Source organism: Sardina pilchardus, chromosome 12, assembly GCF_963854185.1.
Source record: "Sardina pilchardus chromosome 12, fSarPil1.1, whole genome shotgun sequence".
Classification (NCBI taxonomy): Eukaryota; Metazoa; Chordata; class Actinopteri; order Clupeiformes; family Clupeidae; genus Sardina; species Sardina pilchardus.
In genome coordinates, this window is record NC_085005.1 from 16,171,860 (window position 1) to 16,313,351 (window position 141,492).

Here is a 141,492-nt window from a genome sequence, read left to right on the forward strand (position 1 = left end):
AGCCGCGGTGATGTGATGGACAATTAAAGAGGAATTACCATTTCAGTTTTTATGGGTCAGGCCTGCTGCCCAGTCGAATGTAAAATGAAGCACTTGTCAGTGCCTTGTGCCTCCGCTAATGAAGAGGGAGGGGTGAAGGGGGTCACATGGACACCACTCAGCCCAGAGGGGGGTGGGGGGGGCACACACCTGGGCCTTGGAGAGAGCAAAAGCCCCCTTGGCGTTTTGATGGGGTGACAGCTCTCCGCTGAGCCTCTTAAAACAGGGCCGATGAAAATTAAAGACTTCGGGATGAGCGAGAATTGAGCCGTATTCCACATGTTCCTCAACCCCACAACAACACAGGGGGCCTCCATATGCACACAGACACACAGACACACAGACACACACACACACACACACACACACACACACACAAAGACACACACAGCCTGTTAGAGGCAGCATATATCATTAAGCTCAAAAAATCATCACTAAAAATAGGGACTTTGGAAGTATTGAACACCAGTCTCTTTTAGGCTACTTAGTTGTATTGTGTAGGAGCACATGGACAAGTAGGCTACTTGTCATTCAGTCAGTACCAGAATCAGCAGTGTAAACATCTGATTTGAATGTTTGGATAAGTGTGAACTGTGTGTGAAATTCAAAGGGTTTAAAGTGTTTCTTTTTTTTGCTCACACTGAGTTTAATTATATAAATCATCACAACCCAATCTTGAAAACAGCTTTCAAGTGACACATTTCTCAAACAGCCCATATGATGGTGCTGTAAAAGCTTCTGGTCTTCATCTGTTATTGCCGTCAGTCAGTCAGTCAGTCAGTCAGTGCAGAAAGACAATTAGCAAGATGCCCCTTTTTGAACATTTTTGTACAGCAGACTAGTCAGTGCAAAACCAATCAAATTGACCTCTTGCAATTAAATGAGTAATGTGAAAATAAAGATCAAATTGACAAATGTTTACTCTTCAGTAAATAATACACCAATGAACCGATAGAAAGAGAAAACATATGGGCCCTCTTAAGAGTAACATCAACAAACGATTGAAAAAATGTCACGGCAATAGGTTTGATCCTAGTCCGACTCCACGGAATCCAGATTTCTAACCACCATCCCACGGCACTGAGGATAGTTGGATAATTGTGTGCGTGTGTGAGAAATAAATCACCAAAAAATGTGGTGGGTCCAATCGAGCGGATGGACCCACCACAGCATACTCTTTAAGCTACACCAGCCGTGACTGATAACACTTAAGGTAACAGACTGCAGCCCTCTTCGTTTCTCTCGTGCAGCGGCCAAGTGTCGAGAGCACACAGAGGGCTGAGGAGACCTGGTCAACATTGCTCTCTTTGTTGCCCCTCAAGCCTCTGGCCCTCTGCAACAACAACAACAACAACAAATAGACCGTGTTGTGTGGCTGCCAGTTGCATGCGGAGGAAAGGTGTTGAGGAACAGCGAGACGGGAGTCTCCAAAGTTACGCATCTGCTAGTGATCGAGCATCGCGGCTCCACACTCTCCTCAGACGCCCGCGTGTGCTGAGATGCTGAGTGTCTGGCAGAGAGACTCGGCACGCCTGGGAACTGAAAGTGTGTTTGAACGCGGCCACACTGGAGGATTTTAGGGATGGTTGGTGTGTGTGTGCGTGTGTGTGTGTGTGTGTGTGTGTGTGTGTGTGTGTGTGCGTGCGTGGGGGGTGGTTGTCAATCAGAGCTGCAGAGCACTCCTCGCTGCTGGCTGCCCAAACCACAGCTGGGAGGATCAGCAGCTGGCAGATTAAAGACCTCAGGGTTTTGGGAGAGAGGAGGCAGGCTGGTGGTGGACGCGACACAACCGATAAGCAAGTCGTCCGTCACTCGCCGGTCACTGCTGGCTATGATTAAGTCATCACTGTCACAGCACGAGTCTTAATAAAGACAGAAGGTAGAGAGCTCTTGCAGCTTTTACCTGAGTCACGGTATGTCTTACCTATATGTGAAATTAGAGGTAAACGTGCTCAGTAAAAAACGGTGGGCATGATACAAGCACTGATCTCTCGATAACAGGAATATTACAGAAGATAGAACCATTTACTCAGAAAATTACACATCTTTCACCTGCACCCTTGAAGTTCACCACGGTTGTCATTGAGTCTATTTCTGTTGCATCAGTTGAGATGCTTCACATGTTCAACGAAAGATGAGGTGTGACCTTTGGTCACGAAGGGGAGCGGGTGCTTCAACAAATATGAGAAAGAACACCAGAAAGGACTATGATCCGGTCCTATATGCTCCCTGACCCTGATCCTCTGCCAGTGCATGATGCACTTTGTTTCGCGCCTCTGTCTGGAGCGGATATAGGCCACCTTGAAGGTGCTGCTTCGTTCTGTAGTGCAGTCTGTTCATTTCAAACAGTGACAGTGTCATTGCAGATCAGACACACAGGCTTTGCATTTGTGAAACTAGGTGGAGATGAAAGCAAAGTTTTCTTTCCATCGCTATTATAGGGCTCTACTTTCGCTGTAAAACTTCCTTCTTTAGACTTTTTGACCAAGACATATTCTCCCAGCTAACGTATAACTAGTTCGCTCCTCACTCTGCAAGCTAATATTTCTTGTAGGCAAACAATACATATTGTAATATTGTCATGCTAGGATGTGGGTCAACCTAGTGTTTAAGAATAAAAGTAAGATAGACTATCCAAGGTAGTAGAATAATTCAAATTAACCAGGCTCTGTGTTAAACAGTCCATCATTGCCAAAATTATTGTAGGCTGGACTACACGTACTTACTACAGACTTGATCAAGAGCATTTAATTACTCAAGTAGAGCATCAATGGGTCCATCCATGGTAAACTTCTTCATAAGTTGTTTTTATCCATTCTCTGTGTTAATGCATGTTGACTAACAGGTCATCCACTGGAGCAGCGTTTAAATATTGGCCTATCTATTGGCTAAGAAAATAACTGGCCCGTGGCAAAAGGCTACTTGCCAAACCCTGGGCATAAAATCATCTCATTCTAGACAAATATCTTCATAATATCTTCAGAGCAAGGGCTGCGGTTTATCATACTCAGTGTTGTGTTGTTTTGGGTAAGGCCCCGATGATGATACCACACAATACTTTCACCTTTGCCACCTCTTACCTGTTTACCTTATCCCTTCTTTGTAAACACTGAATTAAATGTTAAATGAAATTCTAACTATGCTTAGAACGTTTAGGCAGAAACAATACCTCACACTGTGGGAAGGCAAAGAGAGTCTTTATAAAGCCTGCGGCTAAGTAGTTGATAGGTGACAGGTGATTAGAACTCCAGTGAAGCGAGCAGGACTGGTGTTTGTGGTCGACACAGCTGACGGGACAGAGAGGGCTGAACAGGTGTTACACATACAGTATAGCTATTTTCATCAACCTTTTCAGAATAAAACAATTAATTACATTGCAAATATATACACAACAATATCAGTTATCCAATTACAAATGTTATCACTGCTGGCTATGATTAACTCATCACTGTCACAGCACAAGAATCTTAGTGGCGCAATAGAGCAGAAGTAGAGCTCTTGTTGCCTTTTTCGGAGTCACACACACACACACACACACACACACACACACACACACACACACACACACACACACTCCCTAACTGGACGCAAACCCACACCAGGAAGGATGTGCTGTATCCCCAGTGTGTTATCTATATGTAAGAATTGAGATAAACATGTTCAACACATGCACTGACCTCTCGATAGCAGGTGTTTTTCAAAAGAAAGAATGCTTTACTCAGAAATTACACATAGGATCTTTGACATCTTTGACCTGCAGTCTTGAGGTCTCCACACGGTGATCATTTAGCCTTTTTCCGTTGGTTGAGAGGCCTAAAATGTAAGATGAGGCTTGACCTTTGGTCATGACGTTCTTGTGCGTGGTAAGAGAAAAGTGACACACGCTATTGAATTTGCTCTAATCTGCAATTTTACAACACATCACCTTCCAAGATCGGGACAATGCCATTCTCCGAGCAGAAAACAGGAGACAGAACACTGTGTTTTGGGAGAGATAGCCAGCCCCACAAAAGTCAAATTACGGAGAACCGTCTGTTGATTATGAGTGTTCTGGGTTAAACTGGCAGGAAATGAAAGAGACGTGCATCCAAAAGAGACGCGCGTTACGACTCTTGAAGGCTTTGTGTGCGTGCGTGCGTGCGTGTACTCTGGAGTCGTACAAAATCATTTAAATGAAATGCTTTCAGCTCATCTGGGACCGAGGACCCACGCCACATGGAAAGATACTAAAAAGACGGGGGAACTGGATCTGCCTTTGTGAAAGCGAGTCACCAACAACTTGCCAAAAAATGATGTTTGAAAATAGTTTAAGTCACTCATTAATCAGATTACATATACGTAGTTGCTCAGATCTTCATTCCCAGATCAAATCTGCTGGGACGATATCAGAAAAAGTGAAGCATAAGGAAATCAGATCGTTATGTTTGGAAAAAATAAAGCAAAGAAGGGTTTATGGAAGGAGACCGTTATGGGCCGACACCGTGCAGAGGAGGCTGCGACTGCCTGTTTACACAGTAAAGCGATGCCACTGAAATGTAGGGCACCAGGTATACCGACACAGTCAATATGACAGGCAACGTGAGGGAGAGCACGTGATGGATAAACTGTTTCACCAACTGGCGTCCCAGACATGAGCTGAAGCGGTTATGGATTTCACCCAGCCGGGTCATCGTGCACGCCAAAAGTATATACGCAGTGTGAGCAGACAAACAGCTTTTATCCTGTTCAGTGAGCTGAAAGAATCGGATGAGTCATAAATTAGATGACTTTTCTGCAGAGTTTTATTTCTTTTTTATTTCAGAATTTAAATTTTAGAGTGCCAACAGCACAAACACCATTCCCCCTGCCCAGTCTAAATCAAAAAGTCCGCGGACAAGTGACCTCCAACATTTCTGTGGAGCATAGGCTACAGTCTGGTCATATTTGTACATTTCCGTCACTCAGCAATGAGAACTGTCTTCATCTAGCATGTTAAAAATCTATCTTGCTTGGCACAGTATCAAGAGCACTGACATCATCACTGTGCTGCTGGGTCAGCCAAGCATAGTGACATGTCTGTCTCTGTCAACAGCTTTCAGTCGCCTTGATTGTCCCACATGCAAAATGAGTTGAATGCTGGAATCACAAGGTCACACAGTCCAATGGCAATATGTGACTAATAAGCTGAATTTACAACCAGAACTAATATATTCCATACGTGAGACTTCAAACGCATACCTGACTTAAGCCACAATGTGTATGAATGATTAACAACCCTTGTTTACATTGAATTTATATGATTCACAGATTAGCAACACTTTGATCATATGTTACCAATAATGGAAATTAACATTCAATAAAAGATTTTGTGTTGAGTGTTCATCAAAATAAATGGTAAACAAAAGCATTGCACTTTTTTGACAGGAGCCCATTATATGATGCTGTAATGCCTTGTGGACTTGACCAAACCTGTGTTGGTTTTACATGAAACCCAATTCAAGCTTGAGAATATTGGTGTTTACCCATGTTTTCCTTTGCACCAGTACGGCTTGCTGTGGCCGGCCCTGGCTCAGCATCTATGGACGACAGTGTGCTCGCTACTTGGGGTTTTCCATACCGGCGGTTGGGTGACCTCATCGCACTGCCGCTAACAAAATAGCCACTAAACAACAACATAAGCAAAGCTTGAGGGACAGCTTGATTGTAGGCAAGGATTGCTAGGCGGTTGCTATGGGAGACCATGGCATCGAAAGTCTGTGTTTTTGGTCCTGAGTGATTTTATTTGTACGGCATTGGCCAGAAACGGGCGTTTGTGAATTAGTTTAGCAGCGATGTGGCTTCCATCCATAGATTTTGCACGCACCATTTAATTTTATATGAAATACAGTGCAAAGTAAACAACCGCAAAGACCCAGAACAAAAGAAAACTATGTTTTCACTTCAAAGACAGCGTTGGTTAAATAGAGGGAAAACATTGTGTTTCGTTGTGTTTGGGTCCCTAGCCAAGGAAGCGGTCCACTCTTCCTTATAATTGGGTTGGAGGAGGTCAGTGGTGAGGAGTTTCTCTCTCAGACGGTCCCCAGACAAACCTCATGCACATACACCCACGTCCATCACTTCCACCCCCCCCCCCCCCCCCCCCCACACACACACACACACACACACATACACATACACACACACACACACACACATAGACACACACACACACCAAAAAGGCTATTATGGCACAGGCCTCCGCGATTTGATTCCACCTCCACTACCCCCGCAGTCAGTGCCACTCCGGTTCCTCCGCCCAGCTAAATTGAACCTCTCCAAAATAGCAAGCCAGCCCGCCAAAACCTCGCTGGAGCCAGATCGAGGGCCAGTGGCTGACCAACAGCTTCGTCCACCCCCCCAATCCGACAGATGTTGTCCGCCGCTGGGGCGGGTGGTGTGTGCGCTGGGCTGGCGTGGGTGGGTGGCTCGCCAAGTGCAGCACCGTGCGCCTGGTGCTTGGTGCCTGGCGGTGCACGTGTGGTTAACCGAGCGCAGCTCGGGCCCCCACTCGTTTTTCTTGTACAGAATAAGACGTCGGATCCGAAACGTGCTGTGGGACTGTTTTTTCCTACCGCCGGCGTATTAAGACCGCAAGGCTTCCTGCTGGCAGAAACAATGTAAAGTGCATGGGCTTTCACTCAGGGAGAGGCAGGTTGACTGCTGAAACGCTGATGTGTGCTTGCGGTGTGTGGCAAGGTCAGTCATGAGTAAAAATGTCTTAAATAACTAAATTTAAAATCGAGGATAACGCTGGGATAAAACGCAATGCAATTACCACATTATGTTCTTGCAACGTCCCCAAACCTCCAAGCCTGCCTCCTGCCATACTTACTTGGATTATGTTCAGTATCTTGATGTGTGTAGGGTATTAACCTTAAGAACTGACCACTTCAAAAGGATGGACTCGACGAAAGACAGCCTAGGAGAGGCGGATACAGAGAGAATCTTACGAGCGACGTGATTACAATCAAGAAAGGACAGGGAGTCACAGCTGTGCCTCAGTTCTTTCGGAGGGTTGAGGACTTAAGCTACAGTGCACCCCTACACCACCCCGAACAGGTCCGCTGAAGGAGCCATATGACCGCGAATCCCCTTTATTAGAGAACGATCATCACAGGCCGGCCGCTCAAAGGAAAAAGGGAAGGTTATTGGCCAGGACGTCTGACGAATTAACAGTGGCATAAACCTGTTCCGCAGGGCTACATCAAAGAGCACGGGTATTATATGTTTGCTCCTTATGGGGCTGGAATGCGCGGCCAGAAAATGGGGGCTTTGCCCGGCCAAATTGAAAACATCATGTTGGGTGGGAGAGGGCGGAGGGTGGTGGAAGAGTGACTTCCTCCAGCGATTCTCAGGTTTTTGTGTTTGTTTTCAGAGGAGGTACCAGGGAATGTTGTCATATTAAAAGCGCAATTGTATAATAGGCTCTCCGTTGATCCAGGCTCCCATATGCTCCCCGGTGAACCCAGGCTCGGCAGATGTTTTCTCCGCACGTGAGCGTGAGTTTCCCCTCCGACATGGTGGATGTGCACATGACTTTTAAAAGGGGGCCCAGGGCTTTAGGAGAAAAACACAAAAATTGAACAAGTACATTCCGGGCTAAATACTGTTCTGTAGATGCTCATATAAGAGCAGGCCTTCTCAGACCTTTAATGATGTTTAACCCACTTATGCTTTTCTCGATGGCATGTTGACACGACAGGGAAAGCCTACCACCACCACCATCATCATCACTTACTCACCCCTAAAAAATGTCCCGCAGATCATTTTTTAAGTTTTCAAAGGTCAAAGGGCACTCAGTGTCTGGGTTAAAGTCCCAAAGACCATCATTTACCCAACCAGCGGGTGCGGTGCTCCCAGGCTCCCAGGCGAGGTAGGCCGCTGGGCCACGAGTCCTGGCCTGCCGCCACTTAGTCTAATGAAGCCTTCCGCAGGTGACTGCCAGCAATGAAAGAGCGCCTCATTTGGATATCGGAGCCATCTATCTCAGCCAGGGGTCGGAGGTCATCTCCTCCTCTGGCAGGCTCCAGAGACAGGGGGGGGGGGAGTTGGATGGGTTCATCCATCATACAGCCAGCTCTCCTCTCCACACTTGAGCCCTGATGCTCCATGGGGAGCCTATGGGGTCTCCACACTATGGGGTGACCCCCCTTCACACACACACACACACACACACACACACACACACTCACTGACCTGAGGACAGACTGTTTTTGTGGTCACTCACAGCACTCATGGTGGGTCTGTTGCTATGACAAGCACAGAGGTAAAGGTGGGGAGGATGGTGCCCTGGGACAATGGTGACCTGACAAAAATGAAATAAAATAAGCAAACGATCTCAGTGGGTGTTTTTTTAATCCCTGAAAGCGCCTGCTGTGGAGGAAATCGAGCAGGAATGTGTTATTACCTCAGCCGGACACACACACACACACACATACAGACACATATACACCTTTATGCACAGCCAAACACACTCGCTCACACACACACACACACACACACACACACACACACTTCCTCAGGACATTAACAGTGCCCCATTATGGCTGCACGTGCGACAGAAGAAAACACCACCATCCCTGACAAAAAAAAAAAGAAAACGCTTGCAGGCAAAGTCCACTTCCCCTTCAAAGCTGTCAGATGGAAAATATGAGCAGCACATTACTCCAGTTGGGGGGAAAGAAATGATCTTTTAAACATAAACTATGCGCTAACTTAAAGCTTCAGCGTGCATAATTTGGGGGCTGGGGGGGGGGGGGGGGTAAATTTGATAGACAGACAGACAGGCAGTCAGATGGTGATAGCTGGGTCAGAGGGGGAGATGACTGATAAATTCAATAAGCTGAGTGCCCTTGGTGGAGTGAACGCACTCCAACCTAGTGTTCTGTGTTCAGTGAAGTTGGAGCAGACGGAATGTCAGTGTTTAGTGATGCGTGACATGAGGTCCTGACTCCCTAATTCAGCCTTGAAGATCTTATTCGCCGGCCGGCCTGCTTGCCTGCCTTCCTATGGCCAGCCGGGCAGCAGTCCAAACGGAGCCTTATAACAACCTGACAACCTGAGGCCGGGAGTCACTTTTCAAGAACTTTACCGCCCAGCAGATTGATCTGTGTGGACACGAGTGTGTGTGTGTGTGTGTGTGTGTGTGTGTGTGTGTGTGTGTGTGTGAGTGAGATAGAGAGAGAGAGAGAGAGAGAGAGAGAGAGAGAGAGAGAGAATGTGTAAGTGACCAAGTAAGGGTCTTGGGGGTCTCTCCATCATGTTGAAAGAAGACAGGGGCAAAAGTCTAGAGAGGTCAACGATTGAAAGACGGCCCAAACTCTCTCTCTCTCTCTCTCTCTCTCTCTTTCTCTCTCTGTCCACTGCTGGGAAGGGTATAGAAAAAATAGGGGTGGACGGCGAAGGGGTCTTTCAGTTTCCCCGTGCATGAAGTGAACAGCTGGGCAAGTCCATCTCTGGTATGGTTTTAATTAGCCATTTAACTGGCGTGAACTACCTCTGAGAAGAAAGACAACCTCAGAGGAGGAGAAAAAGAAAGCAAGTTCGCTTTTTACAACCGCTCGTGAATTTGCAGCCAAAAAAATGGACCTGGCCTCGTAGAGGATGAAGTTGATTTATTAAGAGCATGACCAGTTCTCTTTCAAGTGTTTGGTCCTGAAAAACACTCATGTTTTTAACTTGAGGTATAGTCAGCTAACAGCCACAAGTTATGCAGGACAACACAGGAATAGCACCTTTTGGTGACAAGAACCGACTTATTTTCTTTCTTTCTTTCTTTCTTTTCTTTTTTGTAACATAGCCATGAAAATGACCCTGATGAAGGCGTAAGCCGAAACGTTGGAATAAAAAATCTTTAAGTTCCGAGTGTGCCACGACACTTATGTTTACATTTAACATAGCCATTACCATTCATCATGTTTCAGTCACTGTAGATATCATCATTTTTTAGGGATGCTGCATTAGTTTGCATATGACATCTATTAACAATGGAACCTCACACCTGAACTCCTTCCAGTTTACCCTCTACACCTACAGTAGCCTACAGTACAACTGTGCTGTAGTCCCTGTCACTCACTACGTACTTCAAATACTCCTTTCACACTGCTATACTCCTCGTGACAATAACTCTATCTCAGTCTACTCAGGACAATAAACTGAGTCTTGATCAAGACACCCCTGACCTCCATAAACGTTGCCTACAGACTCTCTGCTATTCGCAAACTCAAGCTACTTTACCATGCCCATCGTCTCCATGTTAACTGCCGCAAGGAAAAACAAACTCGTTTTACGTCACCTTCATTGCATCAAAACGAATGGGCCTCCCCACCCCACTCCTCACTCTGCATCCTCCCATCAGGGCACAGATACAGGTCCTTGTGTAATGGATCCCAAGTGTAACCTGCGTTGTGTGGAACCACCGCGGTCCAGCCCAGTACACGGCCGGGCTCGGAACCCGCAAAACAGCAGCACCTCGGATCGAGAGTCGAGCACGCTAACAATCCAGCTAAAAGCCCAGGCTACTAGCTTTCATGCCAGCGCTCTTGAGGCGTCAGGGAGTGAGGTTTACTAACATTCTACACGCACAGCTAACTAGCTGGCATCCATTACACTCACCCCCCTAAACCTCACTCCCGATTCGGTAAAATTATAAACACAGTAGGGTACTTGGGTAAAGGTGTCAGTCTTATCTGTCTTTCTAGCTATCTATAATTTTGAATATCTATGAATTTATCTATCAATCTATCTATCTATCTATCTATCATCTATCTAGTATCTATCTACAGTATCTATCTATTCATGTGTCATACCTCATTACTTTACAGAAGCAACACATTACTTTGACCACACATGACCATGACTTACTGTAGCCTAAAAACAACCACCCCTCCAAAATGAGGTCAAAGCTCTGTTTTGTGTTGCCCCCGTGACATGTCTTGACTTCTCCTTCACGACTGTCTGAGAAGCTGTCTCTGGGCCCTGGTGTCCCAGGGTCATTCCCTCCTGTGCAGGGAAAATCAGACTGGAGTCAGGTCACTGGCATTGACTGGATCCAGTTTATCCCCCTCTGTGTGAGACTTTCTTTCTATCTTTCTTTCTTTCTTTCTCTCTCTTTCTTTCTCTTTCTCCATCATTCTGTCTCCCTCCCTCTACTTCTCCCTCTCCTGCTCTCTCGCTCTCTCTCTTTCTCTCTCTTTTTCCCTCTCCCCCACCCTCTCTTTCTCTCTCTCATCTCCCCCGTTGTTTGAGCTCAGTTTTTCCAGCCGTTAGTCACCCTCGCTAATTAAGACACGGATTTCTTCCAACCAAAGGGGCAAAACATTTTTCACACGAGGTAATCAGTTTCTAGGGATTTCCCTACCACCTCGACACCTTGGCCAGTGTATAACCTCTCTGGGCAAGTATTGGTTACTTAGCTTGAGAAAACCTTTAGAGTGATGAAAGATAAATCTTTTGAATTTGGCATGAATATCTACATCCCTGGGCACAACATACCTGCCTCAATCAGTCATCTGAAAATTAGCACAATAGCACCACTATATTCATTCATATTTATGTGTTTTCACAGCAGTTAATTAGACCTCTGTACCTTTGTCTGGGCTGCTTACCAATAGCAGGGAAGACCAGGGAAGTTCAATGGCTGTGAGAGCCACACGTTTGGACTGCTACGTTGTTACGTGTGGTTTCTGGGCCTGGGTAGCAAGTCACAGTTGAGGGCAGCATGGAAATGAGGTCATAGTTTGAGACGCTACAATGCTTTAAGGAGGTGGATATGTGGCACCATGATGAGGAGGATTCCTACACACACACACGTGCACACACACACACACACACAAACACACACACACACACACACACACACACACACACACACACACACACACACTAACCAAACCTCAAGCTGTGCTTAGTATCCTATGATCCAATGCACGAAGAGTGTTGTAGCACAAATGTTTGTTGAAAATATTTGTTTATGGTTCTTAGCAGACCCTTTTGCCCAAAGCGACAAAATCAACGAACACAGTAAGCAGTTTAAAGTAAACTCATGTAGTCTAACTGGGAAAATATATAAGAAATACACTCAATGCAATTCAATAGAGTAAAAATATTAATCATAAACATATACAAACCTAGTTTTGTCAGAATTAGGATGAAGGTAAGCAGATGAGTCATTTTTTGAGAAAGCTATCTGGAACAGCAAGCAGTAAATTATTCCATCAGAGAGGAATCACAGAAGAAAAGAGTCTTGACTGTGACCTTAGTGTTGACGGAAGGCCGACATAGTAGACGTTCATCAGAGGACCAGAGTTGACGAGAGTCCTGCAGGTTAGAGTGAGGGATTTGAAGTCAAAGGAAAGTGTCTTGCACACAACTTTATATCGTCTACTGTATGTATTGTATTGTACTTTCTTACTGTAGGTGCTAAATGTCTTGTCATGTAAGATGACGGTAAATGTTGCAGCATGGTATCAACTCTCAGCCTGGCCAAAAGGGAATTGGTCATGGGGACCTTAAAAATGCAATTTGGTGAAATAAGTGAAATAAAAATTAAATTGCATTAAACTCCTTTTGTGAGTAAAGTAAACACATATTTCGTGTAAATGAAGGTTAGTAGGTAGCCTACCATTATCGAGTAAGGATGTATCAGTCATAACTGTGTGCACTTTTTACCTTACTGCATACTTAAACAAAGAAGTCCAATGTACTTACACATTAATTATGTGTTAAGTCCACAGCATCTTGACTGAAATGTTTGCCCAGGACATATTGCACATATTGAGACGCAAAGGGCAAAAGTGAGTGTCCTCGGGGGCCAAGTAAAGCAGGATATTGAGGAGCAGTCAGTGGGAAGAGAGAGAACCACAGTAGCTCATTTCCAGCAGAGAGGCACCAGCACCAGAGGCCCAGAAGACACCCACAGACAGGCAGACTTTACAGGCTGCGGCCCATTAAAACCCCCCTCATAACCCAGAGGTGTGAGAACCATAACCCTCCCAGACACAACATGATCTCTACGCAATGCATGCAACGACCCCCAAACACGGCTTTTGCTCTCTCTCTGTGTCAATGGCGTTCTTTCTGCTCGAATGACAGCACCAGACTATGCGTGTGACTTTTGTTGCGAATTATAGGACAGAGCCAGATTCATCTGCAGCATTTGAGAAGAAGAAGGCGAAGAAGAAGAGGAAGAAGAAGAAGAGGAAGAAGAAGCCAGCATAAACAGGGAAACATTACTGCTGGTCTTTATACAGCCTGTGAGGGGTTTTATGGGAGAAACAGTAAATCCAGCGTGAGCTGCAGCAGAGGCGACTGCTAAAGCGCTTTTACAAGAGGAGTTCACATGACGGGAGCCACGGCGCGATTGGACAGGGCCGAGGATGCTGGGCGGCTGGAAACCATGACTCACCTTTGCGGTTAGACAGAGAGACAGAGAGAGGGGTGACAGAGGGAGAGAGAGAGAGACAGAGAGAGAGGAAAATAAAGAAATGGAGAGATAGACACAGAATGATAGGGAGAGATATGGAGTGAGTGTGTGTCTGAGAGAGAGCAAGAGTGGGAGAGACAGAGGAAGAGAGAGAGAGAGAGAGCAAGAGTGGGAGAGACAGAGGAAGAGAGAGAGAGAGAGAGAGAGAGAGAGTCAGACGCAAGAGATGGATGGAGAGAGTATGTCCAAGAGGGAGAAACAGAGAGTGAATGGGTTGACATTTTTACAAGGCATACAAGGCCAGATGAGGAAGCTTGAGGCCTGGCCAGAAGGGCTTTGTGGAGACAGCGATCCTGAGCTGTTTGTTGTTGTGGCACTGTGCAGAAATGTCACACCACGACGCCTTAGTGAGTTTAAAGAAACCACCCTCACAACAAGGCCCCCTGCAACAGCCTCGCTAGAACAGACCCAGACAGTCAAGTGACCAAAGCCCATAAATTTGCCCAACAGAACTGGAACACCCATTATTACAGAGCGGTAGGACTTTCACATTTCAACATGTGTTTCTTTTGCCTTCTTTAAGTATGTCACATGGCCTTGAAAACCACTGTTTATGTTTCCTTTCATCTTGAACTCCCCCCTGTGTAGCTATTGTTGTTGGGCTGTTGTTTTTTCAAGTGATGGAACAATCAATGTCTGTATGCTTATTGATACAACACTCTGACTTCTGTGGAATTACTAAACATTCAGATCATAGCTAGAAGGTCAAGAGAATGTCTCCATGGTGTGAGCATAATTGTTTACAAAGGTCACACAAGTGTTACATTTACAAAGGAGCTTATACTTGTGTATTATGTGTTCATGATATACCAGTTATTATTTTAAAGTTTATAACATTTTTAATAGACTTAAAACAATCTATATATATTTTAATTGAGAAAAGAACCACAACCATAAGGCAAATATTCGTACTAAGCAAATATTTAGATGCTGTATTTCACAGGGCAACATTTCACACTAAAGCTTTTTTGTCCAGTAGTTGTAAATCAGAATTGGCAACGTTTGTAATAACATTTCTATGGGATATTTATTTTTTTCTCTGAGACGTGTCTGAGGGGGTCCGTTTGGTTAGTCAACCAAACTGCTGTCAAACATCCACACGGCCCCATTTCGGGGTCCTTCCAAAAACAACATATTCTTGGCACCTGCACACAGCTCCTGGAAAGGAGGCCGGTTTCCTGTTCGTAGTTAATTTTCTCGCCCCTCTCTTGCCACCCACCCCCTGCCGCATCTCCCGACAAAGCAAAAAAAAATATCTCATGTTGTGTAAAGACTTTCTGGCTTACTAATATTAATCCCAGTTTCACAAACCATAAATCCCCTCGCTGCCTCGATACAATGCTTATTAGATAAATTCTGAGGAGAGCTGGGAGGTCTGTCTGTGACTCAGATGGTTCCTCGGCTGTGCCGAGTAGAAGGCAGATTTATGGCCTGTCCCCATCCAGCTGGAGTGAAGAGGGACCTCTCTGACTGTGACACCCACTGCACTGTCTGTTGACTTTGCCCGTCTGGTGGCAGAACACGCGAGGTCCAATTCAAGTCAAGCATCTCTTCTGTCTTATTACTAACTCCTCAACTGTTTCCTATTAGTGACGCTGATGAAGGTTGGAAAAGTTGTACTAGCTTTTGCTAACCAGTAGATGGGGCTAGATAAATGTCTATCAAGTCCTCTCTCAAGAACTTCCCTGAGTGTAACTCTCTTTACATTGCGATGATGAAACACACCAACTTACTGTCTATCTAAAGGGAAATGTCTTCCTTTTCATGTTTCTTTTCGAAAAAGCCCAGGAATGTGACACAATCATCCCACTGATGACCAAAACACTTCAGCACAGTGATTGCCTTGTGCTGCACAGCTTCTCTTGCTCTGCTATAAATAGCCCCAGCAGTGCATGTGTACATGTATGTGTAGGTTATACCAGACAGGCACCTCTGGCCTCAGGGCAATTGTGTTTGGTGTTGGAAGCCTTTCGCTCAGGGTCAACTGAGAGGAAGATGGACACTAAACAGATGTGCTCACCTCTGCCACAAACCCCCACAAATCAACCAGACACAAAACAATGTGAGCGACATCATTTTTCTTTCTTTCTTTTTTTAAAAAATATCTATGTCCCACAGACCCACGGCACCCCCGGGACCATATAACATAAAGTCTATCAATTATTAGGTGGATCGGTTTGACATTGAAATAAACATTGATGTATGCTTTTTCAGAGTGTCGTCACATACTCCTGACTTCACGGAGACATCCTCCACGGAGATGTCTGTTTCTCTTGATGGGAAAATAAACATCCTGCACTGAAAATATGTCTGGAATCAGTAAAAAGGCCCAAAACATTCGATGTTTTATGGCATTCAATATGAGCAAGTCAAGGGTTTAGTGATTTGACGGATCCTCTCTGTGAGACACCCCCGAAGGCAGTGTGTGTGTGACGGAGCCGTCATCAGTCCAGGCCAACAAAAGGTGCTGGCAGCTCATCTGTAGCTTCATTCAAGCCGACATCTCGCATGCTGAAGTAGCTCTGTCGATATGCCTGACTGATGCTGTGCATGTAAGCACAGACACTGCTCTCCTGAATGGCAGCCAATATCGTTTATAGGATTTGACCTGGTTTGTGAACGCAGCACGTTTGTACTCGGTATGCCCTGACGGTACGGTACAGTAAGTAAGCAAGTAGGTAAGTAAAACTGATTCATAATGCACATTCAAAATACAGTCTACACTGACCAAAGCGCCGTACAGTGCAATAAACAGATCATAGCAGCTACAGACAAGGCCAATACATGAATGCAGATATAACAATCTTAAAAGGGCAGGAAATAGCCCTGTGCGAACAAATAACAGTGAACTAGAAAGAAAAGAATGCACACTGAATAAACATTTTCATTCCACTCTTTCCAAAGCATCTGGGTCAAAGGTTAATAGTTGCCCTTGTGAGGTTCTGACTGTAGATAGACAGTATGCACTTAGAAAGTTGTTTTTCTTATGTTTCTCAGTGATTATTGCCAAAAATGCTAGGAGGCCATCGTTGACCTAAATATTTCACTTCACGTGCAAGTCAATAATTATAGTGAGAGTGAGGTCACTGTGCGTCGTCAGGCTGTTTGTGTCATGCTGGGCAGCAGCCAGGACACCTGTATCGTTTCGAGACGTGCACTAAACACAAGCACACGCAAGTCGCATACATGTGCTTGTGTTGGTGCGCGATGCGAGCGAGTCCAACCTCAGGGTGACCTGGCTGCTGCTGGTGTGGTCCTCTGGACAGTGTGGCAGCAGCAGCAGCAGCAGCCCGCCCGTTCTCTGGAGCATCTGGTGTGTCAGCGATGCCTGAGGCCGGAGCAGGTGAGGGGCCTACGAGACCCAGACCCATCAGTCACTCATGGATGCCCCCCACACCACCCACCACCGCCCCTAACTGTAGCACTGTGACCTAGTTTGGGTTGAAACTCAACAAACACTTGAGTCTGGTCAATGCCACAGACCTAGACAACAGTTCTGAACCCCAACTGACCTTTAGAGGAAAGCAGGAGATATAGACATTAGCAAAGGATGGAAGAAGAAAGGGATGAGAGAAATAAATGAAAGAAAGAAGCTTCTAGAGGACTGTAAGAGGGTCACACTGTAATTTGTGTTGCAATAGGCAATGTGCATGTAAAATATGAATTCCCAGAAGGAATGTACGGAAGGCCTTTTAAAGCCCTCCTCTTTTCATGAGTGAGCTCCATTTGCAGTTATTGCTGCACCTTTCTGTTTGATTGTGTACAATAACAATAAAAGGTCGGCCTTGTTATCCTGAAGAGCCACATCAACTGCACTTCAGAGGACAATAATGAAAATGTGTTTTTGTTTAGTCCTGCAGGCGGGCACAAAAAGACACAGAAAAAAAAACTAATTTATTTTCCAGACAGGGGCATTTCTGTTGAGTGTGATGATAAAGGCAATCAGTGACACTGATCAATTAAATCATTAAAAGTGGCTGAAGAGTCACTGGATTTGGTTGGTTGTTTACTTTTGCGGTTGGCTGTACGTTGTGCATTATGTTGCATGTCTAGACATTTGGCCATGTCTACAATGTACTGTACATTGCATTTCCAATACTTTTCTGTCAAAGTAAAAACTACCCATAAGAAAAAGGTATGTTGAAAATATAGGAATCACATTCATCATGTTTAATGCTTGCATGGTATAGAGTATGCTTGTGGTAAAAAGCTTGCATAACCATTTCATACAAAAATAGCATAATGTCCCCATATGCATACATACATGCATACATACTTACATACAACATACATAGATACAGTATGTTGCTGTATATTAAATGAGCCCTAATCAGGTGTGCTAATAATAATTGACCATAGTATTTACTGACTTTTTGTGGGTAACACATGTACAGCAACAATATGTATATAAATGTGCTGTTCTCTTCATTCACTTCAGTCCAACTTTTCTCTGTCAAATCTTGTAATGAATGTATACAACAAGTGGGCCTACAACTATGTATTATAACACCAATGAGAGATAGAGTTTATGTGCTTTACTTCAACCACTGAGCTTTCTGCTGACACAACATTGCCATCTAGAGTTAGAAGGCAGCAACTGAACAGTCTAGTGTGCAGTATGAAGAACTAGATAAAGAGGGGTGAAACTAGAAATTGAAGGTTGATGAATGATTGACAGACATTGTGGGTATGAGTGATTCTATGTTCTGAAAATACAAACCTTCACATGTTATCCTGTTTCCGAAGAAGTTGAGGCGCTGCGTAAAATATAGCCTAAATAATGTGACAGACATGTGACAGTCATGCAAATCTTGAAAACCCGTATTCAACACAAACAAGATATGAAATTATTGATGATTTTTTTCTTGAAAATTATATGAGATTAGATGCCAGCAGCAGGTCTCAAAAAGTCAATTCAACAATGTAAGAAAAATGCTCCTCAATGTGAACTTACGAAGAATTTGGGGAATTCATCATCTATAGATATCATTAAAATGTACAGATATCTAGATAAATCTTTGTACATCAGATAGATAGATAGATAGATAGATACTTATTGATCCCCAAGGGCAAATTCAAGAGACAGGGCTAGAAATAGATATGTGATGGCTGTGATGGTACTGCAGTAAAAACAGATTTGCTTCTGTAAAGAGAATTATTGCATGGGCTCAAAAAACATTTGGCACCAAATGTCTATGTCTATGTCTATGAGCACAGTTCGATGCACCATCCAAAAGATTTAAGATGGACTGAGAGAAAGTGACAAGATGTCATGACAAGACCCATTCGAGTCTTAAAAAATGTTTTTGGAAATCGGACAAGAATGGAACAGCATTTCATTGCCAAAACTCCTCCAAGGGGTCTCCTCAGTACCCGGAGAGAAAAGGTGACACAACACAGTGGTAAACATGCCTCTGTCTTATGTATATTGCTGGCATCCATTTTTAAAAACAATGAAATTTACTCAATATCAATGAATACACAATTGAACAATTGGACACAATTGATATATATATTCGTATAATATTTCCATTTTCAATTAATAGCAAGGCATTTCAAATATAAGGTAGTCACACTATATAAGGTGAACCTTGCCACCCTTCATCCCAACAGAAGCTATAAAGTCTAGAAGGTTCCATCTCTGAGCTGAGTATACACAGTATAAGGGGAAAACATTTTCCTTGTTTTTTTTCCCGCTCTTCTCTCTTTTTTTCTCTCTTTGTTCACTACAACAAGCAGGCATTCGTCACAGTATGTGGACAGCTATGGGGGATAACCTGATGCTGAACGACAAGGAGCAGCAACAGTTTTTAGCAGAACATCCATGAATTCAGTTAGGGAGGTCACTGCTGCCTCTCTCTCTCCCCCAGAGAAGAAGGGTGAGTCAGGGCTTTAATGAGGTCCACACCCTCATCTCTCTCTCTCTCTCTCTCTCTCTCTCTCTCTCTCTCACGCCCCCTCTCTCTCTTTCTCTCTCTCATGAACAGTAACAGAATAAAACTAACAGAATAAAATGCCTCTGTATTTGTAAATTGGAATACTGTAAGCCTTATAAACTCCTAAAACTATTGGCTGGATTGCTTACTGTAATATTTTATTCCAAAACCATTTTCATCAACAGACACAGCATAGAACAACACCATATGGTGAGTTCAGTCAGTGAGCCTATGGATTTTGACATGTAGAAATGTAAACAGAAGGCTTCTACTATACGTACATGCAGAAGACTGAATGTGTTCTTAATCACAGCTGCATTCAACACCATTAAAAACTAAAGAAATCAAGAATCCTCTGTGGTACAGCTGTTAGAGCTCCAGCATCAACATGAATTTATACATAAGTATGCGTCAACACATTATGGTATAACGCTGTTATTGCTTGAAAAAGGGTTTTCATGAAAATGAAAGCCTTCTCGGTTGAGATGCCAGTGACTCTGTCACAGTCTAATGTTACCTTCTATTTCATCAGCACAGATTGGAGTTTCTTTGCCTTTGCTACACAAACACTATTACAGGTAGCCTACTGGAAGTGGTGCAAAGTGATACAGCAATGGTGTACCGTGGTCATCATGGGAACATAACAAACCAGATGCTGCATGCATTTAAAGTCACATATACTGTAGTCTGGCTATCACCATACTGAGCTCAATCCTTTAAAGGGACACTTCACTGATTAGCATTAAGCTTTGTATCTTTAGAAAACCAGTCATGTTTTTGAATGGTCGTGCATCATTCCCTCAGTTTGCCTTGAGATGGGAGAAATACGGATTTCAATGAAACCCATTAATAGGTTTTCTAAAGATATAAAGCTTAATGCTAATCGGTGAAGTGTCCCTTTAAGACTGAACATTAGTCTCTGGGGAATCTGCGCCTAATTTCTACTGCACAAGAGGCGTGATCAATGGGTATAGTTCAAATGAATCAGTACCCTTGGATAGTCCTTCAACCAATCAGACCAACGATCCGGGTGCGCCTGGTGGATAAGCCCGTTTGTGATTGGACCCCAGCAGATGTGGACAGGAAGCAGGAGAGATACTGTAGATGTGCAGGTTTCCAGCCTGAGCTGCAGGGCGAAATCCAAATCGCAGGCAGATCAGGCAGGGTTTACCCAGCCTAAGGGACATAGGCATTATAATCTATGATACAGTACAGAGGGAATACATCATTAAAGATTTTAAAGAATTATTTTGAATAAAAAGATAATTCTCTATGTGCTTATTCACACTGCCAGCTGGAGCACTACTACTACTACTACTACTACACACACACACACACACACACACACACACACACACACACACTACTCTATAGCCTCGTAATAACACCACTGAGATTAATTTGACTGTTTTCTCACCATAATCATTTCCATCGATCAACTTCTGTAGTTGCCAAGCCTACTACTCCAACAATGTACGAGCTTAGTCTGTTGGCCAAGATCACAACAGAGCCTCGGGAGACAGTGGGTTGCCATGGTGATACTTTCCATCTCCATTCAGTAACTGAAGAGAGTGAGTTCTCTCTCTCTCTCTCGCTGTCTCTGTAATTCTTTTTTCTCTCTCTTGCACTCAAAGAGGCTTGAAATGGCTTTTATTTCAAAACCATGTAAATACTCCTATTGGTTAATTATTCTCCTCTCCCATCAAGTGCTGTGAAGCACTTGCATGCTGGACTTTTGGACACACTCAACCAACCTACCAATTATACTGTAATCACACACACACACACACACACACACACACACACACACACACACACACACACACACACACACACACACACACACACACACACACACACACACACACACACACACACACACACACACACACACACACACACACACACACACACACACACACACACACACACACACACACACACACACACACACACAATGGTGCCATAAGAAATAGATGTCAGACCCAGAGGTGCCACAACCTAACTCACTGGAGGAAAAGAGATCTGCACACCAAATAGCTCCCATTCATAATCTTCTTTATTATTATTATTGTGTGCCGTTTTGAGCTTGAGCATACTGGATCCTGCACCCATCCAACTCTTGGCCTTGGATGCGCATGGCCTTACGCTTCCACAATCTAAATCAGTCGGTCATACCCAAACATGCACATACTCAATCAGTCTTCGCACCCAGTCGATCAGTCAGCCGGTCTGCGCATCCACCTTGGTCAAAATAATAGCGGACAGTATAATGTGGGCGTGGTGGATCCATGGTAACATCACCGACTGACGATCGGCTGATCAGGGTTCGATTCCTGCCGCCGTGAGTCTGTGTCACTTTGGATAAAATCCTCTGCTTACATATCAGTCAACTTCAACTTTGACTATAAGTTAATGGCAGTATATCGCACGTCGCTGAAGTTCTAAACCTCCACCAAGCCGTTATATACATCAAACAGGTCACCTTGTCGGCCGTTATGCCTTCCATAATGCCAATATAATGGCATTGGTGATATGATAATGGTGGACAGTACATGTACTAAAATCCTCTGCTACATACCAGCCAACTTCAACTTTAACTTTAACATAATGGCAGTACAATGGCATCGGCAATGGAAATGGTGGGCCGTGCATGTAATTATGAATCACTTTTCAGGTCGCTTCAGACACCGTGTCACAGAGCGCCATCATTCATGGAGAAAACAAAGCAGCCAAGGTCCTTTACTGCCCTTGCAGATGGCCTGTTATGGGAAAGCACATCCAAAGAATGCCATAGCCATAGAGAGAGAGAGAGAGAGAGAGAGAGAGAGAGAGAGAGAGACAGAGAGTTACTGTGAGATGAGAGACAACACATGACTGCTATGAGTGTCTCACATCCCTTCTGCCAGATACGCACCCACACACACTCCCAGCGGAAGAGTCGTGTAAACTCGTATGAGACTGCGGGTGAGAATGGGGCTCGTCTCTGGAGCCTGGCAACCCCCTGCGGTTCCCGCTGTCCCTCCCCAGTCATTCACTATCTGCGGCTTTAAGGAGACGAAGGATGAAACAGAATAGTCAATATGTGTGTGTGCGTGTGTGTGTGTGTGTGTGTGTGTGTGTGTGTGTGTGTGTGTGTGTGTGTGTGTGTGTGTGTGTGTGTGTGTGTGTGTGTGTGTGTGTTTATTTATACCTGCAGTAGTCCCATGGAGATCTCTCTCAGAATAGAAAGGAAACATTTTAAACCGAAGTGTGAGCACAACAACATTGAAAAGAGCCATGTCTCTAGATCTGCTTCACATCTATAAAGGGGGGGGGGGGTACTTTACTGCACTATTACAGGCCTTTGCAGTAGTCATCCAAGCCATCAAGCCCCCTTTGGATGGACAGCTAGCTGGAGAGATGAAGGGATTGCTGAAAGGGGTTCCAGAGAGATGGGAAAATGGATTAGGATGCTGGAAGAGTGGTTAATACGCCTCCAACTGTTACCAGGAGGGTGACTAAGAGACCCCCAAGGGCACTTCGGGGCCAGATTGATCAGGTGGAGGCAATCAGTGGGGGGGTAGGAAGGAAATTGACGATTAAAAGCCTGCAAGACTCCCATTTAAGAGACTCTCGTCAGTGGAGGAAGAGGGTTGTATAACGAGTGACCGTCAAACTCTATTCTTAGAAGAGACATAAAAAAACGCCGTATTTGGGAAGGGGGCTCATCTGGGTAACACTGGGTGACACGCCACCAGGCAAACATAATGCTGGGTGTTTGTATGCACATCAGTGAAGAATGATTTACTAATGAGACAGCTGAAAGCTGTGGCCTTAGCAGGTTGGTGTTTCACATGGTATTATAGACTATTCAGCTGGCATCCAACCACAAAGGCTTTCACAAAAATACAATACACAACATTACACTGTGCTACACTTGCCGGTTTGGGTCTGCTTCGAGAGTGCTGCTTTTCATTGGGTGCTTGACTTGTATAATCATTTTATGTTGCTTTTTGTGTTTTAATTGTTACTTTTTAAGCACTTTTTAACTATTGTCCTTTTATGCTTGTACACATTCCTTTCTATTCTTTTTTATTCTTCCATTTTGAAACTATTCTTGGACTATTGTCCTTCTGCTGCATGCTTTTATTAGCTATTCCTGTTTGCTAAAGTTGACTTGACTTGTAACCAGAGATCAAGTGTGCAGCTGGACTGCATTTTCTACATGCATTCTTATGTATGTCATGTTCTATTTTTGAAATGGTAGATGTAAACACTTAATGATGACAGATGAAGGCAATTCAAACTTCCCCCCCTCAGATCAGTATCAACAGATTTCCCATGAAACTCATGAGTCATATTTATTTTAAAAATAAATCTTTCCCAAGTTTGTTCACACGGGTTTTGTACAATCCGATTTCCTCTGAGTCAATCTGAGTGTTCATGTCAGACCATGAACACCAACCAATAATACCTTTGCCCGAATCCCCAAGACAAAGGTACTGGCGGGCGACCCATAGCCCACTCTGCCCATTTCAGAAATGAAACAGACCATAGTGGACCTCTAATAGGATGATCAGTCTGTCAAACACATTTCACAGTCCGTCTCTCCCCCAGCGTTTCAATTCCACAGAGCAAATCTGAAACACAGCTTTTATTTCCATCTTTGTGCTCAAGCCCTGAATAAACAAGCAGGTTATTTTGCGAGGGGGAGCGACATGACAGAATAAATCCATTGTTCCACAAGCACACTGGTTTGTTTGGCTGGCCCTGTGCATAAACGGATTGCATTAAACAGAGAACAATGACTATGGCAAACACCAACACGATTTGCTCTATGTGCGCCTCAACGTTTGGTAACACATTTCAGAGGCACACTAAAGATATCTTTGGACCTCAGCCGTAGTGTGCTAGCACTGGTCTAGATTTTGGTGGATGGTGTGTGTGTGTGTGTGTGTGTGTGTGTGTGTGTGTGTGTGTATGTTTTGGGGGGTATGTGTCACAATGATAGCTTATTATGTAGCATCTGGAGTCTGCAAACACAACAGTTTATCGGTAAGGCTGGAGCCCAATGAAAACTACCTTCAATTAAGTCAACTATTATGCATGGCTTGGGCTTTGAAGCAACTGGGTTATCTGTTGCCAGGCAACCCCACAAATTAAATAATCCTGTGCCTTCAGACCTGAGGAATAAACTACACCACTAACATACAATACAAGAGTATCACATTTTACTCCTGAAGTTCAGTCAGCCGAGGCAATCGTGCAATTATACCAGTCTATTTTAAAGCTGCATAAGTGCATATTCAATTTTCAAATGGTGCATCAGCGTCATTCAAGGTGGATAGATTGAAAATATGAGTAACTGAACAGCCTACTTTCCCATTGCTTACTTGGAATCAATGAGCAAACGTGCACAATGAGAGCAGGAGTGAAATAGTGACTCTTTTCAGACCCCTTTTTTCCCTATCTATGACAGAAATAACAGAAATGCTAACTGTTAACGAAAGGAACTTGCATAATACTACCTGCAAGACTTCGGTCTCTCTTCGGTGTTCGATGATAGGTTCATTCAGACAAATTGTTCACTTTTTGATAACAGCCTAATCTTGCCATTTTCAGAATTCTGACCTCATCTACACTCACTGACACTGAGTCGTGCCATGTCGTGTCGTGAGAGAAAGCTTATCTGGAAAATGATGCAAAGTGATTGCTGTTCTGACCAAAGATTCTAGAGTGTTCCACTCTAAGGTCTTTGATTCTGCCTCAGAATTTCTTCTACAGCTGTTTGATGTTATGCCTCTCTGCCAGCCTCAAGTGACCACTCTACACTCACACTACACCACTCTCAGCTTATTATCAATTAACTTTCAGCGGCTCTGACACCATTCACTTTAAAAGGCTCATGATCAATGGCTTTTTGACTCTTATTTGTTATTCTCGGGCTATTCCATGTCATGCCTGAAAACGCTAACATCAATGAATAGTGCTTAAAAACTCTGCTCTAAAAGCTAATGTGTTGTGCAATGGGTTGTTCTGAAAAGTATCAGTGAGGGAAAAGATAGACCAGTCCATTTCACAAGACAAATCAATCAATCAGGCACATAACATAACAGTTTGTTCACCTATCCCCTCTCGGCCAATCAGGGAAAAAAAGGCCCTTTAATTAAACATCACCCCAGAAGTCACGATACACCAAATCCCACCGTAACTGTTCTACTTTTTTCACCTCAATCCTAGATTTATGACTTAGCCTTCTCAAATCCCACTGATGATGACGGCCAAGACATTACAATCTGGTTTAGTATGACGCCAATGGGATGGAAAACACATTCCTACTTCAATACAGTCTGCTTAAAACTATGGCGGGGCCTGATCACCCTTTCATTGACATGCCTCACAAGCTAAGCCTTGTTATGAAATGTTTTGCTGATTCCTAGACTGTAAAGTAGATTAGCGGCGAATGGTGTTTGTTGCGCATGTAGGCTATCTTTCTCCTTTGTTGCTAAAGATATGCAGCTTGTAGTGATTGGAAGCATACTGTAGCCTAAAGTATGGATATTTACATGGATATTTGCCTTTAATACAAATAAATACATTACAAAAATTACAACAATTGCTAATAAGGTTGGTTGTGACAAGGATGTCCGCTCACAGGCCACCCTGTTGCTGATGCATTGATCACTTCCTTCTCATGTGTTTCAGCTAAGTCCACATTCTGTGCTGTCATACAAAAGATTAGTGAAGAAGATTAGCACTCATTAAAAGGGTTTCTTTCTTTGTTGCGTTCTTTGTTTATTAGCTGCATTTCCTTCACTTTTCTCTCATTCTTCAAGACAGCAAGGAGAGAAATACTTTTTTATTGAATGTCACCATTCAGTAGGCTAATTAGACGAGGGCATGTGTGCACATTGTGCGTTGGTCCGGACTTGTTGCTATGGGAAACCTGCCCCATTAATACTCTTGACATTCTCCGATGGCTGACATGAAAATCGGGCCCTCACAGTAAATGGCTAATTATGCTACAAACGAGATCATATAATAGAGCTAAGTGTCCAAGTGTCCCACAAGCCTCCCTAAGTGACACCAAGCGTGTCCTGATATTCACTGTCCACCACCACTGAAGGTAAAGAATGGTGTTTGTGTTCATGGTCTGACATGAACACTCAGATTGACTCGGATTGGGAAAGATTTTTTAAACAAATATGAATCATGAGTTTCATGGAAAATCTAGCTGTGTCTATAGCATACCAATCTGAGTTCCGGTGGGAAGATTTGAATTGCCTTCATCTGTCATCATGAAGTGTTTACATCTACCAATTCAAAATAGAACATGACATAGGCCTACATAAGAATGCATGTAGAAAATGCAGTCCAACTGCACACTTGATCTTTGGTTACAAGTCAAGTCAACTTTATTTATATCGCACATTTTATACACAGAGGTCATTCAACAAGCCGCTCATTCCACTGACTATTTCTCATTGTCAGACATGACTCCGCCGGTCGCTTCCAGAGGAGCAGATGCTTAGGGAGACACTAGTAGGCCTAAGGCTTGGGTTGGGTATCATAAAGGTTCCAGGTTTTGTTTACCCTTTCACACACTGGCTGTTGGGAAACTGCAAGTGTGATGCTAGATAATATGACCCCAGGAAGGGTATTAGTGTAGAGCAGCACTTTGTGGATCAAAGTCCCCCCCCCCCCCCCTCTCTGCTCACCACAATGGCTTAATTGACTGGTTGACTTCATGGCAAGTGCTTTAAAATGTGCACTTAATGGTATGGATTTGTCAATTGAAAAAGAAATTGTGCAAAATGCATGGAAAAACTGCTCTCAATTGCGATTGACAATAAGATGTATTTCAAATATGACAGGACGGAAAATCTTATGTGCATTCATTGGTGAGGACTCTTGATTGGGTATAGTTGCTGTGATTAATTTTTCTGTGAAAAAAAAAACCATGTTGCTAAATTGCAGATCCAGATGCATCTGTTTCACAATGAAAAGTGCAGAAGCAAACATAGATGATATGTCTGCTTCTGACTATAGGAACATTTTAAACACGGAACCCTAAAAATGTTACGTTGTACTAGGAGATTTATTTGTTTTCATTGTTTGTGCTTCTAAATAAATAATGCACATTGTTGTTTGGACTTACAGTAGATGTAGATGATGGATGAAAGAGATGTCTTGCATCTATTTCTGTGCCAGAGCATGGGAGGACAGCATCCTGTCATTGGCAGTGGGTGGCTTTACAGCTAAACAAATATTTGTAGTCGAACAGGCTTCTCTTCACGCCTGTGTGAGTGCAAACAACACGACATTAGCACTACAGCCTTCGCTTCAGAGTAAAACTACCAATTTTTAAAGCACCTTTCTGAAACTTTTACAGAATACATTTTTCTTCTCGTTCTGGAAACAAGTCATTGTTACTTATTGATGATGAATATAAACATATTATTTCCAATTATTTTTTCAATGCAGACACTCTTAGTGGTTCAATTGCACTAATAAAACCATCCCTCCAACATGGATCGAAAAGTTCGTCTGATTCACTGTAACGCTATCAGCAGGCTCTGAACAGGGCAGAATAAAAACAACCCAAATATGGCAAGAGTTATCACCATGAGTGGATACAATCAACAGGGGGGAGAGAGATTTCATTGTGGCAGTATTGCTCGTGTGTGGATTGTTTCCGAGCAGAATTCCCTATCTGAGGGAGATGAGACACTTCTCTGATGTTCGCTTCACAGTAGCAGTGTGTCTCTCCCCTCCATTCCACGCGCTGTGAATGCCGAAAAGGACTCCGAGATACTGTACACACAGAAACAAACGCTCCTAACCTGGGCAGAGATAGATGATTCTTCAGGGGCATGATACTGTATATCACTGCACTCAATGGTGTGAGCCACGGTCACAGATGTTTTCTTCATTTAATTGCAATGCTGAGACAAATTCATGTAAAGACATCGTTAAACACTTGAATGATGAATGAATTTGAATGACTAATTTGAATGAATTATAATTCATGGCCTTGAGAGAAACCGGTTTATCGGTATTTTTCTATGCTATATGCAAAATAAGAGCTTAGTGCATTTATGTATTTAGAAATCGTTGCTTTTTTGTCCAAGATGTACAAAAGCAAAATCTCTGCACTATAAACTTCATACAGTTATACACCTATCGGGTATATGAGCAAGGAGTTCACAGACCTTATAAAACAATTATCATTATATTCTCATTCATGATCACAGACTGCTGGATTTACAACTGAACCGTCCAAGCAAAATGTTGTCGGAGGGCATATGCTATACTTCTTGTGCCTGCATAGCCAGGTCCAGGTTTAAGGCTCAAGGTGCTACACTATGCCATGTCAGCAATAGTAGATACAAACTTTTCTTGATGTTTTCCACTCTGAGACATTACTGGATATATTGCACAGTACAATTCAGACAGATACAGTAATGACGACCGAAAGTTTTGAGATGATCGTAAGATCAAATGATTTGTTGTTTTCTGATTATGTCCTAGACCTAGAACATGACTGGTTACTGTGCGTTTTCTGAGATTCAAATAAGATCAAAATGCATCCTCTTTTCCATGCTTGTCACGTAAACAACATAGGCAGATTTGGTCAGTGTCAGGGGATCAGCTTGGTCCTATTGATCTCGTTAATTTGAACAGTGCACAAACAAAATGCTCAGACATCATCCAGCAGTCTGGGTATCGGTAGAAATCAATCCACTCCTCAGGATGAAAAAATACATAGAAAAGGAGTTCTTCAGGGGGCGAAAGAGCACAAGATAGAAACGGCGAAATGAGTTTGGCAATGATTGGTGGTTTTGGCACACAAGACGATCAGTCTATAATGTCTTTTATTTCAGATCATTGTAGCAGTCAATTGTTTCAGGCAGTGGGGTGCTGTCTGAGGGTCTGTAGTCTCCCTCTCAGGGGTCCACGACGGGGAAAGTGCTGACTTTGTTGTTGCGGCTGATGCGGCGCTCCGGTCGCGCGCGCGGCTGCTTGGTCTGGATGAGTTCTTCCGGCGTGTTCCCCAGCGGGGGCAGGAGCCGGCGCTTGCTGTTCCGCGTCTCAGGCAGCCACTGCGGCGGCAGCTCGAACGGCCCGAACCCGAACTGGGTGGCCTCCTCCGGGTCGGTGGGGGTGGCGGGGGCCACCTGGGAGGAGGAGTAGGCGCACGAGTGCTGGACGGGGGAGGACTTGGGCAGGGGCAGGCCGGCCTCTCGCGCCCCTGCGGCGGCGTGGAGCTGGTGGTGCTGGTGCTGCTGGGTCAGCTCTGGACCCACGGAACCCGCGGCTCTCCCCGAGCTGCCAGCCGCTGCCATCGCCGCTGCCGCCGCCGCCGTCTCATCGAATCGGTGCTGGAACCCTCCCGAGCCGACAGACGGGATCTCGCGCCTGGCGTCTTCCTCGTCCTCCTCTTCCTCCTCCTCGTCCTCCTCTTCCTCCTCGCTGGGCCTGAAGATCTGCTGCTGGCCGATGTTGAACATCTCCAGCAGCTGGCTGCCCGAGCGAGCGGCCGCCTCGCCGCCCAGCCCCGCGCCACCTCCGCCCCCTCCGCCGCCGCCCGCGCCGCCCGCCTCCCCGAGTCCGGCGGTGCTCACGGCGTTGCGCCGGCTGCAGCGGCGGTGTGCCCGGGCCAGCAGGTCGGCCAGGCAGTGTCGCGCCGAGCGGTTGACGGTGAGCAGGAGCAGCGGGTTGGTCAGCAGCGACAGCTTGGGCACCCAGGCGGCCGTGAGCCACAGAGCCGCGGGCACCGCCGGGCCACCGGCGCCACCGACGCCACCCTCGCTCGCGCCCGCGCCTGCCGCCGCCGCCGCCTGGGCGCCCAGCACCAGCACCTGGTAGCCCACCAGCGCGGCGTAGGGCACGGCGGAGAGCGTGAAGGCCAGCACGGCGGCCAGCAGCGTGGCGTGGAGCTCGGCCTCGCGCTGCGACACGTACGGGATGGCGATGCAGTTCTGCGGCGTGCGCAGCGCCGCGATGATCACCTTCTTCTTCTGGCTGGCGCTCAGCGCCCGGCGGATCAGCACCATGGCCAGGAAGACGGCCGCCAGCGGCGCGATCACCGTGGTCACGTTGTACGCCACCACGTACACCAGGTGGCCCAGCGAGTGGCTCGGCCCGGCCAGGCACGACGACGTGGCGTAGATGTCGGTGACGTCGGTGACGACCAGCACGGGCACGCTCGCCACCACGGCGTGCACCCAGATGTAGATGACCAGATCTCTGGACTTGGCATCAGATATCTTCCGCTCCAAAGGGTACAACACAGAGTAGTATCTGAACAAAACAACAAGAAACATAAACAAGTCAAAATGATAGCAACTGACAAACAGTGCAAATCTTAAATAACCTGGCCCAATGCCTGAATTCAGACTCAGAGCTTCTATTTTCCCAGGTTTGCTTTTCATTTCCAAACATATATTGTTTTGCATACAAAAGCAGAAAAATACATGTATAAAAACAATTTTCCTTTTTTGCTTAAATACACAAAATGAAATAAACAACAACAAATCAAAGCAAACCAAAACACAATAACCTCCCAAAATCAGTAATGAGGATTCATTTCCATTTAGTTGAAATTAGTCTTCTCGGTAATAAGGTGACAAAGGCCAAAACTAGATTTTGATAGGGGAGGTACACAGGAAGAGAAACCAAAGTATGCAGTGAGAGCATTCTGCTCGATCCTGTCTTCCACTATGTCTGAAATGGTTTTAAAAAATCTCCGTCCAGTAGTTGGGCATCACAGACATGGGCAGAGCCATAAGGTATGAATTAGATAGATAGATAGATAGATAGATAGATAGATAGATAGATAGATACTTTATCAATCCCCAAGGAGAAATTCAAGATTAGATTAGAATTAGATTGGCTGGAGTTTGCTTACATCACATTCTGGAGAAATATCTTTATAGATCTCAGTCAGCCTCTCTTTAGTGTAACATGTGCGGTGCACAATTTTGTGCTGAATAAGGACATGGCGCGCACATACAGTATTGAAGATTTATGCACACGACTAAGAATTTCATCCCCAAATCCTCTTGCCACAAGGCTCTTATGGGATCCAGTGGAACTGGACAAAGAGAGAGGATTTGATTCTAAATATCTGGAACAAACCCTAACCCTTTCAATGAAGGTTTGAAAAACCTATCCAGAGGTGACTGACTTGGGGAAGGTTTGGGGACAAATTGGGGAAGGTTGTGCGAGCAAAATCACAAACTTGTAGGTATCTAAAAAAGTGATATTTAGGGAGTGAGAATTGTTGTGAATTGGTGAGGATGCAAAGGTGTTCCTAAATCTTGAAATGATACTATGCCTTGATTGGACAAAATTGAAAAAGCATTGTCTACCAGAGTTGGTTGGGAAAGTAGCAGCTATTGGAGCTTGGATGGAGAAAGACTGTAAACCAAAACAGCGTTTGAATAGAGCCAAAATGTTAAGAGAAGTTCTTACAAGTACATTCCTACAGAGAAGCGGAGGATAAAGTAGCCTTCAATGAAACTGGTTTAGTAGAAAATTACTCCATAGTTACTCAAGTAGACAGGGGATCTACAGTTTCATGTTGGAGCCAACATTTTAGAATTCTAATATTAGCGGCCCAATAATAGAATCTCTATAAATATTGCTTACGTAATCTAGGGACATTTTTATTCAAACAAAATTCTAAGATTAGGCTATCCAGTTTACAGGAAAAAAATAAGGACAGAAGCAGATATGAGAAATGTGGGAGAGTGGTCATCTTTGTAGAATTGACACACAAAAAATTGCCTTGAGAGGGTTTTTACATTTGCGGGTGACATGATCCCAAGATAAGAACCTGAGAACAGCCATGCATTAATATAAATATTTGATTTTTTTTTAAAGTGATCTGAACATTTTCCCCTATCTGTTGCCTAAACAAAAGGGTTTTAACAGGCTCTTTTAACAAGTCATGAACAGTTTGAGTATGCTTCCTTGTGTGCTGCTGACTGTGTTTGGACACGTGTGTTTCTTTTGACATCCACATTGAATGAAAACAGTTTACTACATATAGAAATGAATGAATGAATGAATGGATGAATGAATGGATGGATGGATGGATGGATGGATGAATAAATGAATGGATGGATGGATGAATGAATGAATGAATGAATGAATGAATGAATGAATGAATGCATAGATGTGGCAATATGACGAATGTCAAGGACTTCCAGCCATGTTACTAATAGCATGATGCCATTATCACAGTGATTTCCTGTCTTCACAGGTGAGAGAAAGGCCAAGGAAACACAAGATAAACAGATTGAGCAGTAATGGAGAAGGATATGTGTTTGGGGTGGGGGGGGAGTGGGGGTCTCTTCCCAGCCCCCAGCCCCATGAAATAAATTATTCAATGAATTGATGAAGGGGATGTAGCAGCCCACGTTGCTATGGAAGCAGGGCCCTTGGAGCTGGTAGCTGGGAAGGGAGCGGGTAAGGAAAGGGAGCGCATGGTCTTTGGTTCCTCTCAGTGGGAAGCCGCTAGACATTCGCCTTAATGGAAAAACTGGACGTGACTGCTCGAGCTCTACCACAAGCTAAATCGATTATTCTTGCTATGTCCTGCAGGGCCCCAGTGGGATCGGAGGGAGTTGGAGGGTAAAAACGACGGCTATGGGAGATCCCCACAGATTCATTGGGTTTGGATCTTTCTAGCAATTAAGCTAGCCTTTAATGCTATGTACATGTGACACCCTTTACTGCCGTGCACATGTGGTCTTCTTAATCATACTGTTAGTACTGGATAAGCACAGTACACTGTGTAATGTGTATTCAGCCTGTCTGTCAGGTGTCTGAGGCAACACTGTAAAGAGGGGGTGTTATTTTTTAAGGATGCTGACGCAACCGCATTCGGACAGGAAGAGACCAGCTGCAATGTATAGACGAGAGACCACAAAATGTTACCGCAATTCAGCGCCTTTGTAGCAACTGCAGGTGAAATCATCACCAGCGACAGCGCGACAAACCTAAACTAATCTAGACATTTGAGATGCGATGGGACGGCCGTCAAGCAAATCGTCCGCCGTCCGCGCGCCACGCGGCTTCAGAAGCCTCCCCCGCCGACTCACCCACCTGTCCAGCGCGATGGCGGTGAAGCTGAGCACGGTGACGGAGCAGAAGAGGCGCTGCAGGAAGCGGACGGCCTTGCAGAAGAAGAGCACGCGGAGCCACCAGCAGCAGAGCGGGCTGCTGCCCAGCACCAGGTCAAAGGGCACGCACACCAGAGTGGCGCAGATGCCCGCGCACGCCAGGTTCTTGATGAAGCGCCCGGTGACGGACTTGAAGACGTTGGTGTAGCAGGTGCACCACAGCACTGCAGCGTGGCCTGGCAAGAGAGCGAGAGAGAGAGAAAGAGAGAGAGAGAGAGTGAAAAAGAGAAAGAGAAAAAGAGAGAGATATAGAGAGAGAGAAAGAGAGAGAAACCCATTAGTTGTGGAGAAAGAAGATCAATATGTGTGAGGTCTCAATTGACATTGTTTGTGTGTTGCTGCTTTCAGAATCCATAGCGACTCCACTAGGCCCGTCACGTCATGCTCACCCCAGGGTCGAGGTGGGTGACACCGTCCAATTCAGTGCAAGAGCACAGTTGAGATGCCACTGGAGTTGAGGTCAAATCAACTGTGGCATTTCACACACACACACACACACAGACACAGACACACACACACACACACACACAAGCAGACACACAAGCACACACACCACAGCTTCTTCCTGGTGAAAGAGGTGAAAAGCCAGCTTTCCATTCAAGCTCTGCATGTCCCTAAATCCAAAAGGTTACACTGACCCAGTAAACCTCACACCTGCCCAAACCCCGGGCCTCAAATCCCGAAACACATCATTACTTTCCATCTCCTGGAAAGGCTTTGAATCACTTCCAAGTACGCCCCTACTACCTGTATAATGTGAAAGGAGGGTGAAAGCATGCCTCTGAATTTCTGGCCATTTCTATGCCCTAGCAGTGACACTCCGACAGAAATCCCTCTCGTCTCACCAACATTACCTTCTTTGATGGAAAAAGCACTTAGTGATGGTTACTCACAGCAGAGGTCAAGGTAAAAAAGAGGCGCAAAAAAACACACTCAATGGGTGCATCCAGCAAGGTGAGAGGCTGGGGATCGGTACCTGACCCACTTTTGCTAAGAGCATATTTTCTCAAACCTGACAATCTTTTCTGTCCTCTATGTCGGTGCATGTAGATCTGTTTTCTTTTCTGAGAGCAAAGTGGCAGGGCAGCAGGAAATCTCTCTCTCTCTCTCTCTCTCTCTCTCTCCGCCTACACTTTCTGTTGTGTTGTGTGTCATTTAGAAAACACACGTTAGTGACGGAAAGTTAAAAAATGTGTCCATCTATTCAACGTTAACCACTAGTGTGGGTAAGACGGAATGAACATGCAACATCAGAGGTAATAGACCATTTCAACACAATAACCCCCAGTGAGGGAGAAAACTGGGTGGGATTGGGGTGAAAGTTGCTACGTATTATGCACGATTGTCTCAGCTCAGTATTTCTACATGTGACGTTTGGATCGTGGAAACATTCAGAACTGTTCTAAATACACTTTAACAGAGGTTAAAATGACTTTGGTCAAGCACTGAAACACTAACTCTTCTTAGCTGTGTACAGGCTGTTTCCTGTTTCACTCCTCTGCCCAGTTCTCTCTGTCAAATCACCTCTGTCCTCTTCAAGAGAACCGCCTGATATTCTGAAGGGCAGTCTGATTCTTATGATTCCAGCGTCAGAGGTGATTTGCTGTGAAAAGACACTATTCAGAGTGCCGGGGGTAAACACAAAGTATGACTCAGTTCTTGACATAAGGTCAACTTTGCCCAGGTGCTCTGAATGTGATTTTGTTATTCTGGCATCTGATGAAGCGGCTGCTTAATTGGCTGCTAACTTGGTTTCTTAATGCGCTCGCACGTATGACTGGTGATGTATGTTCTCTCAAAACAAGATCCTCTGTAGGCCAATGAAACCGCAAAATACCGTACATGGTCAGAAAATAGTCTCTATTCTCTTCACACCAACACAGGTAATGTATTTCTAGCTCCTCAGAAGTAAACAACAAATCGAAAATTCCTCTGAGCTAAGAAGACACAAAACACATCCACCACTTAGGCTAAAAGGGAATTAAATGCGTCTTTAAAATTACAATGACGTAACATATATTTTGTTCTTTTTCATTGTTTGCCCATCAGAAACCATTTTTCATGTGCAACATATTCTGGCAAGAACAAAGTGTCTTATGTCATGATATTTAGTATAACCATGCTAGGTACTGTATCTCAGTAGCCTACTTTTCCAGCCTTTGCAAAACACATACAGCTTATATGACAAATCCAGTGGTCATCCTCAGTTCAAAAATCATGTCCGGAACAGGCTATTTTGCAGTGACACTGCAGGGCCAACAAATACATCCACATATCCACTTTGTCTGAGTCATTCTTGTCTCATTGCCATGGGATGTGTCAATGTTTGAGTGGCCAGCCAGCAATAAAGGTAACTCTGTGGAGACCACAGTCGGTGTATTACAGAACTTGTGTAAACAGCAATGCTATGATAACGTTTCAAAGGCCATGATTTCAAAGCATGTGTTGAGTATATTCTTCAACAATGAAATTCATTTATTTAATGAAAAGGAAACAAGGGAAAGATGTTTGTCACATTTTTCAATTTACTTGGTCAAGCAATAAGTTCAGCTAAGAAAATTATATCTTATTTAGTGATTTTGAGCAGTATTATCTTCATAAAAATACTGATATCAAATTACATATTCTGCTCAAAGTAATTCATGCTGAGCTGTGTCTAGTAATTGAGTCATTATGACAGATGAAATGTCTCGAATGATGTCCTTCATCAGCCTTGTAGGCCTAAGGCCAGCAATAAGATAGCTGAATAAAATCACTAGGCTACATATCCGAAAGTATACCTAAGAGACCAACTTTAGAGTAGCATTTACAATCCAATTGTGTGTTGTCATTGAATCTCGTGTCATGCTGCGCAATGTAATATAGGCTTGGCTGTTCATCGCCCTCTGTGGGAAATCCCCTACCTATAGCACAAGGAATTTAACACCTATCATGTGTATGTCTAGAAAAAAACATGCAACAATAGAATGTCAAACACACAGTATTGAACCAGACCTATATGGAGAGTCTAATGAGAAAAATTGTGCTATCTGGAATAAGAACATGAAAAGCTTATGTGTTAATGATTCAATATTGGATACATTGGTATGACCAGGATTGGGTAAGATCAGGATTTTGAATGGCTTTATGATTGTGGCTATGGTCTGATCTATTTGAAATATGCCTGTCTGAGGTTGTATATTAGTACATCCCTGCAGACAGTATGTCCTTATGGAGGACAAACCATTCAACACCAGCAATAAATATTATTCGGCCAACTGATTTTCACTATAGTTTGGATGAGAAGCATAACATTATTGTCAAGTGACAATAAAATCCCATTATGTGGTAAAATACTTTCTGAACAGTTAAAACAAATGGACAAGTCATGTGCGTTGCAGTGAAGGTAAATGACACTGAAGCATGAGAGGCTTATATGCGTAACTCGTGAACCTGTGAACAGAATGATGAATTTAACACATTTGTGTTGTAATTCCCTAGCCATTGCCTTACCCAGTAGAGACCCGATAAGGATAAGAATCTGTACGGTAGTGGTGAAGTCTCGGTAGGTTTGTTCTTGAATGAAGTAACGGTTCTCCAAACGTGTCACCTCAGTTGAATGTATTTCCTCCATCTGGAACGAGGTGTTTGATACTTTTATCTGGGTATTGGCTGAAGCGGTGAGGTTGGCCGTCCCATTTTCGCCAGATGCATCCCATCTTCCAAAGTTGTCCACGTCCATCTTTCACTTTAGCTTCGTTAACTGCATTACATTTAAAAAAAAACTAACTGTTGAGTTTAGGCTTGAGGTTTATCTTAAGTTGAGTAGCAGTAGTCTGTATTCCCATGTGATCAGTTCAGAGCATCATGTTGTCAAAGGTGATGCTTTCAGGTGCCGGAATCTGGCATGGATATAAATCTCTCTCTGAAGAAAAGTCCATGGCAAGATATCGATGCCCTTGGCAATAACATGCTGTCATTTTAAATCAATTTCCAAAATAAGACATAGACGAATGAAAAAGCCCATTTTATCATCTGATGCCGCCGTCAGTGTATGGCCATTCTAGCCGATACCATGCGCCGATCCTGAAGACAATCTCCTATAAGAAAAACACTCAGTGAAACTCAGCAACTACTAAGCTAAACGGTTTGTCTCACTATGGTAGCTACCCGAAACATTTAAACTTTACCAAGGTAGGCTACAAGGTGTATGCTCCGAGGTGAGCAGCCCTACAATTTACGCTACGAATTTTCTCGCTCGTGAAAGTGCGAGGTTTTGGTTTTCGAGAACGTCAATCCAGTCCATCTGTTGAAGCTCTAAACAGGCCACAAGGATATGGAATACTGATTTTGTTGAAACTGATAAGGCGTTTGGATATCCGTGTTACGCACTGTTGCCCAAGCTACCCATATCCCAGTGTCGTGAACTCACTGAAGATTTAGAGTATGATATCCTCCTCTCCTCACGAGTGGACTGCAGACTCATCTGCATTTTTTTTTGTCATGGTGCAATCAAGAGGAAATGACAGTTCGCCTTTACCTTAAGTGGAGCCGCCGTTCGTTTGCTGAAGCGAATAAGTAGAGGTCTGTTTTCTTCAGTAAAAACTACACCCGAATGCTTTACGTCACGAGGGCATCTGTCCGTCAGAGAGGGCATTCGATGGACTGGTAGAAGAGAGGGTAGCGCTCTCAAGAAAGGAGCTCCTCCTCGGAAGGTATAAAATCAAAATAGTGGGTCGTGTTGTCGTAACGCCGACCAAATCGCCTTCTCTGTGGTTGCAAGCAAACGGGGACATGCAATTCTGCAAATTGTGTAAGGTTCATGTTTGGTCAGTATTTACTGTCACTCCGGACGTGCCCTGAATACGCCTAATTCACCTCACGGTGAGGAGAGAAATTCCTCTTGCTGACTGGATTCTGCTATGGCCCTTGTCAGCAGCAAAATAAAGGGGCCGTTTCCATAAATTATAGGCTATTATATGTTGCGACTCTTGGTAAAATTAGCAGGCTTCGATGACGCGCTAGGCTATATCTAACCAGGCAATTGGGAGTGCAATGTTTCGAGCACAAACAAAGGTTCAGTGGTGCTAGACAATTGATATGAGTATGGATATGCGTATGGCTATTGCACCTCTTGATTGGACGAGACAACTCTCTCTGTGTGTGTGTGTGCGCGCGTGTGTGTGGGGGAAAGCTCTGGGCTAAATCACCTAAAAGAGACACATAATTGACTGTTATCCCTCAATTAACTATTTCGTTTATGTTACAGCAGTTCACTCTCCCCTATCAGCTTCTAATTTACTGGAATCTGTGCGCATGTATGGAATGTCTGTTCAGTGTCCAAATAGGCATAGACAACAAAACTGGTATCCTATTTTTAGGATCCTATTTTTGCTGCTGTGTCTACAAGCCCCACTTGAGTGTATCGCATGAAGTCACTTTTATTTATACAGCGCATTTTTGTGTGCACACTGCACAACGTGCAACCCAAAGCGCTCCGCAGATAAACAGCATGGCAGACGGAGCGGTGAAAGACGCCAGCGCATCCGTTACTAGGTGATCGCTATACATAAAACACACATCAGGCTCTCACACACGAGATATAGCACAGTAACTTAAGACACGAACAAACAAAAGACAACTAACATTTCTAGTACAAGAGCCCATACATTATATAAGGCTCCTCTGTGCTCTTCCTCGGTATCTGATGCATTAGGCCTACCTGTTGTAGGTGTCATGACTAGTGGCATTTAGAATAACGATAAGAAACACTCAAAGTGATGGAAGAACACTGGGGAGTTGTATGTCATCATCAAAGAGTTCGACCGAATGCTCTCCATTTCTTAAAAAAAAAAATCTATCTAGTCAGACAGGTAACCAAGGAACCAATGGTCATTATGAATGAGATCCAGAGTTCCTTTGAGAAGATGAGAGAAGCGTAAAGGACAAATATCAGTGCAGTTCAGTGCCCGGCTTCCACACCCAAGGTTGGGAATTGTGGGCAAATAGTTCAGTCTTTGTTTCATCAGATCAGACCATATTATTTTACTTGTCGTGGTCCGAGAGTCGTTCAGGTGCTCTTCGGCAAACTCCTGAGTCCCGGCTTCCTTCTGGCCACTCTACCATAAAAGTCTAATTAGCGGAGTGCTGCACTTATGTTTGTCCTTCTTTACGCTTCTCTCATCCTCTCAAAGGAACTCCGGATCTCATTCAGATTGGGTCCTTGGTTACATGTCTGACCAAGGCCCCTCATCCTGGATTACTCAGTTTGGCTGAGTGGCCAGATGTACAATAGGAAGACTGCTAGCTGTTCCAAACTTTTCCATTTGATAAAGATGGAGGCTACCGTCCTCTTGGTCACTTTCAATGCAGCAGAATTTCCCCCAGATCTGTCTTCACACAACCTTGTTGCTGAAGCATCACAAAGACCATTGACAGAAGTAGGATGCACCAGAGCTAGTGTCATAACAAAGGGTCTGAATACTGAATACTATCTTTTATTTTATATATACAGTATATATTTCCAAAATACTCCAAACACCAGTTTTTGTGTGTGTGTGTGTGTGTGTGTGTGTGTGTGTATGTAGAAGTATTGTGTGTAGATTGATGAAGATGGAAAACTTGAAAGAATCTGAAACGAAAGAAGTTGCACTGGACTTGTTGTCTGATTTTGCATTGTGCCATTGTATGAATCGCATTACATCAGATAAGAAAATGAAAATAAAAACCCTGTCACACAGTATAATATGGTATCACACTTTATGCAGTTTCATGTACATAGCACAACAATGACCCATGTTGGCACATGCTAGCTCCCTATACTCACTGCAGCATGGTAACATAGATTTAAAAGTAATATTATTGACAAATAGGTCATTTCATTTTGGCCTATTTATGTAAAAGGTGTCCCACCCGGAGGCCATGAGAAAGGATAGCAGTGGGAGTGCCAAAAATACTTGATTGATTGAAAAGATTATGAGAGAATAAAGTGTGCCGTGTAAAGTATTATAACTTTGCTTTATGCTGAGCGTAGTCTGTGTCTAAATGCTTCCGGAAAAACTCCTGAACTCTCCCCCATAAATCTACCTGAGCGTGTGCGTTAGTTTTAGCCTCTCCTCCAAATGCCACCACTTTACCCACTGCCGCATGGATGCCAGAGGGATAGAAGGGCATGTAGGGAACATCCACAAAGTGCCCTGCCTTGGGGTACCTCACTATCTCAAAGTTCTCCTTCCCACTGTCTCTCAGTCGCTGGGCAGCTAGTTCCGCGAAACCCACACTGTCCCAGTTCATGTCGTCTTCAGATGCTACAAACATGAAATTGCAGTCATGGGCACGCTCAACGGGAATCACAGAGGCCAGGTTCTCATTGGCTGCTGGATCGTCCATGGCCTTGCTGATGTCCAAAAGCCCTTGCTCTGTAAGGATTACTTTGTCTGGATCAGCTGGCAGTATGGGGGTGACGGTACCTTTGTAATGGAGAGGGAAAACGGTGCAAGCACAGCAACCATTGACGGTTACAACTGCTTTGATTCCTGTCAGGAATGATGCCATTGAGAGAGCTAGATCTCCACTCTTGGAGATTGAAATAACTCCAACTCCAGAGCCTTTCACCTTCAACAAAACGGAAAAAGCAAGACATTTATCTGATTATTTACCAAACATATAGCATGACAAATGCATCACTGTTATCATACAATGTGCATGAAGGTGAACTGTATTTTCGATACTCACTTTAGGTTGTTTCTGCAAGAAACGTATTCCCTCCTCAAAATACTCGAGATCTAGTTTGTCAACTTTTTTTGGCAAATCCTTGTACCGGTAGAAAGCCAGAGCGAGCACCACAAACCCTTTATTGGCCAGCAAACTGGCTCTCGGTTCTGACGGGCCACCGCCTAGAGTGTAAAGGTCCACAACACCAGGGAAGGGTCCTGGCCCTGCAAACAAAGGAAACGTTATTGGTCAAGTGTAAGTCTGGCGAAAATCGAAAGATATAAATGTTTTTCTGAATGAAAATACATCAACTAAGCCGTGGAAGAAGTATTTTTCGTTGATCATGCAGTACAGAGCTAGCACGGGCAAGAGCTACAGCCTTCCCCACCAGGGGAGATTCAAAATAAAACAGCAAGGCAGATGAACGTAGGAATAGTTACATACTATAACTGTGATAACTCTACCAAATAGTATATTAGCCCCCAAAAACTGGTAAAATGTAAGCTTAGTTCTTCTAACCAAGCCAGCTGCCATGTCTCAGAACCCTAACGTAGGCTATACTGTGTGGTCTATTCTGTTTTAGGATATTTTTCCCCTCAAATAACAATACAGCAGCAATAATATTAATTTAATAGTTGACCATTTTCATCAGAACTTCCCTTATTCCAAAGAGCAGCAACCGCCACTGGGGTTTAAGTATCCTCTGTTCATCTTACTTGGACCACACTGAATCAGACCCTGTTTAGTGCCAGTCTTGTGATCCAGACCAGATAACTACTGAAGAAGGGGATACCAATCCACCAATGCAGAACTGAGACATGCATGCTAAAACATAAAATTAAATAAAATACACAGTAATTTCCCGCATAAAGACGCATTGTGTATAAGCTGCAGGACAGTGTTTTATGCAAGTTAAAAGAAACAAAATCATATTAACACCATATTAACTGCCCCCCTGTATTAACCTCACAGCTGAAGAAATTTAGCAAAATCAATGTATACAGTAAGCCGCGGCTAATAGTCGGAAAATTACGGAATATAAATGAGACACATAAGGACATAAACGAGGCTGTTACAACTATATAAATATATTTAAAAAAAAATATACGCCATGATTTCAGATTTCATGTTAATCCATAAAATAGTAGACCTGTAGCAGAACAGGTGATTGCTCAATGCTCACACACTGACCACTCAAAACTCTGTGCCATGATGTTGGAGGCGCATTGACAGCCTTGGATATATCTAATATGCACCGTTTTATCACTTGGTTTTATGAGAGATGTCATCTGATTACATTGTAACCTCAAGCCAAGTTGTAGGTTATAGGCTATACGTAAATTGAAGCTTTGTGGACATGGATTAACAGACTAGTTTTGGTTGATTTGACCATCAATAAACTTTGAAACAGGCACCTCACTTTGGATAGAGAATAGCAATATTTCAGAGGAGGGATTAACATCAAAATGGTCTGACTGAAGTAGAGGCACCTCCATATGTTTAGTGTTCTAAAGACGTGAAATAGCTCGTTAGTTACCAAAATGATAGCTAGTCAGAAGTGAACAGACTATAAAACTGCTTTCTATGTGAGCTCAATGGCAATGCTTTTGTTTGCATCTCCAACAGCATGGCGTAGCCTATGAGAGTATAAGAGCATTTGACCGGCATAAAATCGGCAGGTCTCAGACTGACCGGCCAGTCGTCGGTCATGGCCGATCACGTGAAAATCGGCCGATTCCGGTCACTAGCCGATCTATCGGTGCATCTCTAACAAATAACTTGAAACCATATCATTGTACCCTACATGTTTGTGTTGTAAAGCCACCCAGTGACTTCCATTAATGTAAAACAGCACACCTGACAATAGGTGAGCAAGTGCTTCCAATGTAGAAAACATGCAAAAACAAGTAGTGCACAGTCTGCACACATCAAATATGAATTTTACAATGCACGTGCTGCTTTGTTAGATTCCGAAATGTCACGGGTCCGCACCACAGGTGCTCGGGCCCGCCATTGCCGCTTGCAGCTATATTTTTATTTTGTTTCTTATAATTGTTAGTCGGCCATTCCACACACAATAAGTCTATCACAATAAGTCTATCTAGGCTAGGCCATAGAGGTCACACATGAAACAATGCTGCAGAAACACAAAAACATGACTTTGACATATGAGTAGGCTATCTAGTGCACGATTAGTCTGGCTATCACCATACTAAGGTCAATCTGTTAAGATTGAATATTAGTCTGGGGAGTCTGCACTTTATTTCTACTGCACAAGAGGCATGATCAATGGGCATAGTTCAAATGACTTTTTATGCCTACTACGCCTTTGGATGGTCCTGCAACCAACCAGACCAGATCCGGGCGCGCCTTATGGATAAGGTTGTTTGTGATTGGACCCAGAAGATGTGGACTTGAAGCAGGAAGCAGGTTTCCTGCCTGAGCTGCAGGGCGAAATCCGGATTGCTGGCAGATCAGGCAGGGTTTATACCCAGCCTAGTGTGCAATGGGAAATAATAAAAAATGAAAATAATAATTGTAAATAGTGCAGTTTTGTAAATAGTGAGCCTGCAAGACCCCTTTTGCTGCAAAATCATAGTCTGTGACTTGAAAATTCCATGACTAGTGTAAGGATCAGTGTAACTGTAAATGAAGTTCCCAGTAATTTCAGGCACCTCTTGTCAATGGAGAGCGCCCCTAGCGGCCATATGCCGTAAACACGCATATGGGCATTCGTGTAGCACAAGTACTTGAAACTTATTAGGAATCTAGAGTTGTTCTAAGAATACAATGCAACTCTGTAACAGAGTAACAGAATGATTTACTATCCGCCCTAGTAGCCTATGTACTTGTGTGTGTTTTCTTTTTTGTTTTGTTTGTTCTGAATGTTGCACCTGATGTACATGAATTTTTGAGCCATATGTTTATTGTAGGCTACATGCAGAATTAATCGAGTTTGAAATTATTCCGTCATGCATTAGAGTATCTCTGTCAAAAATTGTTCCGTCTTTACATGAAGTAGGTCAACACCGTGACATACCTGGTGGAATAAAGAGGGTTCCCCGTATTTTACCGTCTGTCACGACAACCCGTTGGATACCTTCCTTCATGAAGTGCCTTTGGTGCGTCTCCTTGGCAAGGACATGCCCAGGATTTTCATGACTGACCACCTTAACATCCACTAACACGGGCTTTGATGCATCCCACCATGTGAATTTATTGTGAGGGGTCAATGGGCGTAACGACCAGAAAAGTCCCATAGGCTCAGCTCCAATATATGTGCCACCCAGAGAGGGAGAGCGATTCAAATCCACTTCTCCATGTTCGCTAGCTTTGTGGACTGCAGACGACTGGAAGATCATGCCTTTGTCATCTTTAGCTTCAGCCACCAACTTCACTGATTGTTTAGGAAGGAGTCCGCGCACAATTACCTGTACTGTCTCATCAAAATAACAACGCGTTGGTATAACATGAAGTCCTACTGCAGTATCGGAAGTAGACATCCTAACAGATACCCTAGTAAGATGTTTCAGGTGTAAAACTTTAAAAGCTCTGTACAACCCCCGACTTACATCTCTTTGACAGTACGTTATCATTAGGCCTACTTTGTTACGAAAATAAATAAATAGAATCACACAAATGTGTATTCCGCCCACGAGGGTCTGGTTTAGGCTGCAGTTGAGTAGGCTAGTTTGAGATCATAGGTCATTCAGAACAATTTTTTCCCCTTCAAAATAAAAGTTCCTTGCTCCACAATGTGTTTGGGAGGATGGAATATACTCAGAGTCTGATTCAGATAGATGTATTCGTCACTATAACAAGCGCTAGCTCCATGACTATGTAAAATAAAAAAGAAAATAATAATACATTAATAAACAGATTAAAAAACAGATAGGCCTATGCATAGCCTATCGCGGTGTTGGGAAGGTTACTTTAGAAATATAATGTGTTACAGTTACAAGTTACCCTGTTTAAAATGTAATAGGCCTCTAGTAGTGTAACTATTTGAATTACTATCTGAGTAACGTTACTAATTACTTTTTGATTACTTTTCTGTTTTTTTTAGCGATATATATATAGTCCCCACATCCATGCGAAGATTTCGGCCTTGGTCTCCAGGCTGCCGAGCAGTTCTGTAAGCGCACAAGGCAGCATGGGCATTGAGCCCCTTTTAATACATGAATTAGCATCACATTTTTTATGAGAATAATATTGATAATCACCACAAGGTCAGACCTCAAGCCAAATTTGACTGTAAAATCAATCTGAGTTGACATACAGATACATGTAGGTCACAGCCTTTTTCCCCCTTTATCATAACACGTTTACAGGCAGGCATGTAGGCCCGCCTACGCTGATGGCGCTGTAGACGTGATAGAGCCTATCAGAAGGTCCCGTATCAAACTATGGCTGTGGAGGGAAACAGTTATTTTCACATACAATATTCTTTGCAAGGTTTTGCTTACAATATTGAAATGTAATGCAAATTGTAATTTAAACATTTTTCAAAAGTACCTGTAATTGAATTACACATTTTTCTCCAGTAACTGTAATATATTACTGTTACATTTATTTTGTAATGAATACGTAACGCAATTACATGTAATGCGTTACTCCCCAACACTGAGCCTATGTATAGCTTGTAACATATACAAATAATGATTGCAAATTATATTTGGGACCATTACATCAATTGAGTCCAAAGTAGGCCTATTCATAAAAGTTGCAGGCATATCCTAGCCTGGCAAGCCAAACTATAGGCTACAGAAATGTTGTCTGGAGTCAGACCATTCACAGAGCTGAAGCCTGTGGGTGGGATGAACCGATGTCTTTCAAACTACTCTGCACGTAATAGGCCAGCACTTGTGACCAATCGTAGACGGTTGACAAAACGCCAAATACATCCTTCTTTAAAAAGAATGACTTGAGTGCTTCTTTCTGCTCAACCTTCAAAGAAAAGCCCAAGTCTAACTCTTCCAAAGCCGATTCAAACGAGCGCGCCGTGTTAGCCTCATCCATCTTTCGTTGTTCTCTATGGTTCTTGCAACACCGTCTCACACCCAACTCGTCGAACGAGGACGCATGGTTAAGCCCCCTGGCGTCAATATCGGAAGCCGAAGGTGAGCTAAGGCGGGCTCATGGACTCGAACACAGATAGCGTTCTGATTGGACAGGCTGACTTTGTGCCGAAGGCAGGCTTGGCCTTGACGGTGCGACCATAGACCATCCCGCTAGGCAAAACATATTTTTTGCCGCTAGGGTGCGTCTAGATTTCTAGGCTAGCCATATCCATATTTTTCTGATTCTTTATCTGGGTCTGATACTACATGGAAATCACTCCACCACTCACATTACACTTAAATTCCCCAAAATATGTGTGGTTATTTAGGTTTTGTATTAGAATCTATATTTATTCACTAATTTGTTGTGTTACTGACCAGATATGTCATATTGTGTAACATAAAAGGCATTGTTTGTGTAAAATAATGGTGTATGATTTCATTAAGTGAGTCAATTTATCACAATTTTTTTCATCATCGTAGCGTATATCAAGGTATATTTGGGTCATTATATGAAACGGGTGCCTCGTCCACTATAGCATTTCCAAAACTAGAGGAGCACTACGAGAGCGCAGACCTCCAAGCGAAAACATAAGTTATACTGCTAATAAACAGACAGACAAACAGACAGATAGACAGGCAGAGAGACAGACAGACATGCAAACAAACCCCGATAAAAACACAACCTCCTTGGCGGAGGTAATTACATTTGATATATAGCATGACAAATAAATAACATGGTATGATGAGAAAACCCTGTCACACAACATGATATGACAACCCATTACGAGGTTTCACAACAATGAACCATATATGCTTCCCTAACAACTACTCACCCCAACATGATAACACAGAATTAAAGGTAACATTGACAGAAAAAGTAATTTATTCATATGATGTAAGAAAAATCTTGTCTCGCATTATAATATGGTGTCGCACTGTATGTGGTTTCATGCACTTGATAGATAGATAGATACTTTATTGATCCCCAAGGGGAAATTCAAGGGCACAACAATGACCCACATTAGCTCCCTAATAACATAATACTCACATACTCACTGCAGCATGGTAATAGACTCAAAGGTGATGAGTTTATTATGAGAGAATAAAGTGTGCCTTTTAATGTATTATAACTTTGCTTTTTGCTGAGCGTAGTCTGTGTCTAAATGCTTCCGGAAAAACTCCTGAACTCTCCCCCATAAATCTACCTGAGCGTGTGCGTTAGTTTTAGCCTCTCCTCCAAATGCCACCACTTTACCCACTGCCGCATGGATGCCAGAGGGATAGAAGGGCATGAAGGGAACATCCACAAAGTGCCCTGCCTTGGGGTACCTCACTATCTCAAAGTTCTCCTTCCCACTGTCTCTCAGTCGCTGGGCAGCTAGTTCCGCGTAAGCCACACTGTCCCAGTTCATGTCGTCTTCAGATGCTACAAACATGAAATTGCAGTCATGGGCACGCTCAACGGGAATCACAGAGGCCAGGTTCTCATTGGCTGTTGGATCGGCCATGGCCTTGCTGGTATCCAAAAGTCCTTGCTCTGTCAGGCTTACTTTCTTTATGTCAGCCATAAGAGCAGGGATGACGATATCTTTGTATTTGAGGGGAAAGAGGGTGTTGGCACAGCAACCATTTATGGTGACAGCTGCTTTGATACCTGTCAGGAATGATGCCATTGAGAGAGCTAGATCTCCACTCTTGGAGATTGAAATAACGCCAACTCCAGAGCCTTTCACCTTCAACAAAACGGAAAAAGCAAGACATTTATCTGATTATTTACCAAACATATAGCATAACAAATGCATCACTGTTATCATACAATGTGCATGAAGGTGAACTGTATTTTTGATACTCACTTTAGGTTGTTTCTGCAAGAAACGTATTCCCTCCTCAAAATACTCGAGATCTAGTTGGTCAACTGTTTTAGGCAAATCCTTGTACCGGTAGAAAGCCAGAGCGAGCACCACAAACCCTTTATTGGCCAGCAAACTGGCTCTCGGTTCTGACGGGCCACCGCCTAGAGTGTAAAGGTCCACAACACCAGGGAAGGGTCCTGGCCCTGCGAACAAAGGAAACGTTATTGGTCATTTATTAAAGTGTAAGTCCAGCGAAAATTTTAAAAAATGTGTTTTTCTGAATGAAAATACGTCAACTAAGCCATGGAAGAAGTATTTTTCGTTGATCATGCAGTACAGAGCTAGCACGGGCAATTTGGTAGAGTTATCACAGTTATAGATAACTATATTGTGTGGCGCAGTAATATCCTCACTCTCCGCACTTTCAGTTTCACTTTGGAGTGAGGATATTACTGCGCAGAGTCTAAGTGCTCCCAATGTTATTCCGCCACACAATATAGTTATCCCTTTTACCTGCTTATAAATGTACCACGTTTTATTTTGTCTCACCATACTTGGTGGTCGTGTGACTACTCGTGTAACTGTAATAGGGAAAACATGGAGGTATTTGGTCGCTTCTAACTCCATCTCTGTTTGGATCCTTTTAATAAACTGGGCTAGCTAAGTGCTATCAAAGTTGCGCCGGGCGCCAGAGCCAGTGAGTGCACGCATTGAAACGTGAGAGGTATGTATCAACTTGTCTTAATTAAGGGAATAACATAGTTTAATATGAAAAAAACGTGAAGTGTTCCTTTAACTGCCCCCCTGTATTAACCTCATAGCTGAAGAAATTTTGGAAAATCAATGTATAAGCCACGGCTTATAGTCGGAAAATTACGGAATATAAATGAGACACATAAGGACATAAACGAGGCTACTTGTTGTAACTATTAAAAAAAAACATACGGCATAATTTCAGATTTCATGTTAATCCATAAAATAGTAGACCTGTTGCTGATCAGGTGATTGCTCAATGCTCACAGCAATATTTCAGAGGAGTGATTAACATCAAAATGGTCTGACTAAAGTAGAGGCACTTCCATATATGTTCTAAAGATGTGAAATAGCTCGTTAGTTACCAAAATGATAGCTAGTCAGACGTGAACAGACTTTAAAACTGCTTTCTATGTGAGCTCAATGGCAATGCAGCTTTTGTTTGCACCTCCAACAGCATGGCGTAGCCTATGAGAGCATAAGAGCATTTGACCGGCATAAAATCGGCAGGTCTCAGACTGACCGGCCGGTCGCTGGTCATGGCCGATCATGTGAAAATCGGCCGATTCCAGTCACCGGCCAATCTATCGGTGCATCTCTAACAAATAACTTGCAACCATATCATTGTACCCTACATGTTTGTGTTGTAAAGCCACCCAGTGACTTTCATCAATGTAAAACAGCACACCTGACAGCAAGTGCTTCCAATGTAGAAAACATGCAAAAACAAGTAGTGCACACATCAAATATGAATTTTACAACGCACATTCTGCTTTGTTAGATTCCAAAATGTCACGGGTCCGCACCACAGGTGCTCGGGCCCGCCATTGCCGCTTGCAGCTATATTTTTATTTTGTTTCTTATAATTGTTAGTCGGCCATTCCACACACCATAAGTCTATCACAATAAGTCTATCTAGGCTAGGCCATAGAGGTCACACATGAAACAATGCTGCAGAAACACAAAAACATGACTTTGATATGAGTAGGCTATCTAGTGCACGATTAGTCTGGCTATCACCATACTAAGGTCAATCTGTTAAGATGGAATATTAGTCTGGGGAGTCTGCACTTTATTTCTACTGCACAAGAGGCATGATCAATGGGCATAGTTCAAATGACTTTTTAGGTCTATGCCTTTGGATGGTCCTGCAACCAACCAGACCAACAATCCGGGCGCGCCTTATGGATAAGGTTGTTTCTGATTGGACCCAGAAGATGTGGACTTGAAGCAGGAGAGATAGATGCACAGGTTTCCTGCCTGAGCTGCAGGGCGAAATCCGGATTGCTGGCAGATCAGGAAGGGATTATACCCAGCCTAGTGTGCAATGGGAAATAATAAAAAATGAAAATAATAATTGTAAATAGTGCAGTTTTGTAAATAGTGAGCCTGCAAGACCCCTTTTGCTGCAAAATCATAGTCTGTGACTCGAAAATTCCATGACTAGTGTAAGGATCAGTGCAACTGTAAATGAAGTTCCCAGTAATTTCAGGCACCTCTTGTCAATGGAGAGCGCCCCTAGCGGCCATATGCCGTAAACACGCATATGGGCATTCGTGTAGGCTACAACTAGCTCAAAACTTATTGGGAATCTAGAGTTGTTCTAAGAATGCAATGCAACTCTGTAACAGAGTAACAGAATGATTTACTATCCGCCCTAGTAGCCTATGTACTGTGTGTTTTCTTTTTTGTTTTGTTTGTTCTGAATGTTGCACCTGATATATATTGTACATGAATTTTTGAGCCATGTTTATTGTACATGCAGAATTAATCGAGTTTGAAATTATTCCGTCATGCATTAGAGTATCTCTGTCAAAAATTGTTCCGTCTTTACATGAAGTAGGTCAACACCGTGACTTACCTGGTGGAATAAAGAGGGTTCCCCGTATTTTACCGTCTGTCACGACAACCCGTTGGATACCTTCCTTCATGAAGTGCCGTTGGTGCGTCTCCTTGGCAAGGACATGCCCAGGATTTTCATGACAGACCACCTTAACATCCACTAACAAGGGCTTTGATGCATCCCACCATGTGAATTTATTGTGAGGGGTCAATGGTCGTAACGACCAGAAAAGTCCCATAGGCTCAGCTCCAATATATGTTCCACCCAGAGAGGGAGAGCGATTAAAATCCACTTCTCCATGTTCGCTAGCTTTGTGGACTGCAGACGACTGGAAGATCATGCCTTTGTCATCTTTAGCTTCAGCCACCAACTTCACTGATTGTTTAGGAAGGAGTCCGCGCACAATTACCTGTACTGTCTCATCAAAATAACAACGCGCTGGTATAACATGTAGTCCTACTGCAGTATCAGAAGTAGACATCCTAACAGATACTCTAATAAGATGTTTCAGGTGTAAAACGTTAAAAGCTCTGTACAACCCCCGACTTAAATCTCTTTGACAGTACGTTATCATTAGGCCTACTTTGTTACGAAAAAAATAAATAGAATCACACAAATGTGTATTCCGCCCACGAGGGTCTGGCTGCAGTTAGGCTGCAGTTGAGTAAGATCATAGGTCATTCAGAACAATTTTCCCTTCAAAATAAAAGTTCCTTGCTCCACAATGTGTTTGAGAGTCTGATTCAGATAGATGTATTCATGACTATGTAAAATAAAAAAGAAAATAATAACAAATTAATAATAAACAGATAGGCCTATGCATAGCCTATCGCGGTGTTGGGAAGGTTACTTTAGAAATATAATGTGTTACAGTTAAGTTACCCTGTTTAAAATGTAATGGTAGTGTAACTATTTTAATTACTATCTGAGTAACGTAACTAATTACTTTTTGATTACTTTTCTGATTTTTAATTATATATATAGGCCTAGTCCCCACATCCATGCGAAGATTTCGGCCTTGGTCTCCAGGCTGCCGAGCAGTTCTGTACAAGCGCACATTCCCAGGCTATATTGAGCCCCTTTTAATACATGAATTAGCATCACATTTTTAATGAGGATAATATAATTATAATCACCACAAGGTCAGACCTCAAGCCAAATTTTACTGTAAAATCAATCTGAGTTGACATACAGATAGGTTACAGCCTTTTTTTCCCTTTATCATAACACGTTTACAGGCAGGCATGTAGACCTACGCTGATGGCGCTGTAGACCTGATAGAGCCTATCAGAAGGTCCCGTATCAAACTATGGCTGTGGAGGGAAACAGTTATTTTTACATACAATATTCTTTGCAAGGTTTTGCTTACAATATTGAGATGTAATTCAAATTGTATTATATTATTATTATTCTGTTGTTGATGTTTTTTTATTTTGCTTATGTTTCTTGGCAGACACTAAGTGTCCAACAATATAAATTTTAAAACATGTACATTACATTATCATTAACAATAGTTTAAAAGCAAAGTCAAATTGCTTACATTAACCCTGATAATGATTATAATGATAATGATAATAATAACAATACTAAGCTTACATGAAGACATTGCAAGAAAAGGTAAGCCGATGAGTCTTGAAACATTTCTTGAAAATCTCAAAATTATTGCAAGAATGCTGAGCACAAGGTACAATCATTGTAAATCATTCACCAGCAATACATCACAAATTAAAAGAGTTTTGACTGTGAACTCCAGACCAACTCCAGAGGCGTGTAGGAGTATAATTATTATAATCTTATAATAGTTCTTTAACATTATGTTCTAACAGAATGACACTCACTCTGAAACACTGACACTCTGGTAATCAGCCCAGGTAGCAACAATGTGCAATGGCCCCTATAGGCCAGTAACTGATAACAGCAAAGGATAAAACCTAAGCTGAAACTGTGAGCTGGAGGAACGCCTTTCGCAGCAACCCATTGTGATTGCTGTAAATCTGTCTTGTAACCAGTATTAATTCAAAACTTAATGTCCGTCTCTCTCCCTTAACCAACACGCGGAGGAATATTACTTTCTTCCAACAGGCGGAATAAAGCTGGTTCATATCATTAACATATTGAAGGTACACATTTAGTAAGTGTCCCATAGATCAGAGTGAGGGATTCGTTGCAAATGTCATAATAACCTAAATATGTACAGTGTGCATTAGCTGGCGAGTAAAATGATCTACCCTGTACAGTAGGCCTTGCAAGCCAAACATAGCTGCATTATGCAGATTATGAATTTGTGAATGATTACATGCATGGTTCTACCTTACAGTATGACTCACCTGGATAAATAAAAAGAGTTTTAAGTGTACACAAAGTTTCCAGTCATTTTGTGTGCCCTTGGCACCCATTTGCCTATGGGCTTTGCATGTAAGATATACAATGATTCAAAACTATGCATGATTTTGAGTTCAAAGTCATACCAACATTAATTGAAGTACCATTTTCTATCACTGTCAAACTTTTTTTGTCTTTACATGAAATAGGCCTAAAGTGACTTACAAGAGGGTTCCCCATATACCGTCTGTCACAACAACTCTTTGGACACCTTCCTTTATGAAGTGCCTTTGGTGCGTCTCCTTGGCAAGGACATGCCCAGGGTTTTCATGACTGACCACGGGACTTGTTGCATCCCACCATGTGAATTTATTATGAGGGGGCAATGGTAACAGTAACAAAAAAAACAGGCCCATAGGCTCAGCTCCAGTGTAGGTACCACCAAGAGAGGGACAGAAATTAAAATCCACCTCTCCGTATTCATTAGCCTGGAGCTCAGAAGAGGACTGGAATATCATACTATACACTGACTATTTGAATTTTCTGATACTACAAATGACCTTACTGTACTGTAACTGACCCTAAGCAGATGGGTTGGGCCCTTAGTCGTGGATCTGTCTGAGGTTTCTTCCTATATGTATCTTCAATTCTAGGGAGTTTTTCCTCGTCCCTGTTACTCATGGTCTCTCTTTCAATGTTTAACACTCTGTAACACGCCATGAGACATGTGTAATGTATTGGCGCTCTATAAGTGAAATTAAACTGATATTGAATGTCATCAACCAGTTTTCTTATTTAGTCTCTTATGTGGTGGTGATGAAACCTAAAGCAGTGGGACACTATGTAAAAATGCACAAGTGGTAGAGATGTGGAGGCTGCACATGGGGTAGAGCAGAGCTCATGCATCTGCAGTACTGAGCAGGATCACCATCGCAAAACACAACATCAGCAGAATAACACTAGGCTAACCTCTCACATGAATGCATACTGTCAACAGAAGTACTTAGTTATAGCCTACTGCAGTTTTTCGTGCACTTATACTAGTCCCATATCCAAAATACTGCATTTCTGCAGTAAAGTAGGCCTACAGTAGCCTACTATGCATAATGCAGTTATTTTTTGCAAGAATTACCACACGTGGTGTAGGATGACCTTGTTCCATTGTAGACTGCTGTCACATTCTTGCACATAGCCTACCTGTAGCCAACCTTGCATTTCTCATTATAGCCCAACGTTGCTAAACCAAACATCAACACTTTTTTAATCAATGTCTCGTAGGCAAACCTTGCCACGTGGAGGAATACAAAAAAAAAAAGAAACTCCGGTGCTTTTTCAAAATGCCACAAAGTCACCCACTCCAATGCAAAGTCAGAGAACGTAACAAGGGACTGGCTCTGCGGTCACGTACAGTACATGACTCCAGCATGCACTTTGCCCTAGAAATCCGTAGCCAATTCATTTCCGTCAACAGTAAAACATCTCGTTCAAAATAAAAGTTGGCACTTTCCATAATCGTGCAGTGTAGCCTACAGTGTAGTGTTATGAGATGGTGGTGACACAAAGTTATAGCGGGACACAAAGTAGCCTATGCTTACAGCCGTATACGTTGAAAAACCTTAATTCTGACGCACTATTTATATTAGTATAACCAAAATATTTCAGATATATTTCATATATCTCAGCTGTATCTACCACTCAGGCCATGAAGAGTGGGATGTCCTACAGACCTGCACATGTTTGGACCAGTTTATGCAGGACGGAGGAAAAGTACCTCAAATAAAATATATCATACTTTGAACATTTTCATGAGGCCACAATACATTAGATGACAATTTTGAAAGCACAACTAATTCAACCAGCCTATTACTAACAACAGGTCCAGATTAATGGATTGTTTGACCAAAACACAAAACGCAAATATTTAGCCTACCAAGCATGAAGTAAATTAAATTAGTTTATTATAATTTTTATATTAACATTCATCAACACTGAGACTAGCTAGGCCTACTTAAATTCAAAGAAAGGAGATGCAGCACAAAAACGTTGATAGAAAAAAGTGAATAAGAAGGTTTTAACAGGACTAGAAAAGACATAACTGGCAAAACATGTTAAAAAAGAGAACAACAACATCATATATAAAAATGTATTAGGGTGACTCTTATGAAGAGCATCCAAATCCATGTCACTCACTGAAACACATGCAGACTGATTCTCTGTGTTCATATAAAAATTCATTGAGACAGTGCAACCACTCTGGACAAAAGGACACTTAATGTTAGCTCTCTGTACTCCTGAATGTTAAGCCTATTTTTTTTTTTTTTATCTTTGTGACTTTTAGCTCAGATCAATCTATGCTGGCACACAAACTTGATTTGAAAGCCCTATGACAATAGTATAATAAATATGTACCAACATGGCTTTATGGTTAGTGTATCCCTACAGATGCTTTCTGAAAAACTGCTGGATCCTCTTCCACAGATCGACTTGGGCCTCAGCATGAGCCTTGGGCTCCCCTCCCAGGACCACCACGGTACCAACTGCTGGGTGGAAACTGGAGGGGTAGTGGGGCGTGTAGGAATCTCTTGGAATTTTGAACTGTGATTTGTTTTTAGATTAAAAAAAAAGACCTCGAAACGTTAGTCTGTTTGCACAAATAAAAGACTGCAAGTGAGATTAGTGTGCTCCAGTCCGGGCAACACTGGCCATTTTGGATTTTAAAGACTCGAAAAGTATATCGAGGAACGTGAATCTCGTGTTGTTGACCGAAGGAAAACTGTGCCCTCTCCAGAAGCGTACTCCGCCATTTGAGAAAACTTCTTTCCCCAAGCGCTTCACAACCCCCTTTTTGAATGCTCACGGCACAGTCCTCCTTCCGTCAACAACACAAGATTTGCGCGCTAAATGACTTATGTAAATGTCAATGTTTGTAGCCTATGCCACATTCAAGTGAATCCACACAGTCATGTGCATTTACCAAGCCTTTCTGAACAACATTTAACTTACAAAATAAACAGACTAACTTTCACACACTATAAAACACATTACAGCATGGCTTTCCATTTGGAGTGACCACTATTTAAATGCCTTCTGAAAAACTGCTGGACCCTCTCCCACAGATCGACTTGGGCCTCAGCATGAGCCTTGGGCTCCCCTCCCAGGACCACCACAGTACCAGCTGCTGGGTGGAAACTGGAGGGGCAGTGGGGCGTGTAGGGAACATCCAGGAAGTGTCCTGCCTTTGGGTACCGCACCAGCTCGTAGTTGTCTTTGCCGTGGTCCCGGAGTCGTTGAGCAGCCTGTTCGCTGAATAAAAGACTGTTCCAGTTCCTGTCGTCTTCAGCGGCCACAAACAGGAAGTGGCAGCTGGCACGCTCAATGGGAATCACAGAGGCCCGGTTCTCTTCCAGCATAGGATCTGGAATAGCATCCCTTACATCCAGAAGTCCATCTTTTCTGTGGATTATTTTGCCGTTGTCGACGTTGATTGGGGGGATCACCGTGCCTTTGTAATGGATGGGAAAGGCAGTGGCACCATTGCAACCATTGATGCAGACAGTTGCAGAAATCCCAGGAAGCAATGCTGACATTGTAAGTGCTAGATCCCCACCCTTGGAGATGGAGAGGATCCCTATGCCTGGTCCCTTTACCTGAGAAACAAATAATAAAGAAATTATTGAGAGAAATTACATGCAGTTCAAATGATTACATTTTTGGTTACACCTGAAGGTATCTACAGAAGAGTGTCATGACTATCATGACATATGAACCCTAGCCCTAACTCTAACCCTAATGGTTATTACTTGTGTCACGGCCCCATGTCGCTGTGGGGTGCAGAGTTCCACCCTGGCACCAGGTGTCTCTGTCTTTGAGTTTCAGGCCGTTGGGAGAGGAAACGAGCTGGCTGCTGATTGGCCTGCACCAAGGGCCCGGTGTAGGCCAACCTTTTAAATCTTTGGAGCTGCAGTTGTCCGGTCTCTTCTCTGGTGCCTGCCTGAGCCTGTTATTTGTTGGAATCGGTTGTGTTATATTCTTTATCCTTAGTAGATCTACAAAGTTTTTTTTATATTCTATTATTGTAAATAAATTATTCATTGTTATATTGTGAGCCTCTCGTGTGTCTCCCATCTTTGTCAGTTTGTGAGCCAGACTGTGACACTTGTTTACAATGTTTATGACAGGTTCATGACAGTGTCATGTCACTCTTATGTAGTAGACACCTTCAAGTAAAGTGTAACCCATTTTTGCCATTGATAGAAATCTTCTGCAAAACAAAAACATTTTGATCTTTAACTATTTATTATCTGGAAAACCTTTATATATTCTTCACTTTCCTTCAATGTCTTCGGAAAGATGCATACTGCTAAACAAGGGCCGTGAAATGAAAAATGTTACATTCACGTTACACTATCCCACTATACTATATTATAAATACACTAACTTTGGGGTGAGCCCGCAAGAATGCCACAGCTTCCTCCAAGTACTCCACGTCAAGCTTCATCAACACTTTGGGCAAATCCTGATAGCCATGATATGCCAAAGCCATGACCACATAACCTTTTTTTGCTAATAGGCTTGCTCGTAATTCTGTCAAACCGCCACCCAAGTGGGGTATGTCCAGAATGGCAGGGAACGGACCAGGTCCTGAGAAAACAAAGACTTTTATCAGTTATCATGCACAATTCATTCACAAGGCGCTGGTTCTAATATGCGAGATTCTGTAAAAAACAGGAAATAACATGAATTCAACAGCTTTTGACATTTTTTGGATGAAATATTCCTGCCTAATAGCCTATACAACCCGAATTCCGAAAAAGTTGGGAAGCTTTGTAAAATGTGAATAAAAAAAGAATGCTATCATTTACTTATAGTTTTAAGAATTAAATGTGGTCCCATTCCTGCCCGATATAAGATCTCAGCTGTTCAACAGTCTGGGGACTTAATCGTGTTTTATGTTTCATGATGCACCCAATTAGACAGGTCTGGGCTGCAGACAGGCCATTTTAGCACCTGGACTACTGTTTAAATATGTGCAGATTTAATTTTGCCATTGTTTTCTTGAAATATTCAAGGTCTTCCCTGAAAAGACAAAACTGTGTTTATCATTCAGAATTGATTGGGCCTTGCCCGATGCACAAAATGCTCATGCAATAGGCACTAATGCATCTCCACACCATCATGGATGCTGGGTTTTGAACTGACATCAGTCCCTTTTCCACTTGACATCTGATCAGTCCATTTTAATTGAGCTCAGGCTCAGAAAGATGGTAGCATTTCTGTACATCTGTAAAGTTACACAATGTGACAAATACCACTACATCTTTACTTCTGAGACTCTGGGGGGCTCTCCATGGTGGTATGACTCCATTTCACCTAATTAGTTGTGGAATGTTACTCCTTTTGTTTTAATCATTACGTAACTTTCCCATGCTTTTGTTGTCCCTGTCCGAACTTTTTTGAGTGTTGTTGGCATCAAATCCAAAATGTGCTTACGTTTTCCATGATGAAACAGTAGCCTAGACTTAACAATATCTCCTTTAACAGTTGATATGTTGTCTTTGAGCTATTCTCAATTGAATACAGGGTTGACATGACTTTCCCCTTATGCTTGACCAGAATCTTCCTTCACAATATATACATTCCTGAAACCTCAATGGTCTTTATGGTCTTTTCGGTTCTTACAATCTGTAAAGTCGTTCTGCGCTAAAACACCTAGTAGGCCTATCTTTACTAGAAAAAAGTTAAGTAGGCCTAGCTACGCCGGAAGTTCACTAATCTTTATGCATTTATTAATAGCCTGACTTTTTGCTGACTGGTCTGGTTTCAGAACCTCAAATCAATTCAGAAGAGTGAACTTGACAGAAAAAAATATCTTTCAGACTGACCAGGTGGCACAAACAGTGAACCTCTTATGTTGCCATCTTCCAAGGGAAATCTCTGCACATCATCTGCCATACATCGCCTCTCAAGAGTCTCTTGTGCAACAATCTGTCCATCGCATACCACCTCGATGTCAACGGACAGTGGCGCTGACACATCTCTCTTGATTAGCCTACTGTGTGGAACCAGTGGTTGCATCGACGAAAACAACCCCATAGGCTCAATTCCAATGTAGCTCCCACCCATCGATGGACATTTATCCACGTCGATGTGTCCATTTTTGTCAGAATAAAATGTGGCCGAAGCTTGGAAGGAAACACCTTTGCTATCGGTAAGTTTGGATCGCATCTCCACAGATTGCTCAGGGGGGAGTCCGTCGACTTCCATGTGAACAGGTTCGTCAAAGTAACTGCATGTCCAAGGTGAAAGTTGTAGGGACACCCTTGAGTCCCCACTCATCCTTGCAGCTAAACACTTCCTACAAGCTGCCAGACAACTCCTGTTCAAAAGAGCCATGTTTCGAATGCTCCTACTTCCTCGAAAAACGCGTGTTAGCGCCGCCGTGTGTTCCCTCTTCCTACTTCCCCCTTCCTGTTCTTATCAGTTGACGTAGTGATTGCGCTTCTGTTTTGGATAGGAAATGGACCAATAAATGCATGTAGCTTAGCCTACTTATAATCAACCAACCCTTGACTGTATAGTGCAGTTCTATTGTAGCCTGTCATCAACCAACCTAGCAACAGAAACTCAATTCATTTATTATTTAATTCATCACATGCAACCCCTTTTTCAAGATAAATTCCCAGGGCAGTTGATGTGCACTGGGGGGAACAAAAAAAAACACCACTCTTCAATGTTTCGTTTAGTCAAATTGTATTAAAAAGTAGCCTATCAGTATCATATCCAATTGTAAATCCCGAGCATGGATCCTAAATACCGTTTCAATGACTATAGAAGTACCCATATTGCGTAAAATTCCGCACGCCCAGAAATTTCCCCCTTTAATTGCCTTTAGAAATTGATTGGTCCATATAATTGGGCTTTTTTTTTGTCAAGAATACACAAAACAAACATCTCTTTAATATAACATTTCAGATTTCTACAAAGTAATGTAGGCTTAAATCAATTTTGAAATAATGTAGAAGAAGTGGTTGCATAAATATTCACCCCTTTAAGTGACTGGCCTAATTCAACAGTGGTCCAGCCAATTGGTGCTATTCTGACAATTTTTAAAAATGAAGATCGCCAGCGAATGTGTTAATAAAGACCTGTGTCTGGAATGCCTAGTGATTAATCAGTTTTCCACCATGAAAATAAAAGTAGACTCTATCCAAAAGAGGTTATTGAGAAGTCAGGGGATGGACACAAAAAAAAGTTAAAGTCACTAAACATCCCCTGGAGTTCAGTGAAATCTGGAATGTAGCCTAAGGAATATATGGCAAATGTGTAAAGTTGTCTAGAGCAGGCCATCCTCACAAACTGTGTGATTGTGCACAAGGAGTAGTCAAAGATCCTTGATTAACCCGCTTCAACCTCACTGAAGGCTAGTTAAAACAGTTACACATCAGAATAGTGTGCATATTTGTAATTTTGACTACTTGTAAATCATTTTCAAATACAAAACATTTAAGTCTCAATTGATTCCAACGATCATGCAGTTTTTTAAGAAAAATATGTACAATTTTTGAATTTTGAGCTGTAAAGTGTCATTAGTAAATCATTCTGTACATTCTACACTGCAAATTTGATCAGCATGTACTGGTGAATATTTTAAGAAGACTGGTTAGTTGGTACAAACCTTTAAACTGAGCAGACATTGTGATATACCTCCACAGTGGATTTACATATCTCTGTAGAAAGTAGTACACACTTGGTACTTAACATTGTGCACCCTATGAGTAAATATTAACTGTCAGTAAGTGTAACTTTTTAAGTATCATTAACACTGATGGCAATCCCTGAAGCCTTGCAAGACTCAGTAAAACAATACAACTGATGGCCTAAATCATACATGCTACAGCATGGCTTTAAAGTCAGAATGATCATTATTTAAATGCTTCTTGAAAAATTCTGGGACTCTCTTCCATAGATCGACCTGGGCCTCAGCATGAGCGTGGGGTTCCCCTCCAAATGCCACCACAGCGCCCGGTAATGGGTGGAAAGCGGTGGGACAATGGGGCATGTACGGAACCTCCAGGAAGTGACCCGCCTTGTGGTACCTGATCACCTCAAAGTTCTCCTTCCCATGGTCTCGAAGCCGTTGAGCAGCCTGTTCGACAAATAAACCACTGTTCCAATTCCTGTCATCTTCAGATGCTACAAACATGAAGTGGCAGCTGGCTCGTTCAATGGGAATCACGGAGGTTTTGTTCTCAATCGTAGGATCAACAGTTACATCCCTTACATCCAGAAATCCATAACCTGTGTCAACAACTTTGCTTATATCATGTTTGGTGGGAGGGATGACCATATCTTTGTAATGGAGAGGAATTTGGGTGTTGGCGATACACCCATTGATGAAGACAGTTGCTGCGATTCCAGGAAGGAAAGCTGACATCGCCAGAGCTAAATCCCCACCTTTGGAGATTGAGAGAATGCCTATATCTGGCCCCTTTACCTGATGAAATAATTTGAGATATGAAATATTTCACACAAATAAATCATCTTAACAGTCATATCTCAATGGATAATGTAATGATCATGTAATGCTCTAAAGGAAACACTAGATGGAGACATTACTTTAATTTTTCCAGCTCACAATTCCAAACCCAGCATCACTTTTTTCCCACAGAATTACATCCATGTTTTTTTGTTTTCTGTCACAAAGTATCTTTTTATTTCATGGTTACCTTGGGATGAGTCCTCAACAATGTCACAGCCTTTTCAAAGTACTCCAAGTCAAGTGTATTTGGGGCTTTGGGCAAAACCTTATGGCCATAATAGGCCAATGCCATGACCACAAACCCTTTATTTGCCAACAAGCTTGCTCGGAGTTCATTCATACCACCACCATAGATATACACATCCAAAACACCAGGGAATGGCCCAGGTCCTATGAAAGCAAATACATTAAATGGCAAATTATTCCTTAGAGCATTGTTTACAGCCACATTTAGTTATGCATCAAAGGCAGAGTTTCCATGTAGTCCTAATCTGTTCAAACTTTCTGTGAATTAGACTACATGTGGGTTTCATCAGGTCCCTTTCCACAGGAGTTTCGTGGACACAATGTAATCTATTTTGTGTGTTCCGTGGACAAAATACGTTACTGTGAAACATGCTTTCGTAATGAATATATGCATCCTGTCCACGAAATGAGGCATGTTAGACTTGGCGCCCCAATCATTCCAAGCACCTAGAGTATGAATGCAGACTGCATGGTACTTGATTAACCCACCTGGATAGCCTACCATGTCCCTATAAACTTCATGGAACTATGTCTAGTTATTTGCATTCATATTCAGTGAGAGCCTGACACTGATGTGGAGTCCTGTTATTTTTGCTCACTCGTTTCACTTATTCATTTAGCTGATGTTTTAGAAGCATATGCTTCACACGTCCAATAACATGACAGGGGCCCATACCTTGCTCAAGGGTACAATGATGTAGGGAACCCACAACTTTTCCAATAACTGCATGCTAACCCAGCTCCTTAATATCATTAATTGAGTGACTGACCTGGCGGTAGGAATATTGTGCAGGCTATCTTGTCATTTTCCAAAGGAACCTTTCGCACCCCATCCGCCATAAAGCGCCTCTCCAGAGTTTCTTTACCAAGGACCTGTCCATTGCTTATCAACTCAACATCTACAAATACAGGCGTCGATGCGTCCCTTTTGGATAGTTTATGATGTAGCACATCAGATTTCATCGATGTAAACAGTCCCATCGCCTGAGTGCCTGTAAAGCTACCACCTATGGATGGACATGTTTCCAGGTCGATCTCTCCATGTATGTCTGCGCTGTAGATGGCCCGAGCTTGGAAGGTGATGCCTTTGTCGTCGGTGAGTTTGGAATGCAGCTCCACAGTCTGTTTCGGAATAAGACCAGTGACTTTAAAATGAACAGGTTGGTCAAAAGAACTGCGCAGGCCAGGCAGAACATTTAACATTCGTGAATGTAAAGACATTTTGTAAACAAAATCGTTTGGGCAATGTACAAAAGACCTGAATTCCCAGGGATTCAAACTTCATCTGAAGTGAATCGCTCTCGGTCGACTAAATAAATAGCCTGCTATACTGCCACCTATCCAACGATACGGTTACAGGCACCTTCTATGCAACCACATGAAAACAATAGGCCTACTCTGACAATCACAGAAACCTATTACAGTTTTTCTCAGTCGCTTTGGTACATTTATCAGATCAGACTTGAAATTCTTGAAACTACCTGTTCAATCTTCACATCATTGTGTCACTTGTGCACATCAAAAAAGCAGTTTATCATTTATTTGAGCAAATTCGTACAGCCATGCAAATTATTATGAACAATTCTCTGCTGAACAGTCTAACCCCCACAACATTTAGGCATCAGTTCATGGAATAAGTCTTTACATGCAAAATGGTTGAACATGTTATCATATGAGAATGTGTGGCACAAAAGACAGGAACATCAGGAGGTGTAGGAAGACTGCACTGTTATTCCTACTGCATATAGGCTACAGTTTTCCCTAAGGAGATTATGGTCAAATGTCTACTTCACCCCCCCCCCCCCCCCCCCCCCCCCCCCCCCTTTGTACTATGCAGTGCTGTCTTTTCCTTTCTGTATCACAATGACAATCTAGTTGTTTTTTGTAGCCAATGTTAGGGTTAATGAGAGAACACACAAACCCCTCCTCCACCAACAACCTCACCCAGAGCTTTGCACTCACCTACCATAGTTCCCATGGAAACGATATCAGAGCGAGGCAGCTGGTGGAGTTCCCTGTAGTGTAGTTCTAGTCCCTCATCAACGTTGCCTTGCTAACAAGCTCAGCAAATAATCCCGTCCGAGCAAGGGAGAGGGTAAAGGACGAAAGATACCTCAAGGAACCAGCACCGAGGCCGTTTTACTGGGACAGGATTTTACATTCATTTATTTCGAAACACTCCCTTGGACAACTGACTACATGTTCCACAAGTGAAAGAAGGGAGACGGGCTTTTTCATAGCCTTTAAACTGGTATGTTTCGAGAATTGTATCAGGTTTTGCTAATAGGCTAACGTTAACATTTGTTGCCCTTTGCTTGCTTTTTGCTAGCCCGAGTTTACGCCACACACAGCTGAAAAAAAAATCTTAGTCTGGCCTGTGGTTCAGTCTCTGAATATAATATTATTGAATGGTCGTCTCAAGCTTAACGTTAACGGAAAATGTTACGTTAAGGTTATATCAATATTAGACAATTGCGAGGCGCTGAAGTCTGTAGCAGCTAAACGTCCTGGCCAATGTTGGTGTTTGTTAGCAATGGAAGAGTACCATTAACGTTGAGCCATTCACTTATCGAGCTTCAGTTTCCAGCAATCTGAAATAAAACATTCTGCCGGTACGCTGGGCAATAATAATTTAACACGAACTTTCTATTGACATTGACAATTAGCTTGAAACAAAGAACACAACGTTGCTAGTTTTTGCGAGCAATCTCACCTTATAGGTAGCATTAATTTGTTTTGACAATACCCCCTAAATAGGATGCAAAGTAATCTTTCGAGGTTGCATCACATTTTCTCTGTTTTAATAACTGCTGTGATATCATACTGGGTGGAAGTGAATCCATTTTAGACGATGTTATTGAATGGTAACAACGTGCAAGTTAACGTCATTGCTGAACCCTGTTCACGTTAATTCGACGTCAATTTATTTTCTCCTTACAGATCGGATACATTGTATTAAAGTAACTATGGAACATTGTTTGCCTAGTGCTAGACTAGGATGGTGACAACTGTAACGCCTGACTTGATTCGGTACAAACGTTTTTGTTGTTTTCTCTAAGTTAGGGTTTAGTCTGTAGGCAGCTGGCAACATCGAAAGTTTGCTGACATTCAAAACATTTTACATTGTGTGCTTTTTGATCGCCATGGAAATAATATGATACAGTGATGTTTTTGTAGGAGCCATTTGTTATTACCGATAAACGTTACGACAAATTATGTGGAGTCCGTGTTATATTGCAAGACAGGATGTATTGGATGATACGCACAAGCCGTCCTCTTTGTTTTGTAGCTTCGCCCTCAGTACATTTCGCACGTGTCGGAGCGTGTGACCGACTCTGCTCGGACTCGGGAGATGCCACGGGAGGATTTTCCCCCTCTCATGTTAGTTACTGCTGTAACTCTTTATCCAGCTCCGTTCTGAATGGAAATGTGCTGTATGCATACGGTTTTACAAGTCGGCACAAGCATTCACAAGAGCTGTAGCCTGTAGACTAGTGTATCGTTTCATGCTATCTGGTGAAAGTGCATCGTTAAGAAGCGATCTGTAAATGGTGTAAGTTAGAGATGAAAATCCCATAACATCTCCATTTAATTCATCCGCATGCCCCACGTTTGGGGAAACTGTCCAGGTCTTTCTTAATTTGAAACTGCGAACTGTTAAGTTTCTGTTATTTTGACTCTGATCTGAAGCAGGCTCCTATGCCAAGTCCTGGTCACCCCTCTTCTGTTCCCTACTTGCACATCCCTCCATGTGTTTTCACTCCTCATTAAACTTATGTTGGGGTGAAGGGATCCTGGGAACAACTTAAATGCTCTAGTAGTCTATGACAAGCTCTCTCTTGTGCATGGTGCAGATCACATCTCCCATATCTGAGTAATGGCTTAATGAAGCCAAAAGTATTTGTCAAGGTGCTATTATAGATGCTTCTATGTTGGTGGGTGGACTCCACATCAATACCAAACTGGGTCTGTCTCTCTTTACAGACACAACCCCTTTACTTGCCAACCACACTTCTTCCCTTTTGGGGAGTCCCAAAAGCAGCATGACATGCCATTGGAAACATATCACAACTGTGACTTAGAAGTGAAAGTCTTCCTGGCCTTCTCTTTAAAAATGGAGAAGAAACACACCCAGAGATTATGTGGGATTGTGGATTCGGGGCGCAGACTTGGAAAGTACTCTCTGTCCACCATTTTGATGCCACGTTGTGTGTGTTTGGGGCATGTGGTTTTCTTCTTGGCCGGACTGGTTTCTCTTCAACACATGAGTTGTGTTTAAAACACAGCCTCTTGAAGTCTGATCCGTACCTATACATTTTTACAATGCCCCATACCTTCCTTGGTGACCAGAGACAGACATGTCTGTTGAAGATGGCCAAGCAACAGCACATGTAAAGATGGTAGTCTGTTATTTGTGGTCATTTTGATATGAATTAGAGGGGGGGAAAATCCTTACACAGACCTGCTAGTTGATTTGAGTGTGTAGGAGCATAATGCAATGGCAAAGGGCTGTTCATTTATTTAATATGATGTTTATAAGAAAAAATGATTTCTTCCACCTAAAAACGTTGACCTTTGCATGCGCATGGACGTACTATACATTTCACTGATATCAGTAATGACATTCTGAATGGTTTGCTTGAATTGAATTTTCGGGTTTTTCTTGGAAACCATAGTCAAAGACATTTATTGCTCAGGCACTTACTTGAAATGGCCTGAATTCCATGCCACCCACTCCCCCCAACCCAGGTGGTCAGCAAATCTGAAACTATTGTAACATGACAATTAGTAGCTTCAGCATTGTTTGAGTAGACATGATTAACAGCTAGGCCTACTTGGTACTGTTTGAATGAAAGCATACTGTCAGATTTGGGCTTTGCTATTAGATTCATCATTTGAAATTCTCTATCCTCTTAACATCTTGGCAAAGCCTGCATTGCATTATATTGTACCCCATTCAAAAAAGTACCTTCAGTTGTAAAATCTGCTGTTGTCAGCCTGCAATCTTAATGGATGTCTGTGGGGGGAAAAAAAGCTTAAGCAACTCCTGTCTAAGACAAGAATTCTCTGGGAGGATATAAAGCAACGGCACAATTTCCTGTTAGCCAGGAATAGCATGCATCTTCTGATGTCTTTCTCTGTTAAGGTTTGCAACAAGAATAGCTATAGATGCTTCTTCCTTTTTCACCAGAGTTATGTGGGCCAAGTTGCTGTTAGCGGTCGCATTTAAATATGGCAAAGGTAGTAACGTCATAGGTCTAATAATCAAGAATCCGGAATAGCTTGTCCTGTGTGATTATCTGGGTTATGAAGAGAATAATGCCTTACACATCAGCATATTTGCATATGAGCCTAGGCAATCAAACAACATTATTCAGAATGGCATAGGAATTTCCTATTGAATTGGGAATTGAATTCCCGAACATATGTGCTTTAAATTGTTATGGGCTCATATATCGTCAATGTCAGTGACTGCATGGATTGATTAATGTAGATAGATAGATAGATAGATAGATACTTTATTGATCCCCAAGGGGAAATTCAAGACTCTTATGACAAAGTATTGCATGGTACAGTACAGTATAATGCACACTTCATTACTTTAACCCTCTCTGTTATTACCCTCCTACGTTGCAACAGATATAAGAAGCGGGCAACTTAAACAGGTCTGATGAGAGGGTCATTTGCCCATGTAAATAAAGTGGCACAAATCATGGCCAAAAAATTGAGTTAATAATAAATGAGGGCAGTCACCATTTATAGTCACCTGTAACTACACCACGTGTGCACCGGCCCTCCTTGATCTTGTTTCTACTCACTGCGCTGAGGAGGTTAATCTCCAGCACACCTCCCGTGAGGTGTAGCGCACATGGCATGAACAATATTTTTTCCCCCTTTCACTCACAACAGGAAGCCTGGTGGCTTATACAAGCTTCCTGAATTACACACACACACACACACACACACACACCAGATTTCGGCAGCCTGACTGCCATTTCACTCTGCAGAGCCGGGAGGGAAAGGTGTAACACCACCACTTTAGTGTGGTGCTGTCGCACACAGAACCTCAGTGTTCCGTTGCCAGTGGCAACATGGTGGTCCATGTAAGCTTTTAACACACATATCTTATGTGACAGCAATGAAAGAGGATGCTCACTTGTCCATATTATGAGTACTAGTGGTCCAGAGACATTTGTCGTAAGACATACTGTAGGGCTTTCCCCGTCAAACTTGACCATTGGCCATCTTCCTGCATACAGTCAAGATTGCCTCAAAGTGTCTTGGAATACATACCTCAACTGGCCTATCTTACTGAACAGGTTTATTGCAGAGTGAACAATCTAGTAATAATGCCTCTCCCTTTCTCTCCCCACCTGTAATTTATTTTCAAGTGTTGCAATATTTTCTTGCTGTTAGGCATAAAATGGTCTCTTTTGTGAAGTGCCTTGTGGGAAAAAGTTATAATTTATTATGTTCTCTAAAATAGCTATATATAAAAAAAAAGGCTGACACTAGAGACAGTATCTTAGTTCTGGCACAGACTCATATGAATACTTTGTCATACCTGCTGAACATTATCATTTAGGCCCTGTCCTACAGTACTACACTTCAGTTCTGGTGACTAAAACCTGGCCACAACAAAGTTGCATTTGTTCATCTGTTCACAAAAAAGTTAAGGCTAAACCTACGCTTTAAATTGCCACCAAAAATAGCTGCACACTGTTGAGATGGCTTAAGCACTTATTACATCAGGTAGGCTATGGCAAGAAAGCCACTTTGCCATTCCATTCCTGCTCACAAATTACTCCTACGGTAATCACATCACCTTTTTATATATCACTAATGCATGCCTAAGTGGCCACACACACACACACACACACACACACACACGCACACACACACACAGTGTGATTTAGTATCAAGAGTGGACTTTTCTGTTTGCCACTTGCAGAGCCCCAGTTGCAGTGTGCAGTAAAAATGACCTCTAATGCGTTCCTGGCTGTTTTGAGCCGTTAGTAACTGACATGTGTGTGTGTGTGTGTGTGTGTGTGTGTGTGTGTGTGTGTGTGTGTGTGTGTGTGTGTTGTGTGTTTGTCTGTGTGTGAATGTGTGTGTGTGTGTGTGTGTGTGTGTGTGTGTGTGTGTGTGTGTGTGTGTGTGTGTGTGTGTGTGTGTGTGTGTGTGTGTGTGAATGTGTGTGTGGGGGTGCTGGCGTCATTTACAGCCTGCTTCATGCTGCTGCTGGATTAAAGCGGGATCTGCTGTTCAATCTGTCTGACCCCACACCTGGAGCTCATTAGCAAAATAGTGGCGTTTCATTCTTTTTTTTATTGCCTCAATCAAAAATCTATTCTCTTAAGTATACCTACCTACCTTCTTTTTATTTCCATTTTCAGTCAAGTAAGTACATCTGGCATTATCACAGGGTTTCTCATCGGATTCTCTCTCTCTCTCTCTCTCTCTCTCTTTCTCTCCCCCGCCTGCTCTCTTGAGTGTCTGTGTTGCTTAAACATGTTTCATCATAAACATCACCATGTGTCAGTGTCCTCTCCCCTCCCTAGTTGTTTTTGGCAAAAGGACATTTCATTTCCCACTAAAGCAGTTTTCCCCTCGAGTCATCCTGTGTTGAATGAACTCCTCACAGAACCAGCATTACTTTTGAGATCTGGGATTTTCTCAACCAATACGTTAAAAGCGTTTCCCAATTTCATGGAGACAAAATGTTCTTTTTTCGCTGTTTGATGTACACAGGCACGTAATGTAGCTAAACAGCGTTTTAGCTCTTTGATTGTCCTTCACCACAACTGACTGGGTGGCCTTCCCTCCTCTCCGCACACAGGTTGAGCCAGAGCGGACCCCCACCTCCACTGCTTGGCAGGCGTGTGGAAGATGAGTGGCGGCATGGTGGCAGTGCCCAGCCCTCTGGCCCCGCGCTCGGTCTCGCCCAGGCTGGCAGTGCCCGTTGTGCTACTGCTGGCCACGCTCACCAGGGCCCACGCGTCAGGTAAGAGCTGCCACAGACTCCTGCTCCTGCCAGATATGGCTGCTAACACACACACAGACGCGCACACACACTTGCGAATGTCATGCGCACAGACACAAAGATATGAGTAAACAGCTACTCCTACTCTATTTCACACATATGACACTAGTCTAGTTCCAGCTAATGCTTCTACCCTGTTCACACATACATACAGAGAGCTGAGCATTTTGTAGCCTATGTATTTACACTAAATCAAAACGCACAAATACATGTGTTGGTGTACATGTGTCTTTTGTCTGTAATTGTAGCCATGTGATGTGAGTCGGTGTAGAGAACTGGACCTTTTGATTCTGGTTCAAGTTTCTGGTGAATTCTGTGAGCTGAGTGGGTGTTTTCGCTTCTGGGAAGTGAGCGCTGAGTGTGTGTGTGTGTGTGTGTGTGTGTGTGTGCACCAGCGATAAAGAGGTAAAATGGGTCTCATTGCTGTTTACACAGTTTGATGGTGAAATATGGCTGAGGGGAGGCAGCAGAGGAGCCTTCTTAGGAAGTGTGTGTGTGTGTGTGTGTGTGTGTGTGTGTGTGTGTGTGTGTGTGTGTGTGTGTGTGTGTGTGTGTGTGTGTGTGCGTGTGTATGTGTGTGTGCAATCTCGCTCCCTGCAACCCACCCCTCCCCCATCTTTCCCCGCTGTGTGTGCGACTGTGCGCTCATGTAGTGAGCGGTGGCAAATGTCCTTGCCCTGGCACTGTGATGATGTGATTCTGGGGTGTGGCAATATGGTCTCCGCGCCTCTAAAGAGGTGAGACCTTTTTTCAAAGGCACGGATTGATTCCATCGTTATTTAAAGACCATTTGATGCCTTTCATGTATTTTTAAATGCACTCTCTGCCTCTGCCCAAAGATAGATGCAAAAGAAACGGAATCAAACAAAAACAAAACAAAACAAGACGCCCTTGATATTGATGCATCCGCTTACAAACACCAACTCGCCTTTCTGTCCTTGTGTGCACTGATGCTCCAAGGGCTGGCGGGAGTCACCCATCCCCTTACGCAATGCAGCCTGCTGCACGAGACACGCCTGCACATGCGCACCGACAGACTGGTAGCCAGATAGATGGATAGATTTAGAGAGAGTGGCAGAGAGGCAGAGACATAGATGGAGACTAAAACGTTGCGTCCCTAGCGACACCGATTCACATTAACGCCTAACGCTTCCTTTATCTACACTGTGCTGAAAGGTGGCACGTGATCTGTCACGGTGCTCCATGCGCTCATGGTGAGAGTTTGTAGAGCATTTAAATGTGAATCTTTGCACCCTCCCCTCTCTCTCTCTCTCTCTCTCTCTCTCTCTCTCTCTCTCTCTCTCTCTCTCTTTCTCTCTCACCCAACCACCCACACACCCACACACACAGACACATTATACACACAAACAAAAGACCAGATGGAAAGAATCCCATTAAAAAAAAAAATGGTCATTAGTTGATGGTCAGCAGATTTGAGGTCCTCTGCTAGCTCATTGTCTGCTGCTGGTCCGTGTGCCTCGGAGCTAAGCCTTTGCTTTGCCCCTGAGCACATCTCTCCCGCTCCCGCTCCCTCTCCCTGACTGCATGCATAATTTACTGTAGGAGATACTGTAGAGTAATCCCCCTGGCATGGCCTTACTGTTCTCGAGATTTTTCTGAATATGAAATGTACAAATTCCATTACATGACTACCGGCTTATGTGCAAAGCTCCTAAATATACAAATTAAGCTTCATTTTTAGGGGGATGAGGAAATAAAGCCTATTTGTTGAGGCAGGAGTCAACCAAACAACCGTGTTTTGATAATCAAAAGGTAATGCAGGAGCCGTTTGAATTTAGCTTGCTAAATGCAGAACCGTGGCCTCAGAAATGTAACATTTAGCCAGTTTTGGAAATGGTTCATGTTCCATTTCTTAATCGAATCCACAAAAGACTCATTCTCATGCGTTCATAATTCATTAGGCTACCCTCCTGAAATAAATCAATTTTGTGTCACTGTGGTAATAGTGGCCAAAACGAGGAACTGAGAATGATGTGTCCTTACACCAGACTTGATGTCTCGACGCACTTTGATGATATAGGGAAGTACACATCAATTGACTCATAAGAGAGGCAGGTGCCATTTGTTCCTGCATTGCACAGCCAAGACCGCATGAACCCACAGACAGCGGTCACTTGCCTAGTTCCAGTCTTGTGTCATAACAAACAGTGGCGAGAGCTAAATCAATTGTATTGGGTCAACACGCGGATGTTTGGGAGGACATTGCTTCAGGGAGAATGGAAAGTGGCTGAAAAATAAAATGGACACATGGTTTTATGGTTCTGGATGACAGTGAATCCTTTTTTGATGAGCTAACTGTAAAGACTTCTGTTTCAGAAGAAATGCTTGACGTTAGGTCGCCATAGGTGTTGAGATTCTGAGATGAGAAACTTCAGCTGTCTGATGAACAACGTAAACAGTAGGACGCTTCATTTGAAGACTTTAAATAAGAACAGTAGAGACACTCCTTTTGTGTGTAATGAGACTGTGTGTGTGTGTGTGTGTGTGTGTGTGTGTGTGTGTGTGTTTGTGTGTGTGTGTGTGTGTGTGTGTGTGTGTGTGTGTGTGTGTGTGTGTGTGTGTGTGTGTGTGTGTGTGTGTGTGTGTGTGTGTGTGTGTGTGTGTGTGTGTGTGTGTGTGTGTGTGTGTGTGTGTGTATTTGTGTGTCTGTGTGTCTGTGTTGGTAAGAGAACAGGAAATGGCTTCCCACTGAGCCACAGCAGCAGAATTGAAGTCAGTGTTTTCAGATCCGTGGCCCCTCAGTGGAAGTTCACTACTTTCCCATCAACGTCCACCCCTCATCCCCCCGCCCCCCCCACCACCACCATAACTCATAGCCCCATGCACCGCCAGGCCCATACAGCCTGATTGGGGTGAGGGATCCTGTTCAGACACGACATGAACTCAGTGACTGCACTGATTTCCAAGTATGTTCACAAGTCCTCATTAGAGTTATAAACACTGACTGAGTGTTGGGTGAACAGGTAAAAGGGGACTTGGCGTTGTGACCTTCCTCCACATTGTGTGTAAAGTGATCTGTGGACTCCCACAATGCAATTCTGTTCAGTTGTGAGACATTGTTTCACTGACACCGAAGTGGCATTGTGGCAAAGTGGCATGGGGCTGGTATACGTAACCTAAATGATTTTATACTTAATATTAGTCATCGGTTACCTATTAGCTTGTATGACAAAAGCAAAGCTAGGTTTTAATATAAAACAAAAATAAAGTAAAAGCTTATTAGTCAAATTGCAAAACACCTTTCATATAAGATTTATATTTGGTGTTTCATAACCACCACATCACACCAGGGTTGCGTGTGGCTCTAGGGGTCGTTGCACTGTTAGCGCCTCTGGAATGACTTCAGTGAAAGGGAAGCCATCATAAATATAGGGTGCTAATTAAGCCGCGGTCTGCCTTTGATTACACTAACTATAGCACAAGGGCTGCTACGGGTGGGTCTCGCCTTCTGCAACTTCAACTGTCTTTGATGGCGACCAATTAGAAAGGAAGCTCTGTAGTTGATGTAGCAGATGTGCTTTGTCCTCTCGTACGTTCTGCAGTGCACTTCTCCCAGTGCAGTGGTGGTTAATGCAGACGCTACTCGCAAACACCATAAACTGGTGCAGGAAGCCAGATGCTTATTTAGCAGATTTACGTTTGTGTGTGTGTGTGTGTGTGTGACTGTGTGTGTGTGTGTGATGGATCTGTTTCGATTGCAAGAAGCAGAGTGCACACCACACCACCAGCATTGAGCTCTGGGGAGGAAGGCTTCTCCTACTGCTGGCACAGAGGGCTAAGCAGTAGCCCGCTCATGCTTCCATCACCATTTACAAACTGACTGGGCATTTCTTAGTTTATGGTGTGTGTGTGTGTGTGTGTACACAAGGTCCTCTGTTACTGTTCCTTTGTGGCCTTCCTCAGTGTACCTTATATGCATACTTCTCAACTTCATGTGTATTTGTGTTCTTTTAACTTCTTTATGAACTCTGTGTGTGTTTGTTGTGTAGGGAGGCTGGTTGGTAGGGGTGTATTTGTTTTCTTGCACCACCCTGTGAGTACACTAGCAGGGTTGGGACTGGCTGTGTGGTCTGGCTGTGTGTGCGTGTGTGTTTGTCAGTGAGTGTGTGTGTATTTTGGGAGTGCACTGCTGTCCAGGGCCTCTCCAGATTGCTGCAAGTGGCGCTGTGAAAGGGCTCCTCTCTCAGGCTGGGCAGCGGGCCGGATGATGAAGCGCACCCATTCACCCCTCTGCTGCCAGCCAGACGCCCAGGGCTGTGCACTGCCCACAGCTGCTGTCCCGGCCCTCAGCTTATCGCGCTGGAGAGCCGACATGCCCGGCCAGGCCTGAACTGGAGGGCATTTAATCATCCACTCGCCATGCCAGCCACTTCTCTGTGCCCTGTAACCTAAAAAGAAAAGTGCTAAAGAGACACGCCGACAGGTAGAGTAATGTTTCGCCCGTCTTGTTTGAAGACCTGCTATCACTTCCTCTACGCTGGCCTGGCCAGGCGATGTGCCATTTGCGACGTCAGCCTGATTGGCTGAACAGCGGTGCTGCAGATAATGCCTGTTTTCTGGAATCTAGCCTGCTGCGTTCCCCGGCGTTGGTGGCAGCACCTGAAGATCCTCAGGCGTCGGTGCGGTTGCGTGCCAGCGTGTGTTTGTGTGAAGAACCTCCAGAGCACACCGCTGCTTAGCAGTCAGACAGTAGTGTCACTCTCTCTCTCTCTCTCTCTCTTCCTGTCTCTCCCTCCCTCGCTGTCCCTCACTCCCTCTCCCTCTCCTTCCTCATAGTTAGCCCAGTAGAAACTTGCTCTGCTGAGGAGTCAACAACAGTGGCCAAATGCTGAGAGTGAGACAGTCAGTCTGTCCCTGTAATGAAAGTGTAATGGACAGAGTTTCATGCGCGCCAACCCTGGGCATTGACTTCTGATCCATTCTATTATCTACTTCTGGATTCAGAGTGCATCCCTCGCTTGTCTTACACTTGGCCTCCCTGATACCACAAAATAATGTGACGGCCTATTCTTTGCAAAGCCAGGGTTGGCTCAAGTCAGGGAGGATTGGGAATTGAAGGGGTAATTAATTGTTTTGGTTGCTCGCTGCTGAGAAGTATCGAGGCTCGATTGAAAGTGCTCCTACTAATGAGTTTTCTAAATTTAGCCTTCTGAATCCCAGTGCCCCGTCTGTCTGCCTGTCTGTTATTGCTCCTCCCTTGGGTGAGCCGTGCAAATCGGAGAGAGAGAGAGAGAAAACCACCACTGACCCAAGTAAAGGCTCTTTTCAAAACAAATCCAGGGAGTTATTGAAACCCAAAACCACAATTGTACTTCATACTAAATATTTATACTTCAACACAAGCACCATCAAAGCTGGAATTCCTAAAAAGGCCAACTGTAGCTAAAATAGAAAGGTTTATGGACCGGTCACAAAAACATAATGGAGGTCCGTAAGTTCAAAACTCACATTTAAATGTAATGCTAAAGTGTTACTGCTTTAAATAAACATCACAGTGACATTGACGGATCACATGACCGCAGATACACACAGCACTTTATATGGACACCATAAATAACACTTGTGTTACCACAACTTATAAGATCATGAAACAGGAAAAAAACAAACATGCTTGCTGCTTTGCCCTTAAGTTGCTGGTCTGTCTTGTCAGTGTGCCTTGAACTAAGGGAGCAACATTGAAGCAGGCTGCTGTCAGGAAGTTGCCACAGAGATGGTACAGTACATTTTGTTCTGTTCTGTCCTGAGTCAGGTGGTAGGGCACAGGAGCATGAAAGCCTGCAGGTGATGCACTCACTACCGACCTGTATCAGCGACACTCTTGTCTGCCTGTCTTTTCGGTCTCTCCCGACTCTTGCAGCAAACTTTTCTTTCTTTCTTTCTTTCTTTCGTTCTTTCTTTCTTTCTTTCTTTCTTTCTTTCTTTCCTTCCTTCTGTCTTTCTTTCTTTCTTTCATTCCTCCCTCCCTCCCTCTGTCAGTATCTTGCTTTTCTTTCCCTCTCTCTTTCCCTCTTTCCAGTCTCCCCGCTCCACATCTGCCCAGTTTTCAAATGCCCTCAATGACCAGCTTGTGCTCGGGGCGGGCCCTCCTCCTGTGCTCCTGGTATGGGTTACTCTGAGGCCGTTCTCAGTGAGAGCACCACGTGTCCCGTGCCGAAGGAAGCACTCCAGTGCAGCGCTTTAGCCTGGGAATGTTTACTCTCTGGACCTCGCACTTCAGACAGCCGGTAGGGGAGCACGGCTGAAACAGCACCAGAGGGGGAAGAATGGCTCAACAGGGCCCCTTTTAATGTGCGTGCATGCCATGCACGTGGAGTGATGTACGCTAACTAGCAGCATTGTGAAATGGCTGTGCAGTGCTCATGGTGACTCACCGTAGCGCTGGGAAGCGAGAGGAACAATCACAGTGTAAAAACACGACAGCATGTCTCGAGCCTGGGAAGGCTCTGGCACTCGAATCCAGACATGAAGACATCATGTTGAAACCCACTCGCTTTGTCACTTCTTTGTAGTCCTCCTCCTCCTCCATCATTTTTTCCACTGTGCCGTTCGTCTTTTATCTGTCTCTGGATGTTATATGTGTCATTGAATCTTGAATTTCCCCTTGGGGATCAATAAAGTATCTGTCTATCTATCTATCTATCTATCTATCTATCTATCTCCATTACTAGCCTATGTTTCTGTTCAGACCTCAAATACAATGGTTTTAGTCTTTTCTTCTGATAATCATGGTTTCCTAAGAAGCATCTTACCAGTCAGTCATGTCAACAACACCAGGTGGTGAATGCATGAGGAATGACCGACTTTTAATTAATTTCTGGTTTTTACTGTTCATTTGTTGTAGCATTGCTACAGTGGTCAAGTCAAGTCAAGTCAAGTCATTTTATTTATATAGCGCATTTAAGGTGCACAGAGTACAACCCAAAGCGCTTGGTCAAGTAGTTAGAGAAAATAGCCTACTGAAACCTGCCTCAGCAACGTGACCGTGGACTCGGTCTGAGTCGATGCTGGCACGGCCCCTGTTAGCAGATGGACAGTAAATGTGAAAGTCAGAAGAATATTTATATATAAATAAATCAAATGGGCTGCACTCCAGCTCACAGCCATTTGTGAGCATACGAGCGTCAACTAAATCGGCTGTAGTCCTCTTTACATGCACAGACTGTTTGATAACTCTCCCGCATTATGAGCACATAGCTTTAACAGAACGCAACATCTTGTTTACTCTGCAAGATAAACAGTTAACCCGTGTCGTCTATGCCACCGTATGTCACCGATGTCTCCGTGCAGCTGCCTGAAGGCTGGGAGGGCAGAAAACGCAACTTTTTTGGAGGTTGTTGAGATCTGTTGGTAGTGAAAAGATTAGCGCTGATGAGTGCTGTTGAGTGAAGGCGAGGCCCTTGGCACTCGGCACATCTGTGCTTGTGCTGCTCCCTGTTCAACACAACGCCCCTCTGTTCTGTTCTGCTCTCCTCCACATTAACCCCAGCTCCAGTGTGACTCCAATTCCAAAGGCTTTGATGTGCTTATGACCACTCTGTGTGTGTGTGTGTGTGTGTGTGTCTCTCTCTCTGTGTGTGTGTGTGTGTGTGTGTGTGTGTGTGTGTGTGTCTGTGTGTGTGTGTGTGTATCGCTAAGGTGAGGGCCCCTCCAACACGTCAATAGATATGTGTTTTTCTCCTTGCTGGTCATGAGATGTCTCTCTCCACCACAGCTTAATACTCATAAGTCTAAAGTTTCAGATTTCCGATCTCTCGCTGTACACCCCCCCCCCCCCCCCCCCCCTCCCCCTTACCTAAACACATGGAAAGTTCAGAGTGGCTAAACAGCGTGTCCGCTTGTCCAGGCCCGATATAGTGGCCTTTGATGTGACACCCCCCCTTCCCCTCCCCTCCCCTAAATAATCATCAAGCCATAAAAATCCTCCTGGCGTTGCATGAGAAGTGGGGAGAGGGGGGGGGGGGGGGGGCAGCATAGCCGTACTCAGCACACCACTGCCACGTGTCGCCGTCCCAATATAGCGCTAGGCAAAGCTGCCGCAGGCCCGGAGACACTGCATCTGTGAGGGAGGGCGCAACCTCTCTGCTCCTGCTCCACCTCGACCTTAACCTCCCCAACTCCATGACCTTTGACCCTCAAGTCACCACATAGTCCCCGCTGAGGTCAAACGCGGAGGAGAGACTGGACGAAGCGAGAGGCACCAGCTGGGAGTTTAGAACCAATGGAACGGGAGCGAGCCAGCGAGCGAGTGAGGGAGGGAGGGAGGGAGGGAGGGGTAGGGGCTCTGAACCGAACAGACACACATGTCATGATTCCTGGCCCCCGCACTCTGCCTTTTGTTGTCGGGGCGGCTAGAGAGCTGAGGAGGTATTTGCCCCACAGCTGTCTTAATGTATTAAGTACCTCCATCTGCTGCCTCAAGGAGGAGCAAGGTGGGGGGTGGTCGGGGTGAAGTTGTCCGGGGACATTTGCAAAGCTCTTTTAACCAACACCCCCCCCCCCATCTCTCTCCAACGGTCGGCCTGTGTGTCGGCCTGCAGATGCAGAGGCGGGGTTGTGTGTTTTGTTGTGTGGAGAGGCGGGGAGGGCAACAAGCTGCTAAAATCTGTCAGTCAGTGACCCCGGCGGGGAACGGACACAAAGAGCAGCACGTGGAGGCCCCAACCCAGACCATTTGTTATTTGGTCTTTCTTTCTTTCTTTTTTTTTTTTGTTTAGAGGGGCGGGGGACAGTGAAGCAAAGGGATATCCTGCAGACGTGTGTGTGTGTGTGTGTGTGTGTGAGTGTGTGTGCGGAGTTATATGTCTGTGCGCATGTGCGGGGGTATGTTGATGTTACTGTGCAGAGCTGAAATATTGAAGTGTCGGGGCTCTGTATTATTTTACTAAGCTGTACTCTGCTGTAAATGACTTCATTATTTCTTTCCTGCCAAGAAGGTTTGAATGTCTTACTAAAATAAACATAAAAGCATATGGTGCAGGAAGAAGGCAGCAGGAGAGAGCATAGGAGAGGGGAGGTGACTTTGAGTTTGGTTTTAAACATCTCAAGCCAAATTGCTGCTCTGCGGTTTGGACCGAATCGCTATTTAGGAGCAGCAGCAGCAGCAGGGATAATTCACAGGACCGTCTCTAAGTGCTGAGGTCTGCGCACAAGTCAGCAAGCCTGGCAGTGGAACAGGAGGGTGAGAGTGAGCGTGCCGTTAAAGTTGGCCATGCTCCGCCAACCAAGCCTGTCTGCCTTTCTTCGGGTGAGCAAGATTCTACTGCTCTTGTGGCTGAAGGCTCTGTTAGCATGTGCTAACCTGCCGCTAGCCCCCCCCCCCCTTTCCCTCACATTCCAGCCGCACACGTCAGTCTCTCCAAAGAAGTGCCCCTCTTTTCTCTGCAGCTGCTATAGCACTCTTTTTCTGTGTGTGTGTGAGTGTGTGTGTGTGTGTGTGTGTGTGTGTGTGTGCATGCGCGTGCGCATGCATGTTTGTCTAAGGCACATACATACATACATAGCCAGCACATTCTTACTCACAACCGCACGTGTATATTCTGATGCACATGTGCTTACACTCTCTCTCTCTCTCTCTCTCTCCCTCTCTCTCTCTCTCTCTCTCTCTCTCTCTCTCTCTCTCTCTCTAAATCCCTCACACACAGTCGAACCAACTTCAGATGACTCAGGCCCGATACCGTGTGTCTGTCTGATGTGCCATGGGCGCTCTGAAATTGGAGACCAAAGTAGAGGCTGCTCCCCCCGGCTCCCTCTGTGCAGATCTCGGCTCGTCTTACAGCCCTGTGAAACAGAGACGACCATTAGCACTTTTTCTCACACACAACAGGCGTGTTGAGTTAAAAAGCAAGGGGGTTTTACTCCAACACGCTTGTACTGTCAGTGGTGTGTGTGTGTGTTTCTTCGGTTTTAGTTTGTATTTCATTTAGCGCAGGGATGTTCCTTTGTGGTCTTTCTACTGCTGGCCTGCGATGCCTGTACTAGTAGTGCTCATCGCCCCCTGGGTAGTGTCCCCTGACGTATGTTTTCAGGATTTAAACCTCTTTCAGTCCATTTAAACCCTTCAGCTTTGATAACAAATCCAATGTTATGGACCCCCCCCCACACACACACACACACACACACACACATACACACACACACACCATCCCATTGTATATACAATCCCCCCCACACACACACACACACAATAAGCAGGGACGTCCCACCCCCTCTGGACACACTCTCTATACATACATACATATACATGCACATGTGCTCTCTCACCGTCTTAGCTGACAGCTTGATGGGCAAAGCCATCAGATTAACAAAGAGAGGGAACAAAAACAACAAACACAAGGGGGAAAAAAAAACAAAGAGGGAAATAAAAAACATCCAGTGGGAATCCTGAACCAAAACATATTTTCCATGGGACACCCAGTGGGTGTAGGGGGGGGGGCCTGGAATTACTGACGCTTTTGTCCCAGTTGGAGCCCTAATCCTGGCCAGGCCCCGACACGGTGGTGTTGTGAATACCCCAACAAAGCCCAAAGCCGCTCCACATCGCAGCCGTGAATTGCCGCGCTGCCGGTGCACAGCTTTAGAGGAAGCCGCTGCCTATAATGAGGGATAATTACGAATTTCGGTTTGCCCCGAAATCCCAGAGTTTGGAGCACGGTAGCAAGTGGTGACAGATGGAGGAAGACTGTGGAGAGTCTGCTTGCTTCATTCCGGTTTTGTTTATTTGCTTGTTTGTTTGTTTGCCCCCCCCAACACACACTGTACACACACACACACACACACTCCTCATCCCTATTCCAACACTTTGATTTGGTCTCACAGTTGTGGACAGGGTTGTGACAGTGCTGTTGCTTGGGCAGGAAATGACTATTGCTAAATGTGAGAAGTTGGCGATTACAGCATTTATTCAACCACATAATCATCTGTTTTTTTTTTAGATTTCCAGTAGCGATAGGGATCATTTGGCAGCCTTATGCTCAGTGTCACTAGTCACACTCCGTACCTCAGCCCTTCCCTTTCACGGAATTCCACAACAATGTTCCCATCCGCCATTGTTTTATCTCGAAACCCTGCAGTGGAAAAAAAAAAAAAAAAATCATATCACTTGCCAAGACCTGTTCCCATCCGACTGATATGTATTAATCCTTCGCCCTTTGCTCTCCTGCTGACTTTGTATACTCTCTTTGGCAAGCCATCACAGTAATCAAGACCGTAGTCTTGAAGACTTCAGACTTTTGATTTTATTTGAGCTCGACAACCACAAACCATATTGAGAGAGTTGTTCTTAAGGTGATGAATGATTAATATTTTGAAAGCTGTAGTCATCAAACACGGTCCTATTACTTAGGAAAGGTCGGGCAAAGGCCGTGAGAGTGAGGTGAGTAAGCAAGGGGCTGCTATGTGCACAACTGCAACAACAACTGAATCAGAAATGTGACTGGGCTGGCTGATGGCTAGTTTATCTTCTACGGTATTTCATGTGTCTTGGCCATTGGCCTTGAACACAGAATGTGGGACAGCTTGGACGAGAAGTTAGATAGACACCAGTCCGTTTTTTGTCCTTCAAAAAAAAGGGGGGGGGTGAGGGGGAGCATTGAAACAAATATGCCATTGTTTCACTGCGCGGGTCCTCCCACCATCACCGTTGGCGTTCTGCTGGCCTCTCTGTGCTCGACACATTTGGCCTTGGCACATTGCTAGTGCTTGAGAGCATCGGGTGTGCAAAACGCATCTCATGCTCAGGTTTGGTCCCCCACAGGATCTTGACGGCTTCCCTTCCCGAAAGACTGTGTAGAGAAAGTACTCTGGGGCGTTGGTCAGGAAGGCAGGGGGATTGTAAAAAGGGTGTTGGTTGCGCCAGATCTTACTGAGCCCATCTTAATCGCCTGATCTCTCAGCTTAAGGAGTGCCGAGAGAGCAGATTAGGCTAGATTGCACCGAAGGTCCTCCTCTCCTCGAGCACAGCCAGCGCTTGTTTTTGTGTTTGTCTGCTTGTGTCACCTCATTGACAATAGGGTTGTCTGCTGCTGTGGCTGTGGCGAGTGATTATAGCTCTGCCTTTAAGGCAGATGGAGGACAAAGGGTTCTGTGTGTGTGTGTCGGTGTGTGTGTGTGTGTGTGCACGCACGCCCCCACCCCCCCCTTTGTGTTTTTGTGTGTTTGAACACCCCCTGGCTGTTTGACGTGGTTCTGTGCAGAGGAGCAGACGATTACAATGAGCTTGGATGACTGCAAAAGGACGTGTGTGCCGTGTGTTTTTTTTGTTGTTGTTTGTTTTTATTGATTTTGGTTGTGTGGACACGGCGGAAATGTGCTTCCTCATTGCTTTTCCCTTACGTCACAGAAGCATCTACCTGACTGGAAAGGCATGAAGGTTATGTAACTACATGTCTTCAGATTCTTCATTCTTGTTTGGTTTTGTTTAGTTTTTTTCTCCAAACTGTCTATGTAATTCTGAGCCTGGCCTCCCTCCTCACTAATTCCACTCTCTGCCACATGGTTCTGGAAGGTGTTCCATTTGACTTTATTCCATTTTATTTATTTCTTTTTTTAGCCTACATGTGCTGTAGTCTACATCTACATTTGAGTAAAACATGTGTGAATCATTGCATTGTTTCAAAACACAAAGCACAGATTTCTCAAGGACTGGGAATTTCCATACACACAACTCAATTGTTCAGCCCAGCCTGCTCTCTAACCCAGTCTAGCCCTCGTTGATTGGTGCACCAGAAAATCTGGGACCCAAATGTCCCTTTGATTTAGGGCTTCCAGACTGTACCCCACAACTGCAGCAAAGATACAGTCTGGCAGAGCCTGGCTATGTGATTCTATTCTTCCACTGAAAATCTAATTTTGAGACCTTTGTCTTGGCAAATTAATTGTCGCAATTTCTACTTTGCACTGAAACCACCAAGGGGCAGTTTGCTGATCAGTGGAAGCTAATGTTAGTCCCCCTGACTGTCGTATCCCACGACTGCATCTTTCTCCTAACCATCCCCGAGAGTGAGCAAGCTACCGCTAACCTGCTAACAGCCTCCTCCTCCTCCTCCTGCCCCCCCTGCAGGATGCCCGCGGCCCTCAGGCGTGCAGCACGGCTGGGTGAACCTGACGGAGACCAATCGGGGCTCGGTCCCCGTGGGCACGCTGCTGCAGTACAGCTGCTACCCGGGCTACATGCTGGACGGGCCCAGCGTCATCACGTGCGCCGCCTCGGGACACTGGTCCTACGAGCCGCCCCTCTGCATACGCACAGACGGTGAGCCAGCACCCTCCCCTCCTCACAGCCCATTTCGCCTTTTGCTCTTTCCTGGCGTGATGTTTCAATCAGCATCTGTGTTATTGATCCTGCCACAACAGTGGTTCAATAAAAAGCTACAGCTTTCAGCGAGGGTCTGTCTCTAGCATTTAGCCATTCAGCCAAGTCTTTTGGGTTAAATGAGTACACTCACTCATAGCGAAGGGGAAGGCCCTGTAAATTGGGTTCTTATTTTTTTTTCTCTATCTGTAGCTTGTCGACCGCCCAGCAAGCCAGAGAACGGGGGTTACACCTGCCACCCCTCCCCCTGCCATCAGTTTACCCAGGGCACGGCTATCGAGTACTACTGCGACGAAGGGTACACGCTCAGGGGGGAGTACAAGTACCGCACCTGCCAGAACGGGGAGTGGGACCTGGGCTTGCTGATTAGCTGTCACCTGATCCAAGACAACATGGTGCAGGGTCAGTGTCTCCTCCTCATGTCTCTCAGCAACAGCTCTGGGGGGGGGGGGGGGGGGGGATTAGAGATAAATGTTGCATTTGTGACATTCTAGGCATGCCTGACTATTAGCCCAATGCTGAGGAAACAAAGCTGTTCTTTGTGTCGTGGTGGTTCTATGAGAGAGCCTCCCTGCTAAGATAACTCCAATATTGACCTTGAGTGGTTATAATGTGAAACTCATCAGGGCACATTTGTGTTACTTTCTTTTCATATGATAGCCACTTAGATGATGTAATGAAATCATACAACCAGATGTTTCATTTCAAATTCTACGAGGCAACGTGCCTCGTTCTGATCTTAATTTAAAATACCTTCTGAATATCCACTGTTGAAAGGTTCCTCGTAAGAGCATTGCTTGGTGAAGGATAATATAACAATGTCACTAGCTCTGTCCTCTCTAAGTCCATCAAGTAAGATGTGAGGAGATCTATTATGTGGGATGTTTTACCTCAGAATTAAAGCAGTGTTGTGTGGAGCTAGCAGGCTAACATGCTAACACTGGCTCTCCTGCTGCCCCCCCCTGCAGGATGCCCACGGCCCTCGGGCGTGCAGCACGGCTGGGTGAACCTGACGGAGACCAATCGGGGCTCGGTCCCCGTGGGTACTGTACTGCAGTACAGCTGCGACCCGGGCTACATCCTTGACGGGTCCAGCGTCGTCACGTGTGCCACCTCGGGACACTGGTCCTACGAGCCGCCCCTCTGCATACGCACAGACGGTGAGCCAGCGCCACGTCACCCTGCTGCGAGTCTGCGTGTCGGTTTTTTTGCTCCTGACTGCTCTCCTTGCTAATTGGTTTCCTCTTGAAGCATCACTTGTCTTGATGAATCATTCATGCAAAGACTGCATATGCTGCTTACAGATACAAAATATCTGTAGAGAATGTATTTTACCTTTGATTTTATGTTTTTGAGGCAAAGCATTAGTCATATTTTGCCAGCTCCACATCTGTGCGTGGCACTAAATCCAATTAAGTTCACAAAATGTATACGGGTTATTCATGTTGTATACAATCCAAGTTTGATAGCTTAATGTTTTGCATCGTTCAGATCAACTTGCATTGTGATGCAGAACAGGCAACAGGCCCATTTTGAACTGACAAACTGAATTGTGTGGGATATATGCAGTATTTGTTTTTTTCTGCAAGATTTGGGTCATGTCCTCTTACTGTGTGTTAACAGGAAACAGCCGTGTGTTTGTGAGCGATAGCGTAGCCCCCTTATAGTCACTGAACCCCCTGCTGCTGTTTCTCCTCCTCCGCAAATGAGCTTTGAAGTTTCACAGGATGCCATTTTAATTAAATTTGTAAATCCATCCTTCTTCAGATTGCCAGCCGCCCAGTGAGCCGGAGAATGGCGGCTATACCTGCCACCCGTCCCCTTGCCATCGGCTGACCCAGGGCACCGTGATCGAGTACTTCTGCGACGAGGGCTTTGCCCTGAAAGGAGAGTACAATTACCGCACCTGCCAGAATGGGGAGTGGGACTCGGCCATGCAAGTCAGCTGCCACCAAAGTCAAGGTGAGTCCTTCCTCTTGGCCCGAACCCGAATCCTTTTAGCAGCGTGAAATCCAATGCACTTTATAGTCTTACACAGTTTTATACATTTTCTGGGTAATGAAATCCATGACCTTAGTGGTCGAAGGGTGATCATGCACAGGACAATTGTTTTTAGTCTTTCCCATTAGTATCGGCCATCATTGGGCAAATTCGATATTCCCATTGGAATTGGGTAACGTTGGTATTCCCAACTTTCCCTATTGATATTTGCCAAAGGTTGCTCTATGCATCACGTTGAGCTTCATCAGATGGGCGTTTAATTTTGGACAAACAGTTAGGCAAACATTCGCGGGCAAATTTGAGGCAAGCGGGAAAAAACTGTTTACAAAACACTTGCTTTTGTTTACTTTTTCCTGACCACGTTGTCTCAGCTGTGCTGAAAATGCGTTCCAGTTCATTTCCCCTCTCTGGGTTCACCTCATGCCTGCTGATGTGATGTGCGCTCATCCAGCCTCCCCTGCTCATCTCACCTGCTGCTGTGTGTGTGTGTGTGTGTCTGTGTCTGTGTGTGTGTCTGTGTGTGTGTGTGTGTGTGTGTGTGCCCTGACAGGGAAGGACGAGCACTCGCCGCTGGCCATGCCGGCGCTGTCCATCGTGGCGTCCACGGCCAGCTCCGTGGCCCTCATCCTGCTGCTGGTGGTGCTGTTTGTGCTGCTGCAGCCCAAACTCAAGTCCCTGCACCACAGCCGGTAAGTGCCACCGCTGCAGGTGACATCTAAAAGCTCGTTAGCTTTCTGACATTTCATTTTTTTTTTAAGTCTTTTTTAGTAGGATTTCATTTCTTGTGTGTTTTAATGTTTAGGACAACTGAAATATTTAAAACTCAAACGCTGATGTATTCAAGTTTCCTGAAATCACTGAATTTTCAGTTATCATGTGACTCAATTGGTGACTCAGTGCACCAATAATCATGGTTTGACTATTATTTTGGACGTAGGTGTTATTGGTGAGTGGTGTTGGTGTCGTGTTTAAATTCATTGTTACGTGATCATCATGTGAAGAAGGGATAAGCACACCTTCATTACATCAGCCTGATTTGTCACCCCGACAATGCACTCTGAAGTTCTGCACCACCCTGCGAAAATGTTTTCATGACACTATATCACCAGCTTTATCACCAAAAGTTACAAACGCATATGCTTTATCAACTGTTTAGTTGGTTTAGAGTCATTAACTGACAGCAGGCTTGCTAGAGCAGTTAATTGTATGGTTGTAAAATCACACAATTATTGTAAAATGCACAATAATTATTTCACAGCAAATGGGAAGGGAGGGGAGGGGAGGGGAGGGGAGGGGAGATGGTGTAAATATATATTATAAATAAATAATTGTATTGATATAGAAGATCTAAAATGGTTATTTTCATGCCATTTTCTTCTCATAACTGCCCCAAAAGGTGTCTCTGGCTTCTCATGCAGGTATAGTGCAACAAACAAGAAAACTGCATTGAGTGCAGTTTGATGATGTAATGCAGTGAAATATTATGAACTTCTGTCCGCCCCTCTAAAAGCTCCGGTTGATATTTTATTGACTTCCACTGCTAGCCCCGCATATTGTGTAGCTGTCTTATACTGTGGAAATGTTGAGCTTAGGAGTGTAGATGGGCGGGTGGGTGGATGGATAGATAGATAGATAGATAGATAAATGCATTGAAAAACAAACAAACAAAAACAAATAAATAAATCTAAACACCAAACCAAAAGAAAAACAGTGAGATTAATTTTCTGCATCTGAGACTAGATCACATCCATTTCCTATGATGATGCCGCCTCTAAGTACAGTTGGCGCTGCACGGGGGACGGGCTGGGCTGAACTCTTGCTCTCCCCGGGGGCCGGGCTCTGCCCTCTAATCCCATGTTGCGTAATCGCCACAGCGCTGAGCCTTGGTATTATGGACCGGTCAGGCGGACGGTCGCAGTAATTGACTCACACGTCCGCCGCTCGCGTGCAAAAAACGTGCATGCGTACGTTTGCGTGAGCCAGTCGTAGTCTCTTTTCTGTCTTTATTATCAGCCAGTCCCAAGCATTTGGATCCCCTGCTAAACTGGGTTGAGCTGAAAGTATCTCTGTGGTCCGGGGAATTAAAAAAAAAAAACACCTTACGCTTGCTCTTGCGTGCCTTTAATTTGTATTTATGTATACAAATCATTCTCTCATTGTCTCGTCTCTTCTCTTTCTCTCCGTTTGTCCCTCTAGACGTGAGCAGGGCGTGTCGGGCCAGCCGTCGTCCATCGTGGTGGAGGGCGTGCAGGTGTCGCTGCCCTCCTACGAGGAGGCCGTGTACGGCAGCAGCGGCGTGGCGACCGCCGCCTCCTCCTCCTCCTCCTCCTCCGCGCCCCAGGAGTCCCGCGTGCAGATCGTGCTCTCCGAGGGCCCCCAGTCCGACGGCGGCTCCCAGGCCGACTGCCGCCTCCTCCCCTGCACCTCCTCCTCCTCCTCCTCCGCCTCGTCCTCCGCCGGCTCCTCGCGCTCCCTGCGTCACGCCGAGACGGTGCTGGTGCACCCGGCGCCCTCCTGCTCGTCCTCGTCGTCCCCGTCGCCCTACTCGCCCCCCTCGCCCTGCTCCTGGGCCGCTGAGCAGCCCAGCTCGTCAGGCGCCAGCGCCGCCGCCGGCCCCCTGGCCCACGACTCGGAGAGCAGCGACCAGCACAGTCTGCTCTCCCTCACCTCCTCCGAGGACTTTGCTGACGGTATGTGACCACATACACACACACACACACACACACACACACACACACACACACGTGATTAGTTTATTTGTGTGTAAAGAAAAAGTATATAGAAGTCTGCACACTGCAGCTCCCTTACAATGCAATTTTTTTTTTTAAGAAATTCTCAAAACAGGGACTTTTCGAGCTTTATGCCATAGGACACAAGCAGTGGCCCACACACTTGAGTTCTTGACACACTTGAGATACTTCATGCATGCTGTATTTGTGCGTGTATCTGGCTACCACATATTCAAAGCCGTGCTTGACTTAATAAAAGTACACTTTTGTTATGTGATCTCTAATGTCTTCACCCCCTCCTCCCTCATTCTCTTGCAGATATTCCTTTGTTGAAGGAAGCCTAAAGCCTATTCGCAAAACAACACCCCCTTACCCTGCTGATGCCAACGAGGACTATGGCCTCCGTAGCCTTCTTCTCAGAGCACCCCGGACCCCCTCCTCCTCCTCTGACCTCCATGGGCCAGGCCAACAACGCTGGCCAGGGTCTGCTCTTCGCTCTATCTGTACACTGCAATGACCACCTTTCCCAAAAAAGAAAAAAAGGAAACTCCCAGACTATAAGGCCGGACAGCTGTAGGCTACAGCTGTCATTCGCTCAGCCATTGCTGTCCCAGAAAAGAGAAATCCCGCTCACTCAAATGACCACCGGCAAACGGCATAGAATTACACACTTTAAAAGAGATATGTACAAAGGCATACATAGGAAAAAAGTCACCCAAGGTTTTATTTTTATTATTATTATTTGTATCAAGTGTTTTTCTTCCTCAGAAATGTTTTTTGCCTTTTTCCCCTGCCCCTTTTAATGGCACACCGCAACTTTTTACCAATAGCTCTGTCAGTGAAAAGGCTTGCACCAGGCTGTATGACATGAAATGTCAAAAAATCAAACCTTTCATATTTAGAAGACTGCTTGTGTCAAGGAAACGACTGATCACGCGGCCCGTCTCAATGTGGTTGTGAAGTTCTGAGGGAGAACAAGAAGATGATGGACTGTCACAAGCTTGGGCCCTGTCGTCCTTTCTGTACGTTGCATGCAGCTGTTAGTCTGCCTCACAGGAAAGCTTCATCATTGGGGGACACAGCAGGGAAAGGAGAAGCATGAACTTGGCACTCCATTTCCCAAGATGCAGCACTGGCTACGTCTGCTTTAGTAACGTGGGATCCTGTTAGTGTTGCGCCTGCAAAGAATGATTCTCACTCACTGCACCAAAAGAAATGCTGGCCTTTTGATTTTGGTTTGGTCACACAGACAAACACACACACACACACACACACACACACACACACACACATACAAAAGTATATGTGCTGTGCTACTTCTATGGCATGATTATGGTTTCTTTTAATGGTGTTTATTTTGGTGTGTTTTCCTAAATGTGGGGAAAAAATGTCTGTGTGCTTCTGAATGCCAGTTTTTCTCTCACCATCGTCACTGTTATGGAATGCCATCATTTCACATGGTTTCCGTGTGTGTTTGTGTGTGTGAGTGAGTTTTCCTCATTAAGGCTGTGATTATCAGTCTGAAGTTGTGTCTGTGTATGGGATTAAACTGCAATATTTATGATCCCATCAGAGAAATTGGATCGCTGTCCTATCATCAGAGTGACTGGATAACTCCGTCTCCCTCCATTAGCCCCTAGCTAGCATGCTAAGACGTGGTCCCTCACCGGTTTTGTTCATCTGCGTTGGATTTGAAATGCTTAAGTATTATGCCAGGCATTATTAGTTGACCATGAAATCAGCTTTTCCCCCCCTCCCGTATCAACACCGGATGAGGAATCAAAAACAACCTATTGTGATGTGCTTACCTACTAATAGTATGAAACAAGCTTTACTCATGGAGGTTATGGTGGCAACTGGAAAGCTGTTAACTCTGAAAAAGAGTTAACAGAGTGTCAGCTGAAACAAAACAAAAAAGTGAAGAGTTGTTGTCATCGACGATTATAGTCGCTTCGCTACTTTGGATTGCTTTGGTTTCAGTCCACATGAGCTGGCTGTTCCAAAGCCCCTGGTTTCCCTCCGATGCATGTAAATTCCAAATTGATTGTAGATGGTAGCGGTGGGTTCCAGGAAGCATGTTCTAACAGGGACCTCGTGATGGGAGCCGGTATCAGATGGGTGAATCAGTTCAGGGTGGCTGCTTTAGAAGAGTGCTTGGTCTGTGCCCCAGATGCTTGTGAACATAGCAGCGAAGATTAATTTCTCAGACATGAGCAGAAGTTTGACACTACTGCAACACACTGCAGTAAAGAGTGGACTTTATCAGTATCTTACCCGTGTGTGTGTGTGTGTGTGTGTGTGTGTGTGTGTGTGTGTGTGTTTCAGTCAGTCAAGTGTAAACTGGAGCGGATTGTCTTTCCAAGTTAATGGAATTGCCTTGTGATGAATTAACAGTTGTTGATCAACCACCCCGAGAAAACTTGGCTGTGTTTTTTTTGCTGTGATTGCTGTTCCTTGTTTGGTGAAGGCAGAGGAAAAACAATAGCAAACTTGGTATTCAAACCCAACACCCGATTTTTGCGCCCTTTGCTTTTCTTTGGTTTTTGCCTGTCAGTGGGTATATGAAGGCAAAAATAGTGATGTTGCCTTAAAAACAGCATTTTATAAGTTAAAAGATAATTTCAGAATTTTCTTTTCCTGTCTGGTTTACTTCATGATCTTGAGAAACTGTCATTGTCTCCCAAATGACTGTATGTTAGTTTTCTATGCATAAACACTGTCATTGTCTCCCAAATGGCCTTATGTTAGTTTTCTAACAGTCTTGTGGGTATTTCTGTTCTTTTTTTTTTTTTTTTTTTGAGGAAGGGGATGTTTGTTTCACTCTGTTTTCCAGGGACACGACTCAAGAATGTCCACATATCTGTTTATTGTCCACTCCAAACACTTTTCCTGTGACTGTGACTTAAAAAAAAAAAAAAAAAAAAAACATGAAACAATGTCAGAGCACCTGATTATATTTTTTCTTTCCTTTGATACTTTTCAGAGATTGAAGAGATCTCATTTCTAGTCCCAAGTCACCGTTGTACGGTGCTTGCCCTCTGATGAACGGAACAAAACAATCCCCCCCCCCCCCCCCCCCTTTTTATCCCATTTCACTGCTTTTACTTTTACTTTCCCTCTGTACATTGCGATGGGTGTGAAGATAGTATTTTAATATTTGTATAAAGTTTAATTTAATTCTACAATGTACGTGTGTATATAACTATTTCTAATAAAAGCTTTCTTTGGACATGTGATACGCACTTTGCATTTTTTTTTTTATATAAAAGAATGATGACTGCTATGCCTAGTAGACATGTTATTCAGGTAATTTTCCTTGTGTTTCAACAATTACTAATTAAACTACAGAGATCCTCTTTGAGATCTTCAATCTATTTAAATTTATTTAGAAAGAAGTAATTCAATTTTACCATCTTGTCTGGTGATTTAAAGGTCACCTTGCTCCACCTAGTGGTTGAATCTAGTCGTGAAGCCCCTCACTTCCCATATTTTTCTTAAGATGATTCTAAAAGGATGTCCGAAATTGGGGATAAGTCATCTACACTAATTTGGATGGATGTCTAGCATAATGCAATCAGATGCATAATCCTGAAATGGCCTTTGTCGGTGTAGTGATTTTACATGATCCTTGTGCATAAAAGCATCTACAAAAATTGCCTTGGTGTACGCCTTTTAATGATGTGGCTTCCAGTCATAGACGTATTCTTCTTACCTCGCTAAACTTAGAATGCAACGTGTATAGGTGTTCAAAATGTGTTTGAAACAAAAGAAACCCATTTCAAGTAACCTCTGTTTTGTGCGTGGTGGGGGCGGTAACGTTTATTGGGCGAGTCCATTCACTGGGGTTTATGTTTTAAGTTGTTCTATTACAAGTACAACAACAATGCAAAACAATAACACAATTCATTCTTGAGTAGTACATTTAACTTATTGGATAATCATGCCAGTTGTGTTTTTGACATCTTAGAACAGCGCAGATCTCCATCACATCACAGAAGCGTCTTGGGAAATACTGATTAGAATACTGTCCCTGGATCTGTGGTAGAATCGAATGCCCTTGCACTGAATCGTATACAGTGCTAGACCGTACTAGACGAGCAAATAACAGACTCCATTTTGTATTTCGGGCTTTAAGAAGGGCTGCTTGTTTCGGTAGGTACATAGACCGCGTATTACCCCCTCAAAATTAACCTTTACGTTGCTGTTAGTAGAGGTAAGACTTGCAGAGATGTGTCTTAACGTCAGTCGACATAATGCTGAATATTTGTATCTGCCATACTGTCGTATCTCTACATGAATTTAGGCTATGGATGAAATCCACGCATCGTGCTCAAATTTAGGGCTAAGGGTTCTCAGCTAGCTAGCAGGCCAGAATTGCTTGCTTTGTTGCATAACATTAATGTGGTGAAACATTCTTTGATAGCTAGATAGAACATGCATGGTGCGTTTAGCCTCATAAAGGCTATGATGCTTTATCTATCCAATTTCCAACTCGACGGCATTAGAAAATAGGTCAAATCGGTTAACGTTAGCAAGCCACAAGGTAGCTAACTTGGAACTATTTATTTTACAATGTTAGCTTACGTTACGTATCTCGTGATATGGCAGGATTTTACTGTGAATTTTGCATTTGAGCAAGCATGCTTCTGGTGATTATAACCTCCGAAACGCATTGTGATCATGGTCTTACTCCTTCAGGGGCAATTACCAAGGACTGTTGAGAAAATGAACGGGTGTCGCATCTTTATTGGTCGCCTAAATCCCTCTGCCAGGGAAAAAGATGTCGAACGCTTCTTCAAAGGGTATGGCAGAATCCGTGACATTGATCTGAAGCGTGGATTCGGTTTTGTGGTAAGTGAAGATGTGAAGCATGCATTACAGCTTATTTACTCGTTCCAGCGAGGTTTTTGGGCTGCATTTACGTGCAATTGAAGACATTTTGACGCCGGAAGTTTTTTTTTCCCTTGCCTTTTGCTTGGCCCTCCTCCAGTGTGGGCTGCAATGATCATCTCCTTACAAATAATCTCACTGCCTAAAAGACTGCATCATGAGGTTGCCCTAATTTGCTGAGATCATTGTTCCACAGGAGTTTGATGACCCAAGAGATGCTGAAGACGCTGTTTATGAACTCGATGGCAAAGAGCTCTGTAATGAAAGGTGAGCCACTAACTAGCGAGTCCTATCATGATAAACACAATTGTGGACATACATGGGTAGTATGTATGATGCATGAATTTAAACTGTATTTTTGTATTTTACTTGTTTGAAGAAAGTGGCTTTGCTCATTGTATCAAAATGAATGATGCACATTTTTTGTAGTTTAAAAACACTGCAAAATACACTAGGTGAAATGTCTAATCAACTTCATAGAAGTGCAAAATCTTGACTGACTCGTGCAGTTAGGCTAGTCATTTGTCCAGGTACACTTAAAGGGTTGCCTGTTTTTGCAGTAACTTTGACTGATGTGTTTGTCCTCTTAACTGCAAACAGCTGACGTTAATGATCCAGCACAATAGATTTCAGCGAATCAGAAATCGAGTGATAAAAGTGATGATAACGTAAGCATAGATGTGTCGTTTTGCAGTGACAGTCAGTGTAGTGTTGCATCATCTGTGAATGTGAACAGATATATAAACGTACGTGTCTGAGTGAGAGTTGGCAACCCTGTGTTCAACAAAATGTAATTTTAGTGTACCTCTGATGATACACATGGCAACTTTCTGAACAGAGGGGTATTCCAAGTACATGGTTTAGTGATAAATCAGGGTAAGTTAACTCAGAGTAAGTGGTAAACTTCCTACTACAATAGCCCTATGGCATTGTTTTGCTAGGAGAATGAAGTCATGAAGCTCTTCTATTTGAGGTTTGCCACTTACTCGGAGTTAACTTAACCCAGGTTTGTCACTAAACCACATACTCGGAGAACCCCCCAGTTGCTAGTCAAAGTTCTAGAGTATTGTTTGTTTTCAGGTGAGCGAATACTTTTGGCAATATAAAGTTCACCTTAAGCCCACTTTCCATTGCTCTCAATAGGTTCAAGGTTTGTCTCTTAACGAGTTCAGTTGCAACCTTTGGGGCACATTTAGGGAATGTAGGCTAAGTTGCAGGTTTGTGGCTTGTCTTGTGTGCAGAGGAAAGCTCTCAAACACTGTCTTCATCAACAGAGTCAGTGCTCTGGAGAAGGAATGGCTAAAAATAGACCGATAGATGGAATGTTTGCAAAGTGATTTCAGACTCCCTTGAGAAAGTATTTTTAGTATTTTCAAAGTACAAAAATACAGTATTCCATTTTGATACACTGCAAGGCCACTTCATGTTGTTGTTTATATATTGACATTGACATACATGTTGATGTATTTTTGCCCATCCCTCACTGTGGCTATGGCCTTTACCAGTCCCTGTCTCTCTCTTGCCATATTGCTCAATCATCTTGTGTTTCCCTGCAGGGTGACTATTGAGCATGCTCGTGTGCGCCTGCGAGGGGGGCGAGGAAGAGGTGGCGGAGGTGCCAGTGGTGGTGGTGGTGGCCGCTTCCCAGCCCGCTACGGCCGAGGCTCCCAGGACAGTCGTAGGTAAGGACGTACCGCAAGACTGGACTGGCCTGTACATTCACCCAGTTAATCCTTGCTTTGGGCCAAAGTGCAAACAAAGCTAAATGGAAAGAGTCATGGCTGCAGTAGAATATCTACCTCAGTTGATAGGCAAAGCAACTTTCAGTCCTTCAAGAACCAACCTTTCTGGTTTTTCTTTTCTTGTTATGCAGTCGGAACCCCCCTCCTATGCGCACCGAGAACCGGCTCATTGTGGAGAACCTGTCTTCAAGAGTCAGTTGGCAGGTGAGTTCTCCCTCAACAAAGTAGGCGCTTCAAATGTACGTAATGGTCACTCTGTGTTGTTGATATGGCAGAATGAAATGGTACAAAGTGTAAGACGAGAGAGACCACAATAACATCAAAACAAAAGATCAAATTGTAAAGTGATCTAAATAAAGTAGTACACTCATAGCCAAACTTGGGCCAGTTGTTACAGTGGCGCATAGACTGTTCACATTAAACAACAGTCTCACAGATAGCCTCTTCTATAACTGACCTCATGTTAACTAGCATTCAGTCAGTGTTATTAGATTGAGATTGGAAAAAAAAATCAACTTAGTGACTTTTTGTCTCTGTTTTAACCAATTGTTCACCCCTTTATTTGCCAGCTTGACTGTTGTGTCGTATGGAAGAGCTCGCTTATGGTGGAGTAAACCCCTTCAGGGTCCCTCTGTGTGGGTTGAGCCAATCGTGCCAGGCAGTGTGCCCCACTCCTAGTTGCCTCCTGCTGGTCGTATGAGCGCTCGCTTTGGGGAGCCCCACACTCTCGCTCTCGAGCCCCGCTGGCTGCCACCTCCAATGTGCCATCCCATCCCCTCGCCCGCCTGCCCCCCTCCGCCAGCGGAGAGAGAGAGAGAGAGAGAGAGCGAAAGAGCGAGAGCGAGAGAGAGAGGGGTGGAAGGCTGGGGGTGCCTGCTGGCGCTGCCGAGCTGTGCCGTGCCGTGCCGTGCCATGCCATGCCATATCGCCCCAGAGCAGAGCGAGAGACAAAGCAGAGGTGGCAAAGAGAGAGAGGGGAGAGCGCAAACAGAACGGGTCGCTTGCTGGTGTGTTGATCGAGGCGTGTCGGTAATTTGAGAGGCTTCGATCGATATCTACCTACCTTCCCACCAACTCCCTCAACCTCCACCCACCCCCTCCTCACCCCCCTACACCCAACCCCCACCCTACCCCCCTTCCCTTCCCCCCTTCCCCCACCCAACCCCCCTACATCCCCCTTCGCTGGTGGTACCGCAAACACCCTGAGTGAGTCCCGTCCAGGTGGCCGGCGCTAGCCTCTGCCGTGTGATGTTATGGTCTAGGAGAGACCCAGTGGCCCTGTCCGAAGGGCTCCCAGGTATTAGTTTACTCTCTTCCACCCCTGTTCACTCTGCACTGACGGGGGGCAACGAGGGCAGGGCCCAGAAAGGTGCCCTCTGCCCTCCTGTCCAATTAGATGCAGGGGCTCTGTACAGTACAGCAGGCTGCTCCAATCAGATCCTCTGCTGGTCTCTGTAAAATTGTGTACACTGAGGGGTGAGAGGGGGTCCAAAAATGTAGATTTGGTTTTTTAAAACAAATTTTTTTTAGACTTTTTTTTGTTGTTTTTTTACTAATCTGAATAAGTCTCACAGTTCCAATCCATTCCATTTTAGCTTCGATTTCCACTACTGAGGTAGCAGTTGTCTTCAACTGTGTGCGTGTCTGGAAGAATACCAGAATGTGACAAAACAGGAATTTTCCTTTGGCCTCCGGTTAAAAGCACCGTGTTATCTTGTCATTTTTTCCACTGGCTTGGAGCCACTCTAACAACATATAAGTGCAAGCTATGGCAACATTTCTCAATTCTCAAAAAAAATATTTCGATACTGGCTCTTTTTGTTTTAGAAATTATTGGACCCCTTCTCTTTTCCCATCTGTGGTTAGTCCTTGTAGAAGTACTTTTGTACCTAACCAAATCTTTCTCTCCTTTTGTTAATACTTGTACATGATCTGGAGTGGTGTAGTAGCTCTGCTCATGACTGACTAAAGGTCTTGTATGTGTGTAGGACTTGAAGGACTTCATGAGGCAAGCCGGAGAAGTGACATTTGCTGATGCCCACCGGCCCAAACTCAACGAAGGGTAAATTAACAGCTAATTAGAAGATATTACAATTAAAATGAGATGTAATCTTATCTTGCATCTTAATTATAGTGGTGCAATAATTTCTAATAATGTTATTGCTAACTGCTAAAAATGATTGCTCTATGTAAATGATACTTTCTTCAGGTAGGAAAGTCAGTCCTAACATGTATGTGTATCTTTTCCACAGCGTTGTTGAGTTTGCCTCCTCCAGTGATCTGAAGAATGCCCTGGACAAATTGTCTGGGAAAGAGATCAATGGGAGGAAAATCCGTCTCATTGAGGCCAACAAAAAGAGGTAGGTTCATCATCATACCATCCTTAGATCTGTTAGTCAGGTTTTGCAGATAGGTGGTGGGATTAGGATTGGGATTGGGATTGGGATTGGGATAGAACTCACTCTTCACTCTCTTCCTTTTCCTGTTTGTTTTCCCATCTCGCAGGTCCAGGTCTCGTTCTCGTTCTGAGAGCTCTTCGCGCTCTCGTTCCCGCGGACGCTCCCCGTCCCGCTCGCGCTCCCGCTCCCGCAGCAGGAAATCCTACCGCTCGCGTTCCAGGAGCCGCTCACGCTCGGCCAGCCCCTCCCCGGCCCGGGCCAAGGAGTCGTCCAAGCGTCCGGCGCGGGCAGAGTCCGGCTCCCCGCCGAGCCCGGCTCCCCAGCGCGCGCCCCTGTCCCCGGCCCGCTCCCCGTCTCGCTCCCGCTCCCGTTCCCGCTCGCACTCCCGCTCCCTCTCCCCTTCCTCCGACAGTCGCCACTGAGGACCACCCTCGAGGCATACGCGCGCACTCACACACACGCTCAAACACACTCTCATACACAAACGCACACACACACACACTTGATATCAGCCAAACTGGCTCCTCCAGCTGGGTGTTTTCTCATGAACAGCCATTCGTTCGTGCCCCTCATCGTTCCCATATATCAGTCATTTGCCAGTGGTCAGATGGAGCCATGTATGGATATGTGTATGTTTCCTTTAACTGCAAAAAAGCCCACAACCACTCAGAGAGACAGGTAGTCTTTTACTTTGCCCAGTCTTTTTTTGTTTTTAAAATAAGTGCACACCCCAGGGATTTCATTTTTACACTAACGAAGCAACGTGACTCAGTTGTTGACTGTGAAATTGTTTGGAAGCTCATTCAGAGGTGAACGACTACCATTGGTGTGATAACTGTTCTCCACCAGAGTTCTCCAGTCTCGTGGACTCCTCATACTGTAGGTATTGGCACAAAAGTGAACTTCGAGCTGCGAAAGGTTCGGTTGTTCTGATTTGGGTCTTATGTGGTGAGTATGGTACTTTTTTGCCCTCATTTTTACTTTTCTTCTTTTTTTTCTTTTCTTTTTTTTAAAATTGTAATGCTTGATGGATTATAGGAGAATAATTTAAACTGGTGTTAAAGTGTTGTGTATGGAACAACTACAAAGTATTGTTTGATTTTTATACGTCTGTGTGGAAAGTGTATTCAGTCCGGCATAATTTGCAATTTGCCCTCATTTGTCCTCTTTCAAGCGTACAATGGAGTCACTTACTAGTTTCTAAATTTGCTTGAATTAATTTGCTGATTTGTTTTTTTAATAAAAGAGTGGTTTGCTGGTGTTCATTCCCATAGAATATAGACGGTGGCTCATATAGTCTTTGGGTAATGTCTTTTGTGGTGAGTGGGTGCTGGTCGGATAAGGGGTCAGCAGGTTTGCCGACAGGGTCTTTCGGATGCTCACGCCCAGAGCCTAAAGGACCTTGGCCATCGCTGGTCTCCTGGGTTCCTAGCGGTGACAGGAAAGCTACAGAACGTCAGACTGTTGGTTGGTTTGTTTGTTTGTTCGTTTGTTTCTTGTTGTTTGCTCTGCCATCCTCTGTTCGTCCGGCCAGCCTCACTCAGGTTTGGGATGTTTAGTTCAGTTTATTAACTGAGCTGATATTGTACATAATTTTCTGTATCTCTGGTATTTCACAATAAAATAAAAGACTTCAGTTATGACAACCGACTCCTATCACTTTCGCTCTTAGGTTCCTCATAAACGAATGGTTAGAACATATAGGGTCATTCGTCCTCCCTTCCTCCTCGGGCCTCGATCCTCACTGATCTAGATAAAGAATGATGTGGCAGCAACAATGGGATAGTCTATCCAGTGTTAGTTATAGATCAGTGGGAACAAGCCTGGAGGATCGAGGAGAGTTTTAAGAGGCACCCATAATTAACACGCTGAGACAGCACATGCTTAAAGAATGTTGTTGAAAATGAAGTTGGCAATATGGTATACACATTATAAACAGTAATTCAATAGATTCAAGAAAAACAAAAACAAGGTGATTTCCAGTCAGCTTGATGTCCCCATTGCTAACCAATATATCTGCGTACTGATATTAAGTCTTAGCCCATCTACCTCTTTATAACAGCCAATAAATATATTTTAATTTAAAAAAAATTCACTTTTTTCAGTATGTGGTTTGTCCAGCAGAGGGCGTAGCTTCTCAATGCAACTCTTGAAACATGTTCTTTTTATTCCACTTCCCATGGTATACCAATATTAGTAATAGACTAATTACAGAATAACTTATGGAACAAGACTTCTGTGTGAGAACAGTCTTTCAAACTCCCAGTAACCCCCAGGTTTCAGTCTTCAGGAGTTCACATGTTCACACAAGTAAAAGAGTGCTTGGTTTACAATGGCCTTTTAAAGTAAAAGGTACAGAGGGTAGTTGATAAATGTTTTGTTTGCATTACGTGATGGGGTCATTCAGCATAAACTGTGAATATCTTCCAAGTAGTTACTGTAGCAATGGTGTGAGGTTATCAAACAAAGACCTGTGTCTACAGATAATTTCACAGTTTACCGTATAAGAGCCTTTCATTAGGCTACCAGACATTTAAGCTTATGCAAACTCATTATGCCTTGATTAGAACTGTTAAATATGTGTGGCGATATTTACACTGTTAAAAATGACTATCGACTAATATATCGAGTATCGGTCGATATCGGTTAGACTCTACTAGAAGTGTCCTTATGGTGATGCATGATTTGGAACCGCCATGCATGGAAGATCCAGTAGACTTGCATTCTTGCTAGAACCAGGAGTGCCGAATATGGACACGGTACCCCAAAGGCACCTCTTTGTCCCAACAATGTGCAATGGTGCTCACAGGGCAGAGTTTACATCAGTAACAGAAACGTCACTGTGGCAACTGGCACTTTTCAGCTTCCACAGTAGGGATTTCCACCCCAGTGTACTCACTCCTCTCTAAAAAGCAAGATAAAAAATAAAAAAAAGTAGTCAATTACACTCAACATTCCAATGCTTCAAACGTTCATTAAAAGTGATGATTAAATAGTCAAATTGAAAGATTTTTCGTTCACATTGTTTAGTTTTATGCTGTTTTTTCAACAGTTCTTTTCACGTGAATGTCAATGACTTAAAAGTGGAGAGACAAACTTGCCCCAAATGAACCAACATTTATGCCATTCATGTTAATAAAGGCTCCTTTCAAACCTGACTCTTCATGAGCTTCATCTCGCTCTGGGGAACATAAATTGGATCATTCCAATTCTAGTACCCACCTTTCCTGGATGCCACAAACCTCAGGTGGCATCTGAAAATCAAGACAAACACAAATGCCTCTGCCGCCTGGAAGAACATGTAGACAATTGGGAATAAGTACAGCGGGCCAATGACGTGTGGAGGGAAGGCCACCTTAAGTATAGTGGTGCATAGCCCGATGTTCTGACATCCCGTCTCCATGGCAATAGTCCTTCTGCATCTGTGAGAAGAATGTAGAATGTAATCTACGCAAGCAGTTATTCTAGAGCGCTGTGCTATAAAATCTTTGGTTACAAGATGGCTGTGACAGCTTGCTTCTAGTAATGGTAATGGGGTGTTTATGGTACTGCTATAGGTGTTGAAAAAAACATACTTTTTAAAAATAATAGCATCTTTTAAATACACAGTAAATGGGCTCATGAATTGGATGTTTCATTTGTTAATTGACCAAATAGGCTCATTGTAATTGTACGGATAAAGCTTGGAGCTTGAAGAGTACTTGAAGAGGGGAAGCTCAGCTATTGGAAAACAAAAACTCAAAGCATCTTTTATTTCACATATGGGTCTTCATAATCATATGTAGTGACTTACGAAGAATTTAGCCGGAAGATGGAAGATAGAATGTAGCCAAGTGTGTAGCCAATCAGTGGCATCAGTGCTGCTGTGGTCATCATTCGGAGTGAGGCAACAGCCAGTACTTTCGATCCCACTGCTATGCTAGCGAGAATGCCAATGGTTGAACCGGCCACCACCATAAAGCCCATCCCGACCTGTCACCACACACAAGAATGATTTGGTCCAAACAGAGTTCACAGGGTGTTGCAATATCACACCCCACACACCTTACCTAGAGTCTATTTTTCTCAGAAGTGGATAGTTGAGAGAAAAGACAGGAACAAGTTGTTGCAATAATTCACTCACAACTTTCTGTGTCTAGGGCTAGGCAGAGGCGGACATCCCTGGTCCAGAAAGTGAAAGTCCTGCCATGTATTCTTTCTACCTGTGCACTTAACACAGGTGAGACCACTTATTATCTTATCCCTGGCTGCTAATTAGGATGAGCTGGTTTACTAAACGTATCAAATACTTGGCAGGACTTTAACTTTCTGAACCCGGGATGTCCGCCTCTGTGTCAAAGTTATGACATATACTGACAAAATTCTTTGTAGCAGATTATTTCCGGTTCTCAGTAACTTAAGTGTCCCAACATGAGCAAATGTTTGGATTGCTCTGTTTAGTTAACATCTAACATTGCATCCTCATCAGAGTCCATGCCATTACATAATGTTGCTACGGTAACATGCATCTTAATAACATGAGACACTCAATGTGATGTGAGAGCTTGCAAGCTGACAACTGGGTGACCTGAGACTGCAATGACAAACATGCATTATCATCATGATGAATAAAGACTGTTTCATCCGCCGTGACACTGCTATATCAATGCTATGAGAGAGGGCTGAAAAGTTGATCTACATTGCCAGGGTCTGAAAATACCTTTTTTCATGGACAGCAGTTATTTTAACATGAAACACTAAGAAAAGCACAGGTGTGTGACTAAGGGCATTGATTAGTCTGTTATCTCTGAATTCAGTGGAAGCCTCTTTAATGCCAGTTCACAAGTTCAAATTCAACATTTCCAAAAAAGAAAAAAAAAGGTAGCAAGCCAAAGAAGCAAGCCCAAAAAAAAGTATGTTGGGCAAGTCAGGGTCATGAAGTACAATGCAGGGATAGTGCAGGAGTCTGCTGCACAGGCAGGTAGGTCAAGTAGGATCCATGCATGCACCCCTATGCTGTTCCTAACCCAGGAAGATGGGAGGTGTCAGGTGTGACAGAGGAGTGGTGCTGGCATGGCCAATTTGATCTCACTCCTCCCAAACTTCCGTTTAGAATGGCAGTAGTAATCCCTACTAATTCTCTTCAGACTAGTTGCTGTAGAAAAAAAGGTTTGGCTAGACGTCGTCTCACCTTTGTGATGAGTTTGGAGTACTGTGGCACACGGTGGTTGATGTATATGCCGATGGCACAGGGCACAAGGGTCATGACGAGGGCAATGGAGATGCCCCCGTAGGGCACGGCACTCTCCAGGCCGGTGATGCCCTGGCAGTACAGGAAGAGTAGTAGTGGCATCATGCCCAGGGCAAGCAGCGTGGAGCAGGCTGTCATGACAATACTGCAGTAGAAGTAGGGGCACAACGAACACAGGCATTGTGACACATACAGTATACAGAGAGACACAACTCACAACACAGTCATTGTGACACATATACAGAGAGACACAACACAGGCATTATGACTTGTACACAGAGGGATACAACACAGTCATTGTGACACATATACAGGGAGACACAACACAGCCATTATGACACATACACAGAGAGACACAACACAGGCATTATGACACATACACAGAGAGACACAACACACAGAGACACAACACACAACACAGGCATTATGACACTACACAGAGAGACACAACACAAGCATTGTGACTTGTACACAGAGAGACACAACTCAGGCATTGTGACACATACACAGAGAGACACAAAACACAACACAGACATTGTGACACGTACACAGAGAGACACAACACACAAGCATGTTGACATACATACATAGAGAGACACAACACAGACATTGTGACACATACACAGACAGACACAACACACAAGGCTACCAGATTATGACAATCTAGGAAGAGCACGCATATAACTCCTGTGTTGTTATAATTATTTTATGTAGGCTACTCTTTATTTTATTTCTTAGGTAGGCATTTTGCATTCTGTATTGTATTATTATTTGTTATTTTGCTATTATTCATATTTAAGCATTTGTAAAGCACTTTGGGGTCAATCCCAATGTAAAATGTGCTATATAAATAAACTGACTTGACTTGACATAGCCTACTCACAGAGACACAACAGGCACCTCTGCACTCCTTTTCTCTGTCAGAGATTTAATAATTTCCCAGTTTGTAACAAGTGATTGTTTTGCACAATAGTGAGTGATACTACTGTAGCCTAATTTATTTGTGATAGGATCACCCGAGACCCATTTGTAAATGGGATCTTAACGGCTCGTTATGGCCCTTATCACCTGTATTGACCTGTATATGGCCCTTATCACCTGTATTGACCTGTGGTCTGAGTAAGATGACTGCCAGTTGGCAGCTCCACATGTGAGTTGACAAGAGAAGATGGGCTTTGCCTCTGTTGTCATATCTGCCTCTGTTAAAATGATCAGTCATTCAGACAGTGAGTTGTTAATTTTTTTTATTGCATAATCATAGCAAAGGACATTCAATTGACACTTGTCAATTGTGTGCTCTAGGTCATGGGTTATACTCCAGGGTGCACAGGACAAAATTAAAATGAAAATACAAGTGACTGCTGGCATGGCATGTGCACAGTGTAAGAGTATAAAATTATAAAAGTCTCTCTCTTTCTCTCTCTCTGTGTGTGTGTGTGTGTGTGTGTGTATGTGGTGGTGGGGGAGGGGGCAGGAGTGTTATGTTACTTATGTGTGTACTGGATGTGTTCTGTAAGTCTGGATATGCCACTAAACTCTTGCTTTACACTCTACTACTGCAGTCAAGGACACTTTTTGGGAAAGATAATAGGCCAAGCGCATCTGTTACGAATTTGTGTGTGTGTGTGTGTGTGTGTGTGTGTGTGTGTGTGTGTGTGTGTGTGTGTGTGTGTGTGTGTGCGCAATTGTAGGCCTGCAACATACAGTACATACTGCCAACGGCATAGCCATTAGAACTCTCATGGCTGGGACGCATCGAAAGATTAGCAAGTGGTTTGAGTGATCGGATGACAATGCATCTGTTGATTGCTTACCATTAAATACCAATAGATTAAAACTGGCCACTTGTGACCGGATCACCCGATGCTGATGCAGGATCTTAAGGCCTATGGCCCATATCACACCTGCATTGACCTGTGATCTGAGTAAGCTCATTGCCAGTTGGCAGTTGAGTTTACTGCTTCTTTTATCACATGACAACAAAGCACAGTGAATTGTTTTCAGAATGTCCAATCTGGCTTAGATGCAGTACAATGATGCTTGTGAAATGTGTATTTGCTGTTGCTCTAGTGGGCCATGGGTTATACTCCAGGGAGCACAGGACACTTGAAAAATCACGGCATCACGTCATGTTCACAGTATAAAAGTATCTCTCTCTCTCTCTCTCTCTCTCTCTATCTCTGTGGTGTGTGTGTGTGTGTGTGTGTGTGTGTGTGTGGAGGGGGGGGTGGTGTTATGTTGCGCATGCATGTACTGGATGTGTTCTGTAAGTCTGGATATACCACTAAACTCTTGCTTTACGCTTTACTGCAGACAAGGTCAAGGAAAGTCAAGGACACTTTTTGGGAAAGATAACAGGCCAAGGGCATCTGTTATGAATGCAACAGTATTTAGTTACTGACAAGAGCCACTTAAAATAAGACTACAGGGGAGCCTACCAGGGCAAGCTACCTATTACTTCCCAAGGGAAGGATACATTACATTGACACTTGGATAGGCCTATCTCTGTGTGGCTATATTACCATGGTTCCAGGTGATCATGTATTCAGAGCAGCCTAAAGAGGAAGGGGGAGGGGACTTATCTTTTTTCTTGTCAGAACAGAATCTCTTGCACAAAGAGAAGGGGAGCAGAACTGGTCAAAGGTGGTTCAATTACCATGGAGGAGCAACGGTGAAATATACATAAATAATCTTTTCTTTCCTTTTTATGGTCCAAAATTGCTTGTAGTTTTCAGTAGAATATAATTTCGGTATAGGATACAAAAAATGGCTGAAAATAGTTTTAACTTGAATTGTTAGGCAGCTGAGCTATCAAGCTACTGCCTAATTCTGCTAGTTGGTTCCCAGTTAAAGGGGTCATTGACCTATCATTATGCAGGCTAATATCTATCCTGAAATGTATAAACCAATAATGTTTTATTCCATATAGAGCAGTGCAATCATTTTGTGAGGTCACTCACCTCACCAAAATATGCATTCAAATTCCTCTATACCCTCCATACGTACTTTTTCAAATTTTTGCGTCCTTTGTAAACATCTGTCCATGTGTATTTTATTTGTACATCTATGAATTAATTTATCTATTCATTCAAAACCATTTCATATTTTGAAATCAGTGTGCAGGTTAAATTTAGTTTGTTGCTATTGCTGTTGCTTGGGTGCTGTAGCTTCTTTAGAGTTTTGTTCTTTGACTGCATACAGACATATGAAGAGTCCAGATGCAAAACCCTCTAAATCAGTCAGACCATTCTACTTTTTATGAGCATTTTTTTGATTATTTGATTAACGTATACACCATATTGGCAAAAGTTCTGGGTCACCTGCCTTGACCCCCATATGAACTTCAGTCACATCCTATTCTTAATCCATATGGCTTAAACGTTGGTCCACCCTTTGCAGCTATAAGAGCTTCAACTCTACTGTGAAGACTTTCCACAAGGTTTAGGAGTGTGTTTATGGGAATTTTTGAGCATTCTTCCAGAAGCGCATTTGTGAGGTCACACTGATGTTGGACGAGGAGACATGGCTCTCAGTCTGCACTCTAATTCTTCTCAAAGGTGTCCTGTTGGGTTGAGGTCGGGACTCTGTGCAGGCCAGTCAAGTTCATCGACACCAAACTCTGTCATCCATGTCTTTAAGGACCTTGCTTTGCGCACTAGTGCACAGTCATATTGGAACAAGAAGGGGCCATCCCGAGCTGGGCTTGGCCTCTTAGTTCCAGTGAAAGGAACTCTGAATGCTTCAGCATTAACCAAGAGATTTTGGACAATTCCATGCTCCCAAATTTGTGGAACAGTTTGGGATGACCACTTCCTGTTCATCCCAAACATGACTGTGTACCAGTGCATCAAGCAAGGTCCATACAGACATGGATGACAGAGTTTGGTGTGGAGGAACTTGACTAGTGTGTGTGTGTGTGTGTGTGTGTGAGTGTGTGTGTGTGTCTGTGTGTCTGTGTGTGTGTGCGCGTGCGCACATTTTTTTCTTTGACTAATAAAACACTCCATACCATGTTTGAAAATGAACTTGCACATTACACACTCACACACTCGCACTCACTCACACCAATACATTTTGTATAAATGCTATGGAACTAGTGATTAATGCTGGCAAGACTGATCGCTCAAAATCCATTTTTTTTACTTCACGTGAGAAAGTGTAGAAATCTGTAAAGCTTTTCAGATTAGGAAGAGCATTCCATGCTTTAACAGCTCTAAAAGAAAAGGCTGACTGCGCAAATGTGGTGTTCCGATTTGGCAGAATACAATCACCCCTGGTGATGGATCTTGTGGCTTTCCCTGTTCGTTCAGAACAGGTTTGAACAAATGTTCTCAGAGGTGGTGGAGCAGCATTATGAATTATTGTATGTATTAAGCGCATGTCAGAGAATAGAATAAGGTTATCAAAGCATGTTATATTTGTCCAATGTGGCACAATGATGGTACTGAGTTGATCTTCTGTCTAGAACTTTGAGAGCTTGACTGTGAAGTGATCTAATGGATTTCAAGACAGTCTTGCCAGCCTGTGATCAGCTTGACATACAGTAGTGAGACATAATCATAGCATTTGCATACATGTTAGCAGCATCAGCATTTAATGAATTACAGATGTGTCTAAAATTAGCTATACTTAACTGTGTGACCCAGCTTTTTAATGTGTTTTTAAAAGTGAGTCACTCCCAGGTATTTGAACTCATCAACATTTTTTAATTTTTCACCATCTACGTATATATTTGGAATAGTGCTTAATTTAAATCTATTTCGAAAGAACATGGTGACAGTTTTATCAGTATTTAGTGTGAGACATGAATTGCTCAACCTCTATGAGACTTTAGTGAGTGTCTGTGTCAATAAGGCGACCTTTCCCGGATCTTTGCCATATATAAACAGGACTGTATCATCAGCATACATCAATCTCCCGTCACACACTGATGGGAGATCATTGATGCAGAACATTGAGACATCTTAAAAAGTAATATACTGTATATCACAGGTCATGTGAGATCTGTGTCTGTGTCAATAAGGCGACCTTTCCCGGATCTTTGCCATGTGTAAACAGGACAGTAATCATCAGCATACATCAATATCTCCACACCGTCACACACTGATGGGAGATCATTGATGCAGAACATTGAGACATCTTAAAAAGTAATGTATATCACAGGTCATGTGAGATCTGTCAACTCTGTGTGTCTCACGGTCAATGCGTGACTATTGCTGCGTCAACTACAATAGGCTACATGTTATAGACCTATATGTAATTAACCAGCAGCCCATTGTGTAAAGTTAGGATCTGTTAATACTAGCCTATTCCCATCAATTGTTGATGGGACATTGTGTATAAGTCTTATACCAACACTTCATTTACATGCAAGGTTGTTTAAAACTGGTAAAACAGGGTTGTTCTTCCTCTGGCTTGAATAGGATTAAATTATTTATCATAAATAGCCCCCGCCCACACATCTACAGTTGGCAGTGGGTGTTGGCATCTCTGGATAATAAAAACGCAAAATCTGAGATGATTAAACTGCGCTCTGAATGCATTCCTAAAGTTCACAGAGGCGCAAGCTGTATTATCAGTGCACTCTACCATCCTTCAAACATTCCCTCAAAACTCGCCTCTTCAAACTCGCCTTTCCTGTTAACTGACACCCCCAACTTTAACGTCTCATGGCTCTGCCCTCTAGTTTTGTCTTGCACTTCATATTTGAATGTGCCTTGGTCTCTCATAGCACTACAGTCTCTCATTTAATCCACTCGTATTTCTACTCTTTACTTCTCATTTAACATTTGCACCTGCTAATGAACTCAATTCAAGGACCCCAACGTAAGAAACAATTGCCCACATCAAGGCCTTCTGTTTTGTCTGATTATGATGCTTGATCAAGGGTGCGTTTCCCAAAACCATAGTTGCTAACCTGTGAGCAACTTACTTGGTTGGCAAAAACGTTGTTGGCAACTAAGGTTTTGGAAAATGTGTCCCAGATCATAATGGGCCACAGCAACCGACAGGATTGACCGAAGAACCTGTTAGTAGTTGTGGGTGTGTGTATCAAAGGCTTGTGGGTTGTCTTGTTGCTAATCGCATCATAAACAGCCACAAATGTTGCTTTGTTGTGGAATTTGCTTTTGATTTTTAAGTATAGGCATGGCTGTGGAATAGCCACTGTAGGAAATCCCCTGCCTCTTGTACAACACATTTAACACCTCTCCTGTGTATATCTGAGATAACATCAACTGATAAATAATTGTTAACTAATTATTCCATTCATTTAATAAACAATAGAATGTACACATATGGGTAGCCTACCTGAGGTTCATGTCACCCTGCAGAGCCAGTGCCAGGATGTTGGAGAGGTTGCCCCCGGGACAGCATCCACATATGAGTACCGTCACTGCCTCTATGGAAGTCAACTGGAGCGCCTTGCCCAGGCCAAACGCCGTCAGCGGCATGATGCCGTACTGGGCCACCACGGCGATGGCCACTCCTTTGGGACGACGCAAGTGTCCTTTGATCTTGCCCAGCTCCATGGTGCAGCCGAGAGACACCATGGTGATGAAGAGGACGACGACCATGGCGAGGCTGATGAGCTTGTCGGCCGCTCCGGGGCCCTGGTGTGCCGTGGAGTTGTTGTTGGGGTCTGTGATGTTGAGGAGGTCGTCAGCGTTCCAAAGATTGAACCCGCCGTAGTGGGAGTCTGTGTGATTCATGATGTGCCCCATCTTGGAAAATGTTCTTTTCTCCCCTTCAGCTGCATCGAAAACATGAGAGTCAAGAGAGACAAATTCATGTATCACATAGTAATAGATCATAGATCATAAATATATTGAACGTTGTCTGACAGTGCTGCCTCCGCTCCCAAGGCAACCCAGTCTTTTGTCATCTGTGGTCCCCCGATGGTGGAACGATCAGCTAAGCTCCATCAGAGCAGTCACGTCCCTCTCTGTCTTCAAAACTCTTGAAGACAAAACTCTTTCAAGAATACCTGATTTCGTTAGTGCTTCTGACAATCTCGTACACCTCCACCACCCTTTCACTCCTGCTTCTTCACTTCTCTCTCTTCTGTCTCCTCTTCTACCACTTCTCCTCCTCATACTCATCTCTAGCCAACTTAATATACAATATAGGCACACCTATCCTCTGGTACTACTATTGACAGTGATAACTCCTAGCTACAGTATATTCTCCTCTGCACTGTAATTAAACCTTATTCTAACACTGCCCTGTAGCCCTGTAGCTCTATAGCTTACATCTAAAAATGCTTCAATGTTAATAGCCTAAAATGTTATTCCATTTCTGTAAGTCACAAATGTGTCCACCACAGCTTTAAGTCGTTTTTGATGACAGCATCTACTGTAATATGTGATCACTGAAAAACTGGCATATTTAATGTGATGAGAATATATTATAAAATGTTCTATAGGAAATTCCTTATAAGCAAAAGGCAATACGAGTTTACCTATGTGGTGAACCCAAAGAAAAGCAAAACAAGCACTTTTTTTTTACTCTTTTAGCATATTATAGAGAGGTGGTAGTGGATATGAGGCTATAATACATACATACATACATACATACATACATACATACATACATGCATACATACAAAAAGTAAAATAAAAGCATATGTAGGCCTAGAGCAAAGCAAAACAGCAGGTTTGAGATGGTGTAAATTGGTCAGAGTGCAAGTAGAATGTAGAAACCCTTCAATGTTAAGAAACAAGTCCAAAATTGCCTAAAAGCCTAAATTGGAATTGAGAAATAACAAAATTCCCTGAGAGTGAAAGTGAAAAAGAAAGAACAGCAGAGCCTGCAGGTATATCATATAATGCAATATAATGAAAAATTGAAAAATGCAAAGTTATTTGTCCTACCTCTACATTTACGATTCTGTCAACTCGACTTCCTGGGAAACAAGTTTGTCGGAGATGTCATTGACTGACTGACTTATTCTCTCTCTCTCTCTCTCTCTTTGTTTTTTTCTCTCTCATTCTTTGAAGAAACTACACAACGGCAGATTGGCATCTTTGAGCAACATCCTGTTGAGACTTGTATCCAGAGTCATTGGGTCGTCTTAGATAAACGCCCAGTCAACTGCTATCATAAGCATTATCATAAGGACAGATTGATAGATCTGGGGTACAGGTGTACTCAAAACAGCTTGATTTCATCATTTGGTTGATAACAATGTCACTGACCTGAACCTGCAGCGTAGACCTATTTTGAGTAGACCTGTTTTGCTATATAAATGTGCTTACTCTGAACACCAGAAAACAAAATGTGCAAAATACAGTGAGCATGTGCATATGACATTGTAAAAACGTTGCAGTTTGTAGCCTACTCCTGACCAAGCACCTGATCTGTGGCAGCCAAAAGTGCTAAAACCACTAATTACCTGCAAACTTGCTTCAACAGATTTCATAAGCTCTCACTCTCACTGTCAACCCACCAACACAGTCAACCCTACTACGACTTGAAAAGAAGGGAACAATGTTAAGTAACTGTATAATCAGCCGTATACATGCTGATTGATCATACAATGACACTTTTTTCAACAGTCTGTGAAAAACACAATATTGGTTCTCTGTTTTCTCAGAGGTCCACAGGTTCTGCCCCGGCTTTCCACTGTTCGCTCTGCCCACAGTTTGCCACCTACTCAAGAAAAGCCACATCCTTCACAACAAATCTGCACTGCTGAAAATCAGGGTTTGTACAGGAGCAGTTCCCACAGCGATGTGCACCTTTTATCCCTCTGCAAACGTTTCAGCGGTCTGTTCTTGAAAAGAGTTGTCTTTCATTGTCAATCAAAATCTCATTACTCACCCCTTGACCCAGAATAGGGGGCTGTCGATAAGTTTTATTTATTTTATCATATGTTTTACAAGCAATATATATCAGTTAAACTAATCCCAACTAATATGTGTGATATCCTTCAGTCCTATATTGCCTCTGGTGCAAGCCATGACCACAACAATTTTTCTTGTTTAATTTGCTCTTTTTTGTACTTGGAAGCAGTCATAACAGAACAGTCAATGAAACTGAATGAAATATATGAAAAGATTACCTGTGCTGGAGGAATCCTTACACTCCTTTTCTGCAGAATGTACTGACAGGTACAACCTATAAGCTTTATACACACACTCAAATGGCTAATGTTTACAAGAATCATAAACACTGAGAGATTGCTTCAACAGCCTGAACTATGCACTGTCAGATGTCTGGGCTTTATATGCAATCACGGCTGTCTGAGCTTTGAATGATCCCTCTTCATGCTCAAACTGTTGAGGACAGAGGAAAAAATGTCGCTAAACTTAAGGGTCATTCCACGCCAAATCAACCAGAGCCCACGCACTTGCGTCTCAAAAAAATCTGAAAAAAATACCATGTGTGCCTATGTTACCCAGGAGACACTCTGTAAAATGTTTTTGTGCTAAGATCAATACTTTTCAAGTAACAGCCAGTTTTACAGGGGGAGGGGGGTGTCAAATTTGTTCTACCTCTTTTTTTTGTCAAAGTTCACAAGCTCATTGCTCAAGAACTAGAATCTGTAGGAGGCTCAAATTTTGCAGGCTGGTGCATAAATGGGAATAGTATGCAGTAAAATCACCACGAGTAGTCTGGATGATCCTGCATGGTGATAGCAGTCCCTCAAAGTTGATAAAAATTTTATTGGAGTTTTTGGCTGGTTCTGTTTAGGCCTTCAGAAGACACATTTTTACTCAACATAGACTCTTGGGGTTTTTTTTCTTATTGAGATAAGTAGAAACACTCTCCGAAAAAGCAATGAAGAGAAAAGAAAATTCATCAGGGACTGAACAGTAGACCTCACAAGTTTGAAAAATAAATTTGGATCTCATATTCAGAGCACCCTAACACCTTGTGGGAATATACAAAGATTTTTTAAATATTTTTTTCTATAATCTGCATTACCTCTTCTTTTTAAAAACACCAATTTGACTTGTCTTATGCAAATCTTTCTTTTTCATTTCCCACCCTGAACAAGGGCAAAATGCACCATAGAGATCTATTGAGAGATTTGTTTTGTATAGAGTAACCACTAGGTGCCACTAAAATCACTGAATCACTGAAATTGCCGGGTGGGGACAAAACATATTGATCTCAATGGTGCATTTTGTCCATGTTTACACTCTAAAAACTACTGGGTTGAAAACGACCCAAATTGGGTTGTTTCTCACCCAGGGCCTGGGTCACTATTGGACAGCAAACGTCTTGGGTTAGAATGACCTAGCATGTTGGGTTGGTTATTTAACCCAATATATGGGTAAGAAAGTCAACCCATATATTGGGTTATATTGGGTCATTCTGACCAGGATGTTGGGTTACAGTGACCCAGAATATTACTGTGTCTTTTTGACCCAATAATGGTTTAGATTAACTTCTTTAATTGGGTTTATCTGACCCATCAATTATGTTGAATTATGCTATGCTCATTTTTTAGATGGCAGAAAGCCTTTTTAAGAAGCAAACAAGTTTAAAGAATATAATGCTGACAATTTTAAACAAATTACTCACTTAGTACTTTATCATTACTTACATAGAACATCTATCACTACTGTATGTGTTTTTGTGTTACACATTTACTGCTACAGTATAATGAGATGGAATGAACACAATCTTGAACATTTAATCTTAAATTTATTTAAAATGTATACAAAGTTAAAAAGCAGTAAATCCAGTCATCATACATGAGCAATTTGATAAAAGTACAGTTGATAACAGCATTAACATTTAAACTCAACCATAAACTTGGAAACCCAGTTCAGTTTCAGGCCAGTCCATTCAAAGTCTCTCTCTCCCAGTCACTTTCTGTCATGTGTCTGTTGCCCTGTCTTATTGAAGGTAGTCTGTAAGAGAGAAGGAAGCATACATTACAATTGACAGCTTCTATGAATGTAATTAATGCAAACTTCTCAGCTTGTGTGACAAATAAAAGCAAACCCACACTAGCAGCCTACAAGTCAGGTGCAATAGTTAGAAGTAATGCAGATGTATACAATATATACACCACAATTAGAAAGTTTGGGGATGCACTATATTTATCTATAGATTTATTTTCATACAGAGGACATTTCAAAGTGACCCTACACTTCTGCACAGTAGTATGTCTGTGATATCATACCTAATCACATCTTTGCCTTGTCTTCCTGCGTACACCACCTTTCTGACGCCTAACATAGATCATCCCCCATATGACTTGCAATAGCAGCCTCTGGCTCCAGGCTGGGAATTCTGGCACCTACAAAAAAAAAAGAAAACAGCAATTGCCATACAATTTGTTATTGTTGATTAAGATATAAAATCATAGAATAAAAAAAAGCAAGGTAAGTCAATCAGGTAGAAATGATAATTACCTTATGGAGGCACCCTTGCCACCATCACCGTCTATATTAATTCTTGACATCAGGGCTCTGTCAATAAAATATAAGGTTAAACAAAATGATGTGTATACTGGACAACAAACTGAATTAGTAGCAAACAATGGAAAATATGGCTAAATTGCAAAATTCAATACTACTTTAGGTAAGTGCAATAATCATGATTACTTTCTGGATTAATGCATTACATAGCACATATGACAAACAAAGAGCATGCTCAATAACTTACCCTGTAGTCCACACCCACTACGTTGAGGTCAGGGTAACAGGTAGTGCCATCAGGGTAGACCGACTTTGCCCTGGACAGTTGATAGAGCCCACTACAAAGTCATAACAGACACATGAAAGGAGGGGATAAACTAAACTGTTACAGACAGAAATGCACACATATTATAATGCTATATGCGGGTATACAGTATGTGTCTCTATCTGGTGAGTGAACTCACTTGCAGACTTGGAATTTCTTCTGTATGGACGTAACACACATTTGGAACATTCCAAAATGCACACAGCGGTCTCAGGGCAGCAGTCCTCACACCACCTGCAAACAGGGGGAACAGAAGAAGGCTAACATTATTACATTGCAAAACTCACAGAACATGAAAAGACCATCACTGATGCACTACTGCACTCACATGCACCTTAAATAAACATATGCCTCGGTGTAAGTCATCAAACATGGCACAAAAAAGGCTATAAAATGAAGAACATGAAGCCCAACACTACCATAAACAAACTAAAAATCCCTTTACTTGTCGGCATTATATTTCTGCTAATAGAAATTCCCCAAATGCCCCCGCATTCACATACACTATATGACAGATCTATCAATGAGCATACAACACTACAGCCCCTAAATCAGGAGGTCAAATAACTTAATATTAGCCTACTTCATTCGTTTTACTGGTCCTCTTTCCAATAGCAACACTACATATTATGCATCAACACTATCATACATGTATTATGTTTAAGTAACGACCCATGCCCCATGGAAGGTCGTAAGGTAAGGTTAACGTTAACCACAACTTTCGTTGTGTCTGTAGCAGCTAGCTGGCTGCTAACTTTAGCCAGCATGGTAACAGCCACTTTAAATGTAGGTAGGCTGAGCTATTGCGCCTGATATGTGAACAGTGAAAACTCACTCTACATTCATAACGACGTCTCAGACTGGATTATTGCTAGATATGATATTAACTACCATTCTAAAGATTCCACATGAAGGTGAAATTAGTAACTGGAAAAGTTAACATTAACAGCTAACATCGCTAACGTTAGCAAAGTTAGCTCGCTAGCACTATCTGATTAGCTATTATTTGCTAACTAATTATGATTTCTATGATGGCTAACGGCTGTGGTTAATATTTCATTGTGAAAACAGTACATTTTTTATAAATTCCCATTTACAATTGGCATACAAAAGTACTATAATTCTTACCTTGAATATGATGACGGCTACAGCACACAGCTTGCAGTCAGATTCATGATAGAAAAAGTGACGGTTGAAGATCTGGAGTTGCAAATTCAGGCAGGGGTGGGGGATGGGCTGCTCAATGAGTTCACCCAGTACTTGGGCTGCCAGTAGTTAAGTGACCCAGCTAGTGGGTAGAATGCCCTACATCTGTTGGAGATTGAGTTCTAAACCACCAACCCTGTGGCTGGGTTATGATAAATAACCCAGCATGGGCTGACATAACCCAATAAATGGTAAAACTGCCACAACCCAGTAATTGGGTGCTGAAATAACCCAGCATTTTTTAGAGTGTAGGGTGGAAAATGAAAAAGAAAGATTCGCATAAGACAAGTCAAATTGGTGTTTTCAAAAAGAAGAGGTAATGCAGATTAACGAAAAAAATATAAAAAAAATCTTTGTATATTCCCACAAGGTGTTAGGGTGCTCTGAATATGAGATCCAAAATTATTTTTCAAACTTGTGAGGTCTGCTGTTCAGTCCCTGATGGATTTTCTTTTCTCTTCATTGCTTTTTCGGAAAGTGTTTCTACTGATCTCAATAAGAGAAAAAAATCAAGAGCCTATGTTGAGTAAAAATATGTCTTCTGTAAGCCTAAACAGAGCCCAGCCAAGAACTCCAATAAAATTTTGATCAACTTTGAGGGACTGCTATGACCATGCAGGATCATCCAGACTACTCGTGGTGATTTTACTGCATACTATTCCTATTTATGCACAAGCCTGCAAAATTTGAGCGTCCTACATTCTAGTTCTTGAGCAATGAGCTTGTGAACTTTGACAAAAAAAAGAGGTAGAACAAATTTGACACCCCCCTCCCCCTGTAAAACTGGCTGTTACTTGAAAAGTATTGATCTTAGCACAAAAACATTTTACAGAGTGTCTCCTGGGTAACATAGGCACACATGGTATTTTTTTCAGATTTTTTTGAGACGCAAGTGCGTGGGCTCTGGTTGATTTGGCGTGGAATGACCCTTAAGTGACTTTTAGTCGGTGTATTGTGCTTCGTATATCATCAGATCATATACACAATTTATTGATTATTAATCAGTATAATACATGTGATATATATCTCCAGTGAACCTCAAACCATGGGGAGCTTTGCAATATAGGATCCAAAGTCACTAATAATTCAATATTTTAGACCACATAAGATAACACATGCATCTTTTCATTCCTTTCATCATAGTTACAAACATGGTAGTTTTTATGGTAAGTGTGGTCTTTTTGGCCCCCCACGGTTAACTTCAAGGCAGCGCCTGGAGGGTTAGGCAAGGCAGTGCAGCCTTGAAGTCGACAGTGGGGGCCAAAAAGACCATTGAGCAAAATTAGGTTTTGCCTATGTTGGTTTCCCACTGAGTTTCTGAAAATGCACGAAATTCTGCAGAATATCGCTGAAATATATCATCTGTGCCAGTGGTGCAGCAGTTTATTTCTCAAATAAATTTGTTGGCATACTAACTAGCTCCCCCATTTTGGCCAATAAGTCCTGAATGCCACTCAAAGCATAGTACACTTGATAACTGTGATCATCACAGCCCTAAGGCATAAACGCCATCTAGTGTTGAGAGAGATGTCATCTAATCTTGTGAGTTTGTTGTAAGTGGCTCTGGATAAAAGCCTCTGTGAACGGAAGAAATGTAAATGTCATCTTGTAGTCTATCAATCCGCATGTGTGCCCTCTGGGTTTGTAATTTAAGGTGGTGGAGGTAGGGTGAAGCACATGAGAAACCGTGCTTGTTTCTTATTGCCAGATCTAAATCAATCAATCCAGCTGCCCAGGGCATAATTAAAAACATTAGAACTCTGTCACTGTTGGCAGGTCAGGAGGTGTGTGTGTGTGTGTGTGTGTGTGTGTGTGTGTGTGTGTGTGTGTGTGTGTGTGTGTGTGTGTGTGTGTGTGTGTGTGTGTGTGTGTGTGTGTGTGTGTGTGTGTGTGTGTGTGTGTGTGTGTGTGTGTGTGTGTGTGTGTGTGTGTGTGCATAGCGGTCATACAGAGATGCTCAAAGGTTTAATACTTGAACTGTGCCACCAAGAATAACGCAATGTTTACGATATGTTGGTCCCAAGGGTCCGCATAAACCTAGTCCATAACCTAACCTAACCTAACCTAACATCCTCTGGAGGTAAGCAAAGTTCTGTGTATATCTGTCCATAGGGGATCATACAATAGATTCATTTATGTGTACATTTAGTGACTGTGCACCCTTCGGCCTCTAGATGGTGGTGTTGAGCAAAGGGTGGGTGATAGAGTTGATGTTGAATTGTGCTGCTTTCTGCTGAGATATACACACATATTCACGCAATTAAGAGTAATATAGGGGATGGAGAAGATTGAGACAAATTGAAAAGATGATTTGTTTTTGCAGAATGTGCAGGACTGAGTGCCGGTCATATTTTATGGACCTAGCCTACCACTGTGCGGTGCATTTGTAATAGGCCTAACGTGTGGGATATTTGCCATTAGTTGAGTGAAGAGTTCAGATGAGAGTAAAGGGTGTGCAGAGCTGTATGCATAACTCAAATATTAAATTACATGTAGCCTAAGTTCAATGCTAATTGTCTGAATCGAAGTATGATAGCAAATTGGTGCAAAAAGCTAAGATTCAGCGTTCATGTGGTAGCCAAGTGATGTCTCCACGACTTGAGATTTTACTGGGGCACAGTTTGATGCTAACAAGTGATAACATTGCCATTGTGTTTTTTTAGGAGACAAGTATTCATGGACAATATTTTTTCAGTGTTATTGACAAGCTGAGTGCTAGCCAGCTGAGCTAAGATACCTTCCAGCTAATCTGATCGTCAATTGAGCAGATGAACAGAGCATAGGCCTACATGTATCAGAGTCAGAGTTTCTTTTAGTTGTAGGTTGTTAGCCTGTTAAAATTGTGGAATTTGAATATTACTTCACCTTCGACTTGGTCCATTCCACTTGGTCTGGCTTGAACAGCAACTGTAAAAACTGCAACTGTATCTGCACAGATGAACTCAAATAAAAAAGGCAGACAGTTCCGGACTGTTCCACTTTAACCCCAGTGTGTGTGTGTGTGTGTGTGTGTGTGTGTGTGTGTGTGTGTGTGTCAGCAAATGGCACAACACGTATGGCAGTTATCAGAGCAATATATTTTCATTCTCTTTACCCCCGATTTTTGTTATGCTTCTTTATTGAAAGCTATTCAGTGTTGACATTACACTTGCAAAGACATACAAAACAGAATGTCCAACAAACCATAGGCCTGTAACACTAACACACATAGGCCTAGATAATAGCCATCATTCACCATAACATATGGTGAGGGAAAGGACAAAACACAACACAAGGAAAAAAGGATTGTGTCCCGGTCTCACAATAGGAAAAAAGGATTGTGTCCCTCATTTTGTTGGGTGACACACACACACACACACACACACACACACACACACACACACACACACACACACACACACACACACACACACACACACCCCAATACATAAATGTGGTCCTCTGAGCTCTCAGGGGAATAGACATTGCACTGTTCTTGTTTGTACACATTAACTGATCCATCAGCTTTAATAATCCAGTATGTAAGCTCTTTATCTGGGACAAGATTTGGTGGGGGGAAACAGTATGGCTTTCAATCAGAGCTTGCCCACGACCTTGATCTGTAATGGTTAGGAGACAATACATCAGTGTCAAAAAACACATTGTTTGTTGTGGTGGCTTTTGCATGTTTTTGTTTTTTTTTTGTTTTTTTTTAATACATCATTATACTCTTATTCCACATAACAACAATAGATTACTACTACAGTCAAATAGCCTAGTACAATAACAACAACAACAATAATATGAACAAAGAATAAATAATGAATAAGCCTATCATATAATAAAATTATCCAATAACTCATTATTGAAAGGGCAGCTTCCACACAGGTCCCAGAATTCCTCTCATGGAATGACCTCTGTGATCCTAATCAATTTAACTGGCCACTCTGCTGAAGCAGCTCTGTCTGTGACAGAAGCCTTAAAGGAAAACTCCAGCCTAACAACAACCTAGGGTCTGTGGCTCATTTCTGCTAAATGAATGTTGATGTAAATTATAAAATAATTGATAAATAAATAAACCAATACATACATAAATACAAAGTAATATAGGCTAATAGTTTTAAAATATGAAATAGTACAATTATAATACTAGGCCTAATAAAAATAGGCTAATGTAAAATAGCAAAATTGTCAACCTATGTGTATAGGCATCTCTCTTGATCTTTTTATTTAGGCTATAGGCCTACCTTGCTTGACTGACAGTTTTTAACTGCCATACCAGATAATAATTACAAGAAGAAATGCTATAAGACTTATTGCCTACATTACTATTAAGATGGATAGAAAGCTACACCGCCAATATGATTATTATAGACACGCTTTTATCTTAGCCTACACGTCCACGTGTCTCATTTTAGGACTTTCTGATGTATTCTGTCTGAACTACAAATCCCAGTACAACAAAATACATGTTACGTATGATCAGAGCGACCACTGAGCCAGAACATTGGGATTGTAGTTTTCACTTCAGTAATACTTTAATATTCACGTGGTAACTTTTCCACAATAAAACTACAAAATCCACATGCAACCTCGACAGTCGCATAGGCGTGTCGTTTAGTGGTACATGGTTCCTGTGTGGGCGAGTCACGTGTGGGGAATTCGTTGATCTCCTTTCGCTTCTGCAGTGAGACTTCACTGTTCATTTGGATAGGGTTGCGCCTAGCTACATGTTGTTTTCGGGCCCTTGTTTCGTTTAGATAAAGTATTCCATCGAAGGATGAGCGATAACGATGACATCGAGGTCGATAGTGACGTGAGTATAAATGTCTTTATTGGTTTATTTCTAAGTTTTCTTAGCTAGGTAGATCTGTATTCTATGATCACCCAGAAAATGTAGCTAGCTACCCAGACAGCTAGCTAGGTGCTAGAGAAATTACGTTTGCTAGCAGCTAGCATTACATTGCAAGCTGATGCACTGAGTTTTCGATATTCGAGTCGGAGGCGGCTTGTTGGTTGATGGATAGCAAGTTGGACTAGTATCGGGGTATATTGTGGTTTTATGGTGGGGATATTGATTGCTGTACACGACATAATTATAAGTATGATAGTATATTGAATTTCTCATATAGCAAGTGTAAGCAGATTATAGCCAGCAGTTTCTTTCTAAACAATTGTGCTAACGTGTCAATACATCTCTGTTCTGTTCTTTTACAGGAAGAATCACCGAGATTTAACTCTGGGGTGCGTAATTAACGGAGCTATTTATCCAGAATAGACGTTTAATATTATTATTTCAATTGTATTGGTTGTAGCTAACTCACAGTTAATTTCCGGGTAGGTGACGTTGATAAACATAACGTTGGCTACCCAGTTTGCAACAAAGTTTCACGGTGGTTATGAAATCGAAAGAATTGTATCGATATATTTGGCTTTGGTGGAGAGGCTTTCTGCAGTTGAAATCTGTATAAATAGACAGCTTGCTCGTTCTACAGCCGTGTTGACCATCAGTACATCCACTTTATGATCAGACTCCTCCTCGTTAGGTCAATAGAGAGAGGATGTTGTTAACGTCTGAAGCTTAGGGAGATGGGGGTTTAGTTGGATATGTCGGTCGACTGTCGTCTCGCCACTGTGTCCACCGAATCAGCCTACTCGAACAACATACACAGCTAACGTTAAATCCACTCAAAAATGTGTGTTTATGTTGAAATTGGATGGGATCAGTCATATTGTCAGGACTTGCTCGTTTCTGCTGGTCGAGAAGGTTACGATTTTTCGCTCGCTAACCGATAGTTAACATACCAGCGCTACAAACCACACCAATAGCAGTGTGTGTTGCACGGATCCGATGCTGCTAGCTTGGTCGTTGTGCTTCGAATGACTGACGTGCTGCATGCGGGATGACTGCGACTCGTTACATTTATCCTCGTGCCATAGCCTTTTTAAAAACCGAATTGCAATAATACAAATAATGATATAGTGATATTTTTTTCTTGTGGCGATTTGCAATACTAGAAATATAGCAAAAATAATAGACCGACACGCGAGCTCGAGGGCAGCTTATAGTAGTGACGTATCTGTTGTGTGGAGGAAAAACAGCGGTGTCCGATATGGCCGAGCTGCGTGGAAATAGCTGGATGTGTAGTCATCACTGAGAGACATCGCAGAAAGTTTTTTTTCGTCTTAAACGTTGTTACATAACGTGTAATCGTTGGAAATCGAAGTGTGTTTAACACTTCCAGCCAACAGCCAACGAATGTTCTTCATTTCATCCTTATGCAATGAATGGACGATTGACTCACTTTGCCTAATGTTAAAAGCCTTCCAGTCAACACCCTTACTTGTACATTGAAATGGTCATAATGGCTGTAGCTTGTTGGTGCTCAGACGTGACTAAGTTAAATTAAGTATCCTGAAATATCTTGGAATATCCCTTCTCTGCTCTGTGACTGGTTTGTCTTCAGACACAGTCTCCCCTCCAGAGATAACATCTTGTGCCAGCACCCAACTGCCTATAAAGTCAGTCAGAGATTCATACTCTTTTGAGGGTGTCGGCTTTGCTAGAGTAGCCTATGTGTTTAGATCCCTCCCCAAACATCCAGGCACCCGTCCACACAAAGCCTAACCATTCTCATGCACTGAACCGTGTCTGTGTTTTTCCTGGTCCTTTTTAAAGTTTTATTTAGTTTGCTTTAGAGGAGTCCACCAAAATAGCACGTGCCTTTAATGCCAGTCACATGTTTGTTTATGGCTGATCTGGATTTGCTGCGGTATTGAGCAAAGGCTGTGTGGGGTAGTCTTGCAATGTCCCAAAGACGAGTGCCGTATTATTCAACTTGGCTCTTACTCATGCATAAGGTGTCCAAAGCACTCTTGGGGATTGTCTCTAGTGAGCTGGAAAAAACATTGAAGCTTGTTCCCCCTTAATTAAGAACGTATGACCTGTTTAATAAATCACATATTTGTAACAATCAGTTTAGGCTGCCATTGAAGTAAAGGACAAAGGCACTTTTTTTGTGTCTGGCTTGCTGGCTGAGCAGGTTTGACCACAGAGGGCCAAGCCCCTTGGTTGTTTGGAGGCATTTGGCTCCAGCAGATGTAATTTTCACTTTGAACTAGAGACCCCCTCCTCCCTTTTACAGGTTAGGGAAAAGTGCCTTGGTCAGGGATTCTGTTTGTTTTCCCAAACTGTATTCTCACTATTCTCTCAGTGCATTGACAACTACTATAGTGGAAGGGGCAGGGGGGGCATAGTGCAATGCAGTGCATTCTAATGCCTGAGATCAAATTATTATTGATTTAAATAATCACTTTTTAAATATCTGCTAACGCGAGTTAAAACACATACCTTGTTACAGGCCTTTGCCAAGAAAACAAATACCAGTCAAATCATCAGTTGTCCTGTCACCTTCTGCCGAGAAGATCTACTCCTCATTTTCCTTTAAGCATCTCAATAATAGTCAAATGTCTTAAGTGATCATCCCTTGTCTCCCGTAAAACTAGTGGGGGCATGATTCTGCTCTGACTCTTCCAGTGTCTGCCATGCATCAACACTAGCCGCATCACAACCACCAGCAGCAGCAGCAGTTTTTTCTTCGCGACGACAATCCGACCCCCCTACCCCCCTTTGGCGCAGACTGGATGAGAGGGACTGGCATATGTGTGTGTGATGTCTCATGGGCCTTTGGCTGAATGTGCGTGTGTGATTCTCTCTCTCTCATTTCAGGCAGACAAACGAGCACATCACAATGCGCTGGAACGCAAGCGCAGGGACCACATCAAAGACAGTTTTCACAGCCTGCGCGATTCCGTCCCTGCCTTGCAAGGGGAAAAGGTTGGTAAACCTTCGGTAAAAAAAACTCTTTTCTACTTTTTTATCCTATTTATTTATCACTAAAGCTTATGTGTTTCACCAGATGTGGGGACAAGTGTATGTGAACAATTAGTGTTAAATTTGTGAATTAGATAGTAAATTAGGGGGAGGTTATTCATAAGAAAAAGTCTCTTTGCCTTTGAATGTCTGTCCTCATGTCCAGTTAGTTTTCATCGGTAATGTTGCTTGTTTATGAAATATGCTTGTTTTGAAGTGGTTTCTGTGGAAACTTTGTAATGGGAGTCATGTAGTTGAGAATGGTTGGTATTGTGTGTTTAAAGAGATGAGGGGTGATCCTTGGGTGAAATGGACAACCTACAGTAAGGGATGTGTGACCTAAAGCTAGGCCTTGTGCCAGAACGTAATTACAAGACATTTGTTGCTCCTTCCTGTTTTGAAGCCCTTGACTTGAGGGAGTTTGAACAAACTGTAAGCCCGAACAGATAGCCATCAGGGCTTTACAGGACATAAGTAAATAAACTTGAAAACCACGATTGAAGTGAGTGATAAGTGAGTCAGTCAGTCAAAACAAAACAGTGCCTTTCAGGGCATTCGTTTCTGGTGCATTATTTAAACGTTTGTACCGTTGGATGTTGCCTGTTGGTCTACTATGGCACACCATTCACTATTTTGACTACTCAGATGTTATTGGGCAAGAATCATCTTTGGAACCGTATTCATAGACATCCTGTTCTCACAAATAATGTAACCGCTACATCGATAAATTAATGTGCGTAAGCGAATCCTTCTAAATAGCTTAATCACTTCTGTGTGGTGAGGAGGGAGAATGATAACAGAAGGTTATCTTGGGAGGATGTGGAGCACTGTATATAGCCATCTTAAGACAGTTGTAATGTAGATACTGAATGAGTTGTTCCCCACATCTGGCCGTTCATTAGCCAGTGTTGGTAGCCTTATATTTCCACATATCGTGTTGCTGTTGTTTTCAGTTCGTTGACTTGTTGTTGATGATCTGTCAAATAGGCTTCTCGGGCTCAGATCCTAGACAAAGCCACAGAGTACATCCAGTATATGAGGCGGAAAAACCACACACACCAGCAGGATATTGACGACCTCAAGAGACAAAACGCCTTGTTGGAGCAGCAAGGTGAGTTCCCGTGGGCGGAGGACTTTGGGACAGGTGGAGTTCCCCTTGAGCTCGGCCCGTCCCGGTTCTCCGTTCCATACAGGAGCAAACCATAGTTTCTTACTATGTTGCTCATCTTCTATGGAATTGTAGCAAAGGTATTTTTGTTATACAGTGAACATTCCTGCTATAATATTGGAATAGATGCTGATAGATGCCGATCTCACACCAAGTCATTTTTAGACAGACATATTTTAACATCTGGCCTTTTGTAACATAATTTTAAATTATTTGACAACTCTGTTCAATACTCTTTTCTCCTACTCATGTTTCCTAATCTCCCCATCTCCCCTCATTCAATCACTCCTCCCTTCCTCTCTCTTTTTCCTCTCTCTCTCTCTCGCTCTCTCTCTCTCTCTGTCTCTGTCCGTCCCTGCAGTCCGTGCACTGGAGAAGGTGAAGGGGCTGCAGGGCAGCTACAATTCATCGGACGGCAGCCGCTACACCAACGCCAAGGGCAGCACCGTGTCCGCGTTCGACGGCGGCTCTGGGTCCAGCTCGGAGTCCGAGCCCGAGGAGCCGCCCACGCGGAAGAAGCTCCGCGCCGAGGCCAGCTAAAGACCCCTCGCATCCAGTGAGTGGAGGAGGAGGAGGAGGGGGGTAAAATGGCCCCTATGCCCCCCCCTTAAATCCACTCCCATGCACCCCATAATCTACGTCCCTGCGCCCCCACCCCTGCCCTTAGACTCTCCACTCCGCTTCCTAGCTCTGTCCATCCCTCTCCGGTCACTTGCCTCGCTCCGTGCCCCAACCCTTCAAACCCCCCCAAACCCTTAGTCCAGATGAGGGGGTGAATAAGCTGGCCTGCAGAAGGACGACATCTTCACCATTTTAATTTCTCTGAAGAGATGAAATTATGTTTGTGTAACCTGTTTTTGTTTGAGTTTGGTCACCTCCCCCCCCCTTTTCATCAGCTCTGTCGGAACCCCCCCCCCACTCCAGCAGCGGCGTCTTGGCAACAACAAACAGGACTGTCCAGATTGCCGGATGAGGCAGCTTCGCTACTTACGGACTCCATACATCTTTTGCCGTTTTTGATTTTTTTTTTCTCCCTTCCTTCCTTAAAAATCTGTTCTCATTACCCTCCACGTGGAGTCCGGAGGAGCAGGGGAGACATGTACATCTCCAAGCACTGCGGGGAAAAAAAAAAAAAACTTTTGTTTACGCGTCATTTTCTTTTGTTTCCTGTTTTGATTAATCTTAAAAGAACCTGTTTAGAACGACACACACAGCCCACTACAAACTGTCACCAAGGAGCAGTTTACCTTTGTAGAAACAAACATCAAAGATGAATGGAATATTTTTTTCCACAAAAGAATGTGATTCTACATAGCAGCAACGATTGACCGGTAAAAGCAAGCTCACCTCAGGATTCTCAAAAGTGGTTGAACACGTTTGTTTATGGAAAAAGAAAAGTGAAATTCCTTTGTTTGAAATTGATGTCATGAAGTAGAGAATTTTTCCCAAACTTGTGCTTTTGTCCTATTAGCTTGATGTAGAGAATGAATTTAGATGGCTTACTTCAGTTTAGATTTCAGGGTTTTGTAATTGGATGATTACTTTCAAAGCCTCTGAATATGTTGTACAATTTGTATTGTTCACGCATACTTGGGAACACTGCTGATATGCTAGATGTACTTCTCTCGTGTTATGAAAAACGTAGAATGTCAAGTCACATTTTTTTGATTGAGGTAAAAAAAAGGAATGGTAACTGTTGTGTTTTGCTTTACAAGGTAAACTTTTAAATGTTGCGGGTTTAAATTTAAGGGGTTTAAAGAACCTCCCCCATAAAAGCATTTTGCCTGTTGGAGGTGTGAGCGTGTGTGTGTGTGCGCGTGTCTTGAGTGTATGTATGTATGTATGTATCTTTTACCATTTGTGTTTTTTTTTCCATTTAGGACATTTAGAGTATACTAAATAGGTCTTTTGTTTGTTTAATTCCATTCCATGGAAACTACAGGTATGTTGTACATACTGCCAACAACTGTCTTGCAAGTTGAGGCCTACCTTTACTATGAGACTATAAATAAAAAAAAACTATTTTATCCTTTACAAATGGTCCATGACTAAATTACTGTTATACTTGTGGTTTATCAAAAGCATAACATATGGATACCTAATGTTTGAGGAAAAACACAAGTCTGGAACGGGTTAAAACATTTGAATGGGAAGGATCCGTACGGTTCCAGACGTCTCGCGTTATGACTTCCAGATGACTAATGAGCGGTGAAATCTAACTTTAGAAATTGGTGCATTACACTCTTACCAAATTGTTTCAGAAACACATCTTTCATGTAAACAAAGGCTTTAAATGCAGTTGTTTATGCAATTCCAGAGACAATACATTCTTGTGTTTTTGGTGATTTGGGTAAACAGACGTCAATGGGATCCTTTCCAGACCGACCTGGGATGCGTTTCCCAAAACCCTAACCTGTTAGGAACTTTGTTGGATGCAATGCAATTTCCCATTGCCAACCAACTAAGTTGCTAACTTTAGTCAGTCATAAACTTGAGCAACTATGGCTATGGGAAACACGCCCCTGCAGATTCGTCTGGATTCAAAACACTGGATTTAATCTAAAATCTTGGCTTATGGTGAAGGTGGGGGAGCACTAGCGTGGAAGCTAACAACAGTTACTGGCACTGCATGCTAACTGGGACATTACTGTATACTGTAGGCTGATGTTCATACACTGCACTGTTCTGTATCCACAACCTTCATTGTAGGAAGCATACCAGTCAAGGGCTCTACATAACACATTATCCTTTCAAGCTGTCCATCCTATTAACAGGGCTTTCAGTGTGACACTTGGGCAGGAGCCTCTGAGCTGCAGTATGAATCTACCTCCTAGAGATGCTATTGACTTATCACACACCAACAGACAGTAGATTATCACTGAAGTGAAGTACAGACAGCAATTGATGTTTTATTTGCAAGAATCGGGTCAGTTTTTAGACTTGTACGGTTGTAAAACACATACAAAAAAAAACAAAAAACAAACAACCAAAAAAAAAAAAAAAGCATGGCTACTCGACTCGAACCTAGTTTCTCTCCGCCGTACCCTCCTTCCCCGGTTATGAGTCTCACGACTCGAGCTAACCAAAAGTCTTTCCTCCAGCGGCTCCTGGAGTTTGCCATGTGTCTCCGAGTGGACCTAATCCCAGCGGAGGCGCCCTAACTTAAATATTCTAAAAGGGCTCCGTCTCCCCCGGCTGTGTTCCGCCCCGGTCAGCATGCTCCAGCAGTCAGCGGCCCCCTGGACTACAGCTGGTCCATGGGATTTCCTGAGGCCGTCGCCGCCGCCGCCGCATGGGGCCCCTCTGGCACTGGTAGCTTGTGGAAGTGCTGTATGGCTTGGGCGACCTTCTCAGGGCAGATGTTATACACGGGATGGGTCGGCGCCTGAGAGGAAGAACACCAGAGCAGAGGCACGGTTGGATAATTAACTACTGCACACAGCCCAGCAGAAGCAACAGACCCACAGCTACTGTCTGTCAGTTACCAGCACTTCACGTTGCGTTAGTCGCTAGATGAAAAGCTCCGTGCTGTGCGCTTAGTGAGAATATATTGGGCTAATGCATTAAAGCACCAAGGGCCCTAATTGAGATGCCAGGCAAAATCAGTCGATGAGCAAAGTGTCTCGTGTATGAACTACAGCCATGACGTGGTCTGTAAGAGCACTGAACATTGATCCACCTACGTCTGTCTGTACTTTGGATGCTTGCTCAAAGTATTGAATTAGCAAATTCATTTTGTAAAGTCATTCAGTTCGATTTGCTTTAGGCTTTGCACTCGACTGGTCATTTAAATTGGGACCCAAAGTCTTGTGTTGTTGTTTTTAACTGCATACAGTCTTCACTGCTCTGTTGCTCACCAGTTTGTTCTCTCCTTTGCCGAGAACCAGCTCGTGGTGGAGATCCCTGTTCCCAAAATGCTGCGCTACGGAGAGCCCACTTAGACAGTAGCACGTGTGGTAGAAGTCTCTAGACCTACCAAGAAGACAAAGAGAAAACAAACAAACAATTAAAGAGGAACTATGCAGGATTGGCGATTTCATCTCTGGTTTCGGTTTCGTTGTTCGTTTTCGCTCGTTTTATGCTTGCATTTTCTCTGCAGAGCTTCCCCGACAGCTTTAGGGTGCATATTTATACATGTATAGGCTATATTTAAAGATATAAATTGCAAGCGTGGTTCTTCGTCTCAGACTTCCAGATGTAAACAAAGAGCGATCGTCTTCTGCAGAAAGTTGCATAGGGTCTCTTTAAATGAATAAATAAATAACAAACAAGCATATCAGCTATCCTCTAATGTGCCTCGTTGTGCTTCACCTGGCTAATACAACAACAGCCTACATCAAGGCAGCCAGGGCAAAATGTTGACTGATAGCCTAACAAATGGCACTGATCCACTACACCAGAGGTGCATTCAAATTCATAAACATAGGCGAACGTTCGCAAACGTTTGCTAACAGGTGCATTCAAATTCACTAACGCAGGCGAACGTTTGCAAACAGTCTGAGGAGGTAGTTCTCCGCGAACATACAGTGGAACGCGACGGGAGTTTGACAAGGGTAACAATGCAATTATCGTTAGAATGGAATGTTGGCACCAAATCATTCAAGTTGAGCTGTTTAAAGAAAACATGTTCACCACCAACGTTCACCTTTATTTATCCAATTTGAATGCACCTCAGGTTGTAATACGGTAATGTCCAGCTAACGGTCATCATCCTGGGTATGTCCAGGGAGACATGAGCAGCGGGCGAAGGAGGCCGACGCAGCCGTACTCACTTGCCAGGCTTGTCCAGCAGGCCACCGGCTGGGTTCTGGCAGCACAGCAGAATGTACTCCTGCAGGGCCTGCTGCTGAAACATCCAGTTGGTCAGACTGAGTGTTGAGTCCCCTGTGGGCAAACATACATTCAAAACACAAACACACTCAACTGATGTCAAGGTAAGATGGACAGAAGACGTTTCAGATTTAAAATGTTACTTAGATAACTTTTCCCTGTTTTCCCCAACAGTGGATTGCTTTGATCCCACATCCTTTTACTTTTATTATAACACGTTGTCTTGTTTTGGCTGGAGCATTATAATCTGGTTTCCTGATGCTCTTTGTATCGGTCTCAAATCATTGTGGAAGTTGTCTTTGGTCATAAAGAAAACTAATACAACTCAGCCTTACACATGTATGCTAAGCTAAGCAGTACTGTGGCACTGGAGCTGGGTGCTCATGTCTATTTCTGCTTTTTCATGCCAATTCACTTGACACTCAATCTGTCTTGTGCCGTAAACTCCACTGTACTTTCTGTAAATAGCCATATAGACCCACCCACATAAACACACATACAGATACACACACACACACACACACATGCTTCACACACACACGCACGCATCACCACCAGCTTCACCACTTCTACTGCAAAACAACCACTATTTCCACTTCCTTTACTGAATAGACTTGCTTTGCTTTGCAAACACGGCAAGACAAAGCAGCACTAGTCTATGGCCAGTAACAACCCACACACACACACACATACACACACACACTTACCTTCTTTATAGAGCGCCCGGTGGAGCAGCGGCAGGAGCCCCGCCTGCCAGAAGGAGTAGCAGCCGTCCACCAGCTTGTTGCAGCGCCCCTGGAAGCCGCCCTCGAAGCGCATCTGTCGACTGGTCACCCAGCGCTGTGTGTGTGTGTGTGTGTGTGTGTGTGTGTGTGTGTGTGGGGAGCGGAGAGAGGGGAAGGGAGGAGATGGACAAGCGCTTACTGACGTGGGGTCATCATACATGCAGATAAATATCCACGCCAAATACCCATTTCAGCGCTCTAATACCGATACAAGCAGTGAGCATTTCAGAAAGTGTTGTAAAAGTCCTTGGTTTGCACCATTTACTAAAAACAAAAGTTCCTCCTAGTTAGCCGACTCTCTTGTTAGCTCTCTGCTAATTAGGAAGAACTCCTGTATTAACCGCACAGACAGAAGGAATACATGGCAGGACTTTCAGAGGCCAGGATGCTTGCTCACCTCTGACAAACGGCAGCATAGATAGTGAATAGGCCAACATTTGTATCAGGTGCTTATTTTCCCCAGGTACCCCCTCGGAGTGGAGGGCTGCATGCACGTGGTCTTGGGGGAACTGAAGGCTTCCCATGTCCTTGGCTGCTTTGAGGGCCATTAATTCAATAAATGTCAGCCCTGACGCAAACACGACCAGAAAGCGTGCCGCTCCAACGCGGCCAAGCTGACCCGTCCACTGGTGGTTAATGGGTTTCTGGCTTTTTTTCGAGAGGTTACTATAGAAACACTTGACGAGACCCCATGAGCAATATGACTGGGGACTTGAACACTAATGAACAAGTCTGAAATGTCAGCATGGGTCTTTGCCAAGCCTCCTCAGCAAAGAAAGTTGACTCTTATGCATGTAATGAACTGATTCAGTTTAGTCCTTTTCAGCCCACCCTTAAGTCTTCAGTTCTGATGTGAACACATAAATGTATGTATGTCTATCTGTCTGTCTGTCTGTCTGTCTGTCTGTCTGTCTGTGTGTGTGTGTCTAGGTTTTATGGAGAAACACCTAACTTCTGTTGGTCAGTAAGCACGGAGCAAAACATCAGATATGCAAATTTAACAGCCTTAATCTCCAGCCCTGACTGACAGTTATGGGAAGCCTGGTGCTTATGCCTGTGACCAGTGGCACAGAACTCATTAGACAAAGCCTCTGTCACAGCTGAACAGCTTCAACCAAATCCCATGACTTAGGGCATGATGTGAATGATTGGAGAGAGAAAGAGAGAGAGAGAGAGACACAGAAAGAAAGAGAGAAAGAGAGAAAGCGAGAAAAAGAAATGAGGATAGGAGAGGGCAAGGCTTGGGTTAGGCGAAAAAACCCTCCACAGCAGAGACAGCAGAGAAAGAGAGTGTGTGTGACTGGAGGAGAGATGGTGGGTGGAATGGAGAGGTCAGATAGTGTACTCACTAACAAGGCCTTGAGGTCCAGCATGTGCTCCTTGCCCAGGATCACCATGGCCGCCGTGCCACAGAAGGTGTAGCCGCCGTGGGCCTCCAAACCTGGCACGCCACCTAGACCCCCTTCCCAGTTCTGACAGCTGACACACACACACACACACACACACACACACACACACACACACTCCTCAGGCTACAATACACAGCTTTTGGCACAGACAGGCTGGACAAAATCTGCCACCAAATCCCACTCATTAAAAACACAACGTCCAACAGCAACCACAACCAGGAATCGTGATGGCTGTTACACAGAGCAGCGCTGCACAGTGCTGCGGAGCGTGTGGAGGGAGCCCACGTACCTCATGATCCAGTTGTGCGTTCCCTCAAACAGAGTGGGCGTGATGATGTTGGTGAGGGAGGCCACTGATGCAGCACAGTACGCGCTCCTGCCAGAGACAGAACCCAAGAGTGCTGATAAACACAGCGTTTAATATGGAGCACCCCAGCAGACTGCCTTGCCTGCTATATTGTATCAGTTACACAGAGAATGGAGGACCAAGCTTATTCATCAAACTGTGTATTAGCGTTTTAAACGGTGACTTGATGTTCTTCTTTTTCACTGTGATGCTATGTCAATAAATATAAACGGGCTGCATTTTCAATAAACAAGCCGCGTGCGAGTCTAGAGAGGGTGTTAAAACATTCCATTCCTTGTGAGGGCTATTTAAGAGAAGAACATAGTCATTAGCACACGTCACACCTTCTATGCCACTGCAGAAGGAGAATGAATCATCTCTACATTACAAGTACGCCTGAGAAAGGTCAATCATTTTGTAGACTTAGTCATTTTGTTTGCCCGCAGACAGTACTCAAGCAGGTTTTGGTGATCAAACAGGTCCTTGCTTAAAGGTTAGATGACAGTTAAAAAGGATGGACAGCATGATGGTTTCGGTCACGCACAAATTTAATTAAATTGGAGATTCAGCGCAGTAATTCTCTACTTTTTGTAACCAGACAATAACCTTTTTTTCTGGAATGGATAGCTCTGGTCCTTGATTATGATTGGCTGAATCACGTTCAATGCCATTGTAAAATCCAACACAAACCTACACCTTGACCGGATTTTGCTCTATGGTAATACGCTACCACGACATACACAAAAGTTACAGAGTAGCTGCGTCTCGATGTCGCTTGGCAACCATTCAGATAGAGGAAATATATTTCTAGATGGAAGGATGATTATCTATGAATACATCGTTACATTTCTTGTGGCTCTGCCTTTGTTTCATGAAATCTTAGAGATAGATAGATACCTTTTGCACATTGTGCCTGCCAACGCCTCAAAATCTGTGTAAACTACGGCCTCTCGTGGCTTATTGCTTAATTTTGGGGACAAAAAAACCCCAACACATCCTTCATTCATAGTTCCTTCTGTTTACTTCACTGAGCTTACAATGTCCATATAAAAACAGTCGTTGGTTTCGAGGATCCAACAGGACCTTTCTCTGCTAGTGGAGATCATGCTGAGAGCATAAATGGGTGACCTATGGCATGACCATTACCATCCTGTTTCTATGTGCACAGGAGTCCCAAAGGGAACATGTTGTGTGTTTTAGTACAGGATAGAAATGGGTCTCTTATCTCTGTGTGCTGGACACAAACCGCGGAAACCATGGTGATGGAACGCACCTGACATCCACCTCCCCACCCACGTGCATCACAAAGGAGCCATCTGGCTGCTTGACGGAGAACAGGAAGTCCAGAAGCTTCTCCCTGTAGGGGAGGGGGGGTGGGGGGTGGAGGGACATGAGAGGAGGTGACACCAAAGCTGGTTACCATGGAAGCGGGAGCTGGGGCTGCTGAACTGATCTTATGGGAACTCCATATGGAGCACAGTATGCAAAGCCAGAAAGCAAAACCAAGCATGCAACAGAGCTTTAATGAATTCAAAGGCATCATTGGCTTCCGGGGGTGGGGGGTGGGTAGGGAGGCGTACCTGTTGATGACGTTGTAGGACTCTTCCGTGCCGATGATGCAGAGGGCGTTGACAGCCGCATAGGTAGGGGCCAGGTGTGGGTGCTGGCCAGGGCCCCCCGCGAACCCCCCCTTCGGGGTCTGGCACCGTGACAGGAAGTCACACACACTAGACATCAAAGACACAAGATATCTTACTCTGACAGTCCATGACATTTCAGCCAGTGCATTTATTTCAAAATGTCTCATTCAGAAGCACACAAAAAGATAAAGGTATCCGCACACCAGTATATAGCTCCCAGTGAAATGTACTGCCTATTTATTATCTATTATTTATGAAATGTATTATCAGCCTGAGGAGGAGCCAGTGGCTCGAAACGTTGCTTGACAATAAATTTCACTGGGAGCTATAAACTGGTGTGCAGATACCTTTATCTTTCTGTATAGCTTACGTCTCTTGAAGATCCTGCACCCAGTCAAAATTAACTAAGGATGTGCGTGGGTATTCAACTTTTTATCATCATGATTTCATATAGTTCATATGGTTTCTTTACAGTGAAGCAAATTCATTTTGTGGTTTGCTGTGTCAGTGTTTGAGGTCTTCAAAATCTATCAACTTATTTTGACATGTTGAGAAAACATATCATTATTTAATGCTATGCATTTCTCTGATGTTCCATCTAATAAATCCGATAGTATAAGGTGCCTTTAAAATGCCACATTAGGATTTTAGATTGATGTCAACAGAAAGACGGCATTACACAAGTCAGTGGATGATTCTGCAGGAAACTGTGCAGCAGCCTGTTGTGAATCGTATTCCCATTTTGGTGTGAAGGGGGAAGTGCGTGCGTGTGTGAGAGAGACAGAGAAGCAAACAGCTCCTCCAAATGCCTGCTATGTGGACTATACCATGTGCAGCTAGAGCATTAAAGATTCAATAGGCAGCTACCATCTGTGAAGATAAATGTCACAATATTGTAATGTATTAATGCTCAACTTCAAAGAACTTCTTCAAATATCAACACTGCCCTTTTGCCTAATTTACACAATGTTTCATGTTCCCTATATATTTATTTACGTTCAATCCCACTGTTTGAGGAGTCCTTTTAATGCATTCAGTGTTATTTACTTGCCACGTCTGAGCCATTTGTCAAGCACATAATACAAACACCTGACACCTGACCTGGTTTTCCAACAAATGCACAAACTTTTGACTGTGAACTACTTGCTTAGAATATTCAACTAGCTTCCATCCTTATGCTGTCCAATTTGATTTCCTTACACTTCCTAGGTGTGTCAGGGAATGCTCATATTCACACACTGGTACGTCAACAAATACAAAATGGACAAACTGAAATAACATATATGGCTGCAACTGCAAGCTAAAAAATCTGAAATTTGACCGCCTCCTGTATGCCCAGCATCTCTACAGTAAAAAAAATCCACAATGACAACGGAGGCAAAACACACACGCACGCACACACACGCAGTCTGTCCATCTCCAGGTCATGCTGACCGAGCCTGTGGTAGATGGCAGAAGGGGATGGGTGGAGCTGGATTGGGTCGGAATGGGGAAGGGGAAGGGCAGAGGCACGGCGGAATGGAGTGTGGGTTGGCATTGGGCGGTGGCAGTGCCAGGCTGTGGACTCACTCAGAGGCGATGGAGGCGGGCACGGGCTCCTCCAGCAGCTCCAGGCTGTGCAGGATCCAGTAGCAGAGCCAGGGCCGGCTGGCGTCCAGACACTGTGGGCCAGAGAACACGCAGAGTCAGCGGCCATCGCACCACACACACACACACACACGCGCACACGCACACGCACACGCACGCACACGCACACACACACAGGTATGCATGCACACACAGGTAGGTACGCACGCACGCACGCACGCACGCACGCACGCACGCACAGGAGAGAATGCTCATGCACACGCAGACACACAGCATGGACATATGCAGACACACCAAGACAGAGGGTTCATGGACATGGGCACTTCCCAACATACACTGGGCAAAAGTGTCAACAGAAGAATCAATAATGTACTAGTCATTAATAAAAATGCCACTTTTGCATATAAACGTATGGATTAGTAGTACATCTTTGGCTGGTAAGAACATTATTAGGGAATATCATTATAAGTAGGCATACAACATCTATCTGAGGTTTAATCAGGATCCCATTGAGTTCAATTGTAATAGACCCACTTCAAGTGACCACTCACTGCACACTGCACTCACGGCTGGAAATCTATATTAGCAACCTGACAAATCGCTAGAAGTGAGGTGCGTTCAAATTCACGAAACATTCATTGGATCTTGACAAAAGGTAGCCTAGGTAACAATGCAATTACAGTTACAATTTAACACCAAATCGGTCAAATGTAACTGTTTAGAGAAAACATGTTCGCCAGTGTTAGTAATCTGTTCATAAAACGATAAATTCTAATAGAATGGCTCTTTCAATAAACCTCATGTAATGGAAAACTAATTCTCAAAGCTAAAGTCTAATTCTTTTTTTTATATATAATAAACTTCAGTTGAGTCTATATTCAACACTTATTTCATTAAATGAACAGTACATTTAAAAGACCAATGGTATACTGCTTTCTTTCTTTAGAACATAATTTGCCAAAATTAGATGTACTGGCCACATTGCAGCACTCAAAACATTCAAAACGAAACACAAAACATTCTGCAGATTCTGATTATTTGGCCTACATCATTTCTGACCATTTCATCTGGCCTCCCACTTGCAGACAGAACCCAGTGACCTGAGATGCTTTGATAGTCCAATAGGATGCCTTTCTACAGTTGCTAAAACCAAATGCTACACATATCCTAGATTTACATAAAAGCACCCTGAGTGCAAGATGCATTTCAGTCAAACACCAGAACTTCTCATGCTGATGAAAACGCACCTCGTATGCATCTGAAAGATGGCGTAAACCCTTTTTAAGATACTGGTAGTGTTGCTCTCTCAGTAACGTAGGTCTGAAACAGATTAAAAAAAAATAATATTAAATATGGGTTGTGAGAATATATTACAGAAATGTCCTGTGTATTAGTCGCATTGTGTATAAGCTGCAGGACAGTCTTTTGACAAGTTAAAAGAAACAAAACCATATTAATGGCATATTAACTGCCCCCGTGTATTAACCTCATAGGTGAAGAAATGTTACAAAATCAATGTATAAGCCTCGGCTAATAGTGGGGAAATTACGGTATTTGCACAAGCAATTCTTAAGTCATCAATTATGGAAAAAAATATATATTATTGTTGGTGTTAGTGTCATAGTCATTATTATCAAAAAGCATTAATTAAGTACTCCATGTGCTGTTGTTATGTTCTATACAACTAGACAAAACGTTCCTTACACCTTTAGACTGTAGAATAAAAAGCAAAAGTAAAAAATAAATACAGTATGTTGTATTTTAGAATAATAAGAAACATTTTCAAATAAGAATCACAATACTTGCAATACCAAATTGAAAGATGTCTTGACAATTTACACCCTTACCCATGCAGATTTATAGCAAGAACTATTTCATGCTTTTGCTCAAAACAAAAGTAAAAGACAAAAACAATGCCAGCCAGATCTGTTTTGTTTTGATTTGTTTGTGCATCGCGTGTGTGTGTGTTCACATCATACACCCTCCTCCCCAATTACAAGCCCTTCTGGTGGTGACAGGTCTTTGTCTGACGAGGCAGCACTGGCACCTCTGCAAGAGCATGAGTCACTACCATTCCCCTAGACACCTGCCGCCTCCACAGGCTTATAGCCTTCCTGCTCAGCGAGGGCGCAGCCATGGTGTCTGGACCAAAGCAAGCGTACCACTGGCAGAACCAGCTTCACCACCATTATTCTCCGATTTGTCAAGATTAATGAAACGGCCTCGACACCTAAATAACAGACTTCCATCATCTGCGGCCTGTCTGAGCTCATCCTTGAGGAATGCCAAGGCTAGCTGTTCTAAGTGCCACACTGTTAGGTTGTTAGGGTAAGTGTTAGGTGTAGTGTACTGTATAGTGTGACCTCCACAAGAACTCTTCAGATAATACCGCTTTAGTGCTATTGTGCATTTTATGGGGCATCTTGATTTTCACATGCCAGAGTCCGATACTATGTGGGCAGTTAATGTTTACTATCCAGTCGAATGGAGAGATGATTCATCCTGAAGGTGGGCACAGCAGCATAGCTCCTCACATTACACCTATGAAACCGTTGGCATGGAAACAACAAAGCCTCATATCTGACTGGTAGTCTAGTTCTAATTAGTGACAGATCAAAAGGTTGTGGGTAGGACAACCTAAGTGCTAAGGAAATCAAATAACAATATGGGTTTTGGTTAAAACAAGTTGGACAGTGACGCTCATTCCTAACTGGAATAACAACATGATACAGTGATGTTTTTTTTTCAACCACCAATCAATAATATTCAGCCATGGCTCTGGAAAGAAATCTGAGAAAAAAAGTGTAAATGACATTTGGACACAGGCTTTTGAGTGTGGATAAGACGGTACTGAACATTACACTTACTGTGGCGTGCTGTGCATTTGCTGGTAAGCACTGATTACTTCTTGAATACTGCGTTCTACTTTTCTCTGAAAGGAAATACATCTATGAGGATGATAATCAGACTCCAGAAGTCCATGATACACTTGATCATGCTACACAAAATAGTCACAGAATAGGTCTAGAGGCCTTGGCTAGCTAATTCAATTACAACTGTAGCATCTATATGACTTGTTACCATTACCTCTTTTACCCTCACCAATGATCACCATTATTTGTAAACCATCTATCATAATTGACCAGCTAGTTTGGCTGTCTATGATGGTGGTGACCCTTAAATTAGAAACTCGTAATTTGCCAAAACAAGAAAGCTATAAAGCTTCCACATATGATATGAGCTTTGATTTAAAAGTAATGCAAGCTCTTCAAGCTCTTCAGCGACATTCAAGAGGGGAATTGGTAGTTTATGCAATGATAAAACCTTAGCTGATTATGAAGTTGATTAATTACCGTTAGCTACACAGTCAACGATTGGATTATCAATTACACAATCCATGTAAAGATTTGCAGCTAAATCGTGCCATTCAATACACTAACACTAAATAAAACAAATTGTCAAGTGCATAAGTGAATTCAGTTCCATGTGTGAGTGAAACACAATGTCTCCAGTACATCTGTCAGCCAGTTAGCCGACCAGTTAACTAGCACAACGAATTTGACAACATGCAACATGAAATTGAAGCTAATGTTAGCAAGCTAACTAGTTAGGTTAGCTAGCTAGCAAATGAATCTGACTCACCTGTTCGGCTGAAGTCACGGTTTGTATTCCGTCATCTTTCAACAACTCAAGAGGATGACACTCATCAAAGCATCGTAAAGGTGAAGCTACCGTGTCCATTATAACAACATCAATCACAAATGTAACAATTTTGTAGTAAGTTAAGCCAATTATGTTCTTATTTCTACCACAAGTAAGAGTTCGCTCTCACGCGTGGGAGGAGCCTAGGAAAAACGCCAGTACGGCAAGCAAAGAGACTCAAATCACTTCTAACCAGTGGCTGTAAAATGCTTTTGACCGTCATCTCTCTTCCACCCGCGCATACACATTCAGAAATGTAACTTGTTTCATTTTGCATAGGCTGCACTTCATACTATGAGCCACACGGTTACAGTTGGATCATTTCATGTAAATACTCAGTTTAGGCCTACTTAAAATGTTTACAATATGGAATATTAGCATATCGATATGCTGTTGTGACTCCATTTAGCCTAGGGCTTTCAGCAATTTAGCAGTCATAAAATCGTCATTGCAAGTATTTTAGTGGTTGCAATTAGTCTGTAGGCTACATTTATCTGTGACTCAATAGGCCTAGCCTACCTGCGGTGTAGCCTGGGCAAAGATGGGTTTGAAAGAAAATAGTCCGTCTGAAATGTTGGTCAAATTTGACAGCTGTGGCTATTATAGCGCCATATCACGCCGGAACTCATTTTAGCCTTTTTGCCACTAATGAATATCAGTATCCTATAATTTCCATATCTTAATTAAACTCTGTAAAAATGGTGGGCGGGGGGAGTCCGAGTGGAAGCTTTTTGTCTGCTTGTGCTCCAGCCCCCTTCCTCCACCCCATTCTGACGGTGTTGTCAAGTGAAACAGATGCTGAGCGCATCTTAGCCGCCGCACCCATAGGCAGAGTTATCGGAATCCCTCCTACATCACTGGTCGGTTATGGCCCTCTAGTCATGCTACCAGATTGACAGCATCTTGAAAGGAACGAGAAGATAAGCGTGCGTTGCATGCAGCCGACATGGAATGTGTATATGCAACAGCACATAGAAATTCATCTCTGAGTTAGCTAAACGTCCGTGCATGAAATCATGGCTAAGCAATATGATGTTCTGTTCAGACTCTTGCTTCTTGGAGACTCCGGAGTCGGAAAAACCTGTTTATTATGCAGATTCACGGACAATGAATTTCACCCTTCACATATTTCCACAATAGGTAAGATTACAGATCGCATGCATTCCAATTAAGTCCTTTTGCTTTACAGTTTTTGTAAGAACTCCAATCGACCTGTGTTAGAGGCTACTCTAAGCCCCAGATGTAGGCTACAGTCGGCGCGCCTTTAATTTGCTCCTCTCCGTTATAGTAAAAAAAATATATCTTGAGGCCTTGTCAGCGAAATACGGATTATATAGCCACCAATTGGTTTCAACGATGTGTGTTAATGTGCTATCTAAGGTTGCGTCTCTGCTTGAATATGATCTTGTTTCGATAGAACTGCAGGTGTATGCAAAGGCTGATGCGAGCTATATGCTTTCGATGACACGATGACAGTAATGTATCAACATTGTCATTTCAAAATCTGTGCCAAATTATATTTCCACTCTTTAATGGCTTAAAGAGTGTCTTAACTTCATATAATCGTGGACTGCATGTTAAAGCTCCAGCAAAATTACATTGAATAAGCCTATTGTTGTTATCAGCCTAGCCTGTCATATGCCTGCTATTTCATTACCAACATGGCAGTCTTTCTGTTTTTAAAATAATGGAAAAAAAAAATGTATGAACAACTTGAACAGCCTGTCTGTTTATTAAAAAAAGACCGCCATACTGCAAATGGAGTCCCCCAAACAAGTAGACATATGTAGGCTATCTAACTTTTCAGATTGTATTATCTTCTTGACCAAACATTCAATAAGACTCCTCACCTACTTAAACTATTTTGAAGACATAATAAAACTCTCTTATTTCTGTTTTAGGCAGTCTATTGCATTTGTCCATTTCTCAGGCCCTGAAAAACACATATGAAATCCAGATGATCAATAAATGAAGAAAGCAGTACTTTGAAGCATCTTTTATCAAAATTGTATGGTCCAGACAGAGGCGATTGTATTGTTTTTGCTGACAAAAACTGTGATTAGAAAATGTTCTTCACTGATCTGCACATTTTTCGGCACTGATCTTTATTCTCAAACTATAGCCTTAATTGGTTTCCTAACGCATGATTCATCACACAGCTTGAAATGATAAATTGAAACAGGTATCCTACTTTTAGAACAACATTTTTATATATAATATACTGTTAGTATAAATTATATTTTAATGTATCATTTCAAGCTTTGTGATGAGTCACATTACAAATCAAATATATATTTGTTGGTAATGTGAATTATCACTGCTTCATTCACACCCCTTTTTAAACCCCCATTCTGACAGATCCCGAGCTCTAAGTCCCTGTAAACAGTGCATCCTATGCCAAGCCTTCCCCACCCGCTTGAATCATATTTCATCTCTGTTGCAGCATTCTCCAGAGGTTCTCTGTCTGGCATGCTGCTTATCTCTCACAAGAAATAAGGTTTCCTGTATGGTTCATCGGTCTGTGGATGTTCGTGTCAGTGGACTTCTCTCATATGACAAGTCCGGCTGTTACATTTGGTGGTGTAGTGCAGGACTCGCACCAAACTATCATCACAAAATAGTCTCCCCATGCCTAAGCCTATATCTTGCACTTGATGAGGCTCTATAGCTTGCATTGTCTTTCTCTAGTGAGGACCTACAAAACCTTCCCTACAGTCTCAAATCATGTATATTCAGTAGCTCCCTTCTGTCTAATTAGGCCAGAGAACTAAAGTGTAAAAACGTCATCCGCTGTCACATCCATGACGTGATTTTCATGAGGAAGAAACAGCAGCCTCTGTTTAACGCCATGCTCATTTCATGGGTAAGGTACAGATCAGTTGAAAGTCTTAGAAGCTAATGCCCATTTTAGAGACAACGTCGTCAACTGTAATCCAATACA

At 43.4% G+C, this 141,492-nt stretch overlaps 11 protein-coding genes and 1 long non-coding RNA gene across 19 annotated transcripts in view; 4 read left to right on the top strand and 8 right to left on the bottom strand.

Annotated features, from left to right (window-relative positions):
* Positions 1–29,405: 29,405 nt before the first annotated feature.
* gpr176 (G protein-coupled receptor 176) lies at positions 29,406–37,371 on the bottom strand. Its single transcript, XM_062551415.1, has 4 exons — positions 37,143–37,371; positions 33,574–33,826; positions 29,802–30,762; positions 29,406–29,741 (listed from the first exon to the last, which is right to left on the bottom strand). The coding sequence occupies exons 1-4, from the start codon at positions 37,369–37,371 to the stop codon at positions 29,406–29,408; spliced, it is 1,779 nt and encodes a 592-aa protein (XP_062407399.1).
* A 3,000-nt stretch (positions 37,372–40,371) lies between these two features.
* Positions 40,372–45,033, bottom strand: LOC134097783 (acyl-coenzyme A thioesterase 1-like). The gene is made up of 3 exons (XM_062550728.1): positions 44,383–45,033; positions 41,364–41,566; positions 40,372–41,243 (listed from the first exon to the last, which is right to left on the bottom strand). Exons 1-3 carry the CDS (start codon positions 44,936–44,938, stop codon positions 40,635–40,637), a joined length of 1,368 nt encoding a protein of 455 aa, XP_062406712.1. The 5' UTR covers positions 44,939–45,033; the 3' UTR covers positions 40,372–40,634.
* Positions 45,034–47,270: 2,237 nt separating this feature from the next.
* On the bottom strand, positions 47,271–51,782 carry LOC134097784 (acyl-coenzyme A thioesterase 1-like). Its single transcript, XM_062550729.1, has 3 exons — positions 50,873–51,782; positions 48,259–48,461; positions 47,271–48,138 (listed from the first exon to the last, which is right to left on the bottom strand). Exons 1-3 carry the CDS (start codon positions 51,426–51,428, stop codon positions 47,530–47,532), a joined length of 1,368 nt encoding a protein of 455 aa, XP_062406713.1. The 5' UTR covers positions 51,429–51,782; the 3' UTR covers positions 47,271–47,529.
* Positions 51,783–55,170: 3,388 nt separating this feature from the next.
* LOC134098374 (acyl-coenzyme A thioesterase 1-like) lies at positions 55,171–59,612 on the bottom strand. The gene is made up of 3 exons (XM_062551405.1): positions 59,059–59,612; positions 57,615–57,817; positions 55,171–56,823 (listed from the first exon to the last, which is right to left on the bottom strand). The coding sequence occupies exons 1-3, from the start codon at positions 59,567–59,569 to the stop codon at positions 56,218–56,220; spliced, it is 1,320 nt and encodes a 439-aa protein (XP_062407389.1). The 5' UTR covers positions 59,570–59,612; the 3' UTR covers positions 55,171–56,217.
* Positions 59,613–61,067: 1,455 nt separating this feature from the next.
* On the bottom strand, positions 61,068–63,164 carry acot20 (acyl-CoA thioesterase 20). Its single transcript, XM_062551416.1, has 3 exons — positions 62,732–63,164; positions 61,903–62,105; positions 61,068–61,670 (listed from the first exon to the last, which is right to left on the bottom strand). The coding sequence occupies exons 1-3, from the start codon at positions 63,162–63,164 to the stop codon at positions 61,068–61,070; spliced, it is 1,239 nt and encodes a 412-aa protein (XP_062407400.1).
* Positions 63,165–63,964: 800 nt separating this feature from the next.
* Positions 63,965–91,299, top strand: susd6 (sushi domain containing 6). 2 transcript variants are annotated; one of them, XM_062550422.1, is made up of 9 exons: positions 63,967–64,212; positions 69,802–69,966; positions 83,084–83,275; positions 83,528–83,737; positions 84,304–84,495; positions 85,103–85,297; positions 85,887–86,025; positions 87,533–88,026; positions 88,384–91,299. In XM_062550422.1, exons 2-9 carry the CDS (start codon positions 69,852–69,854, stop codon positions 88,407–88,409), a joined length of 1,563 nt encoding a protein of 520 aa, XP_062406406.1. In that variant the 5' UTR covers positions 63,967–64,212; positions 69,802–69,851; the 3' UTR covers positions 88,410–91,299. The 2 variants fall into 2 exon arrangements, with proteins under 2 accessions (XP_062406407.1, XP_062406406.1); XM_062550423.1 differs by lacking the exons at positions 83,528–83,737; positions 84,304–84,495 and having other exon boundaries at positions 63,965–64,212.
* A 724-nt stretch (positions 91,300–92,023) lies between these two features.
* Positions 92,024–98,742, top strand: srsf5b (serine and arginine rich splicing factor 5b). Of its 2 annotated transcripts, none has more exons than XM_062550448.1 (8): positions 92,024–92,217; positions 92,764–92,916; positions 93,152–93,222; positions 94,512–94,637; positions 94,829–94,901; positions 96,686–96,759; positions 96,950–97,057; positions 97,203–98,742. In XM_062550448.1, exons 2-8 carry the CDS (start codon positions 92,791–92,793, stop codon positions 97,516–97,518), a joined length of 894 nt encoding a protein of 297 aa, XP_062406432.1. In that variant the 5' UTR covers positions 92,024–92,217; positions 92,764–92,790; the 3' UTR covers positions 97,519–98,742. The 2 variants fall into 2 exon arrangements, with proteins under 2 accessions (XP_062406432.1, XP_062406433.1); XM_062550449.1 differs by having other exon boundaries at positions 92,152–92,278.
* Positions 98,743–99,052: 310 nt separating this feature from the next.
* slc10a1 (solute carrier family 10 member 1) lies at positions 99,053–111,414 on the bottom strand. Of its 2 annotated transcripts, none has more exons than XM_062550425.1 (6): positions 111,388–111,414; positions 108,636–109,077; positions 102,267–102,471; positions 100,890–101,068; positions 100,319–100,518; positions 99,053–100,001 (listed from the first exon to the last, which is right to left on the bottom strand). In XM_062550425.1, the coding sequence occupies exons 2-6, from the start codon at positions 109,046–109,048 to the stop codon at positions 99,934–99,936; spliced, it is 1,065 nt and encodes a 354-aa protein (XP_062406409.1). In that variant the 5' UTR covers positions 109,049–109,077; positions 111,388–111,414; the 3' UTR covers positions 99,053–99,933. The 2 variants fall into 2 exon arrangements, with proteins under 2 accessions (XP_062406409.1, XP_062406408.1); XM_062550424.1 differs by lacking the exon at positions 111,388–111,414 and adding an exon at positions 110,198–110,309.
* Positions 111,415–112,537: 1,123 nt separating this feature from the next.
* LOC134097545 (uncharacterized) lies at positions 112,538–114,057 on the bottom strand. Its single transcript, XR_009940924.1, has 4 exons — positions 113,949–114,057; positions 113,696–113,752; positions 113,464–113,580; positions 112,538–113,188 (listed from the first exon to the last, which is right to left on the bottom strand). It is a non-coding gene; the product is annotated as an uncharacterized LOC134097545 (long non-coding RNA).
* Positions 114,058–119,870: 5,813 nt separating this feature from the next.
* LOC134097675 (protein max) lies at positions 119,871–126,290 on the top strand. 4 transcript variants are annotated; one of them, XM_062550606.1, is made up of 5 exons: positions 119,875–120,027; positions 120,429–120,455; positions 122,941–123,048; positions 124,072–124,195; positions 124,614–126,290. In XM_062550606.1, the coding sequence occupies exons 1-5, from the start codon at positions 119,992–119,994 to the stop codon at positions 124,790–124,792; spliced, it is 474 nt and encodes a 157-aa protein (XP_062406590.1). In that variant the 5' UTR covers positions 119,875–119,991; the 3' UTR covers positions 124,793–126,290. The 4 variants fall into 4 exon arrangements, with proteins under 4 accessions (XP_062406592.1, XP_062406591.1, XP_062406590.1 ...); XM_062550605.1 differs by having other exon boundaries at positions 119,877–120,027; positions 122,941–123,063; XM_062550608.1 differs by lacking the exon at positions 120,429–120,455 and having other exon boundaries at positions 119,871–120,027.
* An 846-nt stretch (positions 126,291–127,136) lies between these two features.
* fntb (farnesyltransferase, CAAX box, beta) lies at positions 127,137–138,703 on the bottom strand. The gene is made up of 12 exons (XM_062551066.1): positions 138,492–138,703; positions 137,717–137,781; positions 136,097–136,169; positions 134,832–134,923; positions 133,203–133,349; positions 132,896–132,979; positions 131,566–131,652; positions 131,217–131,346; positions 129,790–129,922; positions 129,025–129,136; positions 128,110–128,224; positions 127,137–127,637 (listed from the first exon to the last, which is right to left on the bottom strand). The coding sequence occupies exons 1-12, from the start codon at positions 138,588–138,590 to the stop codon at positions 127,497–127,499; spliced, it is 1,278 nt and encodes a 425-aa protein (XP_062407050.1). The 5' UTR covers positions 138,591–138,703; the 3' UTR covers positions 127,137–127,496.
* A 644-nt stretch (positions 138,704–139,347) lies between these two features.
* rab15 (RAB15, member RAS oncogene family) overlaps positions 139,348–141,492 on the top strand; it is an 8,861-nt gene continuing 6,716 nt past the window's right edge. For both annotated transcript variants that reach the window (XM_062550878.1, XM_062550879.1), the window contains exon 1: positions 139,348–139,691. In XM_062550878.1, the coding sequence (XP_062406862.1) occupies positions 139,568–139,691 (124 nt within the window). In that variant the 5' untranslated portion in view covers positions 139,348–139,567. The remainder of the gene's footprint in view (positions 139,692–141,492) is intronic.

Bases quoted from the DNA above. Each gene is read 5' to 3' on its own strand.
- gpr176 (XM_062551415.1), bottom strand. From the start codon at position 37,371: ATGGACGTGGACAACTTTGGAAGATGGGATGCATCTGGCGAAAATGGG. The intron at 30,763-33,573 runs GTGGGTGAGTCG...TGTTTTGTTCAG, and splicing joins ACCGCCATCGCGCTGGACAG to ATACTACTCTGTGTTGTACC. The intron at 29,742-29,801 runs GCAGCGGCTGGC...CTGACCCAGCAG, and splicing joins CGGCGGCGGCAGCGGCGATG to CACCAGCACCACCAGCTCCA.
- LOC134097783 (XM_062550728.1), bottom strand. From the start codon at position 44,938: ATGATAACGTACTGTCAAAGAGATGTAAGTCGGGGGTTGTACAGAGCT. The intron at 41,567-44,382 runs GTATGTCACGGT...CTTTGTTTGCAG, and splicing joins AACCCTCTTTATTCCACCAG to GGCCAGGACCCTTCCCTGGT. The intron at 41,244-41,363 runs GTGAGTATCGAA...GTTTTGTTGAAG, and splicing joins TCTTGCAGAAACAACCTAAA to GTGAAAGGCTCTGGAGTTGG.
- LOC134097784 (XM_062550729.1), bottom strand. From the start codon at position 51,428: ATGATAACGTACTGTCAAAGAGATTTAAGTCGGGGGTTGTACAGAGCT. The intron at 48,462-50,872 runs GTAAGTCACGGT...CTTTGTTCGCAG, and splicing joins AACCCTCTTTATTCCACCAG to GGCCAGGACCCTTCCCTGGT. The intron at 48,139-48,258 runs GTGAGTATCAAA...GTTTTGTTGAAG, and splicing joins TCTTGCAGAAACAACCTAAA to GTGAAAGGCTCTGGAGTTGG.
- LOC134098374 (XM_062551405.1), bottom strand. From the start codon at position 59,569: ATGGCTCTTTTGAACAGGAGTTGTCTGGCAGCTTGTAGGAAGTGTTTA. The intron at 57,818-59,058 runs GTCAGTCTGAAA...TTGTTTTCTCAG, and splicing joins TTCACTGTTTGTGCCACCTG to GACCTGGTCCGTTCCCTGCC. The intron at 56,824-57,614 runs GTTAGTGTATTT...TTTGTTTCTCAG, and splicing joins TCTTGCGGGCTCACCCCAAA to GTAAAGGGACCAGGCATAGG.
- acot20 (XM_062551416.1), bottom strand. From the start codon at position 63,164: ATGTTAAATGTTCTGCCTGGCCTGCGCAGTTCTTTTGACCAACCTGTT. The intron at 62,106-62,731 runs GTCAGTCACTCA...TTGCTTTCATAG, and splicing joins CACAATATTCCTACCGCCAG to GACCTGGGCCATTCCCTGGT. The intron at 61,671-61,902 runs GTAACCATGAAA...TTATTTCATCAG, and splicing joins TGTTGAGGACTCATCCCAAG to GTAAAGGGGCCAGATATAGG.
- susd6 (XM_062550422.1), top strand. From the start codon at position 69,852: ATGAGTGGCGGCATGGTGGCAGTGCCCAGCCCTCTGGCCCCGCGCTCG. The intron at 83,738-84,303 runs GTCAGTGTCTCC...CCCCCCCTGCAG, and splicing joins CCAAGACAACATGGTGCAGG to GATGCCCACGGCCCTCGGGC. The intron at 86,026-87,532 runs GTAAGTGCCACC...TTGTCCCTCTAG, and splicing joins AAGTCCCTGCACCACAGCCG to ACGTGAGCAGGGCGTGTCGG.
- srsf5b (XM_062550448.1), top strand. From the start codon at position 92,791: ATGAACGGGTGTCGCATCTTTATTGGTCGCCTAAATCCCTCTGCCAGG. The intron at 92,917-93,151 runs GTAAGTGAAGAT...ATTGTTCCACAG, and splicing joins AGCGTGGATTCGGTTTTGTG to GAGTTTGATGACCCAAGAGA. The intron at 96,760-96,949 runs GTAAATTAACAG...TCTTTTCCACAG, and splicing joins CGGCCCAAACTCAACGAAGG to CGTTGTTGAGTTTGCCTCCT.
- slc10a1 (XM_062550425.1), bottom strand. From the start codon at position 109,048: ATGGGGCACATCATGAATCACACAGACTCCCACTACGGCGGGTTCAAT. The intron at 100,519-100,889 runs GTAAGTCACTAC...TTCTTCTCACAG, and splicing joins ATCTTCCGGCTAAATTCTTC to ATGCAGAAGGACTATTGCCA. The intron at 100,002-100,318 runs GTGGGTACTAGA...CTTGCTTTTTAG, and splicing joins GTTTGTGGCATCCAGGAAAG to AGAGGAGTGAGTACACTGGG.
- LOC134097675 (XM_062550605.1), top strand. From the start codon at position 119,992: ATGAGCGATAACGATGACATCGAGGTCGATAGTGAC. The intron at 120,028-120,428 runs GTGAGTATAAAT...GTTCTTTTACAG, and splicing joins ACATCGAGGTCGATAGTGAC to GAAGAATCACCGAGATTTAA. The intron at 124,196-124,613 runs GTGAGTTCCCGT...CCGTCCCTGCAG, and splicing joins CGCCTTGTTGGAGCAGCAAG to TCCGTGCACTGGAGAAGGTG.
- fntb (XM_062551066.1), bottom strand. From the start codon at position 138,590: ATGGACACGGTAGCTTCACCTTTACGATGCTTTGATGAGTGTCATCCT. The intron at 137,782-138,491 runs GTGAGTCAGATT...ATTTCCTTTCAG, and splicing joins CCGTGACTTCAGCCGAACAG to AGAAAAGTAGAACGCAGTAT. The intron at 129,137-129,789 runs GTAAGTGTGTGT...GTTTGCCCACAG, and splicing joins CCGGGCGCTCTATAAAGAAG to GGGACTCAACACTCAGTCTG.